The sequence below is a fragment of the Apus apus genome, chromosome 9 (assembly GCF_020740795.1).
Source record: "Apus apus isolate bApuApu2 chromosome 9, bApuApu2.pri.cur, whole genome shotgun sequence".
Classification (NCBI taxonomy): domain Eukaryota; kingdom Metazoa; phylum Chordata; class Aves; order Apodiformes; family Apodidae; genus Apus; species Apus apus.
In genome coordinates, this window is record NC_067290.1 from 3,112,063 (window position 1) to 3,256,241 (window position 144,179).

The 144,179-nt window shown below is 41.6% G+C and overlaps 2 protein-coding genes across 2 annotated transcripts; one reads left to right on the top strand and one right to left on the bottom strand.

Annotated features, from left to right (window-relative positions):
• Positions 1 to 6,554: 6,554 nt before the first annotated feature.
• On the bottom strand, positions 6,555 to 64,051 carry SLC6A1 (solute carrier family 6 member 1). Its single transcript, XM_051627794.1, has 15 exons — positions 63,957 to 64,051; positions 24,517 to 24,942; positions 23,651 to 23,782; positions 22,147 to 22,247; positions 20,355 to 20,464; positions 20,102 to 20,234; positions 18,547 to 18,681; positions 18,326 to 18,429; positions 17,885 to 18,009; positions 15,597 to 15,709; positions 13,665 to 13,796; positions 12,619 to 12,721; positions 11,256 to 11,356; positions 9,066 to 9,233; positions 6,555 to 7,014 (listed from the first exon to the last, which is right to left on the bottom strand). Exons 2-15 carry the CDS (start codon positions 24,749 to 24,751, stop codon positions 6,910 to 6,912), a joined length of 1,797 nt encoding a protein of 598 aa, XP_051483754.1. The 5' UTR covers positions 24,752 to 24,942; positions 63,957 to 64,051; the 3' UTR covers positions 6,555 to 6,909.
• LOC127388388 (basic salivary proline-rich protein 2-like) lies at positions 60,166 to 63,927 on the top strand. Its single transcript, XM_051627853.1, has 2 exons — positions 60,166 to 60,255; positions 62,782 to 63,927. Exons 1-2 carry the CDS (start codon positions 60,166 to 60,168, stop codon positions 63,925 to 63,927), a joined length of 1,236 nt encoding a protein of 411 aa, XP_051483813.1.
• Positions 64,052 to 144,179: the final 80,128 nt, after the last annotated feature.

A 144,179-nucleotide genomic window follows, 5' to 3' on the forward strand; every position in this document is an offset into this window, starting at 1 on the left:
GATCTTAAAGATCTTTTCCAACCAGAATGATTCTGTGATTCTGTGACTTGAGACAGGGGAAGGACTGAGGACTCTGCAGTGAACCCCCCCTGCAGACCTTGCCCACAAGTGTGTTCTAACAGTGAAGATTCAGCTGGGCAGGACAAAACCTTCTTCCGAGCCTGCAAGTTTCCCTGGGATTAGGTGTTGGAAGCTCAATATCATCAGTGGAGCAGAAGGAGGGATTAATTTATTCTAAGTAGTGTGGGATGGAGGTGGAATGGTTTTTGACCAAAATCCAAGGCTAATTTTGTCATTTTGAAGCAGATCCTGGCAGGCAATGCTGTCACAACACAGCTTGCTGACAGCAGGAGTGAGCAGGCTGGGAAAGGTCATCTTGGGCCCTCCAGACCAAGAGTGAGTCTGGGGAGAGATCCACAGCAAAAGGTCGTGTGCTGCTGCTGTGTGACAGTTGGTAAAGAGCAGGTGAAAGTTGCTGAGCTCTGTCACTTTCAGGGCAAAGTTAGTTGCCTACAGTAGGAGTTGGTGTTCCTCTCCAGGGTTTTGATTAATTATTTTGGTCATTCGTTCAGTGCAATATTTGCAGTGCAGAGCAGTGAACTGAAATGACCTAGAAAGAATTCCCTAACACAACCTGACGCTCTGGCTTAGAGTCAGAGAGAGATTTATTGTTTTACTCATGGAAGATCTTCATCAAAGTTCTCCTTAGTTGTTCCAGGGTAGCTGTTTCCATTCCTGCAATACCTGCATTAGATACATGAGGTAATAGTTCATGTCTTCCTGCATCAGCACTTGAGTGTGTTGGGACAGCAGTTTTCCTTGTGGAGCTCCAGAGGAGACCCACGGGGTGTTCCCCAGAAGTGCAGCCTGCACAGGGTAGTGCCAGCAAAGGATAGTGGCAGTGATGTCTGGAAAAACCTTTTTGTAGACCAAAAACTAGCCTCTTAGGCTCTAGTTGTTAATGCTAAATTTGTTCAGATGTTCCCAGGTTGCTCTAAAATACTTATAATGAACAGAAATTGCATTGAGGTCATATCACTAAGGCAGTGACTTGTTCCATTCACTTTTATTCCCCTTCCAGCACTAAGTGGGTAAAGTGTTGAGGAGACTCCAGGCACAAATTTAACACATACATTTTGCCTTTTTCATACCCATTGTTTCTTAAAACCATTTATAAACACCTCTCAGCTGCTTAGTTCCAAAGACATGTAAGGCAGCTGTTCCAGTATGACTGAAGCACCATTTCTGGCAGAACACAGTAATTTTTAGCCTTGTGACAATGCCTGATCCTTCCTGTCCTTCTCTTAGGCACTGTTGGACACATTTAGCACCATCATGTCCTTATGACTCACAGGATTATTTCAGCCTGTTTGATATTCAGAAAGCATAACTGAATATTTGCCACTGATTTTGACGGGTGACCATTTACAGACCTGGGAAAAAAAAAAACCAAATCAGATGTTGAATTGCAAAAGAGTGTAAGTAATTTCTCACCCACTAATTCATAAATTTTAAAATAGGGGGTAATTGTTGAATAACTGCAGCTGTGAAGTGTGTTAGTGTGAGCACACACCCGTGTCTCCCCATGTGCACAGTGGGGGTTATTGGGTCCCTCTGCTGGGACCTGCCTGCTGAGGGACACGTGTACAGGGAGCTCTGGAGCTGCCTGAGGTGTGACTTGTGGGTTTGGTCAGAAGACCAGCACAAAGTACAGCTCTGTAGCCCTAAAAATTAATGGGATTTCTGTGAAAACAGAGGGAAATTGCTCATTTTGCCAGAGTCAGCAGGAAAGAGTGGCAGAATTACTGACTGGCCTCAACTTGTAGCAGTACTTACACCAGAGACATGACAAGCCTAAGCTCTGTGGAAGGCCTAACATTATGTTCTACCTTACTCTGGTTAATTCCCTTTTCTGCTCTGATCCTTCCTTTTTTTTTTCTTTTTTTTTTTTCTTTTTTTCCCCTTTTTCTTTTTCTTGTAGCTTTATAGGAAGAAGAGAGGAATTAAGGCATATTTAGACTGGAAAACACCAGGAAAAATTGTATGTGGGTAAAGCCCTCCCCTCTAACCCATTATTATCCGTTTTATTTTAAACTTAGAATCATAGAATCATCTTGGTTGGGAAAGACCTTTGAGCTCATCAAGGCCACCCAGCACTGCCAAGGCCACCACTTGAACCCCGAGCAGTCAGCACCACTTGTCATGAAGATGACATTGACTTTTGTTCTTCATCACTTGTCATCACTTTCTAGCCATGCCTGTGCTGCTTAGTCTATCTGGAGGAGAAGTGAATTCCACCTGCCCCATCACAGCCACTCCACCAGCACTGTGCCTACCAGGAGAGGATAAGCAGAAGTAGTGAAGGTATGGGCAAGGATCAGAAGGTGGGGCAGAAGTTATCACTATACCTTCACAGCCAGCTCTAGGCACTAGGAGTAACTGGCCATATATTTATATACAGAACTTGTAGGGGTTTTTTTGTTGTTTCATGATCCTGTACAGTATGAGAAGCTGGGCATGAAGGGGGGGGTAGAGTGTGAAGTAACAAGAACCTTTAGAATGCAAAGGCTGGTGCCTTCCTTCTGCTGAGCAGCAGAACCTGGTCCATTTGTGGCAGTTTGGCAGCCTCAGAAACACTAAGGTAAGAGCAGCAGCTACAGCTGGTTGGCAGCTGCTGCAGCTCCCACAGCTTTGAGGTCAGTTCAGATTCCTGGGCAATAAGGCTTTTATGTCACTGCCTTCCTCATCATGGCTGTCTGTGTCTGCTGTAGGGAGCTGTACAATGGATTGTGGCCTCCTCTTTGTCAGGAATATGTCCTGAAGTGGAAGGGACTGAGGTGTGACTGTCCCAATGTTTTAGTGCAACACGTTTCTGCTGCTCCCAGCTGGGTTCAGGGGCAGCTGCCACATCTGGCTGTGAGGGGGTGTTGGCAGGTAGGAGCTGCTGCCCTGTGCTCCTGCCAGGCTGCCCCAGACATCAGGGCTTCTGTACCTGAATGCACAGCCACTCCTCTGGGTCAGAACCCAGTCCCCATCATCATCCCCCAAACCAGTCAGCAGTGGGTGTAATTTGAAATAATTGTGATGCTACTGTGACCTGAGCAGAACAAAACAGAAATAATCAGGCTTTAAAACAAATAATAATAATAATAAAAAACCCCTCACAACACGAACCCAAAACCAACACAGTGTTATTTTAGAACAAAAGCACGTGTCGCTGAACTAATACTGCCGAGGAGCAAGGACATGGATTTCTCTCAGGGCATCTTGCAGTCCTGTAGGGAAGATGTGACCTTATTTGCATTTTTCTTGTTGAATGGCTGTCGGAATTTCTGCAGCGCGGCGAGGGAAAATTCCTCCAGGAGAACATGGAAATGCCACAGCACTAACGCAACATCTTTCAAGGAGGCTCCTTCAGCCTTTGCCCCCCGCCCTGCAGCTGCTGCCCACCCACCCCAAACACTGGGGCTGCTCCAAGGGCAGGCCATGAATGCAACACTCAAAGCCCATCAACTAACGTTAAAGGCGGTTTCAGGTTTCCTGTGCATCTCCAAAGCCTGACTGTGGCTCCTTGCCCCATGTCCAGGGCAAGCAGAGCTCCCACCCCCACCCCCCCGCAGGCCCTGCTCTCCCTCCCCAGTTGCCTGCACAGCAGCTCCCCTATCTCAGGTCAGCCCTTGGAATTTGAAGTCTATGATTGTAGACGCCTCGATCAGGAGCGTTTTCAGTTCGAATCATGTTCTTGAAATTGCTGAGGCTCTTTCCCAGCATGATGCCCTGCTCCAGTATTGGAGTTAGGTAACTAAATGCAGCTCAGAGGAGCAGGCAGCACCCCAGCAGTGCTGCAGAGGCAGCTGTGAGGCAGCCTGCTGAGCTGGGGGCTGCACGGCTCCTCACACTGCAACACCAGCTGGGAGACACCAAGGATTTGGTGCAGGAACGTGTCTTCTGGCTGTGGAGTACAAGGCCAGTGGCTCCAGCCTGGCCTGGGGCCCTCCTCAGGAACAGCTTCATCAGTGAGTTCAGGTGCTGCGGGTCACACCCCAAAGCACAGAATCACAGAATCAAGGAATTATGGAGGGTGGAAAAGACCTCTGAGGTCATTAAGTCCAACCTGTGACCCAAGCAGCACCAGAAAGAGACCCCAGGGATGTTTACAGTAAAATCCAGGCTTTCCTGCAGGGCTGCTCCGAGGCCCTGACCTGCCGTCTTCCCACTGCAGTATTCCAGCAGCAGGATGCCAGGCAGGGCTGGTCACTGGCACCTCTGAGCTTCCTGGGTAACAGCTGCACCTCCCAAGCCTGAACCAGCAGCAGGCACCACAAGTGTGATACAGGGTTTTGATACAGAAAGGATGTATTTTTTAGCTACATAAATATATGAAACATTTAACTCACTCCACAGGAAAGAACACACAGTTTTGTCCAAGGAAAGACTGGAAAATCCTGAATTTAATGTATAATATAACCTTTATTCTTTTTCCTCTAAACTCTTGGAAACTTACATAACAATCGTGCTTTAATTATGACACCATTTATAGACATTTAAAATGCATCTTAATTTATAAATATTTTACATTTGGTCCATAGAACAGGTTGCAATTTACTAAATAATACTGTACTCTTTTAAACAGGCTCTGTATATATTTTTGAATATGTATATATTACATATATATTTTTATATAGAGATAGATTTGCTTGGTGTTCAGATATTTCCTTATTGCAAAAAGCATATATGATCATACAATAATCTTTTTCTTTTTTTTAGGGCAAGTACTACAAAAAAGATACAGCTATTCACAGTTTACACACAGTAGTTCTACAACACTATCTTGTGCTATATGATACGTTTGTACAGCTTTTTGCTAGAGAGCAGGTCTGTCAAACATCTGTCATAAGTGTTTACAATCAAACATTAAATACTGCATTTTTCTTAGAACAACATGGGACTTGGTTACGTTAAACAAGAAAGTTGGAATTTTTATCCTTAGTCTAATGAAATTCACAATTAAAATGCAGATGGATCATGTGTGATGTGTGTGGGGGATGTAGGGTTGGCCTCTAAATCCCAAAGAGTTACAGGACTTTTGCATTTCAGCTATAACCTTTTAGGATGTAGCTTAGATCCCATAATATTTTACAGTTGGTCTGTGTATGAAACAGTTTAGAATCTACCAAACATACTCTGAGATTTAGGATGTAGTTTGAAATACAGGTGTATAATATATATATATTATTTCTACAATAATGTGCTTGACATTCTGAGAATAATACCTTATTGCAAGAACATGTTTGTCACCTTCAGACAAAAAAAAAAAAACAAAACAACAAAAAAACCCAACATTCACAGTTAACATGTTTTTCACATAGTAGTTCTACATAAATTGTGCTATCTAACATTGTACGTTGCACAAGAAGTTGCTGAAAAGCATGTTTCATTGCACAGTTCTGTCACAGTCATTTACAATCAAACATCAACTTCTGCATTTTTCCAGAATCCTTGGTGCCTGTCGTGTAGCTGCCAAAGGAGAGGTGCCAGCCAGGGCAAACCTCTGCATCTGCCACACAGGAAACACTGCCAGGAGCTGAGGGGCTTTCTAGCTGTGTGGCAAATGCAGACTGAGCTGAGTGGAGAGAGATTTTTTTTTTTTTTCTGTAGGATTGAAATAGCTTTCCCTCGTGCCTTCATCACCACCAATCATAGGCCAATAAAACTGTTTTCAAAGTGCGAATGATCCAAATTTTTGTAATTTGCTTATTAGAACCTGGTGAAGTCCCTTAACAGGTTAAAGAAAACCAGTTGTGGCTTAAAGCCTAGATCAGAACTACAAGGATAAGCTTCAACCTTCCAGCCATTGTTTTGGTTTCTATTTTGGTGGCAATGCAATAATAGTCAAATAATTACAGCGTAAGAAGAGCTCAAATCCTCTGAGCTTGAATTCCAAATACTTTGTATTTCTTTTACTCCTGGGAATCTTTAAGAGCTCCTGGATATCACTGCTCACTTCGCTTAAGGAACTTAGAAGTGATAGATTTGCCTCTAACCTCTGTGACTCACCTACCATTGATTCACAAAGATATGTTCTTTTTTGTAAGAAATAGCATCTGCATTTTTTAAAAGATATTGATGATCTTGTTTGAAAATTATCCTGAAAGGCAAAAAGTACAGGTTGTGTTCACAGCCACCCCGTGCCGTATTGCCACAAATTGCTGCAGAGCTTCATTTGCTCTGGGAATGTTTGTGAATGTTGTGTCTGCTGTTAATTGGAGGGAAGTCTCTTCCTCCTCAAATGGCCTCGACTGGGGCAAATTGGAAGGGCAGACTTTTTTTTTTCCCCCACTGGAAATCACTTGTTTACAAAATACTTCATTCTTTTGTACAAAACAATTCCAAACTTAATTTTACTCCTGCAAAGTCAGAAATAACAGTCTTGGGATTCAGTGGTAAGAAATAGTGATAAACTACTAAAAATCAGCAGCACAAAACTTGAAATCGTCGTGCTAAAAGGTAGATTAAAAAGGTCTTGGCACATCAATTTACAAATTCCAAGATATGCAACTATGATTATTGTGAAAGGATAAAAACATTAACAGTCTGTGGATTGCCAGAGAACACAAAACACTGTCAAACATCCGAGCTCACGCAGTGGTTGGGTCATACCCACGGCCATTCCCTCAGGGTGGAGATGACCTGTTTTCTTTTTTTTCTCTTATTTTTTTTCTCTTTTCTTTTCTTTTTTTTTTTCCTTTTTTTTTTTTTTTTTGCCACTAGAGGTAGGTCATTATATTCTCAGACATAAATTTGTGGTCATATTCAACCGTATTTTTTTGTTGTGTTGTTTTGTTTGTTGTTTTTTGTGTTTTGTTTTTTTTTTCTGGAGCAGTATTGGTACTTTCCCCACACAGAAGTTTAGATGTAGGCTTCTTTGTTTGCAGAGTTGCTCTGTTGGGCCTGGTCTGGCCCGTTTTCAGGATGAGTGATGTCTTCACTTGGCTGAATCATGACTTGGATGCGCTGTTTAAAGAACAAAGTAAACGTGAGGCAGTCAAAATACTGTTTCTAACCTTGTTTGTTGTGGGTTTTTTTTTTTAAAGGCAATCCTCAACACTTCTGTCAAGAGCTAAAAGGAAAAATTCTGTCTGCTTCCCTAGGAACCAAAAGGGCAGTAAGTCACCTTTACTACCAGTTCCAGCTGTGTCCTGAACAGGACAGGAGGAGCTGAAGGGCCACGTGCCAGCTGGTGGGTGCATCAGGCATTAATGACTGAGCACACCAAGGGAGAGCAGGGGAGGGTGCAGCCTGAGGTAGGGGAGACCCTGCTGGAACCCCACGGGGCAAGCACAGAGCCAGCAAGTTTGTGGGGGGCAGCAGGGGCTCATGACTGGACCTCAGATGTGATTGTGGCCTCCCCAGGGAGCAGAAGGGACTAGAGGGTGTCACCTGCAGCTTCTGGGAGTTTCTACCTCCAAGGATACAACAGGTAAGGTAGACTTGGATTTAAGATGGTTTTATTTCTAGTTGGTCTTTTCTTGTCCTTTGTGTTCTCCATTGATGAAGCTGACCTGCCAAGCTCACATTGGTATCAAGAGAGAGAGCCCAGTTTTGATTCTCAAAGCCTAGGAGTAGTGTAGGCTCCTCTTGTTATCTCATGATCATCTCTCAGTGCTTTAAAAAAATGAGACCTTAATCCACAGCAGGTCTGAGATGAGGAACTTCTGCTGTGGTCTAATACACCTCTGCCCAAGAAGCAGCTGTATTTCAGAGCAATGATTCTCCATTTGCACGTAAATGTTTCCATAAGACCAAGGGAAAGTGCCCTGATGTGAGCCAGGATGAAGCCAATTGCCCCTTTACTGATTCATTTTCATTTTTTTCATTTGTTAAATTGCCAATCCTGTCTTAAACTGTGACAGAAAGATACTCAAAATGTAGGAACTAAGAACAAGCAGGGGAAAAAAAAACAACATAATTTTTTGGTAGACTTCTTTGAAGCATCACTGAGTTTTTGAAAAATTGCTGAAGACAAATATTTGGATCAAGATCTGAGCAATTCATGAGGCATTACCCGTCAATTCTGCTTGGGATCATCTGTCCCTTTGCAAAGATGGCTCTGTCAGCTGGTTTTAGAGTATTGGAGAAACTCTGGCAAACTCATTCTGACAATCCTTGGTTCCCACAACCACAGAGGACAGAGAGGTTTCAATACTTGTGCTGAAGAACTGTCTGTTATGCACAGAATGAGGTCGTTGGCTGGAGAGGGAAAACTGAGGATGCACCCAGATTAAAGAAAATTAAATATGGCAACTGTATGTGGTTACTAAGCAGGGTCTTGAGCAATAACCTCGGTAACATTTCACACCATACAAGGCTTCTCTCATGTGGGAAGTGTCATCCCCTTTTAGCAAATGGAATAAGGAATCAGAGAGGGGTCAGCTTCACAGAGCAGTGAAAAAAGGGCCTCCGATGTTCTTCATGAAGTAACTGGTCACAGAAAGCCCTTAAATAAAGACTAAAGGGAAGAGCAGCATAATAATAAAATAGAGATTTTAGATGTATTTTCTCTCAGAAGGCAGCAGTTGTAACTTAGAACGGGTGTAATGCAGAACAGGAGCCCAAACCTGTGACACTAAACAGAGTGACTGAGCAGACTCTTGGAAATCAGGAGTTAGGCAGGTTTAGTCCAAGGAGTTTGATTCCAGTTCCTTAGAGCATCCCTTGCCTTGAGACATGGACAGTACATCTTATGTTAATAAGGACAAATTCACATATTTTGTAAACTGCTACTTTGTTTTCTAGGTGTAAAGAGCTGGGATGCAAAGTGTCTGGAACTGTCAAAGCCCAGAGATAAGGACCACATTTAATGCAGTGAATGATGTTGAACACCAGGTGGTACAGAATCAGTTTGATGTTTTCAGCTCAATGCAAAAGAACTGGGCTAAGCAAGGGAGACCACAGGACACAGAGAGTGGAAACCAACTGCCCAGCCACCTTCTGTCAGCGTGCACAGGGCTCACAAGATGGAATCATGTGAATCATGGAATCAGCCAGGTACAAGAGAGACTTACCTGTTTTAAGGAGCCTTTCAGGGTTAGAAACATATATGCCATGTAGCCTGGAATCAGCACCATGGAAGACAAAGCCATGAACCAGCCAACCCCTTGGCCCCACTTCGGGAAAACGTAACTTCCCATCGTGAGCGGAGTCATTTGGACAGCACTGAAGAGAAACACCCCCTGCAAAATACAGCAGAAGAGAAGATTTGGATGAGATTTCTAGAGTGTCCTGTCTTCAAGCTTCTCTGGATTGACTTGGCCCTCAGGCCTGCTTAGCATCCAGGCCAGGAGAACAGGGTTCCTTTGGTCCCTGGTGATGGGCACTGGCTTGTAGGTGGGGCTGCAGGTCAGTTCTCCAGAGGGAGGCTGCAGGAAACAGGCAAATGTCAGCCCAGTTCTGAAACTGAAGCTTTTTGTTTGTCTCCAGTAACTTTCTTATTGGAATAATGATACAGTATCAGCACAGCTCTACTGTGCTGGTCAGCAACAGATTCCTAAAGGCTCTGGGTAAGAAATGTTCTGTAGAGCCTGGCTCTGCCCTGACCTCTCATATCAGCACCTGAGAGTGCTTGGCCCAGAGGCTTTGCTGCTGTTCAGATCCTCTGAGCACACTCCTGATGGAAGATGAGGGCAGTCAGGATGGACCCTGCCCTTCAGGAAGTGGCTACAGATCTGCCTGTGTAACAGAAATTAGGACATTCAAAAACCACTTTGAATTTTTCAGTAACAAGAAATGAGGTGATAGTTTCCCAAGAAGCTTCTTACCAAAAATATTCTTTTATTTTAATGTGAAGACTGTATTTTCCCATACATAACCTGCATCTTAGATAAGCAGGTAGGCTGGCATAAGGAATCCACTGATACTGGTAGAATCCTCAGACAACCTGCACAAACTCAGAGGGGAGGGGGCTATTGGGAAGGATGGGGGTCCTGGGGAATAATTCCTACACACACATGAGCACTGCACTATTGAGCAGCAGCACCTGTGGGCTGCTTTTGGGCTGTTTTCAAACAGGTGGCCTGCAAACGTGGTCTTTTTTTCCTTTAATTTCCCAAGGAAGACTCCTATCCTGGCTTGTTTCCAATCTCTAAACCAGCCTCTGTCAGGGAAACCTGCTACACTGAACCAGCCAAGAAGTCAGCCCATTCTGATCCCAGGTTCAGGCCTTGTGCAGAGTGTATTCCCAGAGAGGAGAATGCAGAGAGGCAGATTTTATTGGAACCATCACCACCACCTCCAAATGGGCACTGGACAACAAATTCTGTTAAAGACTTCACAAGACAGGAGAAAGCTGGTGAGTACATACAATGTCAGTCAACTTCCTACTGTACCACTAAAATAAACAAAATGCATTTTTTATACCTTCCTGAAGACTTGATTTTTTCAGAAAAATGAAAGCTGCCTTCATCTGGGTAGAGATGAATCAAGGAACCCTCAATATAAACACATTTCTGCCCTTAGTTTGCTTTGCTGTGGCTGCCTAGATGGGAATATCAGTGAGGGAGAATCCTTGTGCCATGTCTGATGGTGTCTACTTCATAACAGTTTTTATATTCCACCTGGGCTGCCTACATTATGTGTAGTAAATTTACATTTATCTGCTTATTATTTCAAAATGTGCTGTATGGGCTTCACTGGATAAAGCTTGGAATCTGGAATAGACTGTGATGTGGTTTCCAGTGCACAAAGTCCTTGCAAGGTCTGCCAGAAAAAACAACAGCAATATAGTATAAACTGGGCAATGTATCCAGAAGGACTCCCATGAGAGAAGACCATCAGTTTATAAACCCAGTCTGTTACCAGAACGGTGCCTGTGAAGGAACTCTGGTCACAAAATATGGGCATTTTTGTGTATATGGAAATTCAGACCATAGAGAGATTCCTACATTTTATGTCAGAATACAAGAAATGGTCAAAATCTGTTGCTTACAGTTTCCCATCTCTGCCAATCACACTTTTGGCTAGTTACCCTTTCCTGAGGATTAATAGAAGTCTTGAAATTGCACAAGGCTTCTTTTCTTAGGGCAAAGGCTTCCTTTAATGACCCTGGGTTTTCCTTATTGTCTTTGATGGAATTGTCCAAATCCTTAAAAAAGGGATGAGGTCAGAGTGACCCTGTGGGGGGGGAAGTGACAGGGCTGTAGGACACAGGCCACCTCCTTTACATCCTCAGAATCACACAGTGAAAGTTTGTTCCTTACTGCCACAATGATAGGAGTGAAAAATGACCAGCAGAGTTTCCACCAGATGCAGGGTCTGTATCCCACCATCTCCTGGATGTTGTCATAAAATCTGTTAACACCTAAACAGAGAAATAAGAAACAGCACAGGAACACATCACACCACCAATGCAACTGAAAGCTCAGTGACTTTGAGAGACACTCTCATAAATGATGAGGTATTATTTGGAAACTCTGTACAGATCCCAGCATAACTTTTTACCTCTCTGAATGGGAAAGAAATGTCCAAACTCAGAAGTACCAAGAATCACTTATTCTCATTCTTCCACACCTTAATTAATTAATTAGCAATCAGCAAGCTTATTCCCATGCAAAGGCTGAGGAAGTCTCTACATTTGAAGGTCAGATGCAGTAAATCACCCTTGGTTAATTTCAACTGCAAGTATTATTAGAATGAGAGATTTAGAATGATATTTTGCAAACTAAATTAAAAAATGAATCCATCCTGGCATTCCCCAGCTTCACCCAGAGTGGCTGGATGCACAGCACAGCCTGGCAGAGCTGCATGGAACATCCAAGAGGAGCCCTTCTGCTGTTGCTGGTACCTAACAGCACCCCGGCATCTTCTAAGGGGTACGTCTATCATACTGTCTATAACTTCGTCTTTTGATTTCTTCATTATTGGGCTGGTGGTTTGTCCATTCCCACTTGCTGGATCCATATGCAGTGTCTCTGCCCTATGAAATGCTGTTCCATCCCCCTAAGCCCAATAAAAGACTCCCGTTACCTCACTCTGCATCAGTTTTGCAATATAAACTGAAGTGCTTTAGCAATCATGGGATTAGGTCCCTGGACTCACTAACACAGAGCTAAGGTCACATGCACAAATACTCTGGGAAGAACACAATATATACTCATTAATCTTTAAACCCAGAGTTTGTCAGTCCAGACTTCTGGATATTTTAGGGCAATTATGCAAAATACAACTGACCAATGAGCCTGGCTCCTGCTGCAAGATCCCAGAGTGCCAGAGTCACTTCTGGAAAGGAAACATGACTATGGCCAGAAGACCCACGTTGTTATGCTGTGAACAGCAGTGCCTCACACCTCTGAAGATCCAGGCTTCCAAGGGGGGAAAATGATGGAGATGTCACCTGTTTAGTATTCCTGACACTTGGCATCTAATGACTTATCCATAGAGCGTTTTAATGAGGCAGGAGTATCTTCCACAAGCCAACTTTGAGTCCCCAGTGGAATTCCATGGATATAAACCAAGGCCCATTTCAGTTCCACCCTCAGCATCAGCAAACACAAAAGACCAAATCAGTGAAGCATCCACAGAATGTACAAAACTTATGGAAAAAATAAAAACATGGTTTTTTACCATAGCACCAGGATATAGAGATGCACTCAAAGAACACAAGGAACAAGAGACTCATTCCACTGGCAGAGTAGTAGTCAAAAAGCTTAAACACATAGATTCCACCCTAAAACACAGAAGAAGAAAGTGTTCAAATAAATAATAAGGACTCCAATGTCCAGACAGATTAAAACACAAGCTACAAACCAACAGTGGTGAATAGGGTAGGGACATGTTAATGTAAATTAATTAACAAGATAAAGTCTTAAAACATTTGAGGTCAATCCTGACAAAAATTAGATTACAGCTGGAATTCAATTAACTGATTTGTCTTTACTCCATTTTGTTCAATAAGTCAATCATATCATAGAATCATAGAATCGTTCAGATTGGAAAAGGCCTTTGAGATCATAATTTCCCTGAAACAGTTTGCAATTTAGTAGGTGACTGGAAGCACTGGAGAGCATCCCCAGCTGCCACTGCTGAGCTGCAAGACAGACTGCAGGGATGTGTCTTTTCACGGAATTGTCAGGGTTAGAAGGGACCTCTAGAGATCATCCAGTCCATCTCCCCTGCTAAAGCAGGATCACCCACCCTTTAGATATTTACAGGCATTATTAAATCTCCCCTCAGCCTTCTCTTCTCCAGGCTGAACAGCCCCAGCTCTCACAGCCTTTCTGCATAAGAGAGATGCTCCAGTCCCCCAGTCATCTTTGTTGCCCTCCTGTGGATTCTCTCCAGCAGTTCCCTGTCTCTCTTGAACTGGGGAGCCCAGAACAGGTCCCAGTTCTCCAGCTGTGGCCTCACCAGGGCAGAGTAGAGGGGGAGAAGGACCTCTCTCACCCTGCTGCACCCCAGGATTCCATTGGCCTTTTCTTGTCACCTGAACCATGAAGTAGGACAAACTGTACCCACAGCCTACAGGCGCTTCTAAAGCCTACTGCCTGCCATCTTTAGGAAGTGTTGGTGGCAGGTCCCTGCCACTTCAGTGGGTTGCATTGGCTGGGGCAAGGAAAGGGGGGCAATGATGCTGTGTCAGACACAAGGTGCCATTCTCCTGGAGCCCACACCTGAGTGATGTTGGACAGCCCTATCACGTAGGAGACAATGCACACGACGGCGATGAAGAGCTCTCTCCGGTTGCGCAGGAGCTTGGGAAATTCATCCACCAGAGCTGTGATGAAGCCTTCCACAGTGCAGAACTGCAAGCAGAGGCAGAAACAGGACACAAAGCAATGCACCCCAGCAGCAGGGCTGCGTGTAGGGGCGGGGGGGGGTGTTCAGTGCTACTCATCACTGGCCTAAGGCTGCATCCATTACATGAGAAATGATAACGCCCTTGGCTTCAGAGGAAGCAGTGCTGCTGAATGTACTCATTTCTGTCTCAAAACATTCGTGCAAAAAGATCTCCAGCTAGGAAAACACAACTCCAAATTACCAACTGTGGCATGTGCCTTATGAAGAAGACAAAATGCTCTTTCTTGTGATAGAAGGCAAGACACCTACAGCTGAAGGCTTTGACCTCTAGACCCTTCAAAAATTTACACTTCTTTCTGTGATTGACTCACGTACATGAAAGCCAATAGACACAAAAAGTGTGATCATATCAGTGCTTCAGTGAAGCTTAAGGACACAAGATTGATTCCCATATGTTATGAATCAAAATGTTTTTATCTCCTGAAAAGTCAATGCAAAGGTAAGATTCCTGCTGAGGATGTGGTCTGCCAAGCATGGCCATCCTTCAGATTTTTACTCTATGTATATTTTCAAAATAAATGTTGTCATTATGATGGCTGAAATATTGAAAATCAGGAGGTGTGTACATTTGTATTAATTTCCAGCAGCACCATCAGAATTTTACCAACAGCTGCAGTCCCTATAAATTATAGCATATGAAATGTTTCACTGATAGAAAATGTAGAAAGCACGACAGCCTGTAGACATATATTCTTTTTAATAATATCAGACTACCTTCCTCAGTTGTTAGTTGCCTAGAGACAAGTTCTTTCAAGAATATTTTTGACCCAATTAATTTCAAAGTAGTTTCCCCCCAGATTGAGCAATAGGTTTTAATGTCAAGCCTGAAGCTTACTGAAAAAACAAAGAAAGAGCAAACACACATTTTCAGCATCCTTTCAAGTTGCAGCATAAAATGCCCTCTTGTCTTCTTATATTTTGGTTGAGAGGCTGAAGTCAACTTGGATTTATAGAAAATGATGGATTTTTCTCTAGTGAAAGACTAGTGCAGTACTGGGCTGGTAATTCCCATGTTCCTTCATGTGCTGTGAAGACTGTGCTAATGGCTGAGGTGCTGGCTTGGCAACTGCACTGACTGCCAGGAGAGGAACACATCTGCCTGTCACTGCTCACCTACAGATGACCAAACATTTCAGCAGGCAGAAGGGACTTCCCTGATAAAGTCCTCAAAGGATGGTTTGCAAAACAGGACAGGGTGCTCTCTTCAGTATGTTAAAATTGTTACTGAGTAATGAATGCCTCTGTTGGACATGGTCCTTTCCAGCATGTAAAATGCTTGTCCTGTGTGCTGCTGCCTCCTGAATTTGCTCCTGCCATTCATATGCTGAAAATGAAATGTGTGCTGCATCACTTTGCTCCATGTGGAAAGTTCTGGAGTTGCCTTTCAGAAATACTCATGGCACCTACACCTTGTAAAGAGTATCCCAGTGTCTCCTCTGCTATGAGTATTGCAAAGGTATTTTTTTAATATTGTGGTTGAATGGTTAAGATTTCAAAGAAGGTTCCTTTTGTTTGTAGAACAAATTTTCTGAACATTTTGTATTTACTTCTAGCAGTTCATGAAAAAGTGTCTTAATAGAATTTTTTGACCATCCCAGACTCCTTGAACCTCTTAGTTTTTCCTCTCCTATTATTCCTCTGATTATTCCAGAACTCATTCTGCACCAGTACCAGCTGGCAGAGCAGGATGTACCACACAGCTGCAGAAAATGTGTCTTTGTAATGAGTTTTTACACCACTGTTACCTGACTGTCAATTCCGAGCATAAGCAACATGGAGAAGAACAGTATTGCCCACAAAGGAGAAATTGGCAACTGTGTCACTGCTTCTGGATAAGCTAGAAATGCCAGTCCAGGGCCTGGTAGGAGAAACAGGAGAGAAAATGTCAATGTGGTTGATTGGGCGCTGTGATTATTTGCTCCTGTTGATGCACAGGTTTTAGGTTGATTGAATGATTCAGCCATGGATGCAGCATCTGACCAGGGATTTCAGCTTCAGCAGTGGTCACTGACCAAGAAGTACCTTGCTTTTAAAATGAACCAACCAAACAGAAACCCCAAAAAACCCCTCCAAACCAACCAACCAAGGAAAATACTGGCTGCAGCTCAGAAGCTGCTCCTGAGAGACACCTCTGGATAGCAAAGACAGGGACAGTTCTCCTTGGTTAGGGTTACATCTTCAGGTGCTGCTCAGCTTTCTCTCCCTCTCGAGTAGCTATTGGCAGCTGTCATCTTCTGCTTTGCACCCAGGAGTTCAGAAGGGAAACAAAGACAGCTCAGAAATGGAGAAGATATTTTGTACCATTTACAATAGTCCCATTTGCTATTCCATTAACTCTCTTTAAATACACATTTTTTAATAAATTATGTAGCTGTCGAGAGGCAAACCTGTTCATTTGTCTTCTGACTTACTGCTGGTGGGAGAACAGCATTGGAAGGGGAATATAAATTCTTACTAAAAAAGGAGGAGCTCTTTTTGTTGTCATAGCCTGGCTGGAAACCACCTGATGTCAGGTTAAGAGGGAAACCTGTAGCCAAGTCAGTAATCCCAGCAATAACCTCAGTGTACCTCACCCAGTCTGTCTGTGACAACTGGTTGGACACAGACACCTTTCCACCCATTGAAGCCAGTGCTGGCATTAGACACTGGAATTGTCAAAGTAAATGCAATTTTGCAACAATTATTTGCTAGCAAGAGCAGGTATGATTGGAATGCCTTCAAACAGCAGCACTAAAAGCAAAATAAGATAAATATGTTATTAATTTTACTCTGTTGCACATTCCTCTAGAAGGCAGCTACTGCTGTGTAAAAGATGGCAAAACAACATGTCTTGTGGAGCTAAAATAAAGCATCAGTTTCTGAGCCTGCCAGGAGAAACAGAAGCCTCAATTCAAAGTTCAAATTGCCAAATACCCTTTGCAGTTACTGGCCACAGGAGGTTGTATACATCTTTGAAAAAGTCTATTCTCCTTGGTACCTTGAAATATACTTAGGAACTTAATATGATATAAAAATATTGGTTTGGTTGCAGGTGGAGTCTGTATATAGTTATGTCTGTATCGAATAGATAAATCCAAGCAGCTCTTTTCACACACCACTGACTTCCCAGAGCATTTTGTGACAGTCCTGGATGCCCTCGTCATTGTTTTGATAATTTCTTTGTCTGTGTAGTTTATTGAAGATTATTTTGGGGGCTTAAATTCTGTGCTTTTCTAACTAGGGGAATATTTCATCAATGGGGTCTGTTTGCTAGTGTAATAAGACACATTTTGTCCACCAGTGACTGCCAATCAAGCTTTCAGTTATCAGATCCCTCCCTGTGGCCAGAAGTGTAAGTGAGTGTCTGGTACCCCAGCTGGGTTAGGGCACCCATCTGCTCTGCTGCTTTAAGCTTTTTCATCTGGAAGACAGACAAGGAACTGCAAAGAACAGCAGAATTCCTCCTTGGATATCTTACAGCCCCAAGTGACTTTCCTAATAAAGGCTCCCATAAAACTGGCTGACAGATCTGAAGAGGTGGGAGGTGGATCTGCTTCCAAGGGCATAACACCAAGGAATAGTAAAAGGAATGAATGTATAAACCTAACTGAACTTGAGCACACAGGCTCCAGAAGCATCATGACCATCATTCCTCCTTCCAGTTGCTTTTAAGAACTCCCATAGCAGGAAGCTCACAATCTGGTGTCACAGCCAAGCACTGAAGCAGCAAACTGTGCTGCCACCCCTGTCAGTAGCAGCCATGAGGATCCACTGCAGCCCAAGATGGGTCCCTGCCAGTCCCCCCTGGGGTCTGAGGGACCTGGGCAGGCAGGCAGGCAAGTCTGCTCCACATGAAATGCTTTTGCTGGTGCTGCCCTGGGAGGCTGGGAACAATGCTCACCCTCCTGCCATCCATAGGGTGACTGGCATGACAGGAGCTGAGGAATGTTTTGGGGGAGGGATTCTGGACAAGTACATGAAACAGCTGGATACAAGGTACAAACAAAAGCCAACTGATGCCACTGAACCACTTGGAGAAAAGTATATTGGATACCTGATGCTGCAACATCTGCAATAGGCCTCTTTGTGACATTAGCCATGAATCCAACAATGGAGAAGATGACGAAGCCAGCAAACATGCTTGTGCATGAGTTTATGCAGCACACTATGATGGAGTCCCTGAAATAAAGGGAAGGTGCTTTAAGCAGCAGGTAAAGCAATGCTACTGCTGATCAGTGTATTACCCCTTTTCCTGCAGAAAGGTTTAATGATTGAGGATTTCACAGTTTGGGTTCAACTTCATGCTGGACAAGTCATGCTGCCTCTCCCATTACTACAAATAGAGTCATGCATCTCAGTCCTAGTTATATAGAACATTCAATATTCAAAATCCAAGCCTACACCTTATTTCAATGACAGAGAGCCCAGAAAGACAGAATCCAGCTCCAGCTGAGACAGGAAAGTGCCACTGTAATATGTGCAGTTATGTGCTTACCTGTAAACATTATTGTGGAAAGGGTTGTAACTTCCCAGGGCAATCAGTGAACCAAGACCCAAACCATAGGAGAAGAAAATCTGTGTGGCAGCATCCAGCCAAACCTGATGGCAGGAAATAAGTTTTTATAAAAATCTGTTTCTGCACTTGAGGAGCAGGTCATATGTCTGAAAGGTTAACAGTTAGTACTGAAACTTTTGATTACAAGATTGAATATTTACCTCAGAGTCTGAAAGTTTACTGAAGTTGGGAGTTATATAGAACAAAATGCCTTCCTTTGCTCCAGGCAGTGTGACACCACGGAAGAACAAGATGAGCAGCATAACATAGGGGTAAGTAGCAGAGAAATATACCACCTGATGTGAAGAAACAAGGCATTTTAAGTGTGGAAGGAAGAATTATCTGTGTTTATTAACACTTCAGAAAATATTTGTTCCCTAAAAATACTGCAGCAGGAACTGAGGCTGATCTTTAAAACTGCAGCCTTTCTCAATGGAAGAGCTTAGGGAGGAAAGGGGAGTGCCTACTGCAGGGGTGTTCCCCAAACACCATGTCCACAAGGCAGGTGGCTGCTGCTGATGTTCCTGAAGGTGGAATTTAGTCGACTAGGATGTTTTTGCATGAGGGACTCATGCTTTTCTATATATATATATTTTTTTTTTTAATTCAACAAGATACCCTAAAGCACAAGGTTCTAGCACGCCTATCCTGCTTGTAAAACACCACCTGTCAGATTATTTTCCTACTCTCAGACCTTCCTTTTGTATTGTTAACACTCTCTCCTCACCTGTGTTATGATGTGAGTGCCCTGCAGGATCCCACTCTCTTTCTAAAAGGCACTTATTTTTTAAATTAAAAAGACACTGTGAAGTCAGACCCCAAAGAAACAGTCACCTCTCTCTTGCCACCTTCTTTACCAGCAGGAGAAAGGAAATGGTTTGGTCTGAGCTCCATCAGGCCATATTCAACCTGCAGCTTGAAGTGGGTCACAGTTACAACTACCTTGTCAAAAGTGAAGAGTTCGTTCTTTCAGTGTGAAAATGTCCTATTCCTCTAGACCAGGCCTGAGGTCTTGTAAGCCAAGCCTTCAGTTGCCACCAGGCCTCATGGCTGTGGCTTTTGATTTCTCTATGTTTCCTTCCTGCCATTTCTGGGAGAGGTATGTGCCAGTGCCAGATGCTGTTGCCCTTTCATTCCTGTAGAAAGGTCTGCCAACAATACCATTTCCTTTCATTCATTCGTGATTTGTATTTTGCACCTGGAAACCAGCCAGACTCCAAGAAGCACAGCCTGGAAGTGTGCCTGTGGTAAGGACCACTTCTGGCTCTCATGTGGCATGAGGAAAGGGGGGACCAACTCTTACATGCAACACAGCTTCAACACTTCCACATCTGAGCCCAGCAAGAGCTGTGCAGTAACTGCAGGCCACTCACTGGAGCCAAAACACTGCATCCTCACCTTGCTGCTATCCCAGCTAGCTAGAGTGTTCATCCCAGGAACAAGCAGTCATATTTTCAGGCAATTTTATCCCTGGCAATGCCAAGAAGTCTACAAGTGAACATACCATCCAGGACAGTGGTCAGAGCCAGCTACAGAGGAGCCAGCTCTTGCAAAAACACGGAGCTGCATCAGTTTAAGACAGATAGAAATTAAATACTTCGCAGAGCTATTGCAGCAAAACTATCCCCAGTGCCTCTTACCTCAAGGATTCTCAGAATATTTGAGCAAAATGGGCATTTTTAATGGAAATGTATTTGCAGCACTTTTTAATCTCACCTTTCCAGTCCAGCCTACCCCCTTCCAGATACAGAAGTACACCAGAATCCAGGCAATTGCTAGAGTAATGGCCAGTGGCCACCGGATTTGCCCCGGCTTCTCCAACCCATCAGTCATTTGGTGCATGTTGCGTCTGGAACAAGCCAACAGGACAGGGTGTTTGTCAGCTGCTTCAGGAGGCAGCACATGGATGATACCAAGCTGATCTTTGCACATGCACAGGAATGACAAGAGAGAAAAATTAGCAGCTTACTCCCAGAATTCGACCACGGCACTGGTCATGTTGGTGGTGTTGGCCAAGGTGTAGTTGGAGAAGCAGCGGTCGGTGTTCCAGGGGTTCTCACAGTGTTTCCAAGGAAGTGTCTGTGTGAGAGAGAGAGAGAGAAGCCTGAACAGTCAAACACCTCTGAAGGAAGCATCACCTCAGGTATCTCTTTACCAGAAATGACAGATGAGTGGAGAACACATATATTTTGAGTTGTGCAGTGCCCTGATCTCCCTAGAGTGCACGTTTGCCACCCAAGTTATTTAACTTCATCTCAACTGGGTGAATCAGATGTGAAAATACTTCCTCCTTTCTTTAATATATCAGCCCAAATGCTTCCACGTGCCTCTCAGCAAGCGGGAGCATATTGAGCATGCTACAGGGAACTAGGGCAGTAGACAGGACCTCTTGGAGGTCCTGTTACCCCTTGTTGCACTAGAGGTAACGAAGGTGTGATGGTTCCTGGTCACAGATTTCCATTTTCCCCTCAGGTCAGAGGACAATTTGAAAAATGTAAACTCTGCATTTCCTACATGCATCTTCCATGTGTGTCCATTACATTCAATTCTCTTTCAGAAGCCCTGAGAAGCAGAACCTGTTTCCAGGTGATGTACGTTGGAATGAATCTCATTTAGATACAACTCAGATATTCTTCTGATGGCCAGTCTTGGGAAATCCTCTCACATAACGTGTTAAATCAGGGTGCTGCATGTTTCACATACAAGGATAAGAGGCTTCAAGGGAATTAGCAGTCAATATTCATCTAATATGGGCCAGTGCACCCCTTCCAGACTATGACTGACCTTTCACATCAGTAACTACTCAGAGAAGAACAAAAAAATAAATTATCATGTCACTCCCAGACAGTAATTAATGCACATTTTGTCAAGAGACAGTTCTTTAAAGCTGAGAACAAGCCGGCATGAACAACATTTGTAGAAGAGACAGCAATTGAACAATAATGCATTAATTATCAAGACTTATGTAAGAATGCTTTCTCAGATGGCCAAAACCCACAACCAGACAAGCCCTACTCAGCTGATGAATCATCCTCGAGGGGGGAAAAAAAAGCATCTAAAAATAAAGTTAAAAGGAAAGAAAACAAAGGGAAAAGATCAACAATGAATGGAAGTTCAAAGCTAATCAAATCACAGACCTTCCATTCCATGGGAGATTTCTTTAATAAACTCCTCCACTCTTAAACCACATTGCAATGATACTACTTCTCCAACAACTAACATTTCAGTGTGGCTGCTACTGAGGAAGAGAAACCAGTCACACATTGGAATTCTTCTCAGGGGAATGACTGGCCTATGGGCTCAAAGGCAACTGCTGCTCCTCTTGGCTGCACTGCCAGGACCAGGAGTCTGAAGGGGCCTGGCAGGGGAGCAGGGCAGAGAAGCCTGTAGGAGTAGTAGGTGAAACTAAAAGGGCACAGGGGAAAGAGTTGAGGCTCTGAGGATGAAAATGAGGAAATGTAAACAAATTGGTAAGGAAGAGAAACCCATGGCTCAAAAATAACCTGTTATTACCTCTCCTCACTACATTCCTGGAACGGAGTATTTTCCTCATTGTTTTCTATTCTATATTTCATGTATAGAAAATAAAATAAAATGGGATTTTTACCAAATAGTTTTCCTTCAGCAATAAATGGCTTATCCTGATTTCCATGCATTTTGTGTTAAACTCACAGCTCTACAGTGAGATGGATTAATCTGTATATCCCATTGCTTTACATTCAACAAAGAATTCCAAGCTCCCACCCAACACAGACACTTACAGTTGTAAAGGAATTATACAGGTAGTATAGGGCCCACGAAATAATTACAATGTAGTAAATATTTAGCCAAAAGGAAAGGACAGCAGCAGCTAATCCCACACCTGTAGAGAAAACAAAAAGATACAAAAGATGGGAACTTCTGGTGATGCCTTCAGCTGAGTTCAGAAAGACAAATGCAACATATGGGGCAGATTCCATTGACCAAAATTTGTAGAAGCTGAGCTCAAATTTTAGAAGCACCATTATAGCAAGGTCATTAATTTGGGTGATAGTTCAGTCATCCAGACATTTAGTCTGAGGGTCCAGTTCTCTGTGTGCTGCAGTAAGCAGCCACATCTGCTGCTGAGATTGTACAGGGGTTTTTTGCTTCTAGGGAAAAGAGCTAAATCAGCTCATTCTCACCAGTCCCACAGAAACTTCTGGCAGATGCACACAGATGCAGTATGAGCTAAAAGCCCAGGTAGGGGCTTAATATACTGATCAAAGTGTTGATGCTTAGGATAATGCTGTCGTGTCATCTCAGACTACTAAAGGAATGTCAGGGGTTCCAAAATGGGAATGCCTGCTCTGCTATTCCACACGGAGACCTCAGGGTTATTTTAAAATGTTCAGCCTGTTGACAGTTGCCACGTGACACTAAACAGGAGGACGTGCTCAAAATAGTCAGTATCATGCAAAGCAAGGACTGTACCTTGCATTGTGCCCCCTACCAACAGTAACTCCAGCAAAGTTTAAAAAAAAAAAATCACCTGTGAGAAACATTTTCAGCTCTCTGGGTTTTCCCAGTACAAAGTTTCCTACTAAAATATCCCCTAAATGACCTTTTGTCTCACCCTGTGCTAATTGTCAGCCTTGCTCTGTGAAGTAATTTCTAACTCAATGTGTAAAGTGCTCCTCTGCTGGTCCAGAAGCCAATTGAGGAGCTCCTAAGTGTCAAAGTATTTGTGATTACAGGGTGAAAAGCACAGACTGAGGTCTATGTACAATCTAGATAAAAACCTTGAGGTTCTAGCAACGAGAAACCTCAAACTACCTAAAAGTCTAAGTCTTGAGTGAGCTGGTTTTCAGCAATGCAGCACGAAATTGCCATCTTTGAAGTGTCTTGCTGTTGAATTTCAATAAAGGTCAACACGAGATATGAACCTCTGTGACCTCAAACAGAAACAATGTTTACCAAATTGCTTTCAACAGAGTTCCACACATGCTCAGACAACTGCTGCTAGATTTAATGTGCTATTTTGAACAGTCTTTAGATGTTCCTAACAAAAAATAAAAGGTTTTGAAAATAAGTTTGTTGAGTCTCTAATGCCTGAACTCTGGCTGTTTTTAATGGGAAATGAATTTAATGCCCAGCACGTTTCAAAATTGTCAGCTACACCTCAGAAAATTCTGTAGAAAGTTATGGTTTAATAAAAATATGAAGGCATAAAGAAACACCCCTGCCCTGTCACCTTGTGCAACTTCTGCACCTTGGAAACAAATGGAAAGTAATCAAAATTCATACCTTTGAACATTGGAGCAAGCTTCCACACTCCAAGGCCTCCTATAGATGTATACTGACCAAGGGAACACTCCAGAAGAAACAGTGGCACTCCAGCAAAAATTAAAGTAAGGAAATAGGGAATGAGAAATGCACCTAAAAAGAAATGAAGTCTGTTACACTGGGGAAAAACACAACTGAGTTTCCACTGTTTCCAACCCTATACTATATGAAAAGAAACCCATCTTTTTTTCCTCTCAAGGATGACTTTTCAAAGGAGCTAGTGGAAAGCACGTGTACCCTTCTGAACCAGTATTTCAAGAAGTAAAAATGGGGGGGGGGGAATATATATATATATATAATTGTAATTTAAGTATTTTCTGTTCAAGTAAAAAGCTAAAACCCCAAAGACTGTGTATTTTGCTGCCCTTATCTATCACAGGAGCATGCAGATGGCAGAAAGGCTTGAACCAGCACTGGCTGCTTTCCAGCTGAAGTTAGCCCTTTATGGTAGGCTCAGAGGCAGGGTTACAAGCTGTGTGCAAGCCCCTCCAACACTCAGTCCTAAAGGGAGGGCTCTGAGGGGTTAGAGGGCAATGTGCTTTAGTTCTTCTCTAATTCCTTATGGTCTTTTAAGAGCACCTGCCAACTAGAAGTGAGACTCAGCTCCCAGGTCAGACCTCAAAGCAAATCACTGCTCTCCAAAATGGCTCCAACCCTCCTGGACAAGTAAAAAAACTGAAAAAACAAAAAATCCACCCCAAACTCCAAAAAACCTCCTGTGCAGATGAAAAAGCTATTAAACCAAGGTCTGTTGTACTGATAACTTTAACAGTGAATCCTAACATACCAACGGATGAGAGGCTGTAGGAACGGAGCAGCCAACGTACCTCCACCATTCTTGCCACAGAGGTATGGAAATCTCCACACGTTCCCTAAGCCAATGGCATAACCTACACAGGACATAAGAAAGTCAAATTTTCCTTTCCAGGTGTCTCGGTCTGGAAGGTCCGTCTTCTTCTTCTGCACTTTTACTACCAAGGTTTTCGGCTTGTCGTTGGTGATGGAAGCGTCCACCTCGGTGGAGATCTGTCCGTCGGCCACCTTGGTCCCGTTGGTGGCCATGTCTCTGGGCTTGGCTGGCGAGGCTCTGGCAGCAGCCGGACGGGAGATCTCAGCCCCGGTCCACGTGGACAGCAGCTTTGCGGCTCGCGGGACCCGGGCGGGCAGGGACGGCGTCGGCAGGAAACACCCCAGAGCTCCCCAGGAGGCCGGGAGGAGTTAGGCTGCAGCCCCACGCTGCCTGCTGGGCCCACCTGCAGGACGGGAGAGCACAGCACTCAGCTCTGCTTCAGGAGCACCTCGGGCAGCCCCAGCTCCTACCCTCACCGGGGGCCTCGACAGCTTCGCGACGCGGCCGTCGCACCAAGGGCTTGGCTCTGCCCGTGGCATTTGGTCTTACTGACTCAGTAGGAAGCTGGGCACAACTAGCATAGACACCCCAAACCATCTCCAAACCACAGATACTCCTTTTTTTCCCCCCCTACAGGTCTCTTCTGAGTTTACAGAAACAAAATAACCCCAAACTGCAGCGCTGACTTGTACGGACCGTAAAGCCCAGATTTTAGAAGTACAAACATTAAAGAGGACTCAAATGAGGACTCTCACTCAAGTGAGATTTTCATTTAACAGCCCAGTAAATAGTTACCTATAACAGCCCAGAACCTGGGCAGTGAATCTCTTCCATGACTGTAAAGTTCCTTTTTTTTTTTTTTTTTTTAACAAGTTGTGGCTGTCAAGAAACAGCCCTTGTCACCTTTAATAGTGAACTTCAAAGGTGGTGTGCACTTATCTGAAACACCTTTCTCTGAAAGACTCCCAAAGGGATTAAACAATAAGCCAAGTCAAGCAACAAGACTTAATCCTGGGTAATAATGTCAAGTTTTACACGTGGTTATAATTGGCTGATAATATAAGATAAATGCTTCACTAAGTGTAATGATAAGCACTGTAAGACAATGGGCCCCAAGAACCCCTCCCCAGTTTCTGTTTCCTGCTGCAGGCTCTGTTCCTGCACTGTTTCAAACACCATTTCTGGAGCTCTGTTTTCTAAAGCCTAAAGAAAGGAAAAACGAAGGAAGCAAATATGCATGATGAAAGATGACCTGGGCTATTTCAGTCAGCTTTGAAGCACATGGGACTCCTGCAAACTTCCACAGCTCCAGCTGGAAGAGACAGAGTGAGCTGGTGTCCCCTGCACGTCTGCTGTGCAGCCATTCATGATCAGTTTGCTGTCCAGTTCCTCCCAGTGACTCATTTTGCCATATGCCAGTCACCAGTCCTCAAACCAGGGGCTGCAGCAAACGAAGCCCTTGCCAGAATGAAGCTACACCTCATGGCAACGTCGGTCACGTTCCAAGATCAACAATAATTTTATTTACAGATTTGTGCAAAGGAAGATTTGAGATGACTTGCAATTCACTTCTAATTGTAAATCATGTTAAAAGAAATGCAAAAAAAACCCAAACACACATGTAAAGACTCTGCTATAAACAGTAAGTTCTTTGACTTCTCATAAGGCCACATCCAACGATTAAAAAAAACCCACAAAGGTTCCATTGGCAGCTGGAGGAGCCTCAGCTGAAGGTATCCTGAGGTGAGGAGAGAAACAAGGGTCATGCTTGTAACCTTCCTCCCTCTTCCACTTCAGGATGGGACTGAATGAGGGAAACTCCACCCATGTCCTGTCACGTCCCCACGAGTCCAGCCGTGTCCAGGTATCTCCCCGTGATAAATCTGCAGATTCAATCGTCCCGTGTCTCAGTGTAAGCCTGTCCCGTTCCGTGCACCACTGAGCATCGTTTCCGCCTCTAGCCCCAAGTCTGAGCCTTTCGGGAAGTCGAGTCCGCAAAAGGGGGCTGCCTTGGGGGCTGGAGGAGCAGGCTGGCCCTGTGCCCGCCCCACCCCGCGGAGCTCCAAGCTGTGCGGGCCGGTGAGCAGTTTGCCAGCACCCTCTGCTGATGACGGGACAGAACTGGAAGCTTTTCTTTTCAGCCAGCGCAGGCGGCAGGATGTAAAGGATCATCAGGGTCCTCCTGTACCAGTCAGTGTTGCTGCAATCTACAGCGGTGCTGTGCTTTCTCATCAGCAGGAGCTTCCAAAGTACTGGAAGAAGCCGAGTGTGTTGAGAATGAGTGGAAAAGGAAACCCAAAACAACATAGAAAGCCCCAAATAAACCATAGGGAGATATGTATGTGTATCTTGTTTGGCTCCCAAGGAGGGAGAACCTGCTCCTTGCAGCTGGCACACCAGGAAAGGAGATTCACTGAACCTCAGAACTGAAGAACCAAGGCAACAGGAACACAGCTTCAACCCTGGAACCCACAAACCACCTCTGCTGATGAGGCTGGGCACAGAGCCTGCACTTGCTGGTCAGGTTCCCAAGAGCTCTTGGGGAGGCATCAAAGCCTCGCTTGAATCAAGGGAACAATTCAGTCCCATGCAGGAGTCCATGATAGAGGCAGACCAGAGGGTGAGCTAGGAAATCATCATGAATAAAGCAAAGAACCCGGAATTTTGTGAGTCTGCCTGGAGGAACATGCCCAGGGCTGCTTCAATATTGCCATAATGCTGAAACTTCGCAAGAGCCCCCAGCACGTGTGCACGTGGCTATGACTGGGATGAGGAAGCCTGGCAGGCAGCCTGGTGCTTCTAACACTCAGTGAGGTTGCAAGCACCAGCTGAAGCCATCACACATGGAGATGTGCTTTTCTTCATCGTACAGCCCAGCCTCTGGTGGACACCCATGACACACACTACAGCTGTTCTGCAGCTTCAGGCAGCAGCAAGCCCAAAGGCTGAGAAGAGGGTCCTTTTGAGAGATGGAGGTGGGGACTGACCAATTTCCATCTGTCCTGCCCTACCACTGCTGCTGCCATTATTCTACACAGGAGATGTGACTGGCAGTGGTGTCAGTGCATGGACATTTGTGCATATATGGTGATACAGCATCAGATAATGAAACAATGCTTTCATTCCCTGGACTCAAGAGTAGGGTTGTTTTGTTTTGTTTTGTTTTTCCACAGAATCACAGAATCCTAGGGGTTGGAAGGGACCTGGAAAGATCATCCAGTCCAACCCTCCTGCCAGGCAGGGTCACCCAGAGCACATCACACAGGAACGTGTCCAGGTGGGTTTTGAATGTCTCCAGTGAAGGAGACTCCACAGCCTCTCTGGGCAGCCTGTCCCAGGGCTCTGTCACTCTCACAGGAAAGAAGTTCTTCCTGATATTCACATGGAACCTCCTATGCTCCAGTTTGCACCCACTGCCCCTTGTCCTATCACTGGATATCACTGATGTGATGTCATTCCACGCTTTGAAAAATAATGTTCTCCAAACCTAAGAGATAATAATAATAAAAATATTACAATAGAAGTAGCCTTTAACCTCCAATCCACAGTCTTCATATACAGTAGTACTTAAAATACTATGGCTTCCATACAACAATCAAGAACTGGAGATACAGCAGTAAAGATACTTGGTACGTGCACTCTAATCTGATTAGGCAATATCCCACAGCACTGGAACTTACATTTAAAATTGATCTGACATGGAATGGGACAGAAAGACACTTAGACAAGCTCTGTGGGTATGACACTTGTGGTGCAGTGTCAGGCTTTGTGGGAAGATGGAGAAATCTTCTTTAAGAAGTTGAGCTTCGCTCCTCTGGCTCCTTCATGGCAACACTGAGGGTGCTGGGAAGGGCACAGCAGCTTCCCACCACATTCCTCAGTGCACAATAGAGCTTCCTTGACTTCAGTTACTAGGGTGGCCCAGCCAAGAGGGGTAAAGCCCTCTAGACCAGAGTTTGGATACCATCTGGTTGTCCTGCATCACCACTGCCATAGAGAATAATGACTCGAGAGAGCCAAGCACACATAGCAGCCAAGGTAAGGAGCACAGCCAGGGAAACTGGAACAAAGAGAGTGCCACTTCATTAACAAAAGCATTTTTCTCTCTCCTGGTCTGCATAAAAGTGGATTTGCAGTTTAGAACAGGCTGCATAAAATGAAAGTGAACAGCAATATTACTATCATCTTTCACAAGTGATATCAAAGGCAATAAAGAGCAGTTCAGAAGTACACACAGTCAGCAGGAAACCCCACCTCCTGTAAACGATGAACCTCTGTTATGTTCAAAGGTCATTATTCCCTCCCCTCCAATCCATTGTGTTCCTCCCTCCCCAGAGTGAGGCAGCTCCAAGGGCTCCACGCAGGGCAAGACGATGGTAGCTCCGTTCAAGAAATGTTGCTATATATAAAATGCCATGTTGGCTTCATGAGACTTGGAAGGTGTTAATCCTCTCAGCTGAGCCCAATTGAGCCCACTGTGGCTGTGCATTATTTGCACTTATTGTTCTGTTTCTGCTGGGCAATCAAGTCAAGAGAAGGCCACGCAGATGCTGTTTCATAGTATATACCCCATGTCAGCAGTGTCCTGGAGAGTATGAAATGAGTTTGGAACACAGAAAGCATAGAGAGAGGACTGCTCAACTCACTGAACTTCCATTTGGAGTTGTCCACAAGGAGGGCTTTGTTTTATTATACTTTTATAGGAGAGATACTACTGGGAAGCAGTAAGCAAAATATACCAGGTGATATCATACATGCTCTTCTGCCACAGATGGACAGCAGAAACCCACATGCCTTGATGAATGTTGCCACCAGCTTTTTCTGCTCATCCTTCAGACCTCCTGTGAAAAATCTGGGTCAGTTATGGGGACTTTCACAGAGTGGTTTGATTCAACACTTCGTGCAATGCTCACTGGCCCAACCAGCCACCACACCACCTTTGGTGTCTAAATGAGGGGAGAATTTTCCTTTATGGCCAATTCCTAAGTTGCATACGGAAGCAGATCACCTAAAGAAAAAAAACCACACCACCAAACCAACCAACAGAAACAACCCACAAAGAGACAAAACAGACTTGTCTTTCAATTAATCTCTTCTGAACTTCCTTGCAGTCTCTGCTGTTCACAAAAAGCTATCACAGAAGTGTTTCATAGTGCTTGCCCCCCATTCCATTTCTTAAGATGGTCATGTGGGATCTGGCATCCCAGTTACAAAGCCAGTCCTTTGTTACTTCTGCAGCAGAATCCAATTCCCCAGCTGAGTGCTCCACAGAACTCTGGCAAACCACAATGGGCAACTGGAATCTGAAGCTTGACTTTATCTTTTGCAACAGGAAATAGCAGCAGTAAGAATGGTCAGAGGCAAGATATGTAGGCACATGTGGGCAGGAAAAGCCCTGCTGTTCCAGACAACGAACCACAGGCAATTTTATTTTCACCACAAAATGGTGCAAAATTAAGTACCACTGTCCATACTTTCACTTTGCTTTTACCTAAAAGGAATTACAAAGGGTTTAGGTTTTGTGCAAATACCTGTTTGTGGAAAAGCTTGGTAGCAACAAGGTCTTACCTAAAAAATACTGTTAGATTTTGTGTAAATTGAATGGCATAAGCCTTTCTGGAATGGTTTTATTGTGTTTAGCTTGCAACAACTAAATAGTGGCTCTTAATATTTTTACTGCTTAATAAAACATCCCATAATTTCACCCAAATCCCCATGTTTAGTTAGAGAAGCACATCAGGTGTTCCAAAGGTAATACAGCAACAAATGAAGGACTTCAGCTGGATCTCAGTACTTCTGAAGTTGGCCCCAAACACAGACTTGTGTAGTAACTAAATTAGATTGGTTGCTTGTCCGTAGCAGCTCCTTACAATCAAGTTAAACCCTTCATTTTCACTATGCAAGTCTACATTTTGACTTTAACATCATCTTCATCCCGATTTAAATAAATAAATCAGACCTACAGGAGTAAGAGTGTCACAGAACTAAGCATCTGCCTGATAAAATCTGTACAGCCAGCTACATTTCTTTCACTATTGACAACAGCAGCACTTGCAGAAGGAAATCTAAATCACACATCCTCTGAACATCTGGTTGTACAAGCCATGCATAGACATACAGTACATCTCTCTACTCTTTTTAACTATTTGTACACCAAATATTTACTTTGCTGAGGTGTTTTGGAAAGCTGTGCATGTTTAAATATGAAATGGTAATCCACAAAAGCTGCTGCACCTGCAGGTGGTGTGAACTGATGTATCATTGACAGCTGAGAGAAGCAACAAGCTGTGTGCTGGAAAATCTTTAGAAGGTATGTAAAAGCATAAAAGATGCATCAAAAACCTACATGCTGCACTACAAAGAACTTGTTTTATGAACAATACTCTGGTTGGTTAGAGAAAATCAGTATGAACGCTCTGTTGACTAAAGAATAATGAAACAAGCTTCAGTAAGATGGACTTAAAGGGCATTCCAGAGGCACACAAACATGTCAATAACAAAGGTGAAATACAAAAGCCAAGCATCAAAACAAAACTAATCACCTTTCTGTGGCATCCAGAAATACCTATGTAGTTTTAAGCCTAAACCACAAGTACTTACTCCCTACGTTCAGCTTCAGTTCAGTGGTGAGATTTACATTCACCTTCTGTAGTGCACAGAGCTCTCCTGCTGTGAAACTCCCTTGTCATGTAAAAGATAAGAAGGTCCAACCTGCAGAAAGAGCTTGTCTCTTAGACGGTGTTGCTATCAGGTCACATTATGGTCAAATCCTTAAATATTTATCACTTAACCCTTCACAAAAACATTAAATATCCCTTTTTAAAGGACTTACCAGCAAAGGTACACCTTTGCAATTTACAAAGGATTCCGTAATTCTCCAGACAAGTCCACAATAAAATATAAAAAAAACAGAAACAAAAAAGAAATGCAAGATGCCAGACAACAAAAACTGCTGGCCTTACAGCCTGTGGCAAGGTTATTTTTGAAAGCCAATTTTGTTTTTCTTGCTAACACCAGAGTGAAAACTACACTTGCACCACAAGTGCAAAATTATCCTGACAATCTTGGGAGTCTGCTTGAAGCTCGTTTCAAAAATTGCAATAATTTCTTAGAAGCCTGTAATGATTTTCCTCATCTGGACCGTGTATCATTTCTATTTAAAAGGGACAGTTGATCTGAGAAACTTTTTCCACTCATGATGGAACTGTATCACAACTGTGTAACAATAATCAGTCTCTTTCCAGGCTTCTATCCAATCCCAATCAATCCCCGATTTTCACAAGGCTGTGGGTAGTGACACATTATTTCAACATGTTATTGCTCAGCTCATGTTAGCACCATCTGTCCCTACTACTCTCTATTTACACATAAAAAAATTCCTGGGCCAAACTTTGCATAGATTTCTAAAAACTTATAACAGAAAAATGGCCCTTACAACGTGTGGTACCTACTTGCTGAGACACTTTGGTGATTCCCACCTTATGGAATATGGTGTTTTCTTTGTTGTTTCCATTGCTGTATTTCTTTGCAATGAAGTCTTTGCCACAATTTCTACTGGCTGCTAGACTGACTCCTGGGACAAAACACAGTAATTACCATCTACTGCAACCACACATCTATTTCCAGCTTGACCACAGTCAAATATTTCATAGGACTTGCTCTGGAGAAGCTGAGAAGCATTCCCATACTTAGTTGGACTCTCACGTACTGATTGTACTCCCATCCATCTGAAGTTTTATAGAGCAGGGCAATAATTTAAGTTACTGCTGTATAAAAATGGGTTTGCCCACTGCTCTTCACATTAGTTGGGTATAATTATTTAGCTCTAATTGGTATTAATGAGCATCTGTGTTGCACAATCCCAAAGGCCTTTCCTCAGAGTCTGTACCGGTTTTCAGTGTTGAAAATGCAACTGCTAGGGAACATGGAGAGGTTCAGAAAAACTCATGACTGGCAAGAGCCAGGAGCCTGGTAGATGCAAGACAGGTTCCAGTATCCTCTTGCTGACACCCCAAGACACCAGGTCCCTCTTGGCCACAGAAGCACAAGTTCAGTGCAACAGTGGATTTACTGTCCTGCTCTGAACAGCAGAAATCAAACACAGTCCTGACTTACAGGTGCTGCCAAGCCCTGATTTCCTCCCGTTACATACCCCTTTCTCCCCTCCACCCCCCTCTCCTTCTGCCCTTCCTCACTGGGCTCTGCTTTGCACCTGTATTTGGTATTCCTGAGACAGCTGCCCCAAGAGTTTCTGCCCTGGCCAGAGCAGTTCCAGGGAGCTGCTGCAGGCAGGAGTTGGGCAGTTCTGGCTTCCTGCTTAAAGACATTCAACTCCTGCTGGCCCAGGGAGCTGCACAAAGGCCAGACCTTGGAGACACACCAACGCAGGAAGCCAGGACAGAAAAAGGGAGCAGCAAGTACAACAGAAAGGCAAAGCAACTTGCCCAAGCAGTAGGCTGGGGCAGAATTTAGAGCAGAGTTTCTTTGAGTCCCAGTGCGACCGCCACACCTTCAATAATAATATTGCTACACTTTTCTAATAGCCTCTTTTCACTTCCAGCATGTACAAATGATTAGGTTTGAAAGTAGGTTTGCCTTGTGAAGGCAAAGAAAGGCACATAAAGGCTTCAGCAAAGATCACAGCATCCCTCTGCAAAAGAAAAGTAAAAAAGAAATCTCAGTGTGTTTGTTATTTAATTTTTACCAGTCTGGTAAGTTGCCTGTTACATCTCTTCCCAAAGCAGAGAAGACCCTGATATGCTATAGCCACATTTGCTGGCAGGGAGCCATGACTAGGTAAGCCTAGAGATGGAGGGGATGGTCCTGCAGGAAGGGTGTCACTGTGTGACCTGGGCTGCTTGGACTGCTCCTTCAAAGATGGCTGGGCTCTGTGGTCTGCACAGGCTGACAGGCACAGGAGAGATGAACTAACTGGATGAAACTGGTCTACCAGGACAGTGCCCTTTGGCTCAGGCCAACTCTGCCATAGCCCTGTGGTTTAATAAAAAAGAAGAGTTTGGGCAAAAATTTACCGCATTTTTGTGCCGGATGTTTGCCCATGATTTAATGTACTTCTTCTGCCATCTCCAGTTTTTAACTTTGGGGGTATCTGCAACTGTCTTAAATCTGAAAACACTGTCTAAAGGTGTCATGGCCAACTTATTCTTCAGAGGATGACATCTGAGCACATCTGAGATCAGATTTTCTCTGTGTGACTGGGCAAGTCACTTTGGATGACATCCAGAGTGGGATGTTGTCTAAAGCTCAGAGACCCACCCAACAGACAGGATCCACAAAGCTTCCAAGCATCAGACTCGGGGCTAGAAATCAATTTTGACAAGCAGAGAGGTAATGGTCCACATTTTTTGAGGATGGCTATGCTATCTTCATGCAAGTCAAGCTTCCTTCAACTTGTATCACTTTATTGCAATTCATTTTACTCCCACACAATGCCTTATCCAATTTTAGCAGCCACACATAACACAGGCCTGAACTTGCCCAAGCCTGGTGGAGAGGAGGCAGCCATGGCAGATGCTCTGTTTCCTGGTTTACAAGCCTTTTACTTGACAATAGCATCTGTCAACACTGCTAATTCCAAATGATTCCAATTCTGGTGCTGCCTCTACAGTTTAGATCGTGGTTTGTTTTAAATACTCCTATTTTCTGAGTAAGAGTTTACATTTGTGATAGCTACATGAAGTTACCACAGACTGCAAAGCAAACAGAAAAAGACCTTGGGCACCTGCACGTGTTAATACAGTTCAGCCTCTTTCAGCAGAAATTAGAAGAAAGGATTTTTGGAGGGGGATGCAGAAGAGAGAGAAAGCAAAGTCCTGAATCTGAAGTTACCCTTTTCAGTACAGCTCCAAGCTAAAGCCACATTTTCTTTCTGTTCTAGTTTCTTTGATCTTCAAAATTCAATTCAAACCTTTAAGTTTAAATGAGATTTCATCCTGAACTAAAAGCAGTTTAAATGGAAACAAGAAATTCTCCTGTCCTGCCAAATAATGAATTTGAAACTGCAATATTGAGGTGCCTAGCAAATCTATAAAACTTTCTGGCTTGAAATGATAAGGACAATCAGCTCACTCTGAAGGTAGGAGATAAATGGAACCATTTGCTCTCATTTCACTTCAAAAAAAAAAAAGAATCTCAAGATAAATTTAAGAATTTTGCAAGTGGTCAATATACAAAAAGCAGTCGTTGTTGGTTTTAATTGATGGCTCAATTGCCCTACAATCCCAGTTGGGCAAGGTTTCACTCCTGTCTCAAGTGCTTTTAAGCCTACATTGAAAGCCTGTCTCAAGACAAGCAGGGGGGGTAGATTCTGCTCCAAAATATCAGCATCACTCTAAACAGGACACAAATGCCTTCTGTGTGTTTTGCAGCTATGTATCCAAGCCCTAGTTCCCTTCACAACAACTCAGCAGCATCTGAGACTCAACTTTCTGCAACTAAATATCCTTCAAGAGACACAAATCTTTACTTATATTCTCCAAATACTCATGTTAGCAAGTCTTCTACATGACAACAGGGCTCATACTTGGACTTGGCAAGGTACCAAACCCGAGTCTCTGGGTGCAGCCCCTACTCATACACGTTTCTTGTGCATCTTGCTGGCACCTCATCTGCAGGCCCTGGGCTGAGAGAACTTGGGATCCTTTGTCCAAGGGATCCCTTGCTCTAGGGCAGCCATACCTGTGTGGTGTGGCATTTTATTCATAAGGCTAATAGTGAACCTTGGCACTTTTTACCTTCTGAGCACAGCAATGATTCTAAATAGCTTTTAGCTTAGGAATACTTTGAACACAGTGACATGCAGTGCAAAGGTGTCCAGTATGGGGGAAATGCATTGAAAACCAACCCCTGTGATTTTGGTTTTACCTATCTCCAGCTCTTTGGCTACTAAGAAGCCTCAAAATCTTTGCTGCTTTGGCCAAAAGAAACAGAATAAACACTCTCTTTAGACATCCCCTTTACACCTACTAATAACTCTTCTTGTTTGGTACCATTAAGAATTGCTAGCTCTCACACAAAGTCATTAATTTTAAATTAAGACAAAAATCTTCACTTACTGCAGTATAAACCATACTGTTTTCTATCTCATGAAGAAACTGATTTGCAGGGTGTTTTGTTGGTTTGGTTGCCTTTTTTACAGTAAACTTCCCAGAAGACATCCATGCACCAACACTGACATTACTCATAACTGAAAGCCATCTGATAGGGTCATGAAGCCAGATAACACCAAATGTTGGTTTCTGTCATGATTCAAAGCCTGCTACTTTTATCAAACAGAAAGGTAAGACACCATCTGGTGAACATCAACACATCAAGGACAGCACAAAACAATCTGGAGACAAAGGTTAATGCTGCAACTTGAGAACCACAGTCAATCTTTGGGACAATTTTCCCCTCACCATCTATGCCCCAGAAATAGCGTTTCTGCAAGACCCGTGCCAGGGATGCTGGGCTGCACTGGCCTGGTACTTATCTGAGACAATTAAGCTGATCAGGAATCCAGATCAACAAGCAGGAGAAGTAGAAAACCTGCAAGTCCCAGACAAAATATGCCACACAGGTAAGTTAAGGTTTCTAAATTTACCAGGTTTCTTGTTCTCAAGGGTCAGTCAGAGACACTTGAGAAACCTTGTTAGTAATAGGTCAGGCCTTGTCAAAAAGAGTGTTAAATCTTCAGTTTCAACCTATTGACTGTTCATGTTCTAAGAGGACAGCTGCTCACTCAAAGGCAGAAATGTAATGATTTATTATCAGTCACTACAAGACAGTTTTCTGTGATCCCCAGGGGCACATTTTTCAATACGAAGTCCAAGCTGGAGGCTTACAAGGCAAACACCTTTCTCAAGGATGTGGAGGGTTATCCTCCCTGCCCCCCACTTGTTTGAATAGTAAGCCACCTGAGCAAAAAGATTATTCATGGGAGATGTGATTTTGCTGATTTTTCCCCTGGAGAGGATTAGGCTAAGACAGCCCTTTTCTAAAGGCACACAGTTCATCAGGAAGAAGTTTCAAAAAAATCTGTTTTCATATCAGGTAAGAGTGCACATGTGGCTCCCCTCATTCTCAAAATGGATGAGCCTGCACCAATCTGCAAGATTGCCAGCTATATTTCCATCTGCCTGACCTGAACAACAGCACATCAGAAAACATTTCTCCAGATCCACACTTGAAATTTTGAACATTCACGCTGACACCACCTTAACCCCATTTGACTGTCTAGAAAAAAAAAACCAACACATTACATGTATTTAATAATATCAGACAAGCCCTTATTTGCTGCAGAAAATAATTTGGTAAGGGTTTAGGTTTATTCTTCCCTTTTTGCAAACTGCTTTTTCTCCCCCTCAGACTTTTACAGCCTTGCAATTGCAAGGTTTGTGGCACTTGCAAAGGGTAAAGGAATCTAATTTGCTAACCCAATCATCATCTGCAAACTAATGACTGTAAGAATGTATAAAAAAGACATTCAAATATCTGCAACACAAGCTATGTTGATGAACACATTTTGAGTAAATAAAAGCAACTTTCAACTGAAGCACGTAACCAAGAACTTCCTGGACAACAGCTCCAGTATAAATGAAATTAACAGTAATAAAAAAAACAGCTCAAACCTCTTCCTCTACCTGGACTACTGCAAGAACTCCAGCTAGAAGCCTAACTTTTGGTTTAAGGCAGCAATCACTGAAGCCCCCCCCCACCCCCCCTTATACCAGGAGGAAGTAATAAAGCCATCCAGCTTGCTCCAGATTCACCCACAGACCCACATTTTTTAGTGTTTCTCGTTAAAATTACTCAGTCCCCCTGGATTCTAAACAGATAAAAGCACATATGTGGATGTGTTTGCAAGGGAAATAAACAAAAAACCCTGATGTGACCTAACAGCAACAGTTCCAAAGTATGCAATTCTGTGTTTTAACAATGCTTTGGTTCAGATCTGTAATTGATCTTTAAGCCAGTAACCCTCCAAAATCAGCAAGAATTTGGTTTTAGGTGTGATCCTTAAGCAAATCTGGAAATCTTACTCTTAACCACCTATAAAATATGGCTGTCACCAAGCTCTGCTCTGAGATGGCAGAGAGGATCTTCACTTAAAAAAGCCACACACACACACACACACACAAGAGAGCACATTTCTAGCATTCAAGTATTTAAAAAATGACCCCTATTTTCAGTGTGTCCAAATTAGATTATTGTGCCAGAACTTCTCAGATGGAGGTCTGAGAAGTGTCCTCAGGCAACCACAGATGCAATAATGTTCCCTCTTAATTTATTTAAGAAAACAGCCTGAAAATTGGGACAGTCATATTTTCTTTCCAATCAAGGAAATCTGTATTCTCAGCTGCTTATGGATAAGAGAGAACCAATGTCATTCCTCAGCAGGCATCCAGTCTCCTAGTGCTATTTAGGCTGGATTAGCATCTATTCCTCTGCTGCCACACTAGTATGTGTTCTACTCCATGCTTTTCCCTTCAAAAGTTTTCACTGAATCCTGTCAAAGGGGCTCCCCAGGATCAATACATTCTACTTCAATTAGTATGTTAGTACTGCCCAGACAACCTTCAGGGCAGGAGCAGATTTCTAGGTAAACAAATGGAATGGGTCTTAGAAAAACATACTTTCACACCGGAACAAATTAGGAGAAAATTGATCTTGCATGATGCCTGTGAGTTCTCTCACCAGCAATAATTCCTTGCTTTTAGAATGAAAGATGTAACAGCTTTAAATGCTAGAAAAATCACTGTTGTAGTATTTGTCTCTTTTAAGGCCAATACAAACAGACTCAAAGGTGAAATGGCCACAATCCTCTGACAGGAACTGATTAAGCTGGAATTGGATGCTAGTCCTCTTCATGAAGACCAACTATCTCTCACTCTATAGCACAAAGATTCCCACATCATTCAAAAGGCACCTTCTCTGGAGCTGGAGGATCAGATGGCTGATGGGCTGAAAACACTGCCAAGTGTGACCTCTTCCCATACAGAGGTCAGTATGGCAGTTGAGGTGATGTTCAGCTTTTGAAAGGTCACTAATTTTGTTGACAATGAACTTAAAAAGCATAGCTTACATAATGCCTGTCCTCTCAAAATCAGTCTGCAGTGTGCTGTATCCAAAAGACTTGTCTCACCAATTCCCATCTGAGCCCTTTAGTACTAATTGGGTGTCCAGATTCTTGGGGAGCTTTTAGCATCTGAAGTCTGACTATCTCTGCCATAAACAACTTCCCTCTTCACCTGTGGAGCTTGACTGCAAGAGGGCAAGGCTAGCACTAAGCCAAAACTGAAACCAGTATATAGAAAATGCTTTGTATAGAATAAATCTGGAAGAATCTTGAAGGACATAGTCAGCTAATCCCAGCTCTAGAATATGTTTTAAATACAAAGAAAGAGCCTCCATTTATTAGCAATGGTTCCAATAATAATTTCTGCTTTTCTAACATTTGTTCCATGTAACTAATTGAAAGTGGCTCAGAGTAGACGTAAGTCTAGAAGTCAGGATGGCACCACTTCAGCCTACTTCACTGTAGTTAAGCACAGACAAGGAAAAACCAGAGTGCTACTGGTAAATATTCTGTGTATCACATAGCAAATGAGCACAAGCTACAGGGAGTGTTTATCCACAGTAAGCAATACAGTCCAGCACCAAGACAGTTAAAACAGCTCTGAAAAAGCTAGCTCAGCTACTGCATGCAGCCCAGTTGAATAAGCTCATCAACTTACCCACTGTAGCATTTCTAGCACCCAAGATGATTTGCTGAGTTAAATTTATTTGCTTGACTATGTTGGCACTGGTAATTTCAACCCTATTTGCATCACTGCAGTACGTGGCTTCTGTTGCCCTCAATTAATATTTGTCAGTTTATCATCACAGTGCCACAGTTTAGCATAATTTAGCAGCACAATTGACTGACACACAGTTGAAGAGCAATACAGAGCACTGTGTTGATGCACTGAGCCAAAGGAGAAGTAAGCTTCCCAACCTGTGTTCATGAAGTAATGACCAAGCATTTCACCTTTGCTCAGTGAGGTCTGATGTTGCTCCTTGTGACATTATTGTGCCCATTCACAGACTTCCCAACTACCTATTTTATCCCTTTGACACTTCCAGTTTGACTAGCTCCTGCCCTACTGAGAAGTGACAGTCACAGCAGTGAGGGAGAAAGGGGGAAGGAGAGCTGACTCTGCTGAACATAGTATAAAACCTCCTCCATCCTGCACTCTCCTTCTCCTGCCTCAAGTATCTGAAATGCCTCTGAACTACTTGTTCCTAAGAGAACTCTGCCTTTCCAAACAGTGTTCTGATAAAGAAACAAGAAGAATATTTTTCTTCTGCCCCTTATGCCGTGGAGAAACAGCACATTACAGGATGCAAGGCTATGACATCGTTACTGAACCAGCTCCTAGAGGACCAAAGATGTCACTGACCAGCACAAAGTATCACTGATCTCAGCTATCTAATTTTGGGAGATGAAAAAAAAAAACCCAAAACCTAAGAATTCCAGCCTATTCTTAATCACAAAGCAGACCTGCATGCTATTTTTTGCAGTATTTGGTTCCTAGTTTGGTTTTGTCTGTGTGTGCTACATACAGGTATTCCACACATTTTCTCTCACATTAGCTCATAGATCTTGCAGGTGTTTGGGCCACTCATTGCAAAATTCCTCATTTAATACCATTCATTGTATTAAGTCTGACCAACTTGACTAAAAGATGTTGCCAAGACCTACAAGTAGCAACCCTTTGTTGGCATCTGATAAGCCAGCAGATAGCCTCAGATAAGCACCTTAATTTCTCAATTGCATTATAAAACTGAACAAGCAATGCTGAGAAGCTAAAATTTCTGTTAAGAATAGGCTTTATATTTAAACAAAAATTATACTGTGTCATAAAATCAGATGTGCTACTGTAATTATACACAGAAAAAAGGCTGCTAACAATCTAAAATTCATGTATTTCTTCACTGTTTTTAGATTTCCTTTTTAAAAACAACAACAACAGCTATCTTCAGACCAGGGATAACACTGAAGGTGGCAACTTCTCTCCAAGTCCTAAATATCCCTCATAAAACTACACTTTCAGGTCCTACACAGCCAAGAGCAGCTTAATTGCCTGCAATTGCCGTTTCAGCCACTGCAAATCATATACAGCTCTCCCATGAAAGCATTAAAGAGCTAAGACTTAATTAGCATCCTGATTAAATAGCAATTCATACAGCCATTAAGCCTTCCAGCTAGAGCCTGCAATTCTCTGAAAAAGCAGCAAAGGAGAAAACAAACACATACACCTTCTCCCCTCAACCCAAAATCTCACCCCCACCCACTTTCTTCAGACTTTGTCATGGCAAATGTTAATTATTTATAACAAAAAGGCTGAACACACGTTGAACACTCCTGGACAAAGTTTCCATTTACAAGCTTGACCTAACTGGAGGTTACAGACCACCAAAGAAATCATGGTAATTATAACAAGATAAAGTAGGTTCAGAGAAAGCAACACCAATACCAAGCACAAAAAGACTCCCACAGGCAGCAGTGTTTCAACAGTCTGCAGTACTAGGGGAAGAAAAGGTGGCACCCTCCTGCCACCCCAAAGAAACCACGACAGCAGAGAAAACCCACATCACTGGTAAAAATCTAAACAACAAGCATTTCTGAAACTCAGCTCAGCTCCTGTTCTTCCCTTCTTCCACTTCACACTTCTGAAACACATCACAGTAGGAGAAGATTAACTCCTCCTTGGACAGCTGGGATTGAAGCTCTTCACCTCCCATTTTTTTGAGGGGAGGGGAATCCTGAAATGATGGGGAAAAGTGAGCAAGAGCAACAGCAAGAGGCAGAGTATACATCCACACAGACATCCTCTCTGTGTCTGCACAGGACAACCATGGCAGCAGGCAGAGATGAACATACTGTAGTAAGAAAGAGCTGGTGTTTTGTGCTCTAGGAAATCCCTTTGTTTCCGAGTTCCCAGTGCCTGCATGTAGCTATTCACCTGCTGGTTCTGTTCAAAAGGTGCTATCTTGTCCCTGCTTCCTGCTGGGTTTGGGAAAATCTCCAAAGAGAAACAGCATCTGAGTGTGGTGGCAGATAATGCAACAGAACCAACTCCTCATCTCCAGACAGCACACGCTGGTCCTGCTCTCCCTGGACTGGAGGGATGGTGTCAGCCCCTTGTGAAGCCTGAGAAGGTGCTGGTTTTACAACACCATGCTGAGTGGGGAAGAAAACAAACACGGGAAGCAGTGATGAGCCAACAATAACAAAGTAGTAAGGAAAGAGAAAAAAAGTAATTTTGAGGGTCATTGCACATGAACTCCTCAGAGTAATGATATTTTAATAGGATTAGAGGTATGCAGGTGCCAGAATTAGCAAGATGTAGTACAGACTATTTCCAAATCCTGAAGACACATGATTTTTGGCTTTTAATGCTAAGGCACAGGGGCAAGAACTGATTTCTAAGTGAGGTCCTGAGTACTACCCTAACTGCTCTAGGGGAGCACCTTGAGATTTTGGAAGCTTCTCTCTCAGACCATGGAGTAACATTACTGCAGCAACATTACTTCACTTGTCCAAATTGGAAATCTTAGATAAGTGAAACAGGTCTGTGATGAGAATAAATACACGGTGGTATGACAAGACTCCAGGAAATTACTAGACAGACACAACAACGACAGATGGGATATAAGAACGAGTTACACTGTTTAGTGTTTGAAATGTCATTTGGATACAGTTCACTGCTAACTTGCCTTCTGGGGTTTGCAAAGTCCTGCTCCATTTGCCTTCAGAAAGCCAGAGGTCAAATTTACATATAAAAATCTGAATACTCAGTCATCTTTGAGCACTCCCTACCCACCAGTAAAGAGCACTTTATTCTTGACTAAACTTTCTGGAGAAGATCTGTTCTTTGCAGCGTAGCTTAACAGCCCATCTCTTGTGCACTGCACACTCTCCTGTGCTGCTTCTAGCATTCCTCATTTTTGCCTTTTCTCCAATTTAATGCTCTCTTCTTTACAGAGACCTTGTAGTGGCATACATTCCTGAAGAACTGAAGGAAAATTCTTTTTCCATCACCATCTTCTTTTACAATTACCATCTACTAAATATGATGTAGGTTTTTGATATCAACATTGAAATATTGCTTGCTTTCTGATGCTCAACAGCCTCACAAGTGGAGTTTGTCTGTCCTTTCTCTAGTCAATGCCACTGCTTTTGTCTGAGAAAGTGAATAATCAAGCTTTTTGGATTAAGGCCTTCACAGTCCCAAAGAACTCAAGACTTTCATTGAGCACACAAAATAACTTACAAATGAGGCTCTGAAGCAGTTTCAGTTATTTGCACTGTAATACATGACTGCTCAGTTGAAGAAAGGCTTGGAACAACATATGGTACCAATTATCTATATCCTTCTGTAACCAGTATTTTTCTTTTCAGATACAGTTTATCTGTACTGCTTGGCAGCTCAACTGTTTCCCTCTCTTCTCTTGAGGAATACTACCACATGCAGACAGTATTTATATGCCAGGCAAATTATTTCTGCAACCATATTCTTCACAATAAGACTATGCTTGTGTCCCATCCAAAAGGTGTGTGTCATAATGTTTGACTGTGAAAGATGCCTTGGCACTTTTTGAAAAGTAAATCCAGAGTCTCGGCAAGATTTCAGCTTTGGTAATTGCATTCTGTCTATCTGTAGTTCTTTTTTCCTAACAAACAGCTGAGGAATTCTACCCCAGATATGACTGGTAGCATATCCCAGGTTCCGGGAAGCTGTTAAATCAAAGAACAGACTTAATAATGAGCAACATAATTATAAGCCTTATTTCTCATGAGTCTGCTCCACAGGTATTTTTATGCTTTTTTTTTTCAGCTCCCAGAATCCCATCACAGCAATAACTGGACTCAACAGAAATCACAGGAGTAAAAGCTCTGAGGACCCTTGATCTTTGAAATGCTGGTCAGAAACCCAGAGAGAATACCAAAGGCACACTAAAGCTCATTTCCCTCAGCCTGCAGCAGAGACTTCCTAGTGTTCAGTTACCTCACATTTAAAAGTTTCCAACCCTGAGCTGAAGAGAAAGTCCCACAGCCACATAACAGTGCCAAATACTAGCTTCTGACAAACAAATCTAAAGGGACGCAAAAGTCCTATGTATTTTGGAATAAAGAATTTGGCATAATTTCCCTTAGCACTCTTTTTCTAAGGTTTGTTGTCATATTTAAGAGCAAAAGTTACACAAGAAAAATTATTTGCAAAAGCCAATCACAAAAAAAGCCTTCTTGAGGGAAAAGAAAAATAAAAAAAGAAAGGAAACTGGCACACACCAGAACTGCTGTGAAAACAAACAAACAAAATCCCAAAAAACAACAATCCAAATGACATAAACATCATTCTATCCTTGGGTTATGTCTCAGTGTTCATTAACTTGAAGCAATTTGGAAATGAGTCCAACGAGCTATGAAATGCACTCCTTTAAAAACAAGCAAACAAAGCCAGCAGTATTAGGACGCAGGTGTTGATTGTATGCCAATGGAACATCCCTGCTCAGTTCATCAAATTCCAAAAAAAGCCCCAAACGTGTGTTTTATAGTAGCAGCTCTGCAAGCTCACCCGAGCTCTGGAAGGGGTATTTTGAAGAGCTCACCCTCTGTCACCACCCTCCAGGCGGAGCACTTATCATCGTGTCTATTGCCAGGTACTCGGCAATTTGTTGCCAAGGAGAGTGCTGGAAGTTCGATAGCTCTCCTGAACTAACTTCTCTGACTTTTTGAAAAGGCCATCTAGCTGGGAATATCACCTTCCAAGTGTGAAGCAAATAACTGCTACCTCCTCAAGCTCAAAGAGAACACAGCTTTCTGTAGTAGAGCATGCTTTTCTTTTTAGCCAATACATACAGCTGTGATGGCACAGGCAAAATACGGTATGTTTTCATAAATTAATATTTAATGAGAGTTACATATTAACCTCTTAAAATCTAGTGCTTCACTTTTTTTTTTTTCTTTACTAAAATGGATAAGATTTGCTTTAAGCTAGTGAGATTTAAGCACATGCTTGATATTAACACCCAGGAATTTTAAAAGAGCTGAATCAGGGCTGTAGACTAGGCAAAGCTGCCCTGGATACCAAGACTGAGTGTCAGGAGATGGGGGCTGGATGGTCATCACTGCCTTCTGTCCCCTAAGATAGGTTAGAGATGTCCAAGTCCCTCAGTATTATCTCTTTTTTGTTATTAGCTGTCTGACTGCAGCAATCTAAAAGCTGGATACTTGAGCAAGACCTCATTGAGGAAAAGGCAAATCTGGTTCTTCACCCACCCCATGGGTTTTCTTTTCAAAATAATACTAGCTGGGAGCTGTTCTGTATTGCTTGTTTTCATGTGTTTGGTGGCATTCATCCTTCCATCCTGTGAGCGCTTCCCCTCACACCAAGAGCTAGACTGAAACTTCAAAAGTTTGCAAGTAAAACACTGTTCCCATTGCAAGCCTCAAAACTCTCAGCTGAAGGAAGGCAATATTGGTCCCACAATTCTTCCAGCCTCAGAACCTAGAGGCTGAAAAGATACAAGCTCTTTTTGGGAACATAGCAATAACCTCGGAAGGGAAAGCATTCAAAAAGATTGAAAACTGTCCCAAAACAAATACTGATCTATATAACAGGTTTTGTTTATTGGGGCATGAGCAGACACTACTTCACTGATTTAAGTGAAGAGGCTCAGCACCAAAGCTACCAATGGAATTATATCTGCTTATGCTGCTGGGAAGTTCTGCTCTTTGCACAGCATTCAGTGAGGTGTAAAATGAGGACTTAATGTTACTTGCTTGGACTCATTTCAAAGGCAATTGCTGCACCTGTTCATACCAACACACACAGTGTAAGTTCTTTTATTTTTCCCATAACCCAACAGCATTAAAACTGGATTGAAATAATAAAGTTATGATTTATAATCCTACACCCTTTTTTCTTTATTAATCACCTTCTTTCTAAAATGCAGTCATTTCCCTAAAGGAAAAAAAAATAGTAATCTGTTTCTGCCTATTAGACAGTAAAAGACTCCTTGCATCTTGTACCCACAAGAAAATAAATCTTTCTGTATTGCACAATACTGATCATGAGCAACATAACTTGGCTTCTCTGAAGCCATATGTTCCAGGTTTTAACCAGGAAATAGGGACTCCTAAAGAATAATGCACAGTATACCTTTGAGTATAATAAAATGCCAAGTGGCAGAACAGGTCAGATTTCCTCACAGACAAGTTGTTTTCTGCATAACCCAGATAGAGTGAAGTGTTCTGTCCTCTGGTTTAGCTCTAAGCCAATGTGAAGCAATAATAATGGACCCACTCCAAACACACTGCCAGGCTGCAGGGATTGTGCAAACAGAGGGCTCAGTTCTGTTAAGCATGGAACATCCTCAGCTTCCTCTGGGAGCTCATGTTACTTTGAAGGAAAGGGCATTTGGTTAAACCAAGCAAATTTTAACAAGCCTAAACATCAAAGAGCACAATGTACTATAAAGTTATTTCAGTAATGACAGAAATATTAATCTCCCTGTAACTATAAAAATTTGCTTTCAACAATCAACTTGGAAGAAGCAGAGACAGTGAAAAACCTGAGTGACATGCATAGAATTTCTTGATCTATTCATTTTATTTCATAAGCTGTTCCAGTGTAAACAAACAAACAAAAAATCAGCTCACACAGGGCAAACACATGGACCCCGTGACCTCCAGAGGTTCTTGCCAATCTCAGTTTTCTATTATTGTAGTCCATAAGTTCTCATGATGCCCACCACCTCTCTAAAGGTGGCACACTGGTCAGAATTACAGGGAGAAGGAGGAAGAAGGGTCAGGCCCATGAACTGCAGCTTCCCTTGCTTAATTGTTTATCCTAAGCTGCTGTGGACAAAGATTTCCACCAAGGAAGGTAGAATAAATTATTCTGCCTTTTTTTTTTTTTTAATATAGAGCAAATGAACTCCAAATATTATTCCCTACTTACATAGATGTCCACTGAAGCTCCTCCAACCAGTAGAGGATAAGCTAGATTAAGATATGACCAGTTTTAGACTTCCATCATTCCTGTCTTCAAACTTTATGACCTTTTACATGGTTACCTGTTCAAAAGGGACACACCAGCTTGTGTATCAAACACCACTAATAACCTTCTGGGCTACCTACATTCAGGGCAAGGCTAGTAAATTGTTTGAGCAGGCAAATTTTTTACTTGTTTACCACACTTAGAAGGGCCCATGCTACTTTGTACATGTTTATATTCTGTTCTGTTTGTTCAGAAAAAGAAAGCTCATGCAATGGCTATCACCAAGCTAGCACTAAGCTCATTGAAAGACAAAGGGAAACTGAGGAAAGTTAATTTCTCTTATGCTGAGGAAGTATCTATGGATATCAAGTGGTACAATTAAAAACACAGAAAATAATCAAACTTGTCTATTACTTACAGCTAATATATAAGAAAAAACAACTATGATAGTATTATTTTTAAAGAATATATGATGCTTCTAATTCATACACGATGTTTGTAAAGGGAACATCAAACACTTATATGTCATTAATGGAGTGTTGATAAAGTATCACCACAGGACTACATTAAGTAATGTGGCTGAATTTTATAAGGAGCCAAAAATATATATGTGCACTTCAGTGGAATTAAGGTGCCTATCTACCTTAGACTTCTAAGAAAAAAGTACCCTGAATGATTAATGTCTACTGTGGTTCTGAAAGACTAGGTTTAATTATGTTTTGGTCTAATGGCTGGTACAGACCTGGAAAGATGTAGATGAGAGCAGGAAAGGGCTTACACCTGCCAATCACATCCACAAATAGCACTGCCATTTTTAAGATCTATTGGACCAAATCTTGAAGCCTTTTAATAGCAAAGAAATTCCCATTAATTGAGAATTTTCCACACAAGACAGCACTCCATACCTTGCATAATTCAGCTACTGAATACAAACTACCATCTCTAACTCTTCCAGTATTCCTTTTTTATTATGTACAACATACTCCAGTGCATATAAGAGCTTTTTTCAGGGCTTATCACTGCAAGATGACAGAGTGTCAGCTTTAAGCTACCCTTGAAGATCCCTCCTCCCTGTAAAGACACCAATCTGAGATTCCAAGAGCAAAAGGCATGTTCGTGTTGTATCACACGTCAGCAGCTATAAACAACAGCCTGAAGGGTGCTTCCCCCCTTCCTCCTGTAAACAAAGGAAGTCTTTATTCCTGTAGTAGTAGATCTTTCATGAAAACTGTGAATCTTGACTGCTACATGGCAGAGATAACTCATGCTCCTGCTAAATAAAGTTCCCTAGAAATAAACCATAATGTTGGTGACATTTATTTACAAGACAGTTTAGACAGTAATCCCATAAAAAAGTAAGTGGAAACAGCATTCCCTTGTGATATCTATCCTCCAGAGAGAACAATAACCAATTCAGCTTTCCTGATGAAAATAAGGGCCCTTCCCAGCTGTCATCCATTCAACATGTCACACTTCCCATAACCGTGTCTAAGTGCACAGCATTGCCCTGTCCACTACTGCCAGCGTATCCAGGTCAGTGGAGCTATGGCTTCCTGCAAAGATCCCCTGGATTTCTCATTTACACTTCCAGCCTCTCTCCAGCTACTCTATTGCCACTACCAGAGCTTCCTACTGGGAAAACAACACTCACTTCTAGTGGCTGGGAATAAACCCTCCATCTTGAAGGTAGGAATATCCTGGAAAAAAAATGCTGTACAACTAACAGTCATAGCAAGGACTACATCATAAATCTTATTGCAATCACTCACAGAACATAAACAACTACACAATTCACATAAAAAACACAGCAAATGCCTTAGAAAAAACCAAAACAACGTGTGTGTATATATATGTGTGTATATATATATATATATGTATACATGAGTGAAGGAGTGTGATTTTCACTAGGTCAGCCCAGCAGAAAAATGAAGTGAATGTAGCACATCTACAGCTAGGCTCACAATGTGTTTCATGCAAAATCAACTCATCATAATAATTAATAACGTAAGTCTATGTAGAATGTATGGTACCCACATACATCTTCTCACACCAGCCATTCTCTTCTCTGTTAAAGTGCATTAATGCATAAAACTACCTGCAGGCAGCCATGCATATTGCTTTCAGACACAAGATGGGCTGACACACATTCCAGATGCTAAGTGCAATAATCACTTGTGTAACCTCATTCTGATCAAGAGTTAGTTCCTAAACAACCACTCTTAGTTTTTTTTTATTGTTGTTGGGTTTTTTTTTGTGGTGGTGTTTTGTTTGTTGTTGTTTTTAAGACTACACCATTCCTCAACTCAGGTTTGTTTTGCTTACTTATGTTCTGAATCCAGAAGCCAGAGACAGTGACAAGTCTAAAGCACTGCAATTTGAGGTTGCTACCTACTGCTATTCAGAGCTCTTCATTCAGACCTAACTCCATCAAGGGGCCCAGTGCCAAATTCCATGCCTGCTGGAGAAAGCTAAAGTACTTAGAGCAGACCTGCTTGTCACCATCAACCCAAAAACTAGCAGATCAAGTGGAATAAAACAGTGCATGAAGGATAAAAAATGTCCACAGTTGTATTTCCAGGCCATTCTTTAATCCCAAAGGGTCCAAGAAGGAGCAACCACTCTCCCAGCACCAAGTAGGAATAATTTCAGCACTGCTTCTGCCACTGTTGCCAAAGCCTCCCATGTGCAGCCACGCAGAGAGCCGGGCCTTGATAGCTTTCATGTGCTTTCCAAAAAGGACACCAGAGGACAATGCTAGACTCTAGACTCTTTTTATTGTGGCCATTCCTTTGCAGTGTTAATTATTTACATGTCTCCCTATCTACAAGGGAAGTACAACCGATACGTTTTTGAGCAATTACAGCTATTTTTCCTCATTCTGTGTTGAACAACAGGAGTGCATTTTCTAACAGCTGAGCTGACCTCAGTCTGCACACCTTTGTCACTCCAAAGGAAGAAAACTGCCCATAAACCCATACACTTCTTTGTTTGCTTTACTGAATGCTTATTAGTGTTACCTGTCATCAATATGAGTTTTAGTCTGCATGGAGCAAAGAAGCAGCTGATCTTGACTGTAAATATATGAATGTGATTAATCCCCACAATATGTCATGGCAAAGTGCATGCTGCAATAGCTTTAGAGGGAGCCTGAATACAATGTATTCCAAGACAACATCTATATAACATTTAAAGAAGAAAGATTATTCCTTTACCTTCCATCTCGCCTCTAACATCAGTACATCTATAAATTAAAAGAATTAATCTGTAGCCACAATACACAGGGCTGTTATCTAGCAGTTACATGGACATTCACATATTTAGCTGCCATATCTCAGGCACCTCTCAGCAATTATTTTCTTACCAGATGAAGCAAATCACAATGTAAGCAGCTTTGCCCTTGCAATGCAATTCTGTTGCAATTTTCTATGACTTCAAAAATAGCAGCAAAAGGAAAACATCGTGGCCTTATGAAATAAACCCAGCATCTTACAGGATTCACTCAGAAAGCATTTGTTCCTCAGAAATAAAATAGCTTTTGTGTTACTTAGAAGACGAGGCAGCAAGTTCTTATATAAATAACAAAAGAACAAACTAAATAGGGCTGCCTTTCTAATACTGTCAGAGCTGGCACAAATGTGATCTGCAAATAATAGTGTGCAAGGTTTTTTTAAAATAGACTTTGAAAAAATAATCTAGAACCTTTGTGAAGTTTTTCAGAGGTCCATCTAAGTATTTTCCAAGCCCATACTTGTCTATTTCTAAACAACTTTGGCTAAGATACAGAGTTAGTCTTTTAAAATAAAAAACAGTCTTTGATAATTTTCATTTAATCCTTCCCCAGCCTGAAGATTTTACCTTCATAAACTACCCTTTTATTTTTATGTCATCTGCATAAAGAAAGACAGAAGCGGAATATAATGCCGAAGCTCAATTTTCAATATAAAAAAAGTACAAAACTATAATAAACTCCACCACTGCCCAGTTCCCTTTTGTGGGGGGCATTACACCGAGACAAATCAAAATGTTCCATGGCCTCTCTAAAGTGCTTTTGAGCGTTGTCCTTGAGCACCTCCAATTCTTTATTATTTATATCAAACCCAATTTCCACTGAGACTACACTAGTAGTATGTCATCAGTCTGTAAATCTGTCAAGTCCCTTGGAGACCACAGGAAACTGCTTTTGTAAATCCAGCGCCTCCTTGGAAACTCTTGTTGTGTAAAATCAAAATCATCCTTATGCTCAGTGGAAACATACTTGGAGTAGCTGAATGCAAATGTGGGAAAACAATCTTCTTCATGGTCTTCTGAGTATTGCTGCTAAGCAGAACCATCCATCCCTTTTTTCAGCCAGCCACAAAGATGAAATCCTGCCACACGGATCCATGTACCATCAGGTATTGCTGCTTCCTTTTGAAGGCTTACAAGCTGTTACGAGCACTTGAAAAGGGAGTGCTAAACCATAGACAGCCTCCACATGCTTGTACTTGGAAAAGCAGCCAAACCCTTCCCTACTCCTTTAGGGACTCAGATGCCAGGGCCAGATTCACAACTGGTAAAAATTACTGTTGATTCATTCAAGTCACTGACCTTTCCAAGGTAAGCATTTGGTTTACTTTCCTGCTGTTTTCTTCAGAAATAGTAATTCTTATTCCTTTCTCAATGACACATGCTGATTGTTGGAATATTATATTATTATTATTATTATTATTACTAGCTTACATGCCAGAGTTTGTGTGTTTGGGGGGCTTTGGCAGTATAGGGGAAAGGGCAGCAGCTGCATTTCTTGTTAAATCTACAGGGTGTTCACTGTTACTTTATAGTCCCTCAGTTCCTTCAGCTTTATTAAACAAGGCAGATTCACAGAATGTTGTGCACTGGATGCTACACAAGACCTTGGCAATCAGCAGCAGCTTTCCCATTCAGTGGAGTTCAACCAAGAAGAGCCACTGAAGGCATAACATGGAAGTTGCTACATTTGCTGACCTAAAGATGGTCTTCCATGGAATGACAGCAGCAGATTTCCTTTCACACATGTTTGTTACCTAGCTCCTCAAACTCTACTTTGTTCAGAAAATAAGCTAAGTTGAAAAGATATCACACTATAAACTCAGTCCCTGCCTTTATCAAGTGTAGCAGTATTTTGACTTTAAAAATTTTGGTGGGGGGGCAACAGAATAGACTTAGAGACACCAACACCCTGAAACACCACAGAGAGGAGGCACACTCGCTGTTGTTCCTCACAAGCACCTTGAGCCAGGCTGCTTTAAGTACTTATAGACATTCATACATGTGCCCATGCTGAAAAGCTGAGTATGTCTTTAAAATTATCTTAGTACCAGGTCAGTACCAGATAGTCCAAGGACAAACAAATGACAATACCTGTGCCACTGCTACTGTGTTCATTCAGAGCCACATTACCACCTCGTTATGCTGACAAGCCACGTAGACCAGAACAAAAGTTAGAACTGACATTCAGTTCCAATCTGTTGACTTTTATCCTAACTGCAGTGTTTTCTAGGCTAAGCAAGCACATTGACAAGCGACAGCAGGAGTGTAACTGACAGCAGGAAAAGAGAAGAACTACAGAGTATACACACACACAAAGTGCAACGTGTGTGTATTTATATGTGTATATAGAGAGACACATGCAAACCTAACTGGCTCATCCCTGGACAGCTGGTGTTAGTCCCAGCCCTCACTGTCAAAGCAGCTGCCCAAGAAGTAACCACAGGGCAGAAGAGGCACTATTCAGATCAGGTGCAGCAGGACAGGCTTGGCCAAAGCAGTGAAAGACCGATACTAGTGGAGTCAGGTTCACTCAGGCAGGGAGTCTTACTAACAGCTAAGGTGATGTCCAACACCCAAGTTCACTAGTCATTTCACTTCCTAAATTCAACATATATTTTGTTTCAAAAAGGACTAAGGATTTCACCTGTGGATTATCAAATAATCCCATAAAATGTTAAAGGGTTACAAAAGAAATAACAAACTAATGGCTTTAACTAAACATACCAGAGTGCAGTGCCACTTTTCCTTATTATGCTGAATGGGTAAAAAATGTAATTATCTATACACCACAAATCAGGCATCTTGGTTATCAAAAGGCATCTTAGATGGTTATCTTCATTTATCTTGACTATACAAAAACCAACCCAAAACAAAACCAAAACCAGAAGAACTGCAGAGAAGCTGATTCCGTACAGTTTTTTTAAGTGTCAATAAAACTAAGCACTCTGCGGGGAGGTGGGATCAGACCAGGAATAGTAGTTAAAAAACCCGCCAAAACCAGAAATAGTAGTCAAGAAAAAACTGAATGGATATTTGAGCACCACACTTGAGATGATCCATACTGATGAACAAAGTCACAGAACCCTGCAAATAATGCCCAGAGGGCACAACTGGCTATAATTTCTAAATATGTCCTCTTGGACACATTTCTGGGAAATAATATCTTGCATATATTTTAAGTTACCCATCTTTCCCTCAAGGTAAATATCTTATTAAAGCAGACCCAGAAAACCTCACTCACAGTTCCTAAAGTTCTGATACTTTTAAGGTAGATTCAGGCAGCACCCAGAGATTCAAGCAGCATGAGGTTGTTACGAAAAAAGATACATCATCTCCAAAAACCTTTAAGACCAGTAATTACACAGTGTCTTCTTTAACAGGAGGTTTTCAAGGCTTTAAAAAAGAAACATAGAAAGTGCAGAGACCTTCCAACAAGTCCCAGGTGTCAACAGCATGTATTTTTTCTTGAAGATTTTAATAGTTGCCAGAAATGTGTGTTCTGATACAATCTCCGCACAGTGAAAAACAAGGGAAATTAGATCCAAGTCCAAAAATTAAGAGGTACAACCACATACAGCTTGAGAGAAGAGGACTGGCAGGTTTGATTCAGCTACATTAGCACTAGGGAAGTTACAACTTTTACCTTTAGAAACAGGACAAGTGGCCAATTGCCACTAATTCTGCTGACAGCAAGCAAGAAGCACCATCTTTCCCTGGGGAAAAGTTGGACATGGGGACAGCTTTAATTTACATTATCTCACCTGCACAAACATCCTAAACAATAGTGGTCCCAGCTGCCTTTCACCAAAAACTGACTGTGGCCTAGAGATCTCAGATCAGTCAAGGAAGCAGGATGCTGAAGCAGAACTTGAGCCTCTGTTGAGGTCCCATGCCTGTGCTTACTTGCGGCAAAGCTACTTACCAAGGAGCTCAAAGTGTTACTAATATCAACTAGACCACTGATAGATCTTTGCTGGTTTGTGCTGGTGAGGATCTGGCCTACTGGGACAATAACTAGATTTTCTTTGTTGCTATTCCAGGACCATAAGAGTTAGGCTGCAGTTACAGCAAAACCAGTCCTGCTTTATTCATTTCTATGCAAGACTGCAGACAAGGTGTGATTTTCACACATTTAAAGAAAAAAGAAGCCTGACCTCACAGAAAAAAGTGTGTTCCTTCTCACACAGAATTCCTCCAAAATAAAACCGACATGTTTTGTCTTCCCCCAGCAGAGTGAAAGGATCAATACTGCATTCATCCTCTTGGGTGTCAACATGTGTGGTAGTTCTTAATGACAGTATTTCGTACAGGTTTGCCACTAATTAGATTAATCCTTGACAAGCTGGAACTGAAATGACCATTTCAGCAGCATACCAAGACAAGCAATGAAGGCAAACTGGGGAACTGTGGAACTGTGCAGGTGTCCAGGTGACTGGATGAAACATTATATAGGTGGCAGTTCAGTTTCCTAAGTCCTTCTGTAGTCACTTTTAACTGAGAGCACTCACCCGTAGCGCCTCAGTTCCAATACTTCATTAACTCCCATTTAACACAACAGTCAGGACACCGTCAACTCAAAGAGGGAGGGCAGGCTGTGAACAGAACAAGACTGTCAAACAGTTCTGACCCCTCCTCCTCCCCTCACATGCAAAAGTCAACTTTTTTCAGATTAGCAAAATCTCTCTGGATTTAGTCCAGCTGATAAGCTTTTCTCACTTGCTAGGGGGAACACAGCACAAAGCACATTTATAAGGAGTTCAAGAAATCTTGCAATCAATATGCAGCATGGATCTCTGCAGTACAGCAGTTACATTATCTTGTGTGGCACATGCACCGTTCCCATGGCAACCAGCATCCTTCATCCAACTCCATTATTATGGCTATTTGAGGCTTTCAGAATCTCTGGTGTCCAAGCCATGGCTCAGAGCTACTTTGTGCTAATAAGCCTGAAGAATAGATACAAGAAGAAAAGAAGAAAATATAGCAAACTCTGTTTTGCTAATCTATAAGCAACATGGAAAGCAAAAAGTGGCATGGGAAATACAATTTGATCAGCTAAGGGGAAGCAGCTCTTATATAACCCTCTTCATTAAGTAAGTCAAACATAGAGCAAATTCACAAAGGCCTTTTAATTCCAGAAAAATTAACAGTCACCTCAGTAAGTTTGTTCATGAAGAATGGCTTTGCAATAGGTGTGAGGAAACAAATCTTACTGTACATCTATTCCAATATTAGTTTCTCTATCACTTATATAAGGTATATATTTATTTTTTAAAAGGGTCAGTTTATAACTGCCTGCAGAAAAGTTTAATAAGGTCATTTGATTTTGACCTTTTTACAATGTTCAATAAAGTTTTAAAGGGCTATTACAAAAATCTATAGTCTCTACAGTAGAATCTATATTTGGTTTATATAAATTGTCCCTAGATACTTTAAGTAAGCTTTCTCTATCAATAACAACACTTTTTTCCTTTTTTTTTTTTTTTTTTGCATTTAAGCATTTCCACATCAAAGCATTACAGAAACCTCATTATGCTTTGCATAGCCTAATACAAAGTTTCTCTTAGTCACCAACCAGGGAATTGCAGGCAGAAGATAAATAACCTAATTTATTAAAGCAACCCTTGACAAATCATTCCTAAGTTGCTAGCTAGAGGTTTTATTCCTGTGAAATACACATGGGTCAGTAGGAACAGAGAGGCTTTGAAGTTGGAGGGCTTGAGGGCTCTTGAAAAGAAAAGTTAAAATAAATAACAAAGGCACTACACTAGAAAATGCCCTTACAGCTGACCAAGGAGACTAACAGGCTGCTGAATCCAGCTGATCTTTAGCTACACTTGAGCTTAATTGTGCTCAGCACTAGTTTAGAAATAACAGTAATTCTTTAAGTGTCTTGAACACCATCATTGCTCAAGCTGGTCACATTTAGTGTCTGATCAGGTGTATCCATTGCTGTTGAAGGTAAGGAAGGTCAAAAGCAAGGTCAGTCTTCAGAACAGACCTCTCAGGGAGATCAATGACACCAGCTGGTGCCACTCTCCCAACCCCCTATCCATTCTCAAAGCACCTAGGCAGCAAGATCAACAAAGCCCAGTTTCACCTGCCTCCATGAAGGGCTGGAATAGCAGGTCTTATGAAGTTCAGTAAAGCAGGAGCCTTTCTCCCTTCCTCTGCTGCCACACTCCAATTCCAAGCCCTGTGTCCCATGATAGAGCCCAACAGGACCCCAGCAGGTCCTGTTCCTTCAGGCTGGAGCACAGTAATTCAGGGACAGTAACCGATGCTGCCCTCAAAGAATAATTTTGAAGCATTAGTGATAAATAATGTAAACATTAGGCTCTACAGAAAAGAAGATACAAAATTCCACTACTGGTAAATGAGCACACTAAGCAACAAGGAAAAGTAAATAAAACATTATTGTTCCCAGATACCATCACATGTCTGTTGTGCTGTTGGCAACCTGAAAGCCTTCTGACCTGCCTGTGCCCTCAACTCACTGTTCCTGCAGCCAGGAGCTCCAACCCACTGTTTCATCAACTCAGTCTCCAGGTTGATGCTGCCTGTGAAAACAGGTGAACTCATTTCAGAGAAGTGAAGAAAGCATGATTTAAGTGTCTTTACATTTGAGGCTGAAGGCATGTTGCTATTCAACTCTGGGACAGGTTCTCAATTCTACTCATGTTTGACAGCTAGTGGAATCAATGGAATTAAATTCAAGTCATTTGTGCCACTTAAGCCCACAAAGAAGCTTAACATATTTAATCATATAGCTTTCTGCTTTTAAATAGTTTGCAAGAGGAAAAGGCATAGAACTTTCCATCTGCCTGCTCTTTGGAACTTGCACAAGCAGTTTGCACAACTCTAATTATCTTGCTCAAGAGATTAAAAAACCTCTGTTTTCACAGAAAAGATGTGTAGAGATGATCCAGGAATGCTTAAACTGCTCTTCCTCTTTTTGTGCTTCAATTCAAGGCCAGCTGCTTACTTCCAGCTCAAATGCAGGATCTGTGTCCTCCCCTCCCATACGTGTCCAGCAAGGAACACTAAGATGGGACCGCTAGGTGAAGCAAAACAGTAGATAAAGTTGGGGAAGATGACATTGTGTTACCCTGAAGCCCATCTGCTAATCTAGAAAGGATCTATAACTCAATACCCTTGAGGAATTATATTATTTCAGAAATGCTAAAACCCTGTTCAAATAATCCCAGTTCATTTTAATTTTGGAAGGTTAGATAGTCCTCAGAATTTTCTCTAATTGCATATTCCTCAGAATAGACTCCTCTGGTTGCTCTGTAATCAAATCATAATTAAAGCATCTGTGCCATTCTATCTATCCCTTCCTGCTATTTGTAGCAGTTACAGAAGGCAACAAGGATGCAGCATGCAAAATTTGCAAGCATCAAGGCTCATCATAAGAGCAATAATAGGCATTTGTGCTAGTGGGACTGTCTGAGTGTCTCCTTAGCCTTCCAAAACAATTGAGAAAGAGAAGAACACTAAACAGTGCCCCCCTTGTTGTAGCCACAACTGGAGGCCATGTTTTATTCCTGTGATACTTGTTTTTAAAACACCTGCCTCATTTCATCTCAGCTTCACTGAGAAAACAGTCGTACAGTTGTTGTAGGCTGAAATTCAGAGATACGTTAAATAGCAATGTCACCTCAATAGAGAAACATATTTTCTTTGAGCACTGTAGCCATTGTCAGACTGAATCTCCACTCCGTTTCAGCCAGGAAAAAAAAAACCAACGCAACAAACAAAAAACAACCAACAAGCAAACCCCTGAGCTGTATCACAGAATGCCCAAAATAACTAATGCTAAGGTTCAGGCTGGTGAAGGGTGGGCAGTGTGTGCCCCTCACCTACAAGGGCATACTGTAAGTCACATTTCAGAGCCAAGGTGGTCACACAAGCTCAGTAAACTCTCCCCCTCTCCTCCAACACCCACTGCTCAGAAGTGATGAAAACACTAAGCAAGCTTCTCAGGGAAAACAGTTTGCATATTAAGCTTAATTTTATTTATTTTACTTTGGGGAGGGGAGGGGGAGGGGAAATAATCACCCCCCTGCCCTCCTCCTTAACCCCCCAGCCCAGATTTCTTGCATAAGCAGATTTCCAGATCAGACCGGGACAATTTACCTATGAGATTTCAGTATGCATTGAAAGGAATACATTCATTGCTAACTCAAAGTGTAGATTTTTCAAATGAAGACTTTGGGATGTATTTGTCACCAACATGACTCGTTCCTCCTTTCTTCGGCCCCGATTTTAGTCTTACTACACAATTTTGTAAAGCTACAGAATGAACCTCAACAGTGCTTGGTAAGTGTGTGAATACAATTGGTAGCCAAAGTACTGATTTTCAGGGTGTGATTTTCACTAAAACATCCTTCTAATTACACATAAAAATAACTGTTACTTTACACAGAAAAGATTCCATTTACACAAAGATTATTCTAAGACTTCAGACTAAATTCAGCATTAAGTTTGCTAACTACATATCACATCTGTAAAGATCAAAACTGGAATAAAACCAAAATTTTGCAGCTCAACAAATCTCGTCATTAATCATTCTTACAGAACACTTCTATTTCTGGATGATTAATTCTTTCAGAAATTATTTTGAGTGGAAAAGTAATTTTTATAACTAAATATGCTTAATTTAAGTCTTGAATAGAAAGCTTTTTCATATCTAATAGATAGTGTTAGCTACCAGTAAGGTACACATCTGGATTTTATTTCTTTAAGGGTTTGGTTGCTGTTGTCATTTTTTGTGGTTTGTTGGTTTTGTTGTGGTTTGTTTTTTTTTTTAAGCAGACAACAGCAGCACATCAAAATTCCTACAGAGCAAGACAAAAAGGACTCCTGAGACACCAAAGTGATTGCTCAAAGCACTGCATCAATTCCAGCTGGAGTCTAAGGACTCATACCTGCTATGCCTTGTGGCTTCCCTGTAACCCACAAGGTCCCCTGTAACAAAGAGCTGTCATTAACCCAGTAAAAAGCAGAATTATTGAGAGTGGCAGTTTCTGCACATTTAAGACTGATCAGAATGGCAACACGGAAATATCAGAATGTTAATGCAAATGGTTTGGGTCTGTTTCCTTGGGGTAAAGCCAAAGCTTGACCTCTCATGCTAGTGTTCCAACTCCACCAGTGCAGCTGACAGCAGCACTTACAGCACTTAGCCAAGGGTTTGTAGATTACATCAGCTCTGCCATGGACATGGTCAGCATCTTTGGTGTTCACAAGTTGGCCAGATCTGGAACAATTAAAAGCATTGGGGGGGGGGGAAAATAAAAATAATTAAAAAATAATAAAGAGGTTTCATGGAAAGTAACAATTCGTTGTTCATATTATGCTATGTTATTTTCCTTCTGCATATTCCTATCCTAACGGAGAGAAGGGTAGAGGACCTATACAAAACCACATGTTTTAGTAATTTTACTTCCTAATATACAAGGGATCAAATCCTGTCTGCATTCTGTAAATAGCACTCTCTGTGCAGCTGGCAGGGTTTTTTTTTTCATCAGTAAAGGAGATCCAGGTGTAGATGAATTTACTTAACATGTTACCTTCCAATCTGACTGAATAAAACACATTTGAAATATCCAGCTGCCAGGGTTGCCCATACAAAAGGCTCACATGAGTGGCCTGAGAAAGTTTCAGATTTTATGTTATTTTCCCCTTAGAAATATGAATTTAAGAAGTAAATCCAATAATCCACTTGGTATTTCACTCTATTCTGACACAGAATTTATGACAAAATCAGAAGTTGGGGCTGAAACACTGGCTGTCCTCACACAAACAGTCAAAGGACTTGCTGCTGGAAGCAGGGGAAGAGAACATCTCAGTTGCTAGAAGTTCTGAAGCGTATCAATTGTTGTTTAGGGTTTTTTTTTAAGCCAGATAGCAGAAAATTCACCCGTGATCTGAAGGCAGCTTAGTCTTGCAGTCGGTAACTGAAGTCTAAAGATTGCATTTCTTACGGCTGTTAATACAGGGAAAAGACTTTTGTTGCCTTGTCCGTTGTTTTACTGAGCCACTGCAGCAACCGACCTTGTCTTTTAAGTGAGATCTGTCAGGACTGTGAAAAGTGCTCAGTCTTTCTTTATTTGGCCAGGTCTGTGCTCTCGTCGCCTGTTCAGAGAGGTCAGGGCTGCAGCATCAACCTTCCATTAAAGCATTCAGAAAGGCTTTGAGGTGCACTGCGTCCTGCTCTTTATATAACCAAATGTGTCACCATATTAACAGTGCAACCATGCAGATGTCACAGATGACCATCTAACATGCAGTTGAAAGGCACAGATATGTCCCCAAGTCCAAATTCATTTTTCGTTTCCAATGTTCAAGGCAAGCATGAGTTAGAAGAAATCATGGTAAGCAGAAAATCCTAAGATAACGTGAAAAGAAATTGTCACCAAGGATTCTCTTCAGAGATAATATTTTTTTTCCAAATCACTTGTTCGTAGTTGAGTCATCCCAGAAAGCATCTAAAGCTTGTGGAAATTTGTCACTGCATATAGGATGATGAGTGCAGAATTCTTACAGATTCTTTAGAAATTGCCTTTTTGCATCTGTAGCTTGGATTGCACTTATGTAGTGAACACATTCAAATATAGTCCAAAAACACCTTCCTACTTTGCTTGTTCCCAGTCCTCATGTTTCACTACTCTGTTATACTTAATTACTACTCTGTTACACTTAATAGTGATATTAATGCTACAGTCCTTCAGCAATAATAGACTAGCCACATCAGCAGTATCTTCAGTAAATACATTAATCACCAATTCATCCATGCTAACAAATACTCGTTTACTTTTGAAAGGAGTTTTAGCAACCCATGGCATTCATGAATCCTCTGAGACCGGTATATGCAGCCCTGATTATTATAAAAAACAGACTCAGCTTATAACTTCACCAAAGGAAACTACATATTCAATTAAGTAGACACAAACATTGCTTCATTTCTCCCTTTTCCACATATATATCAAATAGCAAGATTTATGCACAGAAAATACATACAACCCTGTCTAGAATTTTTCAGACTCACTGGGTATGAAGAAATTAATGATCACAAAACAACTATTTAACATGAAAACAACTGCCTAGAATTTATGCAGACCCATGCTCATATGAACACACATATGATAAAAATAAACTGTAAAAACTAGCAGTCCATCACCAGATGACATAATTTGTACCTTTAACCACAGAAGAAACAACCACCGTCAATTTCGTACACATTCTATAAACTCCAAAGATTTAGAATTCTCTTACAAGGAGTTCCCTATGATGCCAGTGTTGATATTAAAATATTTCAAACTTATCAAAGGTTAAATTATGCTATCTAGCTAGGGAAAAAAATAAAAAAATAAAATTGAGCTGTCAATTCTTAAGATAGTGTTAACATAGCAATTTCTGACAGGTTTCACCCATTTAGCATTATGACTGAAATGTATTTTGGCAAATGAAGGAAGATACCAGCTTATGCTTGCTCCGTTCCCTCTGCCCCAGCTGAAGTATTCAGATTCATAAACATGAAGTGATTTGGTCCTCAACAATGCTGAGCTTCCACATACCTAATTAAAGTAAATTTGAACCGCCCAGGCTGAGTGACTCGAACATTTAAGTCACTTTCGCACCTGCACACAAATTTGGTAACTCGAAGTTTTAAATTGCTACCATTTGTATCTGGATCTCCACATTTAAAACATAAGCTGCCAAGTTCCTCGGATTTTTAAGAGGCCAGGATCATCCACTGTCCCTTTAATGTTCCACCTCATCTCCAAAAGTAAGGTCTTTTTACTAGAGCTCAGTGTGATTCACTGGAATTTGCCAGGCAGGTCAGGAAATTCCCTGAAGCAGAGGAAGAATATTAAAGAGATGGGACATGTATATCAAATCTCATTACTGTTCCCTTATGAGAATCAATCAAGTGAAAGGACATGATGATGTCATTATGACATCACTTATTTTGGGATTAGAAATTCATAGCTACTTAGCAACCAAATCTGTCCAATACAGAAGTGAGAGATCCAGCGGAAGATGTTATCATCTGACCCATTTACTGCAAGATAAATATTTGTCCATTCTTGTTTCAACACCTGCTAAGACATACACTAACCCCGTTGTTTCAAGTACAGAATATAAGAAATACAACATTCTCTCTGAACCTTTTTTATTGTTAATATCCAAGTACTTTTTTTTTTACCCTGTAACAGCTAATAAGCCCGTTCACTCGTAGTAATTTTCCCTTTCACCTTCTCATAGATCTAAAACATAAAAATACAAAAAGAAAAAGCTTGTGCTGTACAATCTGAAGTATTTTAAGAACGACAGCCTCCATCAGAAACTCAAGCCTCGCATACTCAAGGGAGACTAATATAATTGCATAAGAATGCAAGCTTAGAAAGCACGTTTATTTCGATAAACCAAGATGAAAACATCCAGCTGATGAGCTCCAGTATCTGTCAGAATTTCCAACAACAACAAAATAAAAGCTTTGTGCATGAAGAAAAGACTTGGTCACGCTACTTCTGTGGCTATTTCTGGGACCTGAAAAGGGTTTGATGCCCGGAATCTATGCCTGACCTGATTTTCTTTAAAAGTTCACTCATCTCTGTTGAGAATACAGTTTAAACGAGTTCTAAAGCAACTGAACAAAGCTAACACGTGAACTGAAATTATAAGTACATCTTTCAATCCATCACCAACAAGCTAGAGACAACATCAGGCTGACACTGGGTTTTAAAACCCACGCTCTGTTACGAACTAACCCAGCACGGGAACCTATTTCACATCAAAACGAAAGAAAATAAAACACCCCACCTTTGGGAAATAACTTTTATTAGGACGAGGCTGTTTAAGGTCCCCACTGAAACGAGAGCTCCGCGCTCCCCCAGCGAAGCCCCGCCGATCCCTGTGCTGCCTTCCTCCCTCGCAGCCAGGGACGTGCCCCGGCGGACAAGCACACGGACCCACCAAGGCTGCACAGGTCTCCTCCACCACCGCCCGTGCGTTTCGCAGAACCCCGAGTGCCGCCGCGGGGCTCCCGGCTGCCGCCCCGCAGCGAGTACGGAGGCAACAGGCGACCGCCCGCGGCCGCTTCCCGCCCGAATCACCTCAGGACCCCCGAATCACCTCAGGGACCCCGGAGCCGCTTCCCGCCCGAATCACCTCAGCGCCCCCCGAATCACCTCAGGGTCCCTCGAGCCGCTTCCCGCCCGAATCACCTCAGGGCCCCCCGAATCACCTCAGGGTCCCTCGAATCACCTCAGGGACCCCGGAGCCGCTTCCCGCCCGAATCACCTCAGGGCCCCCCGAATCACCTCAGGGCCCCCCGAATCACCTCAGGGCCCCCCGAATCACCTCAGGGACCCCGAAGCCGCTTCCCGCCCGAATCACCTCAGCGCCCCCCGAATCACCTCAGGGTCCCCCGAATCACCTCAGGGTCCCCCGAATCACCTCAGGGTCCCCCGAGCCGCTTCCCGCCCGAATCACCTCAGGACCCCCGAATCACCTCAGGGCGCCTCGAGCCGCTTCCCGCCCGAATCACCTCAGGACCCCCGAATCACCTCAGGACCCCCGAATCACCTCAGGGCGCCTCGAGCCGCTTCCCGCCCGAATCACCTCAGGACCCCCGAATCACCTCAGGGCGCCTCGAGCCGCTTCCCGCCCGAATCACCTCAGGACCCCCGAATCACCTCAGGACCCCCGAATCACCTCAGGGCGCCTCGAGCCGCTTCCCGCCCGAATCACCTCAGCGCCCCCGGAGCCGCTTCCCGCCCGAATCACCTCAGGACCCCCCGAATCACCTCAGCGGCCCCCGAGCCGCCCCCGGGGCCGCTCCCCGCCGGGCTCCGCCGCCGATGCCGCCTCAGCCCTTGCCCCGAGGGCGGCAGCCTCGCCCGCCGGGTCCCAGCGGCAGCCCACCCTTCCCGGGAAGGGCTGAAGGGGCACAGCGGCTCCCCCCACCCCCGCGGGGCCGCAGATCGCCACCTGCCTCGCCTCAACGCGCCGCGGCGGCCGGGCACGGGGATAAGGGCTGAAGTTTTTCCTCCAGACGCGCACAGCCTACCTGCCGCCGGAGCGGAGGAGAACGAAGAAGAAGAGCTGCCGTTGCCACCGCCAACCGGCCCGAGCCACCGGCGCTGCCCTCCCCGCGCGATATTAATGTTCATTTAAAGCTCGGCGCCCGCCGCTCCGCCGCGCCCTCCCCACCCAGCAGCGCCCGCGCAGCGGCGGGGCCGCCCTTCCCCGCCCCCGGCCCGCCCCTCGGGAGAGGGACCCGCGCCTGGAGACTCCCCTCAGGCCTGGCCCGCCTCGTCTGGCCTGAGAGCTGCACCCCACAGCCCTTACCAGCTCGCCCCTTCTCCCTCGACCGTCGGCGGGGCGGCTCTGGGATCCTGTCAGGTTGGAGATCCGTTCCCTTGGACCGTTCGGCCATGGCTGGTTTCCCCTCAGCACGAGTTAAAAAGTGAACAAAAGAAGCTGTGAACGGCAAGTCCGGGGGAGCTTCTAAAGGCTAGTGGTTTTCTGGTGGAGGTTGGGTGGTGCGTGTTTCCAAGGGGAAGGTTTCTTCAGGCGGGAAAGCTTAGAAACTGTGTTTTTGCAAGTGCTGAAACGTGGATAACGCTTCCAAACTTCCTCAGAAACGTCGAAGGTTAGGGAAGGAAACGGTCAGATTCGCCCTTTCCTGGGATTCGTTTCAGTTTGGCGTTTTCTCCTGTGAGATTTCCAGTCAGAAGTCCCTGGTGGTCCCTCTCCAGAGGGCACGTTCCCCAGCAGGGGCAAGGGCGGGTGAGCTCACCGCAGCGGTGACGCCTCAGGCCGCTCTGCTGTGTCCCAGGGATGGCCCAGCAGGTGCTCTGCTGTGGTACACCGAGTTCCACCAAGGACGGACACAGCCCAGATCTCCAGTGAACATTAATAGCTACCAGAAAAAAAAAAACACAAAACCAAACATGGGCACCTTTGTCTTCCCAGGTGATGCTCTGAAACGAGTGAACGGCAGTGACAATTAGCCAGAGGATTGAATCAAAAGAGCAGCTTCTAGAGAGTTTTTCAAGGTAAGAGGGTTTCTCTTGTGGCAAGATTAAAGTAGCCATCACTGCAGTATCCAGTGTGTTTCACTGCATTAAAAAACAACCTTTCTTGTTTAGAAGATGAAGTGACACTCACAATCTCTGCTAGCATCAGTTGCCTTACACACAGATTTGGTCACAAAGACAGCAGCATGTATTACATTATCATACACTTGTCAAATAAAGAAGACCTAGCTTCCTTTTCCTCCCAAGCAGGTCTGGAGGGATTTTTTTTAGTTGTTATTCACTCTGTCAGTGGTTTATGAGCCCACCCCAAATGTTTGTCCATCTTCTTGATGTCTACATTGATCTGTGTGAATCTAAGGATGATGTGTGAACTTAAGTGTAACACATTAATCACACAACAATAGGAATATAAACAGAGATGTTTATTAGTAGGAAGTGTATATAGAGAAGGTAGTAAGATCATGGAATCATAGAATGGTTTGGGTTGGAAGGAACCTTTAAAGCTCATCTAGTCCAACCCCCCTGCAGTGAGCAGGAACATCTGCAACTAGATCAGGGTGCTCAGAGCCCTGTCCAACCTGACCTTGAACATTTCCACCTCTCTGGGTAACCCATGCCAGTGTCTCACCACCCTCATTGTAACTAAATTCTTCCTTATATCTGGTCTGAATCTCCCCTAATTTAGTTTAAAACCATCAGTCCGTGTCCTATCACAACAGGCCCTGTTAAAAAGTATGTTCCTGCTACATCTCATACAATTGGCTAATTACCATTTTGAAACCCAAATAAGTGTGCATGGGGTGCCAGATTGCTCAGCATCTTCAATGACTTGTAAAAAAAGTGTTAGCAGAGCAACACTGTTGTCCATTTATTACAAGGAGTATTTATGCTGAGACCGGTAATTGGATTGTCCTGTAATCCAGCATAACCAGGAATTTTTTTTTGCCTGTGTAGTTTGAAAAGGTAGGAGCTAACGATATTCTAGCTGTCTGATTTATACAGTACCAATGGATAACTACTGCTCAGGCATCTCTGCTATTACAATTATAGATTGTGCTGCTGATTAGTACTTGATTAGCCCTTGTCTTAGGTTTAGGGTAAGTATTGGTTCTGATTGACTTGGCTTTTTTAAAATACAGGGTATATTTAGTTGAGACCTGCTCCCAGCATAGTACTAACTGACTGTTCACTTCTCTTGAGGCTGGATCCTAAACAGGAGATCTCACTTTCCATGGGCGTGCCATGAGTACAGAAGAGGCTACAGCCTTCCCACTATGTTGACATTGTCTAGCAAGACATCTGTGGGTTCCCTGCCATGTTGTAGCCGTGTGACTGTCTAGGTTTCCTCAGCACTGGTGACAGTGCAGGAGGGTTGGCTGTTGTTTCCCTCCATGACAGTTTGCATTGGTAAGGCCAAACCTACCACCTGAAAAGCAGCTACACAAACTAGCTATCTGCAGCTGCATGTAGAAGATTTGGTACCACTTTGCACATTTTTTAATGAGGTGCTTTTGCCTAGATGTGTTTCTTTTTAGTTGAAAGCTCCAATTTTGCAGAATACTGTGACAATAAGGGGATACATTCTGTGTAAATTCCACTGATTGCCAATAAGGTGCAGAGCAAACTAGGGTTTTCACAGTGGTTCCCAAGTAGTTGTTTATGAGCTGCTGGCCAGTGCACATGATCTACATTTCAGCAGTGCACCTGTATTAAGTCAGTAGGATTCAAAATTACTTCAGTTCAGTTTGGTCTGATTATGGTCCATGAGATATTTGCAAAGTTTAAGTAGCCTCAAGTTGTGTCATGGGAGGTTTAGGTTGGATATTAGGAAAATTTCTTCACTGAGAGGGTAATGAACTGCTGGAACGGAAGTGGTGGAGTCACCGTCCCTGGAGCTATTTAAGAGACATGTAGACGTTGGTCTTAGGAAAATGGTTTAGTGGTGGACTTGGAAGTGTTAGGTTTACAGTTGGACTCGATCTTAGGGGACTTTTCCAACCTAAATGATTCTATGAATGTATGTTTCTATCTGCTTTGGAATTGGTTCTGTAGTATCACAGAGCCAAAATGCTAGCCCATAGCTCCTTCCTTAATTCTCAGCCTTCCTACATACAGCTTTTTCCTGACTGCATCCCTTGAAAAGAAGTCTGTGATTAGTTTTGGAGGCAGTGTCATAATCTCTGACTCTTTAAGCTTTATCTGCTAGGAGAGCTGTGACAGTGTCCAGTGGAAAGTTCTACATAAAATTGGATGTCATGCTACAGTTCATTGACTTGAAAAAGATTTGCTGCTGTTCCATCATAACTCAGAGATTTGGGGGGCTGCAGTTATACTGACCTACAAGGCAGGCAGACATGTCCAAGCTAACTTGAAACTAAAAGCCATGAGATCAAAGCATGGATTTCAGCACAGTGTGAACAAGCTTGTGGTGCTTTTGACACTTGTACCACTCTTGGGAGCTACATGTAAAGATCTCTGTCTCTTGAACTTACTATCTGGTTTGTAACATCATTGTATGTTGGAGATTTCCTTACCAAACATCTGAGAAAAGGGAGCTCCTGTTCAAAGAAGCTCCTGTAATGGAGGAAAGCCATATTTCCCTTGAGTTTCCCACAGATGATTTATTAGTGTGCTAGGCTTTGCTTGCTGTGTTGGCAAGCTGATGACTCAGAAGCACGTATCTAGGGGAATCTCTTCAATATATGATTCCTGGATGCACAGACCTGTCTCCCTAGGGGTGGGCTTGTGTGCTGACTCCCCTGAAGGACATCTTGGGTGGGCATGGCCTTGGCTGCATGGATCAACATGGGCATCTCCAGGAGAATGAAGGGTGTAAGTCTGGAGCATCCCAATCTCTGGTCAGTTCTGAGAAGAGACCTAAGATTTATGTGTGGGACAAACTTGCCAATGGGCCTGAACTGTCACTTCCTGGAATTTAGTGTAACCTGGAGAATCTAGCAGAGTGCATTTGGCAAGAAATGTTACTGAGGCACTGTCTTAATCTAAGAAAGGCAATATTAAGGGTTTTGGAGCTGAAACCCTGAACCTGAGGGTTGAGGAAACTGAAAGTGAGCATAAACTTGAAGCTGTTAGCTCTTAGGCCTGTAGGAAGAAGACGGTTACCTTGATAAGTACAAAGCAACTCAGTACTTGTTTTGGCAGGTTTAAGAACTATTGTTGTTGCTGTGTTTGCACCAGTTTTAATCCTGCTAAATCTTACAAGCTACAGTGCTGTATTTTTAATGCTACTCTAGGTGACACGATAAACAAACTTGCTCTGATCAGCCTATTTGTCAACTGCTTAAGCAATCCCAAAATGCTGTCTTTCCAAAAGGTGGCATTTATACTGCTGGATCTTTGCCAAAAAGAATGAAACATTCCCATGGTCAGTCCTGGTTGTTTTTTGGTTTGGTGTTTGTTGGGGGTTTTTTTTGTTATTTTGCTATTGCAGCTTTTGATGGTTAGTTATCACATAGGAACTAACTCACAGCAAATTAAGATCTTGCACCGAGTAATGCACCGTATTCAAGCACCATATCCTGCAGTAGCAATTAGCCTTTTTTTTTGCTAATAATTTGCTAAATTATCAAGGCTTGTGGTCATGACCCTTTAGGTTATAAGTCACCAGCTCTCAGAATCTCAGCAAGGTCATGGCTAGCCACGGGACTTGGATGAGAAAGGTAGTCACACAGGTGCTGCACAGCGTGACACAACTGACTGAGCAGAAAGGTGTTTGGAGTGTTGGAAATGCAGCAGCTCAGTCTTAATGTTCTGGCTTACATCTTTCATGCAGAATCCCATAGCATTATGTCTGTATGCCTAACATTTCCCTCACCCGGTCCTATCTGAGCAATAATTGCTCAGCATTCCCAGTTTTCAGAGAGTTTTTACCTCCTGCCCTTTCTGATTGCATGGAGCAGTGTGTTCTGATGAGCAGGTGTTCCTTCTTGGAAATGGCCTCATTGCAGAGGTTAAAGAAAGTCTACTCTCATTTGGACTCGATTGCATGGGTATAATTAAGCTCAGCATTTTGGCCGACTTTTTATCAAGATCTCTTGGAGCCTTTGGGATGGAATATGCTATTATGATTATAATTTGCTATTAATTATCTGTTGATTAAAACCAGCAGGGATGTGTGTCACTACTAAAGCTACCCGTATCTCCCTTTCCACGGGGTGAAACAGCAATGAAAATTTTATATTGCTTTGGCAAACTTGGTTTTCATTTGGAACTATTTACCTGTTACAATTTAACATGTACTCCTTATGCCTGATCTTATTCAAGCATGAAGTGGAGAAGCTGGGAAAATAATTCTCATTGCAATTTTTCTGTTAGTTGCTGTTGGAGCTGCAATGTGTTTCTGACCTGCCAAGTCAATATAGGGCAGTTAATTGTCATTGTCCCTTTGAATGATCCTCAAGCACAAATTACAATATTGAGACTGATCAGCCTCTCGTCAACTGTTAAGGTGACAACAAGGGTTGCAGCAACCAGAGGTAACAAAGGAAAGGACGTGGCTTTTTTTGTAAAGCTGGTTGGCAGAGCTGTGGAGGTTGCTGTGCTGAAGTAACTCCACAAACAGCAATCTCTGTGTTGTGACTGTTAGCTTTATGAGGGCCAAAGGCAGCTTCTGCAAGCTTGGACAGTTTGGAGCCTGGTCTGAAGGACCCTGAACATAGTGGGGGAAAAGTTTCAGATTGACTTTGACGATGGTCTTTGGAGCAGGTCCCTAATAATAATTGCATTGGAGCCTAGCCATGGTAATTGCTATTAGAGCTAGGATTTGGCCTTGACAGTTGATGATAAATAATCTAATGATTATTATAGCACTTATTTTTGCATTTCTATAGCATTAAAAGGCATTCATAACATTTCATTATATTTTTACATCTCAAAGAAAGAAAGTTGGCTTCAATTGTGTTTTAAAAAATAGCTTACATCTGTCTTGGCTCTCAAGAATAGTTATTGGTCTTTGATAACATCTGGAAGGGAAAGAAAACTATTGCACACAAGGCCAGATACTAAGTATAGCAGGGACAAAAGATTTGAGCTTCATCATAGCATTCAAATAAAGGAGAAAGAGACTATATAGGGCCTTGTATGGCTGAGGAAGTAGCAAAAGCCAGTTTCATCAGGGACAATAGCTGTGAAGATAGTGGCAGTGCCAACATATCCTGTGATCCAAAAAAAGTTTTCAAAATTTCTTGCTTCAACACACTGTGATTCAATCCAACATGGATCTCAGCATTAAGACTGATCTTTACAGTTTATTGATTTTAGCTAAAGAGAGATTATTTTTTAAAATGCAATTAACATTATTTTCATACTGCAAACCATATCAAATTAGTTTGGGACTAGCCATGTTTTTTCCTCCTACCAGAACAGTGTACTGGGTGCTCTTCTGGAAATACTAACACCTTGCTGTCTAGGAAGACAACTTACTGCATTTAAAGCATGTTAATCTCAGCCTTGCTGCATGGTTTCACCACTGTGCTGCAACAATACAAATCCTGTGGAAAGAAGCTGGTTTGTAGACTGGATAGATGGAGCAGAGGGCACTCACTCCTGTATGCCATGGGAAGAAGAGAACAGTTCTTCACATGTTTTTTTCTCCTTTAAACTGCTTCTTAAGTTACCAGTGAACAGCATGAAGGAATTAGTGAGACTTTACACCTTTCTTCTCTGTAGAGGCACACAATACATTGCTTGAAATATGTAGTTTTCTGATTGCAGGGCACTTGTAGCAGGAACTGGGCATGTGCATTCCACTCCAGCCTATAGCAAATAATTTTTTCCCTTTTTCAAAAAAAATATTCCAGAATTGATAATTTCAGCTTTTGAGAACTTGAGAAATCCAAAAGAATTTGGTATTTGGTTCACTGATCATTGCACTCTTGGGGGTTACTGGATCTTGTCTGTGGGAAATATGCTTAGAAATGCACAAAGTCAATTGAGTGAGTTATTTTATACTGCTTAATTGAATCTCATCAGCATGTTTCTCCTCTTTGTGCAACTGATAATCTTGCTGCCATGAGACAGTGAGACTTGCTGAGCAGAATCTTAAACTTTGTGTATATATATAAATATATTGCTGGATGGGAATGAGGCTTGGCTTCTTGCTTATACAGAGGGGACTTAAACTCTGGAAGGGGGACTGTATAAGCATAAGATCCATCCTTCACGCCCTCTTGAACAGGTTTAAAGGGTGTGAGTGGCAACATTATACTTCCCTCTGTCAAGATGTGTGTTCTTCTCTATGAGATGAAGGTAAACCTCATTCTTCTAACACTTCCAATCCCTCAGTTTACAGTGTACCTTGAAGACAAAGGTATTTGTCCAATGCATGACTGTTATCTCACACATCTGCCTCCAGATTTCACACCTCAAAAAGTTAGAAGAAATCATGATCTTCTCTCTATACAGGAAGGCAGGTGATACAAAAGTTTATAATCCTTGAGGCTAAATACAGGAGTGTCTGTTTCAAACTAATTTGCTGAAAGAAGGGGAGCATCACTAACTACATGTCTATGTATGCATAGGACCTGATTTTCCAAGCCAAGGGGATTTTCTCCGGACTAAATTCAAGGGACTGTGGCACTATTTGGTGGAGCTGTGTGAAAAAGAGAAGTTAGAAGGAACATTTCTGTTACCTGCTCAGAGGGGACATGCTAGAAAGTGCAAGATAGTCCCAAGCAGAACAAGAAGTGGAGTCTCTGTTGAGTTGTTGTTCAGCAAAACAAGAGGCTGATCTTTCTCTACAAAGAAAGACTGCTTTGAGGTAGTGTCCTCCCCCACTTACCTCCTAACAAGCTGCCAATTCAATGTAATCACTCATATCAGAAAGTTTTAAAAGGAACTTTGAAAAGGGGGTCCTCAAATCTGTGAAAGGACAATCTATTTACACCAACGAACACAAATACTGTTCTGTGTGAACTTGTTGAGGTGAAGAACTGATTAACACATTCAGAGTAATACTAGACATTCAGATGAATGATAAAGTAATTCACAGTTATAAAACAAACTTAGAAATATATCTGTTTTTAAATAAATTTAAAACTGTCAGTGATTTAATTCAGGTTTTAAATTTGAATTATCAGGACAAATTCTTTCACAGTGGAAATTCTGCCATCTTTCTTTTCATTGGTATGCTGTTTCTGAGATACCCTCATCCATGTGTCAGGCGTTAACATCTTTCAAAAAATACAAATATTAAACTCTTAACTGTGATTTTAGTATGCAGAGACATTTACTGGATTTAGTGCCCTTTTAGGAGTCTGCCAGTGGTTTGCATTTTCTTCTGGCACTGTCAGTACATTCAGTGGTGTGTTTGTGATGCCTGTTCAGAATAGTTAGGCAAATGAATTAGTTCTAGCTCAATAGTGCAAGATTTTCAATATTTTAATGTTGTTTTTTTTCAGTACTATAGTATGATTTTTCCTTCAGAAGGATGTTTAAATAACTTTTAAAGTTACCTGAAGAATCTGAATTCCCATCAGTCACCTATTTCACTGGTTCTGTACTTTGCAACTTGACAGCATGTCTCTAAATTACCAAGATGGGTTTGGTTTTGTCTCCAGATTGGTTTGACTCTTTCCTCAGTTTTCACACCTAAGGCAACAAACATTAAAACTCAATGGAGGCCAGTTCCTTTGGAGCAATACCAGCCTATGGTTAAAGCCAAACTAGAGACCCTGGCTGCTGCCCTGCAAATATTTTGTTGTTGTTCCTTTCACAAGAGTGAGAACATGAAGCCCCGGTGTTCTGGCTGTATTCCAGCCTAGGTAATTACATTCTGCCTGCCCTGGATTTTCCTTGCAGCTGTAATTGTTCATCATTTCCTACTGCACTGGTTTTGTCTGAGATAATTTTCTTCACAGTACCTGGTAGCTGCTGGTTTTTGAATTTGTGACCAAAACAGTTTTGATTACATAGAGTTGTTTTAGTAGTTGCTGAAAAGCACTTATACATCATCAAGGTCTGTTCAGTTTCTCGTACTTTTCTGTTTCTTATCAGTAGGCTGGCTGGGGAGAAGTTAGGAGGGGACAGAGCTGGGACAGCTGACCCCAAGTGACCAGAGGGGTATTCCATACCACATGGCATCATGCTCAGCAGCCAAAGCTGGGGGAAAGGAGGAAGGGTGGAAACCATCCAGAGTTACAGCTTTTGTCTTTCCAAGTGACTGTTACACATGGTGAAGCCCTGCTTTCCTGGAAATGGCTAAACATCTGCCTACCAGTGGGAAATACTGAATGAATTCTTTATTTTGCTTTGCTTGTGCACACAGCTGTTGCTTTACCTATGAAACTGCCTATCTCAACCCATGAATTTTCTCACTTTAGATAAATAAACACCATTGATCCTAGTTTGGGGGGTGGGAATACTACAGCAAAAATCACAATTCTGACTAAGTGAGGACTGTGTGTATTCCACTGTCACTTAGAAAATTTCTGCTTGATTTGGAGTAAATATTAGCTACAGAGGGGGGTTTGTATTGTGGTTTTTTCTCATCTCTGTGTGTGATATCTGTGAGAGGAAGTCCCATCAAGCAGGGCTTCAGAAAGCACAATAGAGCTAAGACTAGATACTGCCACTTCATGCAGCTCATGAGAGCAGCTGTCCAGATAACATGACTTTGAATTTGAGGTTCGATTTATGGGAGAAAAATCTACAAGGGAGGAAGTGAACTTCAGCAGCTAGAAATAAATTTTGATTACACTCTGATTAGTTTCCTGGGGAGAGGGTGAGACACTACCATTTTGCAAAAATATGCTACAGTATTTTTTGTCCTCTTTGAAACCTCTGGAGGTTTCAAAGCTCTATCCTTGCAAGGATATTGAAGTCCTCCATAATGGATTTTCAGTTTCAGTTTATTTTGGGACCTAACTCTAACCCCAAATGTGAGATTTGTAACCCACCAACAAAAAAATTTATGAACAACCTGACTGTTCTACTGATGAGCTTTTCAGTTAGCCATGGGTGCCTGATAAATGGGAGACCCCTTGTAAAAGCAGTTTTAAAATAAATTTAAACTGGCAGAACAGGAGGGAGAGGGGAAATCAATTAAGCAGCTACAAGAAAATTCATTTTTACTTGGAGAATAAGCAGATTATGTATTTATGTTTTTACTCAGGTTCTACTGGTGAAGGTGATTGTATGTTCTTGTTAGCACAGTGCCTCACATTTTGCTAGTTTATTAATGTCTATATAAAGTTATTAATAAAGAATTTCATGTCAAAAAACCAAGCCAAAACTAACACCATACATGCACACACTCAAATGCAGATCTCAGTAAGAGTTAATGTTAAAAGCACATTGGAAGCTAAGACTTTTTTTCTATGTGTGCTAAGAAAATAAATTTTTTAAACTCTCTTTAATCCTTACCCTCTAATTTCCTGGTTGCCCCACACTCCAGTCCTTTAGCAGTGACTGGAAAAGTAGCACCAGCAATTTGGAAATGGAAGTCTCCCTTCCCTTGTCACTTTGTTATCCTAACTGAAGAAAAAGGTAGTGTTACCAAAAAAGCAAGCAAGTGTCCCATACAGATGTGTGCTTCTCCCAAAGTGACACCAGCATCTTGTTCTAGGGCAAGAGTACTTTAGAATGAAATTTGCAGACAGAAAAGCGTGTGTCTGTGCCTGTGCAGACTTAGTGGAACATGAACTGTCTGACAGCTGTGCAGCTGGCTTACCCATGCCCAGTAATCCTGTGCAATGCTTCTGGAAAGCACCAGGTGTTTTGCACGGGCACGCAGCAGCAGTGCAGGGCAATTCTGACACACGTAGCTAGTGCTAGGGAACAGACCATGTCCATGCAGATCTCTGCATTCCCTCCAGATGGCTGAGGAGCTCAGGGTGAAGGGAACTCTCTGAACTTTCCAATAACTCAGAAATCTCATTCAAAGAGGAAGGGTTCTCAAATCCCAGCCAAGGCAGCTTGTTTGAGCAGAACCGACACACGTACCCAGGGGGCTCCAGTATTTGTCAGTCTGTTTTGGTACAGTGCTCATTGCTGAACTTTGCCAGTCTGTGAGGAAAGTGATGCAGTAGAGCTTAATGTGTTTTTTCTTGCCCTTCCTTCAATGATTAAAAGCATCTCTAGCCCTCCACCAGTCTTTGTGTTTCTTCTGCAGACTGCCTAGGGGAGAGGTGTAGTCTCATGATCTGGAGAAGGGCCTCTAACCTGCTTCCTCACAATCAAACAGTGACTTCTCTTAACTCCCCCTTCACTGAGGCAGGTGTACCCTTTGGTTTTCTTGCCCTTGCCAGAGCAGTCAGTGCCAGTCAGCAGCCACAGAGCCGCAGAATTCTCTTAATCCAGTAGGCTTCCCCAGAGGAATAAAGGTATAAAATGCACCTTGTTTAAACAGTCTTAAATGCTTCCAAAGTCATCCATAAGCATTCCAAGTGTGTCTTCTGTCCTGCATTGTGCCCATGGTGCAACTACATCAGCTTCCCCCACAGCTGCCAAGCCACCTGTGTTAGAGTTCAAACACTAGGCTGCTAATACAGGTTCCGTGTAGGTATCTCACAGCAGTCAAAGCATGGGGAAAATAACTGTCTTAAGGGATAAACACACCATGAAAATAGCTAGGGCAGCTTAAAACACTGACTCGGGACTATTACCATAAGCAATATAATAGGAATCAGATCTTCCCAGACCCATTTCATCTTTTCCTCTTCAGGCACACATCAACTAATACTAGCAGTTGTGAGGTAGTCCTGGTTTACTTTCTCCTCTGTTGTTATTAACCATGTTACATTAATTTGATGCTCTCCAAACTATGCTTCTACAATACCAAGGAAAATGCTTCATTTTCCAGAAATCTCAGCTATCCTTTGACACATGACTGTCTGGGTCTCAGGCAATCCAGTGAATACCCTGTTAGCTGATTTCTCCAACAGCCAGATCAGCTTGCAGCCCTGCTTCTGATCATGGGAAGTCCCAGCAGCGTGGGACACTCTGAAACTGCTCGGTCTCACTTGGCATCTTGGCCACTTATTTACATTGCACTTAATGTAATTGCACCTTAAAACTCTATACTTACTCCTCTTAATAAACCAGTAACAAATTTCAAACAGTAATGGGCATTTATTCTAATTCTTGCCAGAGAAGCATCAATGGTACTCTGGCTGTAATACAAATTGGGTTTATTAGTGAGATATAAAACAAGCTAAGATTGTTAAAAGGGATTTGTGATTTCAAGTGTCTCTCTTAACAAATCAGAATAGGATTGCTTTCTAGGAAATGCTGAGCAGCAGCAGTGCACTGAAAACCTATTTATTCTCTCGAGCACACAAAATTACTATAGTCTTTTGAATAGCTTTCCCATGTTGTTTTAGGAAGAGAAAATAGTCTTGCAGTCTGTATGACACATGGCTGTAGAGTGTCCATTTATGTGCTTCCTGAAGCAGGACTTCTGTTTAATGACTTTCTAAAATTCAGATTCAAAGTAGTTTTTAGGAATTATTTCAGCAAGTCAGAGTGCAACTTATTAAAAGTTATTTATAGTAGGAAAACAGAAGTGTTTTCACCATGGTGAAGAGATAGCCAATGTAAAGATAGTTTCCAGCTGGCTCTGATAAGAACATTTAAAATGAATGTCCTGTAGGTAAGAGATAATTGAAACCTAAGCTGATAACATTAATTAGCTATTCATGTAAAGAAAAAGAACACATACTTTAACATAAAAATGTTAGAGATTCCAAACTATTTTTCAGTTTTGATGGGATGGCATAAAATTCTCATGAGATTAGTTTGTTAGAAGACTGATAACTAAGGTAAAAACAAACAATATGTTTCTGGTTTTGGAAGTCCAATAGTTTGGGATTGATCCTATCCCTCACATATATAAACATGATATATTGTATAAATATTTGTACCCTTAGCAGTGGACAGGAATATGCAAAAATCTTTGAAATCAAATTTGTAATTTCAAAAGATCTTGTAACTGCAATTAATTCTTTGGAAGGAAGGGGAGAAAGGCAGCACAGCTGCACGTGTGGCAGCATAGCATAGATCGAAAGTGAACATTAATTGTATGACGTATTGTGTCCAGCTTCTGCTTTCCAGTGATGTTTGGAGTTCAGAATACTTCAGAGGTTTTTTTAAGCTTCTTTTTTTTGATGTTGTCTTAATTTTCTAGTGGCTTTCCTCCATTCTCCTGCTTGTTTCTGTCTTTGTCAGTCATAAAAGTAAGACTCAGCAAATGCATGTGCTCTCTGATAAGATTAAATAATGTTAAACACTGGCTCCTCTTGGATATTGTTTGCAGGAGTGTATTACCACTTTCTTAAAAGCCTGTTCAGTGTGTTCTGATGGATGATGTCTAATGCCAGCTGTCAAGAAGTCCAGGCCCATATCTTATTACTGGCAAATAATATTCATCCTCATCTAAAATCAAATATATTAACCAGCCTCCCCTTTCCCTGAGGCTGAGCTGGGAACCTAACTTTACTTTCTGTAGGAAGTAGGACACTAAAGAAGTACTGTACTTTCCCTTTATGCTTTGGACAAGGATTTTTCACAGAGCACAAGCATTATTTCTCCTTTATTGTTCATAAGACTTTAGTGATCATTGTCTTGAAGGGTGGCAGCATCAGACAAAGAACACCTTTCAGAGTGCATTAGTAACCACAGTATTCCTGCCTTGTCACTCTGTTGGAATGTGTGTTACACAATCAGATGCAATTCACAGCCCTGAGGTGGGTTTGCCACTCTTAGGAACTGTAGCTAGCAGCTGTCTTCACTTTACTCCTGGGCTTAGGCTTACAAAGATGTCATTTAAGATAACATAGCAGCTTTTGTACAGAAGGGCACACTTTCCTACCTGCCAGCATTATTCTGTGGAAAATATCTGTCAAGAGATACATGATGGCAGTTTCTAAAACGAATGTAGCAAGATTAATCTTTTCATTTGTGAGAGGTGTCAGTGATGGAGCTCTTCAATTCTTAGTATTGCTAAATGTGAGCTCTGGACCTGAAGGTGAGGAGAGTGAGAGATGTAGGTGCCCTGGAAACCTTTGCAAGTATCAGCAGTTAGTGGGATGCAGTCAATATTTCAGCTCAAGGTTTAGACTTTTTCTTGTCTACTAGACTTTTTCAACTTTCAAGTGGGATTCATGATAGGAAAATCAAAGTACTATTTTAGTTTATTTTCTTTTTTAGTAGGAAAAAATGGGAAATTTTTGTAGGAAATATAGGACAAGGGGTAATGGTTTTAAGCTAGAAAAGAGTAGATCAGGTTGGACATTAGGAAAAATTTCTGTAATATGAGGGTGATGGATCACTGGCATGGGTTGCCTAGAGAGACGGTGGAGGCCCCATCCCTGGAGATGTTCAAGGTCAGGCTTGATGGGGCTCTGAGCAGTTGTTCTAGCTGCAGATGTCCCTGCTTATTGTAGGGGGGTTGGACTAGATTACTTTTATAGGTCCCTTCCAACTCAAGACATTCTATGATTCTATGATATCCTGAGTTCACCCCAGATTAAGGAGTCATTTTGGATGACTGAAGTCTTAAGTTTCATTAAAGAAATGGTTTGATGAAAGGAATCACACACTTTTAGTTAACGCTGCTGAATGCCCCTCCTAGGAGGCTGTGTCCATCCAAGACCTCAGTCTGTGGCAAGGAATGACAGTCCCCACTGGGTCACATTGTCCTGCTGCTTCAATTACCATTGAGCAGCTGCAGTGTTAATACTCTGCTTTATCTTCCCCCATTTTGCCGTCGTGTAGATTGGCTGGCTGTAGTTAAGGAATTTGGAACTGGAGATACTTAGTTGCTAAAAAAATCGACTTCCCCTTCTCTGACCTCAGCAGCTGCACACACAAATGCACTCATACATGTATGTGTGCTAGAAAAACAAATGTGCAAGTGGTAGTTCTAAAAAAAAGCATTCTCAGGGTTGATAGTGTTTTTACTGGATGTTGGAAGTTTGTGAGTTTCTCTTCAGGTGTCTTGGCACTTGGAGGCATGGTATAAATAAGCTGGCATGTAAGAAATGTTTTACATTAATTAAATGACAGGCACTGTCATTGGAGACAAGAGCAATCATCAGCTTTACAGCTGGAGATAGTTTTAATAACGTAAAGGTCATGTCAGTATTCGTGGTATGTTGTGCATCACTTTTATAAAGATGGCTTGGAAGCTGTCCTGTCAATGGCACTGTGACAATATTCCTGAAGCAAAGAAGTGCCCCAAAGCATGCAAGCACTTGCCTGTTCAGGAGGATGGGACCCTTCTGATTGTACTGAATACTGGAAATGATGCTTCTTCAGATGCTTCAGCACTGCATGGCTTCACAGGAGAGGCCATTCCCTAGTTAGCATCTCCTGGGAAAATGCAGAGCAATGCAATTAGGTAACACAAACAGGCTAGAGAAATGCAGTTTCTACGGGTGACATCTTGCAGAACTGGTGAAGACATTTGGACGAGTCCATGGGACCTGACGGGATTCATCCACAACTCCTGAAGGAACTGGCCAACAAAGATGCAAAGCTGCTGTCCATCGTATTTGAAAAGTCTTGACAGTCTGGAAAAACCCCCACTGACTGTAAAAGGGGAAATATAACTCCCATTTTCAAGAAGGGAAAAAAGGAAGATGCAGGGAATGACAGACCAGTCAGTCTCACCTCTGTGCCTGGCAAGATCAAAGAGCAGTTCCTCCTGAAGGCTCTGCAAAGGCATGTGGAAAGCAAAGGGGTGATTGGTGACAGCCAACACAGCTTCACCAAGGGCAAATCCTGCCTGACTAATTTAGTGGCCTTTTACAATGGGGTCACAGCTTTGGTGGACAAAGTAAGAGCAATGAATGTCATTTACCTGGACCTGTGCAAAGCTTTGGACACTTTCCTGCATGACATCCTGGTATGGAAACTGAAATGGTACACAGATTCAATGGATGGACCACTCATTAGGTAAGGAACTGGCTGGATGGTTGAAGTCAAAGAGTGGTGATCGACAACAGCTCGATGTCCAGATGAAGACCTGTGATGAGTGGTGTTCCCCAAGGGCCAGTACTTGGACTGGTGCTGTTAAACATCTTTGTTGGCAACATGGACAGTGGCATTGAGTACACCCTCAGCAGGTTTGCTGATGACACCAAAGTGTGTGGGTGAGGTCAGCACGCTGGAGGGATGGGGTTCTATCCAGAGGGACCTTGACAGGCATGAGAAGTGGGTTTGCGCAAACTGCATGAAGTTCAACAACACAAAATGCAAGATCCTGCACCTGTGTTGGGACAATCCCAAGCACAAATACAGGCTGGGGGGATAATGGATCAAAAGCAGTCTGGAGGAGAAGGACTTGGGAGTGATGGTGGACGAGAAGCTCAGCATGAGCCAGGAATGTGCACTGGAGCCCAGAAACTAACCATGTCCTGGGCTGCATCAAAAGAAGCATGGCCAGCAGGTTAAGGGAGTTGATTTTCCCCTGATTACTTGGCTCTTGTGAGACACCACCAGGAGCACTGTGTCCAGTTCTGGAGCCCCCAGCGTAAGAAGGACATCGAGCTCCTGGAGAAAGTCCAGAGAAGGGTCACGAAGATGATCTGAGGGCTGGAGCACCTCTCCTTTAAGGACAGGCTGAGAGAGTTGAGGCTGTTCAGCCTGGAGAAGAGAAGGCTCTCAGGAGACCTTAGAGCACCTTCCAGTGCCTGAAGGGGCTCCAGGAAAGCTGGGGAGAAACTTTTTACAAGGGCTTGTCGTGAGAGGACAAGGTGATGGATCAAAACTGGAAGAGGGGAGAGGTTACACGTTAGAAGGAAATTTTTTACTGTGAAGGTGGTGAGAGACTCCCCATCCTTGGAAGCATCCAAGGGGGGTTGGAACTGGATGATCTTTAAGGTCTCTTCCAGCTCAGACCCATTCTATGGTTCTATGATCTAGCTTTAGTGAGATACATGATAAATTCTAAATGATGAAATTAAAATTGCATATTTGCAAAGCTGCCTTAGAAGACCAGATAGCTGTCTACCATTCCAATGAATTAAATTATTTAAAGCAGATTATGTAGCTTTCTCTCTTGAACGTTTTCACTGGAGCAGATCACGCAGATAAGGAAGCTAGCAGTGCTTCACCCATCCCTTTGAATGTACAGTCAAGGGTCTAATAGTCTATCCTTTCAAATCCATTAAAAAAAGCACATTTTAAATCTAAATAGTAAGCTGCTGCTCAGTAATGTGAATCCCTTTGAAAAAGGAGGATATCTAGCTTTTTTTCAAGCAAGGCAGTTTTGGGGATATTTTGCTTTCAAAAGGATGCATTCCTAAGCCTTGTTTTTGAGCTGTCGGTGCAAATTATTTTGTTGCCCTCCAGTCTCAAGGGATCCATACAAACAGAATGTGAATTCTGTACACTCCAGACTCTGGAGTCAATGCTTATCGTGGGCATTGAGGGACAGAGGGTGAATCTTAGGCCAAGCTGTGAGATACAGACTGAGTAGCTGCAGGTAGTATAATACAGGACAAGTCAAAATCCCATCTGCTTTGACTGGATGTTCATCACCTTCTTTTTTGATATTTAAATGAAAGAAAAGTTTAGTGAATAGTATGTCTCAAAGTTATTATTGACATAGGGTACCTTTTATGCTAGGTACTGTCTGGAGCCCTTTAATAGAAGACTTACAATAAGAGGATTGGTTGTCTATACCTTACAAGGAATAGAAATGCAATTCTAAGCTCTAGGGAATAAGATACTAGAAATCCTGTTAGAAATCCTATGATTAAACATTAAACAGAAATCCCATGATACCATTAAACAGACAACTGCTGCAAAGACACTAAGAAAACCTCAGTAGTAAAACTGTTTCCGAGCTCACTGGCAACTGAAACAATCAGAAGCAAATGTGGGAGCGAAACCAATTTAAGCTCTGCCCTCTCTAAGGAAAAGCAGGTGGAGCTCCTCACAGCCTATCAAACAATGGGGGATGGGTTTTTGCCAGAGAGGGAGAGTTCTTTAATGTTATTCCTGTGGATCACTTCATATGATGAGTTAAAGTCTGCAAAGGAGAACCAAGGTCCAATTTCAATGGAAAAGAATGCAGAAATTTGGCAGAATTTCCCTTTGAGATGTAACTAAGTATCCCACAGAAAAGTTGGTTCTAAGTCTGTACCTTCTAACATAAGTAACAGGATTTTCTTTCATCAGACAGACAGAACTCCACTCCCCTGTTTTCCAATATCAAAGCAGCCAAATTGACTTGTGGAAGATACAGTTTTACTATGATATGTTTAGAAACATAGACATGGTTTTAGTTTCTACTGGCAGATGTATAAGATCTTGTCTTAATTTTATGCTGACCTTTGTATGAGAGAAAATTATTTTATTAATAGTAGACTGGCAATGCTTTTTCAACAGAATCAATAACCCTCTGATGAGTTAATTTTCCTTGCCAAATCTAGCCTCTTGCAGTCAGGTTTCTTCAGGCAAGTGTACACTCATAATTTTATATGAAAAAAAACCAATTATCTTGCAATTTCCTTAGACTGCAAGCATCCACAGATAATTAATAACTTGCTGACTATATAAGGTTAATATTAGAATTATTTGATGCTGTATAGAATGAGCAGGAGGAGGTGATTGACCTAGAGTTATTGATCTGTTGTTTTTGTCTCTGATGACTTCTCTGTAACATCTAAGACACTCTGAGGGTCCATAGAGGGAAACAGACCAAAACCTGTGGCCAAAGACTTCAGTGAGAGGGCAGGCTTGGCTGTGAGGCTCCTGCTTTCAGCAATCAAGGCTGCTTTGCATTTAGTATTTCCATACCATCTCTGGCTGTTTGGGTGAGTAACAGGGCTGCTATCAGCTCTGGCTCTCCTTCCACCTCGTGTTATTATGGAGAGTTGAGTGGGATAATAGTAAGAAGGAAGTTAGGTTATAGCTCTCCCTGCTCATCCAAACCAGTTGGTTTGAGAAGAAGAGGATAATATAGGAAGGGATGTGATTATTTATTCTGTGAAACAGATATCTGCTCTTACTTGGGTGTCTCTTTTGCTGCTTCTGGACAGGTCTACCTCTCACAACAGGCTCTAGCTACTAGGATGGTGAAGTACAGCACCTCCTTGGAATTTGGTTCTAGGCAGTATTAAAATTTAACAGAGTTGGTTGGTTTTTTGTTTTGTTTTGGTTTTCTTTTTAATGTTTAGCCACAAAATCTGAAGTTCTAGAAGAACTTTCCAAAAAGGGTGCCCTTCACCTTCAGGAGCATGCAGATGATAGATAAGGAAAGCCAATGTCTAGCACATAGCAAGACATCCCAATAGAATAGCCTCGTGCTAGAAGTACCCAGTCACTCGTGCAGGATACTTCCAAGGAAAACTGAAAAGATTTTCCTGTGATACATTCTGCAGCACAGTCATTCTCTGATCACAGCTGGTAACTCGATTGTGCTCAAAGATAAGTTGCTCTGTAATTGAGTTGTAGATGGTTCCATTGCTGACAAATTAAAAATGGCCAGTTGACTCCTATGTCATTTGTCTCAGCCCTGTCCTGTGGCTGTGCCTGCCAGAGGATCTTCAGCTCTGCAATGCCTTGGCTGTATCTCTCTTTATTCTTCTTTCTGATCCAATTCCAGCCTGTTTAAGCTTTTTCCAAATGAAAGCTATCATCACATTTTACCAATGTTTATGTATTATTTTGGAACACTGATAATTCTTGCTAAATTGAATTGTAGTACAGAAACTGGAAGTCTGTGCCTGCTGAAAAAGATAGTTTGACAAAACCAGCCCTCTTTTCTTGAATGATGTTTTGATGAGAGAAGTACTAACACTATTGAAATGTCATTTTTCTTACAGAAATATCCTATTATTACTATTTATTGTAGCAGAAGAGGCCTAAACATATGAATAAGGCAAAGCATGCTGGGAGACTTGGTATGTTTTATTAGACCAGATGATGCATCTGGAAAGGAGTCAAAGACTGTTTCTGTTTCAGACCTGAAGCTGGAACTGCCTGCCCCCAAACTTGACTTGTTTACCAATAAATGGAAGCTAGTATATAAAAAAAAAAGTATTGTCATTTCCTCCAAAGTTTGCCTAGATTTATTTCACAGTTTGCAGTGACATGCTGCTTTGAATTTTTACTGTTTTTTGGTTGAATTAGAAGAGAACAGGCATTTTTTAAAAATCCAAATTCAGAACATGATTTTTCAAAAGGTGAGGGTTTTGTTCCATTTAGAAATCACAGAATCCCAGACTGGTTTGAGTTGGAAGGGACCTTAAAGATTGTCTGGTTCCAAGCCTCCCTACATGGGCAGGGACAACTTCCCACTAGACCAGGTTGCTCCAGGCCCCATCCTGGGCCTTGAACACCTCCAGGGATGGGGCAGCCACAGCTTCTCTGGGCAACCTGGGCCAGAGTCTCGCCAGCCTGACAGAAACAAATTTATTCCTTATTTCTCATCTAAATCTCCCCTCTTTCACTTTGAAACTGTGTGCCCTCATCCTCTCACTCCATGCCCTTGCAAAAGTCCCTCTCCAGCTTTCCTGTAGCCCCTTCAGGTACTGGAAGGCTGCTATAAATACAGTTGAAATTTGGAAATCTTATTATCCTTCAGAGCAGAGGATCTTAGCCCTGTTCCTTTCATCTCATTACCTGATTTCTTAGTGGGAGAATGTCTAAGACTGTCTTTGATGTATCTTTACTGGAAATTAGGTCCAGGCTAATGGTCCAGGCTATAGATAATAACATTAGTTCTCTTGGTAGAGCTGAGTCAAACAGCATGGAGATAGGATGACCCTCATTCTCCTGGAAGTAGTGTTCTTACTCTGAATGAGCAGTGTCCCCAGGTGAGCGCTGGAAGAGCAAAGTGGGCAGTCAGGCCATGCAGTCTGTTTTCTCCCAAGGCAGCAGGTAAGACCTTTGAACACAGTGACCCAAGTTTGTCTGTCATGTTGTTTCCTATCGGTGATGTTATACAAAGTCAGTCTGAGCCTTTGATGGAGAGTATAAAGATGAAAGAAAGTAGGAGAAGCTTTTAAAAAAGAACACTTAGCAGGCCTGCTTGTTTAGTTCAGTAATGCTTTCTTAAACTTGCCACTTAAAGAGAGAGTTTTGCTGACATGTCGTTGTGTAATGGAGTTGTAGTGCCGGTTGTGGGATGCTGTGTTGGAAATAGCGAGGTGCTGCGTGGTAATGAAAGGATGCTTTTGCCATGGCAGGGGACTGTTTATGTACTGGTGGGATGAGAGAGACCCTATTTGCTTAATGGTAGGGTGCTGCTTGTGTTGTGATCCAACTGATTTGGCAATAGAGGAGATTGCAGAGCACCAGCAAGGTTTGAGAAGTGCCGACAAGACTTGAGAAACCGCAGCTGCCAAGTGACTTTGTTTTTCTTCTCATTCTTTTCACTGAGGCATGGAGGGAGACAGCCTAACCTTTTGTTCCAGTTGCATTTTTTACATTTTATGTTGTTTTGTATTATGTTTAACAAACTACTGACATCTGGAGTCACAGCAGTCCTTGGCCCTGAAGCACTGTTTCCATTACAACTTAGACCCCCCTCTTTGCCTTTTTATTTGCACAATAATACAACACCCTAATTCTGCATCCCTCTGTGCAATAGCTTAGTCTCATGAAACCACAATCTCTTTTATGTTCTACCCAGTCCTCCAGTCCTTTCATTTATTTTTCCATTTGCATAGTGGATTGACAATGCCTTACTGTTACCAACTAGTTTCTGTCTTTTCAAGAACTTAATTTAGAAATTACTGTAATGTATACAACTGGGTAGATGGAAAGCCCAAGGAGGAGATTTCTGTTTTGCCTATTTTGTTACAGTGGCATCCCATTCCTTAGGGTTGATCCAGCTAAATTTTGTAATCCTGTGTTGTACAGATTGGGAAACTGAGGCACTGAGAAAAAAGAGACATGAGAAGGTCTACAGCAGAGTCTCTGTCTCTTAATTCCTGTTCAGATTCTTATCCTTACAGCCATTTCTCCTTTCCCAGGGACATCAGGTCACGTTTGAATTCTGCTTTGACAGGAATGGCAGAATCAGGATACCCTTACATGAGTTCTCCAGCAAATTTAGTATTAATTCTTTCTTGTTATGTTTTAAAATATTTTTAATATAAAATACAAATAACTTTTACTTACTGGTTTAAAATAACCTCTTCATTCTATATCTTACGATTTTTAAGTAGCACAAAAGTTAGGCTTAAGGAGTCAGCAACCTATGAATTTTCACAGGCCAAACTGATTAAGTCACAGAAAACCTAAAAACCAGGATCCTGGAAAGAAATTTGCTGAGGAGGAGTTGGACTTGTAGAGGTTTCAGGATCTGTATGGAGAAGAAGCTGTCTTCTGGGCAAGGCTGGGAAGGCAGCAGGAGGAACTGTCTTGTCTATCACAGGCATAAAGCCTTGATATATAGTGTATTCTATACAGGTCAGCCCTACATTAACCTGTGCTGGCTGCCAAACTGTGAGGGAAATGAGCCCAGCCAGTGGCTGTCAGGGTGTGGGCACAGGGCACGGATTACTGCGGGTGTGCTAGAGGGCTCCTTACCCATAATGGCCAGATCCCCTGGACGTACATGTGCTCTGCTCCAACACACAGCCCCTGTACACATCTATGGATCTGAGACCCAAAGCTCCATGAAAAGACTGCTTTTTATGCACGGAAGAGTCATCTTCCTTCCTTTTGTGCACTCAGAGTATCAAAATGGATTATTCAAAAAAGAGCAAAGTGAGTAAAGCAGTTCTGTTAAACAACAAGATGGGAAATTCTGATTCCTGGGATTGGGTTTTCCTCTTCCCTGAAATGGTGTGATATGGAGAAGGACTTGGCTACTAGTATGAAGGGACTGAATTAGTCCTACCCATTAATTCCTCTGGAAGCAGTAAGTCTTTGTAACCTTGACATTGGTATAGACTGATGCATGACATCTTCATCTCTGGCAGTGTTAGAATCAGATTTTAATAATAAATCCAGTGTTTTAACTTCCCTCAATTTTGCAAACAGGAGCTCTGTGGGTCTGGTGAATACACACAGGCTTTGCAATCCAAGGTACATTACATCTGTCCTAATACAGGTCAGAAGTGGGTAGACAATGGAATTCTTCCAGACTGGAACTAGAGACAAAGTCAACCACAGTAAGCTAGAGCAGATGAGAGCAAAGATCAGATACACCTCAGAGTAATGAACTCAGCACGTAGCTCATGTATCCAGCTAGTAGCACTGAAGATAAAGATTACTTCAAAGGATAAACCACTACATATGTTCCCCAAACAAATACAACCAATGAAATATCAGTTTCTTTTTCTGCTTTTTTTTCCTTACAGCTGCATTTTGTGAATAGCTCTGAATTAATTTTTGCAATTCTCCCAATTAGAGAATCTTTTAGTTGGGGTAAACCCTTAAGATCCTTGAGTCCAACTGTTAACCCAGCACTGCTAATTCAAGGCCACCACTAAACTATGTCCCTCAGCACTTCATCTACAAAGTTTTCAAATGCCTCCAGGGATGGTGACTCCACCACTGCCCTGGGCAGCTTGTGCCAGTGCTTGACAATACTTTTGGTGAAGAAATTTTTCCTAATAGCCAATTTAAACCTCCCCTATTGCAACTTGAGGCTGTTTAATCTCATCCATCACTTGTACCTGGGAGAAAAGACCAACTCCCTCCTTGCTCCAGCCTCCAGCAGTTGCAGAGAGCAAGAAGGTCTCCCCTTAGCTTCCTCATCTCCAGGCTGAACACCTCCAGTTCCCTCAGCCACTTCTTGTCAGACTTGTGCTCCAGACCCTTCTCCAGCTCTGTTGCCCTTCTCTGGACATGCTCCAGCACCTCAATGTCCTTCTTGGAGTGAGGGGCCCAAAACTGAACCCAGGATTCAAGGCGTGGCATCACCACTGCTGAGCACAGGGGGGCAATCCCTGCCCTGGTCCTGCTGGCCACAGTATTGCTGACACAAGCCAGGATGCTGTTGGCCTTCTTGGCCACCTTGGCACACACTGGCTCATATTCAGCCACTCTCAATAAATACCCCTAGGTACTTTTCCTCTGGGCACCTTTCCAGCCACTCTTCCCCCAGCCTGTAGCATTGCCTGGGGTTGTGGCCCAAGTGCAGGACCCATCACTCGGCTTTGTTGAACCTCATACCACTGGTCTCAGCCCATCGATCCAGCTTCCCATTGATCCTTCCTGCCCAGGAAGAGCTTCCTACCTTCAGGCAGATATTTGATATTTGCTCGCTGTAACAGGCACAAGTGACTGCAAAAAAACCCCCAAACTATACCAGAATATTTTCATATGTTGTGTCAGGAAGCACAGGTGTTACCATTTGAATACAACAGTGATGCTGGCAGTCTGACCATGGCCTATTTGAGAGTAAATTTTCTAATCTAGCAACCAGGAAATAGAATCATCTCATGAAAACGAAAACCACAGAGTAAATTATTGTAATAGTTCTGCTGGTCCTATAAATTCAATAGAATTTTCTGACCAATGACAAGTACATAATTCAGTGCAGCAGGATTCTCACTTTTGATTGCTGGAATGAAAGATGCAAAAAGACCTACTGACCTCAGTGTCTAAGCAGCTATGCTGTTTCATGCCTATTCCATAGGAAAACAGGGAGAGTAAAGAATGCTGATTTTATTTAATTTTCCAAATAGGTAGTAACTTTTGAGGTTTACCATATTTCATTTTTGTTAGTAGCAGAATACCCAGAAACTATATTATGTTTCATTGCATCTCTTATATGTTGATTTTTTGACTTCTGCCATTCTTTTTGTATTTGGAAAAGTCACTGTGTTTTCCCTCCATAATGAAATTCAGGTGAGCAAAGAGAAGTTCATTATTTTTTGGCAGATAAATAGCTGCCGTTTTTTCAAATCTCCTAAGGTTTTATGTACAAAATTTCACTCCCAAGTTGGCAGTGACAGAAATTAAACCATGATTAAACCAGTTCAAAACACTCTTTGCCAACAAAGTGGATATATTGTAGTCTTGATCCATTTTTATGCCTATTGGTTATGATCTATTCACAACACAGATTTGCCAGACAGATGTATCCACTCTCACATCTAATCAGTTGTGCATGAAGAAGTAACAAAAAAATCCCACCCCAACAAAACAGAACAATTCAAGGCTGGAGTAGTGGTCCTGACTTTGCTAGCTGAAACAACTGCAAAGCAAAATTTTCCCTGATAGTGTCATTATAGTTTGTAATTATTTTGAAATTGCATCCTATAGTGATCATCTTTGGTTTGAGGTAGCAATCTTTTCTGGTTTTGTAAGCTGATGAGTTACAAACATTTTTTTTCTGAAATAATAACAGATGGCAAACAAATGGGGGATAAACTAACCTGCTAAATGATATGACATGAAATTTAGCATTTAAATTCCCATCTGGAATGCCTTTACACTCAAATAGTCTTCCAGGGTTTGGGTGTGGATTTACTCAAAGCGCTGCACATTTCTGGGTCTGTAATGTAATTTGGAGTCCCTGGCAATAGGCTGAGGCACACACATGACTGCTCAACTGATATCAAAACCTCAGGGACCACAGAAGGTAGCAATTACATACCCTCACAGGGTGCTCATTGCTTGGGGCTTTTAGACATGATTACTGCAGAAAGCTGCAAAGCACACTGCTTAACAGCCGTTTCCTGAAAGCCACCAGCCCTGATATTGTTATCATATTCTGATTTCAGCCCTCCCTGGAATTTCATGACTTACTGTTCCCTTTTCCCTTACTGTAAGTAATTTAGATACACTTCAAAATAACACAAATCCTGGTTACACTTCTCATAAATCCATTATCCTCTATGCTAATCCAATCAACATCTATATTGACATATGCACTATACTCCAAATGGCTGCATGGAAATAATAAACAGTCAACACATCAGCTACTGAGTGATTCTGGAATATATCAATGGTACCATGCAAAAAAACTCAACCAACCGACCACAACCCCCCCTGCTTTTTCAAGGAAATGCAAAGTATTTATCAATACAGTGATTTAAAGCATTATCATCTGACAGCCTCTCATTTTTCTTACTAATATGCAGGGCTTTGTTTCTGTAGATTTCAAACTGTAAAATACTGGTTTATAGATCAAAAATTATATTTCTTATGTGCATTACAGAATCACAGAATCCTAGGGGTTGGAAGGGACCTGGAAAGATCATCCAGTCCAACCCCCCTGCCAGAGCAGGGTCACCCAGAGCACATCACACAGGAACGTGTCCAGGCAGGTTTTGAATGTCTCCAGTGAAGGAGACTCCACAACCTCTCTGGGCAGCCTGTTCCAGTGCTCTGTCACTCTCACAGTAAAGAAGTTCTTCCTGATATTCACATTACTTTCCTCCTGGCAATGCAGTATGTTCAGCCTTCACTGGCAGGAGGACTGACTATTTGGAAAAAACTCCCTGTACACTGTATTTAACATGCACATGTGCAGCAGGGCCACTCATCTGCCTAGAGCACACCTCCCTAATGCCTGACTTAGCCAGATGTTTCCATACTGAAATACCAAACAGTCAGCATAGTGGACTACAATCCATTTAGCATTATCCACTAGTAAAACTCCAAAATCCACTAGCACTTTTTTTTTAAAGTGGTGTTTTAATACCTGTTATGTTTTAATTAGATTTGACTTGGCATTGTGTTTACATTTTGGATTTACTGGGGGCAGTATTTGCAGTGTCCAAGGGGTTGATTTTTATATTGTCATATGTTATACAGCAAAGTAAAAAGTATTAAATTACAGTTCAAACATATATTTTAGGAACATTGTATCTACATGAAATTATAAATGTATAAAGTTATTTGTGGTCAGTTCTTTTAGCTTTTGAAATCTGATTAAGTAATTGTCATAATATCTATGATTTCACCATTAGCATCGTGTTGATCAGTCAGCATTATATGGATATAAAAATGATACTCTTCATTGCATGTTTTTGACATAGCTGTACCTTCATTTACTTATTTTGCATACATGTTTTCATCATACTTGGAAATTTTTGAAGGTGTCTTTGACTGCCAGGCCTTCCTTAGTGTTCCTGCAACAGTTCCTGAAGACAATATTTTCACTGGGGTCAGTGATTTGCCAAGGAAAAAAAAGAGCAGAAATGTGAGAGCCTGAGACCAGACCTCCTTTCTCGTACATGCTTGCCCTTAAAAAGAGACAACATTTTACCTGCATCCCTTCTCTTAATTCCAGGGCTAGTGAAGGGTGTCAGACTTCCAGGTCCTCATTCTGATGTCTGTTTTCCACTCATTTAAGGCTGTCTCAAATTATTCTGTTTATATTTTTTTCCTAGTTTACCTTCCCCCCTGCAACTCCCCTCCCTCGGATACTGTTTCCCACACAGCAGCTGGTGAAGGACACAGCTGTATTGACTTTGAGGACAGAGAATCCCCTAGGGCCAAATCGTTCCCATATTGACTACTAAGGCAAAGTCTTATCTTTAGAAGATGTTGTTTACATCTGCAGAAGAATCTTTTAGTAAAGAATAAATTTATCATCCCAATTTTACTTATTCTTTCCTAATGGAAGACTCATTCCCACTATAGAGCCCAGACAAGTGAGGAATACAGCTCGTGCAGTGTGAGGAACCATGGCATGTGTTGCATGTGGAGCTGGTGGTCAGCAGCTGCTCTCAGCTCTGCAGGACTTCTGCCACCAGTCAGCTGAGAAGCTTCCACAAACCCATTTTCAGAGTTGTGAAATGGAGATTTAGTACTTGTTCACCTGCCTCACAGGGAAGCTGGAGGGTTCCTCAGTTTTCAGAATTGCTTCAAGATGTAAGGTGTGCTACAAAGTGTTAATTCTTGTAAGTGGGAGTTAGTACAATGATCACTTTCAGAGTCACCTCCACCATCAGGTTTCTATGCTGATGGAAAGCAACCTGCTGAACAGCCTGCCCCAGTTATCCCTGAGACAAACTTTTTAGAGCTCCTATGGGGAGTGACTTGAGAATCCATTCATTGCTGTATCAACAGTGTGCTCAAAACCACGCTAACACACTGCATAATGCCTGCTGAGTTTTGAGAGCCCTTGTTTATTCTCATGAGGGATAACTGTCATGTTTATATCCATTTCAGGAGCATAATTTGTGAATATCAAAGCAGTGCTAACTACCATGATTTAGATTCTCCCCTAGTTAAATCCACTGACTTGAAGGAAACTGTGTCAAGTTACAGCAGATGAGCTCTCTGCTCTGTTTAATCAGAAACTTTCTGGGAAATTGTTACTAAAAGGTGAACATCTCTGCATGCATAGAGACAGTAAAAAGCCTATCCTCAACTTTACTGAGACACTGGATGTCCAAACATTGACCTGAATTTCTTGTCCAACTGTCTCTCCTTGTTAGAAGAGGAAATCTCCTCCTAATGAACCAAATTATGCAAGCAGGGCACTGGCTTTGGCTTGTCACTGACACGTTCAACAAGTCCCCTAATCTACATGCTTTGTTTTCTTTCCATAATTATAACAGGAGTTGATGTGAAACTGTTATTTAGTCTGGAGAGACTGTCTAGAGATTTGGGAGAATATTGCAGGGAGACAGGAAGAACATTGCAAACAGCTACTTAAACCCCATTCTGTGCTTAAAGCTAAATAATTAACTGTTGCTGTACTATGAGGATAGATGCAATGCTAGCTGTTCACATAATGCTCAGCTCTTCAGTGGGGTTCAGAAGGACCTGCATGTTAAATAAGATGCATTTTCCTTTAAATCGCAAATTTATCCAAGTCCACCATAAGAATAAAGCTTATATGAATTTAAAATCAGAGACTTGATAGTTGGTTTCTTTGTAGATGCAACTGAAGCTGCGTTTACTGTGTAAGTGGCAAGACTGCAAGCCAATGTGACCTCCAAAATATGTAAATGAAAATGGAAAGTTAACACTTTCACAGAATAGTAATGTTTCTATCCATTGTTTCTCAGCAGGCTACAGTGCTTTTTTCTGCCCCTAACAGCCATGCCTGTAATGGGGTGGAGGCCAAAGGGAATAGGACAGGTCTGGCTGTTTGCTTAGTAGGACCAAGATGCTACTCCCTAGCCAGAGGCAAGAGCTGCCCAGCCAGGCAAGGGAACTAATGCTTCTTGTGCTACTTGGTCATCTTACTTCTTTTTTTTGAAGACTTCCCAAGTCCTACTCTATGACTTTTCTTGCATGGAAGCCAAGCCATATTTCTCACCATCCTTGTCACCCTTCTTATTGTTGGCTACGATAATAGCATGAATTTCATAATGACTTCTGTGGGCAAACTAGCTTAATTTTTAAGTCAATTCTTAGTTCAAGCTAGAGATGTGCTTAGGGACAGAATCAGATTAAGCTGCAAAACCTAAGTAGACCTCAAACAGTGAGAGCAAGGGTGTAAGAGCTTAAAGAGCTGCTTGCTAATAGTGTTCCTGATGTGTCCATTAGTTGCCAGCCAAGACTGATCCAGCCAGAGTTTGAGTGAGCTAGAAGGTTGTACAAGGAAGCAGTCTCATGTGATACTTAATTGGTGTATTTGTGCTGCTGCTAGCAAAGAGCTCAGGGCAACCCCACCGTGAACTTCCACAGGCCATTCCACACTGATTAGTGGGCTGAAGAGGTTTGCTTCACAGTTTTTCTTGATAACAAACACGGCAATGTACTTTATGGCAATAAAAATGACAAGTGCTACATGAAAGGTCTTTCATGTCCCCATATTGTTTTCTATAGCATCTAGAAGGAATAAGTTTTAAGTAAGCCATATTGGCATCTCAGCTCATTATCTGTATAAAGACTGAAATTAATTTAGCCTGGAAATTAAAAACCTCAAGACAGTAGGATCTATGAATTAACCACCTTGCAAGCCAAATGGGCCTAGGTCACCAGATCTTTCAGACCCCACACCCCTCTGGAAACAAAGCCTCTCCACTGTCCCTTCAGTTGCTGGTTGCTCAGTTCATGGTAATCCAGTCTTTAGCAAATCACTTCTTGGCAGTAGCTCTTCTGTCTTTCCCTTACTCTCACCCTCCAGAAGTCAGGTGAGTGTTTTAAACCCTAAAGTCCTTCCAGAAAAAACCTGCTTCCTTGGAGCCCAGTGCTTTCTGCATCTGCATTTGCCTTTTCTTGCTGATACAGCAGCCCATAGCCACAAATTAATTCCCTTAATCTGTAAATGTATCACCTTGTTACAGGGCAATTATTAGAAATGGATGCTAGCGCGCAGAATAAGATCAGAACCTGGGCATTGATTTCTGGGAAGTGTTGCTCTAGGACATATCAAAGATCACAGCTGAATGCTTTAAGCAATAGTAGCACTATTTTCTTCTTTTGCTTTTGGTACTGCAGCTGGATAAACCTCTTCCTGCCTTTTCCACGTGGCCTGGAAATGATAAGCCAAGCAGTCTTCCCTAAAGCTTCACTGACTGCAAGAAGGTTTCAGTCCTGGTTCAAAAATTTTTAATACATTAAAAAGATAATGTGGCCATTAGAAAGAGCAGTGGTGTTGAGACATGCAAAGAATGTTAAATGTTGAAAAGTAAATTATTGTCATTAAAGGCTTTTTTTAGAAGTTGTTTACAGATTTACTGCGAAAACTCTAAACTATAGTTATGCATGTTAATGAAACTCAGGTTGCTTTGTATCAGGGACTGCAAGAAGCAGGTGTCACCTGCAATGGATATATCATACAGCCATAGGAGATCATACAGCCAAAAATACGTTTTCTATCCCTCAGGAAGTTTCTTGTGAAGGCTTAAGACCCATTGGTCCATTTTCCTTTGTTTGATTCTCTTAATATACATAACTAAGACCTACAGCAGCACACATTTTTAAAAGTGTGATTTAAAAAACACTGAAGTATGTAACAGTCTACAAGGGGCTAATTTCCAAGGACATCATGACCCGAGAACAGAAAAGCTGTTACAGCAGCAGAGTCTGTGCCCCTAAAGCAGTATAGGGGGAGGCATGTCGTTCAGTGCCTGGCAGGAGCTGCAAAAACAGCTCAGACAGATGAAAAAGGGGGAAGGTCTTGTATGAAGAAGAGAGTTCAGCAGCAAACTGTCCTAAGGTTGCTCCACTGCAGCTCACTCCTGCACCAGCACACACTGCTCAGAGGAGCCACACAGTGTCGAGTTCTGTCACGCTCAGAGGAGATGTATGCATCTTGTCCCCTAGCTTTTTATTCAGGCAGTTTCAGTCCCTTTTCGTGCAGCATCATTCTCCCCTGCCTAGCTCAGCAGGGGGGCACAATTAACAAAACACCTTACAAACACTAACCAGACTACGGCGAAATAAGCGAGCCTAGCCATGCTTTGCATCAAGTGTCTGGGATGTGAGTTAAGGTCTTCAGGCAGAAGGACTTCTGTGGGGTTCATCTATCTATTTATTTGTTTATTTTCCCAAGGAAAATGCATTCTTCATCAGGGTTAAAGATTTTTCTCCTTTTTTTCCTTCCCTGCCCCCAAATTGGCTCATCCATCACTAGAATCAATATGAATGCAAAGATTTTGGTGGATTTGTTGTCATGGAAACCACTTCTCTCTGATATCCCTTACAGGCTTTCCAGACCTTTTCTTGCCTTTAATTACCATTCTGCCCTACATTCTGAACACACTGTATTTTAATTCCACGTTGTGAACGTCATTTGAAAACAAACTGTGCACAATCACAGCAAAACCAACAGCCAAAAGATAATACATTCCCTGCTGGAAGACTAAAGTAGCTGCCTGAGTGAATACGACCATGGTCCCAAAATGGCTGCTTAGGAAAGTAAGGCTAAAAGCCCTCTCCCTTGGAGGGCTGTCAGTATGCAAGTTATGACTTCTATGAGATAGGCTTTATGTTTTTCTTTTCTCTCTGGAGCTGCTTTGTTGCCCAGAGAAAGGCTCATTTTGTGATTAAGGCAGCAAGGCATGAAATTAGGATCCAGACCAGTTACAGTTACTCACATAAATAAAGTTTGCAGGATTTAATCTTTTACCCTTATCCTATTTCCAGTTGTCACAAATTGCTAGTAAACTCAGCTTTCTGCTAGCATGACTGTATAGAATGTGCAGGTATCCATACCAAATAAGCTGAGAGATGGAGACACTGTAGAAGACACCAAGACAGAAACCTTTATATAAATATAAATATGTCATTACTTGTGCATTCAACCAGCTGTCACGTTCAAGTTCCAACGTAACTGCACAATTCATTGTCAGGTAATGTTACAGTTACAATGTTAAAAGTTACCCTGTAGGAAGTGTTCCTAGAAAGCCCAAGAAGTTAGGGACCCACGGTTCCCATCTATAACAAATGCAATCTGTGCTCTTAACATCATGAATACTTACAAAAACATCTACTCAATAAGGAGCCACACCGCAATGCAATGCGATGCAAGAGAAAAGGAAGAGATATAAAAAGAAATATAAAAAAGTACAGTTTATAGTAGCATGGTTCAGGAGCTGGCAGGAAGACACAGTGTGACAGGAGCTGAGGAGGGAATTTGACTTTCAGTTTCCCTTTGCTTTGCCGTCTGCCTCTGGCCCCCTCTAGACAGTTGCTTTCACTTAGCATAATTTGCTCTTGGTCACTATTCATTTATAAGACTGATATTTCCAGTAAAAAGAATATAGTGTCTTCCAAAATGGAAGGAGTTATAGAAAGCAGGAGTTATAGAAAGCAGGAGTTATAGAAAGCATTATGAATGTGAAGAGGTCTTAGCTGCTTACAGAGTCTGCAAGTCATCTCTGAGCCACATACCTGCACTACCCAGCAAAGGATGTCTGTTTCAAGTCGAACTGCTTTTTGTTTAGATCTGGGCAGGTCACTTTGTTTGCTTTTTAAGCACCCTTTCCAAATCTAACTCAAGCTTCTGACTGAAACCTTTTGAAAAGAAAAGGTCAAAATCAACCACTATGGCTTTGTCAGAATTCAATTTCTCTAACCCATGGAAAAAAGATAATCAACTTGTCAAATTTTATGCAGAAGTTACAAGGAGCATTAGAAGGGGCAAAACACTAATAAGCAGATAATGTGTTTAAAACATCTTGTGTCTCAATAGTTCTTGTACTCTGCCAGATGTGGTAAGGTCACAGCTAGAGCAGAACTACTCCTGGTGATGCTGGGGAACTCAAGCAGAGGCAAGTATATCTATTCCAGACAACACTGTCTGCCTAAAAGCTGGATCTATAACTATTGGTTCAGTGGGAAGCTCAGAGGTTTAATTCCCTCCACTGTTCTGCTAGAAGCTGTCTCCAGAGCTGACCTGAACTTGGCCCCTTTCTTGACTGCCCCATGACAACATCCCAACCTTACTTTGTACTTTAGCCTGTAAAGAAAGTTCTCTTCCTTGCCTAGAACATTCATGATTACAAATTAAATGATGCTACTTGATTGGCAGCTGGCTAAAACCTGATGGGCTCTGCCAGGGGTTGTGGCTGAAAGACCCTATTTGCATTCCTGTTCATAGAATCCTAAAGTAGTTGCAATTTTCCTGCAGATAAACTCCAGCCTGAGTCCTGTGGAAGGTTTGCTGGCAATGTGACTTCACAGGATAGCACTAGATCATTATCTTTTAAATAGTTGAAAGCAGACTTTTAACTAGCCTGTTAATCCTCTGAATTAATACTTTGTGAGAAAGAAACAAGATGAAACTAGCAAAGCAGAAAGCAAAGCAGACATTTATATGTACAAAACCATGAGTTTAAAACATCTAAATAATTCCTTTAAAAAAAAATGATTAATGAGACATTAGCTTCAAATTCTGCCTTTTCTGTTGTCAGCATATTTTTCATATCCTTCTGCTGAGTATTTGTTGACTCTTGTTCAGTGCATCTACACTTAATTATTGTGTTGGTGGTATTTGGTGCTGAAAGAAAGTGGGTTTGTTTTTTTCACTTTATAGTGAATATAAAGAGTGAAAATCCCAAGTCACTCTGCTTGCACTTCTCCTCAGAAGTTTATAGAGGATTTCTGCATACAGTTGCCTATTGATTGACCTGTGAAAGCATGGATCAGCCTGAAGTACTGACAAGAAAATAAATTGAAAAAAAAAAATCCTAGGAAGGAGGGGGGAAAAAAAAGATAGCAGCAAAGGCAAAAGGATAATTCTCCAAATAGAAGACAAAGTCTGTTCCAGTTATTTTTGTAAAGGGTTGATTGCAATTTGCATCCTGCTCAACCAGCATCTGCCATCAGCAGTGCTCAGTAGTCTTTTTTTTTTTTTTCCCTTTGTATTTTGCCTGTGAATGTTGCTTGATGACATTTCCTTCTCAATTCCTTGCACAGTGTTTTCTACCCTTCTCCTTAAACCTGAACATACCTTGCTACAAGGTACAGGCCATTTGCAGCTTTTATTCTAACCATCATACAGTTATGGCTTTCGGTTGCTTGACCAAGGCTGTCATGTTGACCCCTCAGAGTGTACTTGCATTGAATATTATGGGTACATTTTATTCCCCAGGGAACATACTTGGGATGTGGGAGTTTGGTGGTGCAGAACAGAACCTTGCATTACCCCTGAAAGAAAGACAGCAGGTGGGGAGCAAGAGAGGGAAAATAATTCCCTCCAAATCACACACTTCCCTTCTTCACGCTGCATACCAAGTTTACAGAGACACATCTGAAGATGGCAGACAATGAAACACCATTGTGGGACAACCTGCCAAAAAATACCCCTATATCCTTCATGGTGAAGGGGACATGGTTACACAGAAACTGCAGAAAGCCACTCATACAACCAAACAGAAATACAGATTGACTGAAAGTAATGTTTCCATGTTGACCAGCAGTATCAATCCCACAGGTGACTTAAATTGCCAGGAAACTGTCTCTTTGCAGTGCAAACAGGGACAGAAAAGCATCATCCTGCCAATGACCTGCTCTTCCTGTGCAGTTTGGTTTTTCTTGTGTTTTGTTTTTTTGTTTAACTCTTCTTGCTTTCCTAGTGTAATGAGATACAGATGTTGGGTTTGTTTATCCATTTGCCTTTTAGTCTTTTACAATGTATTTTGGTGACTGGCAAAAGGAAAATCATATTTTGTCAGTTGCTACCCAAAATGAACCTGTAACTTCTTTGCCCATGATCCACAACATGAGGTGTAATGTACAGAGAGCTCCTTTGTCCACCTTCACTTGTTCAAAGAACAAAGAACTCTAATTAGAAAACAACACTGAGAACCTCCACAGATTTATCTTGAGAATCATGTAACTAGAAATGTATACTGCCTTGAAATTGCTGGCAAGAAAAAAAACCATGCAGTGGGTGTAAGTCAGCAGGTGCTAGATCAGTGCCTATTCTGTAAAAGAGAAGGGTATCTACAAGCCACTTCCAACACTGGCTGCTAAATTAGAGAAGCTTAGTTGGATTTAGGCAAGTACTGCTCACAGGTGGTTCTCCAAAGAGCCTAGTTGTGAAGAGACTGCTGCACTGGATTAAAAGGCAAAGGAAGCCGTCTTGATAACCAGGACACCATGCAGAACTAATTACAGTCATTTAAATTCAGGAGATAGCTTAGCTTTTCACATTTTTTTCAATGGTAGCTGAAAATGTGAACATACCTGATATCCTGTCCATTTAAGTGAAGTCTGCTGGTGGGGAAATATTGCTTTATTCTGAAGAGAGAGCAGGAGATAAAAACCAGCAGGGAGGCAATAAATAGTATTAGAAAGAATGAGTGGTGGTATGACAGCAGGGATTCTGCTAGTGTAAGCAGCATATTATGTCAAAAGAAGACAGAATTCTGTGTGCAAGGCTGTAGCTCAGCTAACTACAAGCATATGGAGTTGCAAATTCAATTTAACTATGGCAAGTAGGCTACTAAGCTTCAGGTGGCTGTGCTTTGGAATGCTAAGTAGTAAAACAGGGAATTTATGGACAGGAAGACTCAAAAGGACAGAACTAATTGCAGCTTGATGAGAAAGGACACTAAGGTGTACATTTTCCATTAGCATGAATGGGACTCTCATGTCTAATTCTGCACCCATTGAACCAGTACAGTTGAAGAAAGGAACAATATCTGCAATTAGGTTTTCCCAGTAGGAATTAAAAAATAAAAAGCTGAAGTAAAACAAAAGCAAAAAAAGTGATATAGAATATCCCCCTAAATAAAAGGGAAAGAGAATGTTTTTAAACTTCCTGGTGATGCAGAAGCAACGTTTATCCAAAAGGACAGAAGACAAAGGTACAGGATTCTCAGTTTAAATAAAGAACATTTATAGTCCCAAGCAGTCAGGTCTATGGAAAACCTCGTACACAAAGCAACTCTAGAAGCTGTTCCGAGAAGTGTTCTAGAAGAATTTATTTTAAACTGCATTTCAGTTCAATTATGTACCAAAAGTATATACCACTTGTCAACTCCTGTATCAACTCAGCTGCAAACATGAGTGGTAAAGAAATAATTGCAGAAGAACTGGCATTCTGCCCTGAGCAATGGCTTGTAACTGCTAGAACACAGGCACGGATAGCAACTGGAACAAGCCCTATTTAATGCAGCTAACCAGCTCTTCTGTGCTCTTCTGGCCACAGCTAAGGGAAGAGCAGAAATGCTTCAAGTCTCACAGGTTTCTAATTCAAACCCTAATTCGGACACAGTTGTGCATCAGGGGCCGAGATGTGCTTGATTGGCATGTGGGTTTTTTTTTTTTTAATCTTCTAGGAATTATGTGTGCATCTGATGACACTATTCACAGCATATCTGAGGTTGCTCTGCTCTGCAGAGATGAAAGCCTGAACTTGAGTTTCTACACATTCCTGAGGGGGCCTCTCCAAGCCAGCCTATGTCCCCCTCCCTGCTTCATCAGATTATTCAGGCATAAGTATTTAAAGAGTGAAGAAGGGGTGAATGTGCCAGTTGGTGTTCCCTTTAGTGTCAGTCACTATTATATGTGATTTGAACTAGTGTTAGCAGCTTAATATGGTTTAGGTTAATGAGCCATTCAGTGAGATCCAGCTTTCTAGTTTGTTGGGTTGATGAATTAATCACCACTACTTAAAGCTCCTTGTTTGCATTGGAAGGCTGCCTGCTCCCAGTACAGGGTCTGGAGAGCTGTCTGCACTAGGTGTCATTGTGGCTTTAAACTGTGTCCCAGGAATAGGTGGATACATGTGAATTACTGATATACAGCAGCTCACATTTGTCAAACACAACCAAATCATTCTTGCTTATCAAACTAGCTTCCTTTGTAGAAAACTTCTGAAATTGCTTTGCAAGGCTTAGCAGTTTCAGATTCTGTATAGTACTCTTGCAGGTAGCTATTTCCTTTATTTTCCCCTGCCTCTCTCTCTCTTACTAACTCCCTCCCTTTCTCTGGTCTAATTTCACTTTCAGTGGAAACAAACAACCCCCACCCCCCCAATACTTCAAATAGATGTGGTTTTATTCTCCTTTTTTATAAATTCTGAGAAACCAAATACTGGCACAATACAGGTATCCCACAAAGGTTAGTAAGAAAGGGAGGAAAGGTGGAAAACCATGTTGGGGGTCAAACTTTTGGAAAAGTCTATTAAATTTGCAATAAGCTGAAAGATGTGAGTTTTCAAGCTGGACAGAGGAATCTGAGGAGTCCATAATAGATTTCCAATTGAAACTGAGCTTCATCCTTCGCAACATGTTTCCTCTCTTCCTCCTTCAAACTCACTTCTACCTGCCAGTAACCTCCTTCACAGTAACTGATGATCTTCCAGCACAAGGAACTGAGGCAGTACCAGTCAGCGTACATGCACTCCACAGACTTAGACAGAATGCTTTTGAGATATCAGGGACCTCAGCAGATGTCCTGCACATCCCTGGGCTGCAGAAAGGCTGGAGAACTGCTGCCTTTCTTCAGGCACAGTGATCTGATGCTCAAACACAGTGAGCTCTAACTGCAGGCAGGTGAGCCCATCCACCACACTCTTATCACTAAGAAAAACCTTTTCTTTCAGTAAGCCCGTATGTTTATATGTGATCAAACCAATTTAAATACTGAGGTTCCCTGTTTCAACTTGGCCTGCAGCAAAAGCACACAGTATAGTCACCAGGGGCTTCTTTTCAGTGAAAAGGAGCTGGCCTGGATACACCAGAGGTATCTGCAATGGCAACAATATTCGGAATAGCTGCTGGAGTTTCTAGCCTGTTCTGTTGTGGAACACACCAATATCTCTTTAAGAGATGGAACTGAAAAACAACAGTTTATACACAACACTTCCAATCACAAACACATTGAAGTTGAAACTACCCAGCCTCCTCACAGTTTTATCCAGAAGATTTGCTTGTTTGTAGTAGCACCTCTACTAGAAAGTTTTCTGCATAGGTCTTATCTGTCTCTTTCTCTTGTTACAGAGAGACAACACTCAACACTCAGAGCAGCAGCACACAGCAAGGCCCAGCTGCTGCCAAGGAGCTGGGAGCCCACAGGGATAACACAGCCAGCAGGACAGGAGCCTCACCAGCCTGATGAGTGAGGTAAGCAGGGCAGAGCTGGGGTTTGCAGCCAGACAGCCAACAGACCAGAGAGTCAGGTAAGTTCATGGTGATGAGCCAGGTCTGAGATCAAGCTAGGAAGTGAGAATAACAAGTAAAGATGAACAGGTTTGTTGCTGGCTTGACAATTACTTAGGGTTAGGCATTGAAAAATGGTATTTTCTGAGGAAGATGAAGGAGGATATAGGAAACAGTTCTGATTAAGTTTCATCAGGGAATTAGCGAAAGGAAAACGATATTCTAAAAATGTGTGCTTGAAACTGGTGCTTAAATCCTAGTGTCCCATAAGGACTGTAAACTGTGAAAGGATAGGAGCTACTTTTTATTTTATAGTGTATTGTTGAAGTTGCCACAAGATGAACTTTAACTGAACTTCTAGTGAGTGGATATTTTAAGTTTTAGAGATACTGTAATAAATGCTGAACTTTAGATCAGGTCAGAGATAATACAATGGATGCTGCCTGGGGAAAGGCTGTTTCTCATGGCTTTAAACAGTCATTCTTATGGTTCTTATTTTTAATACAATTTTCTCCTCTTCCATAAAAGCATCTCATGAGCAAATTCAGACTATGAACAAATTCAGAATATGAACAAACCCATGAAAGTTACAGAAGACAGGATTTTGGATTAAGTGACCTGTTTTCTGAGAGAGAATCAACTGGCAGCAGCCATGGCAATTGCACAGGCAGGTTTCATCTATAAAAATATTGAAGGTTATTACTCTCACAGCTCTGACTCTGTTGTGCTTTAGTGTGTTTTGTGGGGTTTCTCGTTTGTTTATTAGTTTCAAACCATCTGGGGATTGTAAGAACTGCATGTGAAACAACTAACCCTAGGAGAGACCAATGTGTCTGTCATGGAAACTCAGTTTTTACTTCATTCAGACCAAAGGCATTTCTCATTCATATACACAGCAAAGAGAATGCAAGATGCGACTTCTGACGCAACTGAGGGGATTGATCTGACCAAATGTGAGAATCACCCAGGATTCCTTTATAGTCTGTGGAAGTAGTCTAAGTAGCCTAATAGAGTCTAGAAACCAATTCACATCATTCTGATTCATGTATAAAATAGGTCCAAAGAAAACCTGCCCTGAAAAAGACCATTTATTCCTTGCAAAGGAAGCCTCATTGACTGATACGCAAACATATTGTAAAATTACAACTAATCCTACCAGGTCTGGCTGAGGGAATTTATTACATTTTTTGGTAAATGAAAGAGCTCTCTTGTAACCTGACCTAGTGTCACAGCTGCTGCCAAGTCAAGCTGTGCTGACAGTAGGTAACAGTATGGGCTACTCAATCTATAGTTAAATCAGTACCAAAAGAGAGAAATCTTTTGCTGCTAAAAAAGGAAGTGACATCAATTGCATCGGATGGATTTTCAGGTGAAAAAAAAATATATATATAAATGAGCATTTGTCCAACAGCAGTTCTTTCCTGAAGTGGAAGGAATCATGGCTGTATAGCCATAGGCAACTGAAAGACCTGCTGCACCTAAACTCTTGAAGATTTTTCTGTGGTGCTAAGATATGGGAAATTTTCGTTTTCCTAAGTGTGCTACAAAACAAAAGCTCCTGGTCTATTATCATATTTTAAAATATACTTAATAAATATTGTAAAATATTTACCTTTCATAAGATAATATCTCTCTGAATCAAAACATGTTCTGACTTTAACCTTGCATAGTAACAAGTGGGGAAAAATATTTAAAGAATTCTTCAGGACTAATGATGATCTACCTGGGCATTTCATGTGCTCCAGCTAAAAATAAGCTGTTAGACTAGAAAGTACAAGTTTGTGGCAAAAGGGAAAATATATGTATCAATGTTACTGTTTTCTTAAAAAATGCATCTTGAATGAGATTAACGCACAGAAATACTTACTGGAAGCACATAAGCATTCTTAGCTGCAATCTTTAAATTTTATCATTGTTTATCAGAGATTTTATTTTCAAGAGTTTCCCCTCCATCTTCACATCATTTGTATAGGATTTTTCTAAGCAGAGTAATTGTAACTAGAAATTATAAGGTAATATTCACTGCAGTGAACATATTTGATTCTAGAAAAAAACCTGTTGCTACTCAGCTGGGGAAGGACAGTTTGCTCTGCTATCCAGAAATGCTTGATATTAATGTACAGCATCAAGATGCCACTGAAGTGATCAAGTTTACACAGTAGAAGCAACGTAAGGCCCAGCCCCCTGTGGCATTAAGGAGAAACAAAAGTGACAACAGTTACATGAACTGAAGCAAGGGACATGAAGTCAGGGAAATAGGTTTTGTTCAACAAACCTTCCCTACACTTGGCAATGTTTTTCCTTTTGCATGACTAAGCCTCAGTACACTGGGAAGTCAATAAACAAAAATGATCCTCCCCCACAGACTCTTCAGCTGCCCACTGGAGCCTTCACTCATTCTCAAAAGAAGACTACACATACCACTGAAAGGGTGCTCTTCATATCAAAATGATGAATCTAGAACAAACTTACAGTGAAGTGTTCTCACTTGAGTGAGTACTGGCAGAGAGTAGGACACAGATAAATCAGCTGCCAAATACAGCAAACATTTCTTGTTGGAGAGCAACCACACACTCTTTCAAGCAATGGAGGTGGCTTCTTAAAGGTATTTGGATTGTTCTTCCCACACCATACCAGCAAATATTTCTACCTGCTCTGTTACTTGCATCTGCAAGTTCCACAAAATGTGGAATTAAAAAAAACAACTATGCATTTATATGCACTCAAACACACTTATAACCTGTGTTTCACACACATGCCCAGACGCTGGTTCATACACGCACACATGGGCCTGTTCTTTCTGCCACTGTTGTTGTAGCTAGAAGGTCTAAATAAGAGCTGAGCCAGAATGGGCTGTTGCTGCTTCTGGCAGTAGGAATGAGACATCTTGAAGGCTCAGGGCACAACCACCACTCTTGTTTGATACACTATATGTCAGTTAGTGCAAAAACCACTGTAAATTAGGGGAGAAAAAGAAAGATTCCTCTTGCCTTTTATTTTATCAATATTCCTTGTGTTTGACACACCAGTTTGCATTGATTGAGAGGGTGTGTTCATTGCTTGTTTTTTAATCTTTTTTCTTTATTTACCAAACCAGAGGCTTAGGACATCATCCTAAGGGCACTTTCCATGTGAAGTCTGTTTCCTTGGAATGCCTTGCTGAAACACGTGTCCAGATGAGGCTCTCTGCCTGTCTCTGACCACTTTGGATTGTATTTTCTGTATTGTTTCCTTGCAGAACTACTGTTCATAGATGGTGCTCTGCACTAATATGGCCTACACACACTGGTTTGAGAATGTAGAAATTAAAACAGAGTAAAAAACCTGCTTTCCCTTCTCCTTTACTTCAGGCATTTGAGTAAGTCACCATGTTTTTGAAGTGGACAGATACCAGATTCCAGCATATCACAGGGAAGCCATAACACCACTTTAATCTCTTCTTGTCTTAGAGAAGGGAATGGACTTCAGCAGAAGTGAAGCACAACTTACCTGAGCAACCTAACAGCTGCAATACAGGGGCTTTGAGCTACTCACACAAAGGATGGTGTAGCAATTAGTTATTCTATTCACATTGCAAATTAAATCAGAGGTTATTTTAGTTACTTAGAAAACAAACCAACAGAATATGATTGAAATGCAGTTTTGTTAAGTTTTGTTTGAAGGCCTGAGAGCTGTTAATATTTTTGCCATGGCTGAGAGACAAACCTATTTATAAAGCAACATTTTCCAGCTGGAAAACATGCAAATATACATGCAGATGCACATGATCCTGCTCACATTTGTATGTATTTATACATACATAGGTGAACACATTCATGGAAACATTTGCTGGAAGCATAAAAAATGGATTTGATTATGCAAAATTCTGAACATCTGCTGAAATTATTGAGTGTCTGTAACTTCCGTTGCCTTCAAGAGGGGAATAAAGACATTCAGCAGCTGCATGTAGGATGCAGCCTGCTGCCCCTGCTGCATCAAGCCCTAAGAAATGTGCCAGTATACAGACCTCACAGTTCCTGCTTAAAGTGGTGAGAAAATCAATTCTAGACCTAGAGGGCTAGAGGCGAAAGGATAAGATGAAATGTGACTGACAGAGACACAGCATCCAGTAATGCTCAGTCAAGTGAAAAGGCAAAAGAACACAGGAATAGTAAAACCTATCCATTTTTGTTTTAATTGGGAGGGGACTTAACAGGCAGTTTTGGTGCTTTAGGCAGCCCCTGGTAGGCAAAGCCTGTAAATGTTAACTCTGTTCTATTCAGAAGCAAAACATGGGAAACATATATAGGGCTCTTTATATCTAACACTAGGCCACAGAAAAATTTGATTTTGATTTCCTGTAACGTTAGGGTGAAATGAGGTTGTCAAATCAAGTAAAAATGTAACAGCAGGGAAATACTCTTTTGCTTTTTGGTGCTGAGGTAGTTTCTTAAGTCTGTGCCTTTGCTTCTCACTGTGTTTCGCCCTTTTTTTTTTTGAGGTCCTTAGTATTACAAGCTACCTCTGAAACTGTGAAAGGCAGGGCTTTTTCCCTGAATCTACTTCATGCTCTGAAATGGAATTAAAGTCCCAGAAAGATGCAGGAACCTAAGATACAGACATTATAATCTCAACTGTACAGCTTGCCTTCCTTCTCCACAGCTTCAGTTTACCCATCCATGAAACACATTGTGTGCAACATCCCCTAAAGGTCTGTAAGAGATTGGAGGATTTAATGCACACTAATGTATTTGGCTGAAATAACTTCATAATTATAAACTATTGTTACTGCTAGAATCAAAGTTGAAGCATTTGAAAACCATGTGAGATGGAATGGCAAGTCTTTGGGTTTATAGCTTTTTTTCTTTTCTAGTACTTTTAGCAGCTAGAAGTGACTGAGGAAAAAGGGCAAGTGAAGAAAAGAAGAAGGAAGAAAACACCCACCCCTCCATGGTAGAAAATATTGTCATCTGGAGGCACTGTAATCCCTCATACTCTGACCAGTAACAGTTGTAGTAAAAATATTTTGGTGCTTCCTTTTTTTTCTGTTTTTTAGCTTTTTGACCACATTTGTTTGTGGTGATTTCAAGGGTAACAAGTGAGGAAGGCAACCTCTCAGTCAGGTCTGATAGCAATGAAATTGGCTCCTTCCTACAGCATGCTCTTCTAAGGGACTGCCTGCTCTTTATGATTCCTGAGGCTTTGAGGCAGCTTCACTCCTATGCAGATCAGAGTGTTGCTGAGAAAGCTGGAGTAACAGGGGAGGGAATTAAGAAAGCTTAAGCATTACAGATGCAAGAAGGAGAGAGGGCTGGAAGCAAAGCCAGAACAGCTTAGAAGGCAGGCAGCCGAAGAGAAAGCTTTGAATGTAAATCCTGTTAACTTTTACAGTAGAAGCAGTGGCCCTTTGCATAGGAGCTAGCAGAAGAGGTGCTTCCTAGGGGTGGATTTCTACAGAAATCTCCCTGTGTGTAGGTTAATTCAGTGTCCTGAGGATGAGGCCTTCACACCCTGCAAACTGAAATGCCTAATAGGCAGACAGTGACTTAGGAACAGGAAACTTCAAAAAAATTAGAAGACTGAGAGTTTTGTACAAGGGATTTAAAGTCTGTGTAACCATTTGTGTAAGATCAGCTAAACAGCTCCAGTCTCCTTGAACAGATTCCACACTCTGAGCTAGTAGGACAGTCTTGCAGGACATGCACAATTGAAACCACTGAAATGCCACTGAGAGCACTAATGTTTTTCACCTACTCACAAAATACCATGCTGAACTCATGCCAGAGCAAAGCCCAGTTAGATGTAGGTTGTTAGTGACACCAGCACTGCCTGGCATGACATTGCCATCCATCAGCTGTAAGGCCATGGATACCCTTCCCTGGTTTTACAGTTCTCCTTGGTTTTGCAGGTGCTCTGCTATAACAGCTTGGTTTGCTGTAAAAAGGTGGAGGACCTATAGAAAGCTAAGTAAAGCTCCTAAAGGTCCGTACATAAAAGAAAAATACTCCCCAAACCCCCAGTTAAACTTGTGGCCACTGCTGGGCACCAGAATCCGGGGTGTTCCTGGATAGTGGCTGTTGTGGACTTGGAGTTCACACTCACAGCTGTGGCAGTTCTGCTCACAGGCAGACTCAAATAGGCAGGTGTGCACCAGAGAAGGAATTTGTCTTTCTGTCCATAGCAAGACAGGACTGTAAAGCATATGTGTTGCTACAGGGCTCTGGTAGTTCTTGCTTTCTTTGCCATAGGCTGGTACTGCTGTGCTTCTTGATTGACACTTTGCCCCTAACCTGTGTGGATGGCAGTCATGGAAGCATGGGAGAAATTGGCAGTGCCACGGCAAACATTACTGTTTATTAATTGTCTACAACACTAGGGCATGTAAACAAAATCCAGTAGATATTTTTTTAGATCAATTAATAAGGATAAATGAAGTTAAAATGTAGAAAGAAAGGAGTTTATAAAGGTGTGGCAAGATGCCCTTAGAAACTTTATAGTGGCATTTTTTTCCAGTAGAGTAGTTATTAGCATCAGGCCCTGAGTCAGTCTCTGACCATCCCTCTGCCTTGAATTGTGCCCACCAATTTTTCTCCTGCCACCTCAGCTGGATTGGGTAGATTTAACTGTTTGCCCTGAACACTTCTTACCTAAAATATCTGTATGAGTGGAGTTATGGAAATAGAATCTATTCTCCAAAAAGTCTGTCCTTAAGGCAGCAAGGAGAAAGCCACTGCTGGGGATGTTAATAGAGCAGTGGGTGAGTCTAAGTATAAGTGCAGCGGGGGTTGTGCTGAGGAGTTCAGGTGACAAAAGAACTGTAAAAATGTGGAGCTCTCTGAACTGAACCAAAAGTTGAAAGAAAAATTTTTGTTCAGTGATGAAGGTGTCATTAAATAGCCAAGTTTTCAAATACATCCTTGCTACGGAGAATGGGATCCTGCTCTCTGTTCAGCAGTGACAGGATTGCACAGTCACAGAGGAAAAGGATGGAGTGAACAATCATGGTGTAGCTAAGAAAGACAGACTGGGGTAGGAGAATAAATTATATTATACCACTTTTTAAAGCAGCATCCTATCACTTAATTTAATCCAGAATGAACTGAAAAGCATGGCAATTTGAAAGAGTCAGAGTTACCCTAGTAAAAAAAATACAGGACTTGATTGACAAGCTCACTTTTCTACAACTGCTGTAGTGTTTGGATGTCAAACTTTCCAAGCTCCATCAATCCATGAGCAAATTGGGCAACTGTGCTTTCTAAGTAATTTTGACACAGTTCCCCTACCATTTCCCTATCCTACCCAGTCATAGTGGAAGTTGCAACAGGGAACAGCAACTGGGTACAAAAGCAGGGTGTAGTTTTATCTTTGAGAGCAGTTAGGCACATATGGGGGACTTTGGTGATGCTAGCCCTGAGACCTGGTGACACCCTGGGGTGCTGCTTTCTGTGCTTCAGTCTGGCAGTTCCAAAGGACTTGAAACAGCCTGGGCAAGGATCTTTTTGTGGTTCCTCTTCAGAGGTAGAAGGTTGTTAACAAGTAAAGTGCACTTCCCAGCCCAGAGCCAGGCCAGATCTTTGGATGCCCAGTCCCATACAGCCTCTTGGAGCTTTTTTTTTGAGCCTTTTTTTTTTTAGGGAGATTGTGACTGTAACCATGAAACATCATAGTTCTGCCAAAACTATAGAAAATAATATTGGCCTGAAGAAAATAATGGATGTGGGGTAAGAAACCCAGGCCAGACAACAAGCCAAGGCTTTTAATAAAAATGGAACCGCTCTAACCTCTTACTCAAGGTGATAGAATCACCTTTTAACACGTAGTACAAGGAGTTAGGATGCAGCTCAGGGTCTGGGTCAAACGCCTTGTGCCCCTGAATCCTTTGACAGCAGGAAGCTCACAAGTGCCACACTGTCCCTCCCTCCTACCCCAGCAGACACAGTGCTTGCCTTGCCATCTGTTCCCACGGGCCACCAAATACATTTCCAGAGAGGTCTCACCTGAAGAGAGTGACGCGGAGATGCCGGCGTTTCATTCTGCTTTCTGCAGAGCAGAGCTCAGTGTGTTCATGGTGGAGAAGGTGAAAGACACCATGAGGCATGGAAGGGCAGAGAGGTCACCCTTCCTGGGTGGCTGACTTCTTTCCCTCCAGGGGAAACGTCTGTGGTGGCAAGTCCACATGGGGCACACACAACTGTAGTATCAGCAAGGACAAATGTCTGAAAGAGAAAACAAACACAGAATAAAGCTGGATAAAAATGCAAGTGACACCACATGAAGCTAATCACCCTCTGCAGCTGTTGTGGCTTGGAAGGCAACCAAGTAAAAAGCTTTTAAGAGGTTTTACTTTTGGCATTTTCCTCCTCTTAACACTAACCTGCTTCTGAAAGGAGGCCCCCACTTTCTGTCAATCACAAGGAAGAAAATAGGTCTGTGAGTGTATGTGCAAAGCAGGTAACTACTTTACATGCAAAATCAATATAATTGCCAATGCAAACTCAGTATTTGCTACTGAATGTAGCTGAATTTAATCATGTATAAACACACATAAACATGTGTGATTTTGGTAAAATCTACACAGTGCCCAGTCTGACCCCTTGTCCTAACCATCCCTTCACTCTGAACAGCAACCCATGGCAGACCTGTATACATACACACACCCTAAATATCTTTCTGTGCTTTGCTTCCCAGAGTTGGACCAAAGATTCCTCTAATGCAATGGATATTAAAAGACAGATATCTAAAATCAGTTTGGTGTATCTTGAACTGAAGGTTGTATGAACCCAGTTTGTTCCATGGTCAGCAGTTTTTCTCTCTGAATTTGGCTAGTCCATTTGTGCATCCATAAGGAGACCTGCCCAGCTGGCTCAGCCCCCCACAGAAGGAAATGCCACTGCAGGGTTATGTGTTGCAGGAAATGGTTCTTTGATTGATACTCTGCTGTGTTATACCTTGTCCCTCTGGCACTGCTCTGCCCAGTGAAACTCAAGCCAGGGTGGACTTTAAACATGTGTTGGCCAAGAAGGAAAGAAAGAGTAGACAGAAAATCCTTCACAAAGCACCAGTTCCTCAACAGCACTGCAGGAATCTTCCTGAACCTTCCTAAGACATTTTCCTGGTCTTCTAAAGGGGATGCTTTCTGCCCCTCTTCCCTCAGTTTTTAGGGAAAAAATATGATGTAATTAAGATTTATTTATTTGTGCAATGATGATGGAAAACCACAAAACAACTGAAAGCCGTAAGGAAAAACACCCATTACTCTGTAGCTTTGGGTTGATGGTTACTTTGTGCCTGGAGGCTGAGGATGTAGAGCCATTCAAAACAGAAACAGGGCAAAATAGCACTGATTCTACTTTGTCTTTGCCCTTACCTAATTTGAAGAATTCTTAAGAAAACAGAAATCATGCACCAAGGATGTATTACAAAGACACCTGGTCATGCTCATCCCAGTATTCTAGCTGGAGTTATTGTTACTTTACAAAAATGTTTACAGAGCCCTTAGACTCCAGTCCAAAAGAGGGTATTTTATCTTTAAGTGCTGGGTTTACACACTGCTGAATAGATTTTCCTGAACAGAGTTCAGCTGTTGTAAGCTGTAACACTACAGCTCATTGTCAGAGACAGTATAAATGAATGTGTGTGTGAAAAAAAATGTATGGACCCTCTTCTGAAATTACAGACATCCAGCACTTATGAAAAACACTTATGCTGTTCCTGCAGCAACATCATCTTTTAACTTCAAATTGGAAGCTTGCTGATTGTGCTCCTGTGTGGTTTAAATGAAAACTAGTTCTTACCTTGTAGAGGCATTTACTCTAGCAGTAGGCCCTGCTAATAAGCCTGTTCCTTGGTTCATTATCACATTAGTCCCACATGATAGGTGCAGTTTTGCACGGATGGGTCTGCATTACTACTGCATAGTTTCATAACTGTCTAATAGAAATCCTTAGAGTCCATAAAGCAACTTTCTTCTACTGCTCGTGGACCTATTGCTGTATAACTATGGCACAGAGTAAGGCTGGATGGACTGGACACATGGGTGAACTACTCTTTTGTTTTCAGGATTGGGGTTATGTGTCTTGACTGAGACACAGCTCCACACTGGGAGATGAACAGGTCCAAGAGTAAAGGCCCTGCAGTTGGCTCTGGCCATACTGCCTCTGTTAGAGTTCCACTGGGGGTCTGCAAGATGCAGAGACCAGGCTTCACTGGGCAGTTACCAGGATAATACCTGGTTCCTTTAGTTCTTGAAAATTCTCACTGCCTCCATGCAAGGACTTCAGGCTCTTGCAAAACCAGCTGAGCACTCCACTCAGTATTTAACATACAAAAATGAGAGAAAGAGTCTATTTACTATCAAAAAGAGAGTTTATTTGCTACCATCAAACATAGTTATTGATTGAGAAATATATAAATTGAAAATCAAAATTCAATTTAGCTAGAGGAGCACAAGTGCACATTTTCAATGCATGAGAAATACTAATATAAATCAAACTTTAAACTGAACCCTGCTACTACTTGAAAATAACTGTCCAATATCTATTTGATCTACAGTCAAGAAGCAGAAGGAAAATAAGTGGGTGTTTGAGAAATGAGGACATTCCTAATTACTTTCTTGTAAAAAGTGTATTTCATTGCTGTGCAAGTAACTTGTTCTATGAAACAAAGAAATGCAATAATTCAGAAATCATTTATTTATTTATTTTGGGCTTGCAAGTGTCATTTTGCAAAAATTATGGTAGGCTTTAGTTTTTCAGGTTACCTGCATAGTCTCTTGAGTTAAACACTTTTTAGTGTGAAAAAACTGTCCAGAAAATATTAAACAATGCTTCTGAATACAAATCATGTCATGAATATGTAAATCATGCCTCAATGTGACACTTGGCTTGTCTGAGAAACACTGATAGACAAAAAAAAAACACCCCAACATTAAGCTCCATCGAGGATGAGGACAATTTAATACTTTCCTAGTGTTGAAGAAAAAACCGTGCATTTAAATGGCTGTATAATATGTTTCAATGCATAGTTAGAATATCCATAACTTGGTATAAACATGGTCACGGGCAAATAGATGGGAAAAAAATAAATCAAGATTAAGGCGAGGAGCGGATCTAAATTAGGTTGGCACGTTCATTTCCAACAACAAACAAATAAACCAGCTTTGCCTTGTGTGTCCCACCCTGGTTATTGGTGCTGAGCCATGCCCAGCAGTGGCTGAGGTCTCCAGAACACACAGTGATTCTGTATGGGCCTGCCCAAGGTAGAGCTCTGCTCTCCCAACCTGACCCACTCAGAAGCTCTTCCATCTGCTGGTGCCTTTTGTGAGGAGAGAGTCCCGCGTGCTGTTCCTGGACAGTAACAGGATGTAAGGAGCAGCTTGAATCTCTAAGTTGTGCAGTGGCATTACCAGAGTAGAGGGCTGGAGCTAATAAGCCCTAATAAGCTTGGCAAGTCTGATGAGCTTGGATCCCTGCCATGCTAACAGCTGCAACCCCAGTTCCTGTCACATCTGCCTCAAAGGCCATTCAAATGTGTCTGCGTTGCCAAGCTCAGGCTTAGGTAGCTCAGGGAAGACCTGTACTTATAAGTACTTTGGGTTCCTAAGGGTACTCCTCCCTGCCAGAGCTTGTAATCAGCACCCAGTCCTCTCCTCCTCTCTCTTCCTACCTTCCTCTGCCAATTATATTAAAGCAATTTACAAAATACAGAGTAGCAGTAAGGTTGTCATCACACACGTAATCATCAAATGCCACAGTCAGAGGAAGGAGAAAACTGTCACACCAGATAAGGGGGCAACCAGTCGTCTAGACCAGGAGTATCAGTTTGATCTATTAGTTTGGAAATAATGAGAAGAATGGATTTGTTTTCCTGAAACTGGATGTGGGCACTACTTCAGACAGCTGAGTGAATGGATTCTCCCAGGACAAGCTGTGAGGAGCACAGAGGCAGGGTCAGTGGTTAGTCTCAGGGATCATGGCTAGACTGTGAGGTAAACTGATCTCAGAAAAAAAAAAATCAACTACACTTGTAATTCTTTTTCAGAAATTAAGGGACCAAAACCAAGTGTGGTGGCCAGATCTCCTTCAAGTTAAGCTTCTCTCTCACTTAGATCCGTTTTAGTGTCCAGTACTGCTCCCACAGGAAGCAATTTTCAAGGCTTTCAAATCCATGGAATTACTTTGAAAGTATCAAAAATCACATTTTCCTAGTCTAGTCTAGTTGAATTCTGAGCCAGATTCTTAATTTGGTCTTGGTGGATTATTTCTGTGCTCAAAGGCACTTGTATCTTTCTCAGTTTACCACTAGGTACTTAATTCCGTAATTTTTGTGATTTCACCTTGGGAGTCACTACAAAGACACAGTAAGGAGCAGATATATTTGCAAGGACTGACAGGAAGGAAGGCCAGATAAGCAATGAAATGCCCTTCCTAGCTCCAGAAGGCAGCTGAAACCTGCTCTGCATAGAAGAATGTTCACACAGAAGGTGTCCATTTAAACCAGATCATACTCATGCCTAAAATAGAGCAAATTCAGACTATTTATACCCCCAAATAAGAGTGTCCAGAGGAGGATAGAGAAGAAGTGTCCAGCTTGTGTAATCGCTGAGGAGCTCACATCCAGGAGCAGCTACACTGACCAACAGTGAGCAACCAGGTTGATTTTCCTTGTCTGAGCCTACAATGAAGTAAAAACCACTCCACCCACCACCACCACCAAACATCACTGAGGTTTTGTACAGCTACATCTTCCAACTCTGCATGGTTGTGAGAACTGGGGACTAAATGATTTGATTTTCTATTTCTTGGCATTTTCTCTAGCTACTTGTTTCTGAACACTGGCATCACATTATCATCTTGGTCTGGACTTCTACCAGCACCTGCAGAAGGCCCAGCACCAGAAAGAGACAGGCCCAGTAAGGTACATGCAGCTAGTGTTGGGTCATTACACAAGGCTGATGCTCAACCTGCAAACAAACAGTCTCTGCAAAGACATCCTGAAGCCCAAGAGAAGCTGCTAATGGCAAAGGGTGATAGATGATTTTCCTCATCATTAATTTGCCACGTTCGAGTTTGGCAAATAGCAAATGGAAATTCAATATTCCAATCAAATCTTTGTGCTGAACCTGTCAATTTAAGCTCGAGTAACACTTTCTGTGAATGAAATCAGAGCCCACTGCCTTTTTTGCACTCAATATTTTCAGGTTGAATTTCAGGCTAAGTCAATTATCTTTTCCCCGATGCTGTGGGAAGGTGTTTTGGTGCTGAACTGAACACACACAGATGTCCATGTTTCTCTGTCGCCCCTTTGGTTTATTTGGTCTTACTAGAAATGTGTTTTTTTGGTGTCTGTTACACTGAGTTAACTTGTACAAAGGACAAACTTCTAAGCAGAAGATACAAAAGGTAACAAAGCTGGTTCCCTTCTCTAAAAGGCAAGGGCCCTTACACCAATATTTTGGTGAGAACTTCAGCATCAAACAGCTAGAACTTGGAAATGAGATTTACAGCCCAGGATTCTTTTTCAAACACAATAAAATAACTCCACACAATCAGAACATATAAACTGCACACCGGGTTGGTTTAGATGGGAAGGAATCTAACTCTTTTAGGTGGCAAAAGAAGTCAATGTAATACTTAGATGAGAGGGTTTCTAAATAGCAACGTGCCCAGTTTCCTGACAGCAAGGTGTCTGAGATGAAATCTATATATACATGACATAAGAGAAAGGTAATATATTTCCTCTCTCATCTCAGAATACCTGAATACTTTCCTCACAAACCACCAGGATAGTCATTCAACAGTGTCACATCCCCTTATGCATCTTGCTCATTCTCTGAGATATCCAGTGGTATTTCTTTTTCTCTTTCTTGTTTAAAATCTCAGCACAAACAGGACATTGAAAATTAATACAAAAGCAGAAGTTTTTATTCTCAGCAGGCCTCAGTCATAAGTGATTGTACTTTTAGGAAAAAAAAATTAAACAAGGGCCTTAAAAGCAAAAGGAAATGGGTATTTTCTCCAGTTGATAAGCTAGAGTTTTCCTTTTCAATTCATTTAAGTGGACAAAAACTTCATAGCTATTTTTTCAGTCTAGGTGACCAGAAGGCTTGCACAGATGACAGCTTATTTCTGGCAAATTGCATTGCAGGTGTATCTGATATTAGTTTGGGGTTTTTTTCAGTACAGTTTTTTCTCTTCATTTAGTCAAGTTGTTCTGTATCCTGTAGATGTTGTGTCATGAAAAGAAGAGGCAAGCATTTCCTCTCTAAATTACACAGAAGTAAAGAGCATTTTTCTTATTTTATTTTTTTTTTTTTGTCAAGGGCTGTATCAGCCTATAAAAATTTTGGCAGGCCATGTATTCACCATTTACCATGGAGTTACCTGTTAATAATATGAATAAGGTTCTGTGAGTAGGAAATAACTCTCTTCCATCCTATATAGAGACAAAGCCTTACTTACTGAAGCAGCTAAGTCAAACATAATAGCTTGTGGCAATATATAAATATTTAACAGCAAAAACTATTTATTTGGAGCTGTGAGCCAAAGGAACATGTGTTGATTTTTATTATTTTCTTCAATGGTGGAAGCCACAAAATAAAGACAAAGTACAGGATACCTCAAGGAGTTACTGAACCCAAAAACATGCTGATCACACTTGTGAACAACCCTTTCCTTCCAAGCACCAATCCATACAACAGTGCAAGGAGATGATCCAGAGGCAAAACCAAATAATAAAGCTGGAAGGATAATTGCTGAAGCACAGTGATAGCCAAAAGCTCCCTCTTTGTGCTGAACCTCAGATACTTCAGAACTAGACAGCTCAGGAGATTTTGCTCCATTATCTACAGTAGACTGTCATCAGGCAACACAAATTTCTAAGTCCCCTGTCTGGCAGAAGAAAACTAACCTTGCTGTTTGGAAAGACAGACACCAAGCTTAAAAAAGCTCTGAAGAGTTTGAATCAGCCAAGATGCTCCTGCAGTAATACCATCTTTTTTGACCTAGTATCAAAGAGAAAATATATTTCAGGGCCAAATTCCAGAGAAGCAGCTTCACCCATCACACAGATGACTTGCAGTTAGAAGTGTACCGAATTGATTGTCAAGGAAATTGAGGATTAGGGGAGTGTGGGCAATGAAAAGGTAATGCTGGAAGGAACCAGGGGGCCATTCAGTGCTCATCAAATGCATGTTGGACATGACTGAAGGACTTGGCTCTGCATATCTCTTAAGACCACACTACAAGTTTTGTCTAGCTTTTCCTTTATAAAATCCTCTCTTGAAAATGGTTCAACTGGCAAGGCTCATGTTGGTAGTATAAATCTAATGCTTTTTCCATTCACTTTGAAAGAATACCTTGGATTTACACCAGCATAGAACCAGAGGAAGGATTTGGCACATGGTATTGAATGTGGTAGTATCCTATAATAACCAGAGCACTATAGATGTTTGTGTAATCCTAAACCTATTCAAGATGTTTTGGTAACATATTTCACAGGAATCTGGTAGGTAATGTAAAGCACAAAGACTTGCAACTCAAATCATACACCACACCAAAAAATATCTCAACAAAAGGCACAGAAGTTAATCAAATACCAGATGAGAAGTTCATCTGAACTGAGATACACCCTTCTTATTTGTCCATGCCTAAGACAGTGCACCAAGCTTAATACAAAGCATCTAACAATATGTTTACATAAAAGACTTGATTCTACAGCTCCAGCATTTTAGATCTCACGTGTAGTACCTGTTTAACTGTAACTATACAGAGATTATTGGAACACTGGTGAGAGAGTGAGAGCTCTGAGGTTTGGGGTTTGTTGTCTTTTTAATCACATTACTGTTTGTTGAAGAATGAATCCTGGTTCAAATCAATCTAGGTGATGGAGAAATTAAGAAAAAAGGAATGGAATACAGAAATCACTTTGGAAGCATAACCTGAGCAAACAGTCCAAAACCCCTAAGGCTGTATTTTTATTCCCCTGGGCATTGCCATTTTAGTGGAAAGCATACATTTTGTGGCTGTGTATATATATACATGTTAAAGGGAGGCCAGAGGAAGGACAGGATACACACACTTTTTCACTTTAAAACCTTGGAAAACTGCAAATGGGTTATCCACACCAGCGTGATAATGCTTAGGAAAAAACCTTGACTTTCTGAAATCCAAAGCCTTACAGAAAATAGTCCATAAAGGTGGCCAAAGATGATAGCTTAGTAATTTCCTTGGGGTATTTTTAGAATGTAAGATTGAGACATTTTAGAGAAAAACTGCAAGAGAGTTTACTTTCATTTGCAGTCATGCTGGGTTGTTATCTAAGGAGAAACAATACCTCATATGTGTAGCTTAGCTCTTCTCCTAATAAAACTGAAAATTAGAGACCTGTAGGGCACCACAGTAGGAAGGTTTTAATTTCGTTATTAGATACCAATCCAAGTGCATTAGTAATTTCTTTTTGATATGGTTACTTCCGAATTAACCAAGTATAAAAAAAAAAGAATGGCCTCGTAAAGGGTTTTGATTAAGAAGGTAAAGCATGGAAGAAAAGAATGGAAAGCAAATTCTGCCGAGCTCTCTGAAAAGAAGAGATGTACAAGCCCTCAAGAAAACGATCAAAGCAAAAGGGAAACACTCTTTAGCTGCCATCTAAGCTGAAGTTAGGAAGCCCAAAATGAGTATGGGTCACAGGACAAACAGGAGAAACAGCATTTTAAATGACTACCCTAGAGAGTCGCTGAACCTTTTAAAGTCGCTGCAAAATACACTGCTCACTGTCATGATAATGAGCAACGAAATGCTGAATTGTCTTCGGAAGATCGCGTGTCAAAAGCAGCAAACAAAGGAATGTAAAATAGGTAAAGCTGGATCAGACGAGGATACTGTGAAGCCCAGTGCCCACACCCTTTCTGACTAGTTAACAGAAAATTTGCCTCCCAAATGCCTCTGGCTCCAGAAAAGTCCTAGTTTCTCTTAAGAACATAGGCTGCGTTTCTAGCTAAAAATACATAAAGTAACTTCTGTTAATGTTTCAGAAAATTACAGTCTTGGAAAAAAGCACAAAGCCGTTTGAAGAGGTACTCTGTGATTGTGCTTTTGGTGCTTCTCTTGGATTCAGGGGGAGAAAAAAAAATTAAGAACTATTTTTCTTTCAATTACCAACTATCTGCTCCGTCCTGCTCTGTGTAGCTTCTCCACTCCAACACAGGGAAATTCATTCCTCTTTTCATAAGCCTGAGTGTACCCACAGCTCCTTGCAAATCCATTAATGTCAGCTTCAGATGTTGAATTGCCAGTGGTGCTGTATCTAGTCTTACTAACATCATGTAGATAATTAACCTCCAGGCTAGGAAAGGGCCTACTTTTTTTTTATTCTTCCACACACAGGCTGTTTTGAGCATAATTTAACAGAACATACATTTAAACCTGCTGTGCATTAACTCCTAAGCACCCTGCAATCAGTTTTGTGAATTCTGCCCATCTTCTGGCGCATGATAAATCCCATTTACAATACAAAGTGATATCCTTCATTTGCCATGGTTAAAAAGCTTTTGGAATGATGATTAATTAGCACATTGAATATACATCTGGGGATGATCAAATGAGCTAGAAAAATTGTGTAGAGTTTTCTCTGTGCCAGGCTCTTCTCAGCTTTTAAAAAAATCTCACACCAGTGAATTAAATGAGTTTAACCAGAGCCTTAATCTCTGCTGATCAATAATTGCTTATAGCAGTATATCCCTTTTTGAGTTACTGACATTAGCAAACACAGGGAACTGACCTCATTGGGTATCTGCTGCCATTTGCCCTTGTAAAGAAGAATCTCTCGTGGTGATACCTAGTCTGTAAGAATTCATACTCAAGGAGCTGTTCAACTTCTGCTGAAAGCTCGATGTAAAAACAACAAAAAAGCAATTTTATTTGTTTACTCACACCTAGTAACTGCTCACAAGTTCATAGAACTCCTTTAGACACAAAGTTTTGTCAGGATGGAGAAAAGTCCTCCTCCTTTTAGACTCAGGAGAAGCAGCACCTATGCATTAAAATAAAACTGAAAAAACCCACATGATCCTCTGTCCTCTGGATAGACTGCAGACAACCTAGGCTGGAGAAACTGTAGTTAGAAGTTAATTGCATCACTGAGCAGTCCTTTTGTTGTGGGAGAGGGTCCCTTTCATATCAGTTCAAAATAATCTGTAATCTGTAGACAGACTATAAAGAAATTTTTACAAATTTGGGTTTCTGCCTGACACTCCCCCCCAGTGTAACACTTTATTTCTAGTCAGCTTACGAAAATTATGCAAAAAATACCACACCTATATGAGCCAGATTTTTGGTTTAGAGGAAAATAAATTTTTCTCTTGATCTCTGATCTTTTCCATAATTTCCATCCTACAATCCTGACCTTGCATCTGTGGAATCAGAACAGACTTGTGTGGCTTGAAATAAGGATAAGCTGGGACTTAGAAAACCTTAGGAAACCTTTACTGTCTTCCTCGTGTTTAATATTTTAGCCAGCCTAGCCTGTTTCTACAATGAAGGAAGAGAGGATGCAGTTGTGTTTTATGCATTACAGGTTGATTTTTTTTTCCCCCTATTTGCAAGTTATATTGCATGATATTTTTAGCTATAGAAGCACTTGAAACAAGAAATACTCCTACTTTTGGAGTTTATTGATTTCCCTCCTACACTGATGTGTGGAGAATTTACAAGCTTGACATGTGACTGAGGATGCAACTGCCCTGTGTTAGTTCAGCAGGTCCAGAGATGACAAGATGAGGTGGCAGTGTTGAGGACAAGAGCAAAGTACAGACCACCCATATACTTCTGTCTCTCTGCTTTACTGCATAAACTATATTACAAAGTAAACCAACTCTTAAACAACAGAAACAACATAAAAAATATAGTTGATAGTCTTGATTTTCTCTATATTTTGGAAGGTCTTACAACCTACTACCTTCTCAAATAAAATGTGCATCACAAATATTGATGTTTAATACCTGTTTAGCACATGCAGTATGTTCTTTTTACTGGTCTGGAAAATTTAAACTGTGATTCTGAGTTAGAAGTACACAGATAAGCCCCGTAAGCAGATGAGAAGTCAAATATGCTATGTGGATTCCACTGTTATTTAAAAAAGCCCATTTGAAATCACCAACACAGAGCTTGTTTATCCACAGAAATTATTCCAATTTGATCTCTGTGTAGGAATAGCAACAAAGAGAAGACTTCATTCCAGCTCTGAATATGGGCATGTAAAATTATTATGTCACTAGAGAATGGTATGTTAAGACATAAAGCACTTTGAATTGTTTATGTGGTGAAATGAACATAATAAGGTCCATTGTCCTTTTTCTCTGACTTTAGCTCACGTATTTGAATTATTTCTCTGATATTTTGCTGCACTCTTCAACAACCCTTTGAAAGGAAGAACATTGTTGGAATATGCCAGATAATAATAGAATCAGAAGCAACAGCCAGTGAAGGGGGTGCGGGTGGGCAGGAATAGAAAAATCCCATTGTCTAATTATTAAATCTATTCACCAGACTTGGGAAGATGTCAGAATACTTAAAAAACCTTCATCCAAACAGCAGTGCTGTAATTAGGGAGCTTCTAAAAGAACTGGGGAGAGAAATGAGAGATCACAGATGTTAGAGAAGGTCTGCTTAGGTCACCAAAACCTTTTGCCCACTGTTCCCCAACAGGGCTTCACAACGGCCGAGGTGGGAGCAGCTGCAGAATGGACAGAAAGCCTCAGGAGAGAGACCTCAGCAAAGGAAATAGAGAATTTAACCTGTTTCAAAGAGAAAGTAAGTAGGAGGCAAAGCATTGCCTTAGCTTTCATGTAATCAGAGAAGTTCCTCAGATAACAATGAAATTTCTTCTGCCTTCACACTGGGGCGGAGTTTTTTCCCAGCAAAGAGATAAATTATGATAAGCTCAAGCAATGGCAATCAGTTTATCACTGATCTCTTTGATTAATTCCCAAGTCTTACCAGGCTTCATGCTATAGCATGAATTTTGCATTTACAGTATAATTCTTAAAGCCCATCTACTGGAGCTAAGTGATTACATGGGAATCTCAGCTTTCATTTAAGACTTTAAATGAATTTCCCACCATGGTAATTGCAATTTAAAAAGTCTGAAAGCATGATCTTTAAAAGTTGCACCCCTAACAAGTCAAATAGTATTTTTAAAAATGTTGGAATCTAATTTCGGAGATGTGTGCATTGGGGAGCATCTAGTTCAGGATTTTGAAATTCAAATATTGATGCTCTTTGGCTGGATCACTCCATCTGAGATTTTTTTTTCCTATGTCTAAATTTAATTTAAACTGTAGAACAGCAATTAGTGCATTTTATAATTTTGTAACAGTTTTTTCATTTTATAACAGTTTCATGATACAGTCTATTCATGATATTTAAAAAAAATGGAGTTAAAGCTAAATACAAATGAAAGAACCTTTTATAAGCATATAGATTATTGTGATCTCTTAAGCAGTGTGTTAGAGTGGCTGAATGGATTGGGTTATTTTTTTCACATACACAACATGTCTGCCACAGAAAGAAGTGTCCTAACACAAACACTTATGAACATTAGAGGATTTAAGGCTGAATTTTGGCTCAAAGGTCTGCCAGATTACTGGTGTAAACACGTGGAAACTACTTCTAGGTCTTCTGCTTGAAAATGGAGAACACTGTCTCTTGATTACTGTTTCTTTACCTTTAATCATTATATTGTAGTTGTCAGAGAAAAGTACTTTCTTTGGTTAATGAATGACAGCTAACAGATCATTTAGTCCTTTAGATACACCTCATATAAATAATAGAGGTAAGGCTGCATGGGCATTTGTACACCTGTTACAGTTTTTGATGCAGAAACTGAATTCAGATTCACACATAATTTTGAAAGAAAAAAAAAAGCCAGGGAAGAGTAGATAGTGATTCAAGAGGACATTCCTTGAATATTAAGCATGATTTTGAATAATGCTTTTACAGTCTTCCAAAAATTTGTTTGCCATTCCTTAGACCAAATATTTACAGAAATAATAGTAAGATCTGCTGGGAACAGCACAAAATATTCTCAGCATGATCTTGCAAGAGCAGTAGGAACTTCCTCAAAGCATTTTTGGATGTACCTCCAGCTAAAGACAGATTGTTTACACTGGAAACAGCCTCATCTAGGATTTCAGGGAAAATTCATCATCGCAAGGCAATGCAGAAAAAAAAATGCTCATTTGAGCCTCCAATTAATAGGCAAGTGTCTTTGTATGTGCATTTAGAAGACCATCCTACTCTGTGTCACTCAGGAGGGCAGTGCCCACTGTGTAGCCTGGAGTGAAGGTGAGTTAGAGGCGTTTTGCAGTGCACACAAATTGAAGATACAGAACTTCCACGTTCCTGACACGCATGGAAACAGGCCCTACATAGCAAGGGCTCTCAGGGGTGACAACAAAGAGCAGAAAAGAAGTATTGAGAGAGGAATCAGCTGCCACCCACAAGAGCAGCAGCTCTGCTGGTCATGGGAAAACTTTCAGTGCAGTTTTCCTAGTGAACTGTTGTATTTTGGGATTCTCGCTGTGGACCCTGAGCCTGCTTCAGTGTTTGGGAGCAACCACCACTCACATTTCTGGACTGCAATTAGGTCAGGTGTCAAATGCCCTGTGATGCTTTCCTGAGGTACAGGAAAGCTGGTTGGTAACACATGTGGACAGCTCTTAAAGTCTAACAGAGTTAACACAAAGTCCAAGATCTGAGCTCAAAATAGGACTCTTCAAAATTCTGAAGACACTACTTCTTGGCAATGCTATCAACATCATCCCAATCTTAAAGCCAGAACGCAAAGACATAAACCTTGCCAAATGTGAGAATTGTTTCCAGTCTGCCTGTTTCCATTCCTACCTTGGCTACCAAGTTGAGACCTTGATCCTTTGTCAGCTTTTCATGTGTGCCCTCAGGGAGTTTGGTCCTCATGGTGTTGGAAGTGATTGGGCTGCAAGCGTTGCATGCTTTCCTGTGAGCCTCCAAGGGGGAAGAGGTGCTGAGCCCATCCAGCACAGCACGTTTGGCACAACACGTGGGCCACTGCTTTGGGGATGGTATTTCAGTGCAAAGGCTTCAGACAGCAGATGCGCTTCTGCAGCTATTAAATATATACCCTTTGATATGACAAGCACCAAATGAGTGAACTCCTGTGCATCTCCCTCAAAGTGGCAAAGAATGCACTAATTATGATAATTTATTGAACTGAATTTTTTTCTTTAAGACGATTACTGTGAGGCTGACAGTTTCTAACTTTATTAAAGTTGCAGCTGCTGCTATCATTATTCTGATTAGTTACCTTGAAATGCTTTGCAAAAGACAATTATCATTACAGCTTTTCTATCACAAGGAGGAAGTGGCTCCTCATGGCAGAACCGAATTAGAAAACAAACTAGAGCATGAAATGAGGGGAAGAGAGTGAGTGTGTCAGATACTAGAGGGAAGCTGATCACACCTTCCTGGACTCGAGCATTTTAAATAGAGGCCATCACACTGAAAGGCAGGAAATGGTAGAGCAAATGATGCAAGTAACCACTAATAGATGCTAATGCTAATCAAGTGAAATGATCCTGTAGCTGGTAAGAAGGATTTATTTCTGATAAATTACCCTGGTTTTGTACACCCACCCCACCACCCAAAACAAAGGAAAACCCAACTCTGAAGTGCTTGCAGAGCTGCAGCACCAGAGGCTATTGGTGTATTGGATCCCTGCATATTCTGCCCAGGTAGGAGTTTGGGTATTCTCCATGCTTATTAGCTGATGCCTTTTCACTTGGACCTTCAGGAAGTAAGCAGGAGGTGCATGGAAACAAGGGATACACAATTTGTGATGCATAAAGTTGTATATGTCAGTAACTCATCTGTTACTGTTGTTTCCTCTTATGCCCCATCCTCTTCACCAAATCTGCATGCCTAAACCAGTTTCTCCATCCAGAGATGCCTGGTTTGGTAAGGTTAATATCTGAGTTATTTCAATTGGAAGTGAGACACAGTGAGAAGCTGAGCCATTGAGAGTATAGAGATTCTTACTTCTTGGTGGCTAAGGCATGTTTTCTTCTGGTGATAAAAAAAAGTCAGCACTGCACATGTGGCCCTTGGCAAGACAGCTTCCAAGGACTGTAAGGTCCTTTAGGTGTAGACAAAACAATATACCCAATTCTGTGCCTCTCATCTTTTACCTGTTCTCTTCCTTGCTAGGGGAAGGACCAGGGCTTTGGTATGATTTTGCAGTTCTTGGCCACCACAATGGCTGGTGACAGCTGTGGCTGTCACACTGTGAATTGCTTTGTGTTTTTCCTGCCACAAGCTATGGAAGACCACAAGCAGTCATGAAGCAGGAATGCAGAAGTGACACAAAACCACTTATTTCATAATTTCTTTTCCATTTTGATGGGGAGGACATCTGGGCCTGGATGGAAATTTTCACAAAGGTCAAAAGATAACATGAGGACAGAGATTTTGTGGGAGAACATAAAGATGGCATTGTGGATTGGGCATTAATTGTGGATTGTAATTTTACTGGACACACTTTTAAAACTCTCCTGTTTTTCAGACATTGGCAGAGGTTTATTAAGGCAGTAGGAGGAGATTATAGCAATCAGAGGCAGAAGGCTGTAATACTGGACAACTTTCTAAGCACTTGAAAAGAAAGCATTGGCTATTATTTAGATGTAGAATGCAGAGAAAAAACATGTACATGAACATATGAACAGAAGGGCAAAAGTGAAAAGGTCACCTCTTTTGGTGAAATTTAGTAGACTGACAGAATTATCAGGTGTGATTGGAGACAAGAGTAACAGGAGAAGCTTAGGAAGTTCATGCTCTAGGCTGGAGACTTGTGACACGCATTCAGGTACCTCAGACAACATGCTGGAAAAATGGAGCATTGCACCTGTGCAGAAGGAGAACAGGATGTAAGAGGAGATAGCATGAAGAGTTAGAGATGTCATTGATTTAACTGTTACTTATTCCATAGTCACTTAAAAGTAAGTAGTGAGCAAAACCAGGAAGGTTTTGGTGTGGAGCATGTCACCACACTGGGGTCATTCCAGATGAACTGCAAGAAGTCACCCATCCAATCAAACAAAAACCCCCATAAAACTGCCACAGCATGCCGTGAAATGCTGTAAAATACCAACATCACAAGCTGGTGCTTCACATCCAAGAGCAGAGGGAGAAACAGAGCTCTAGTCTCTGTGTTTTGGTCAACAAGTGCTCTTTGTTTGATCTTCCATCCCCAGAAGAAGAGGGATAAGAATACAAATAACTAATGATTTGCCATTTACTGTTGTAAGCATCTGGTGCAGAAGTGTTCAAACGCCATAAACTTGTTGGTGAAAAATTGCTCAAGTATCTCCCAGACCCGTATTAGCAACAAATTCCATATCTTCTCCTCAAGCCTCTTAGGTTGCCTCCTCACAGTTCCTGTCCTGATAGACATTTTGTGCTGAGAAAGCTCAGTAGCTTTTGCTTCCCCTCCCTTGCTCCACCTTTAATAATTGTGTCCCTTCTTACTGATTAATTCCTCACCAGCTAGGAACTGTGACCACAGACAAGTCTGCATCTCAGTTTTCTGTGGAGATTATGGGGGGGGGAAGATACTACAAATCTTTTTCAGGTTGCAATGTCAAGCACTAAACAAAGAGGAAGTGCTGGAATTACACTTGCCTGCAAAACCTTAATTTGGTCCTTTTGTGCATAAGTATTATGATACAGACTTTAAGTACATGAACACAGGCTATTTTTTCCACATCTAAATGCATAGATGTGCAGATTCTCAAGCAGTTGACTTGATTACAAGTATGCATAATATAAAAGTTCAATAGTCTGTTGATATTTAGTCAGATTGCAGAAATTCCACATATTAATTGCAGCAGCTGACTATATTAGGATAATATGCCAAGAGCTGAACAAATGAAATCAGATTACTGCAAATGACAGGGAACAAATAGCCAGGGAAAAAAAAAAATAATAGTAGAAGCACAGGAAAAAAACAGCATGGTGAATATACTAGACAACTGCATTAGGTTCAGCTGAAACAAAGCAAAAATTCTAAAGCAGCCCACAAATAGTATTTAATCTTTCCTCTAGTATCAGTAAAACAGACTAATCAGCACAGTGGCCACTTTATATTGGATAACTCCAAAGAATAAACCATAAAAATGGGGTCAAAGTATATGTTTGAAATACACACAAAAAATTAGAGGTGACATCTTGGCCTGTAGGTCCTCTTCTGGCTGAAGAAAAAAATAGAAAAAGGTTAATTTCAAGGTTAGAACTAACCTTGTTCTATTTTTTTCCTCAGAGCCCCAAGCAGAGCTCATGGCCAACACGTCACCTCTAATATTCTTTGCTGTCTCAACTGTGAGCTTCATATTAACCTTTTCTCTTAAATTTTTGTGGGCAGGATGCTAATACACTATGGATTTTGTTGCTGTGTGGAGAAGCTTGGCTTGATCTTCTTTTAATCACTGGTCAGCTAAGCACAGAGGCTGGCAAATGTCCATGGCAATGTTACCACTCTTAGCACTTCACAGAGAATAAAACAGGGCAGAGCTGAACTGATAGAAGCTACCCCTGGATAGTAACAAAAGCAAAGCAGGGAAAAGATTTATTATTTATTGATTTATTTTTCATTTTAATATCTTGGGGAAATACTTCGAGTTCCAGGAACATTTTCAGTTTCTACCTGATAAGTGTAAAGTTCTCTCTTGCAAGGTGCTGCATGTATTACGCTCAGTAATTGATGCAGAAATCTGTCCCTCTCTCAGTTTGCCAGAGGAAAGTTACAGAGCAGACCTCAAGATCTGCCCTGTCACATTCCATACTTTGTATATATTGTATAGATAATAGGTAAGATTGGTTGACTCTTCAATTTTAAACAAGTCAGCTTTTCCTTTAATACATTCCTTTCCTTTTACTTCTTTTGTTACTCTAATTCCTCAGTTTATTCTCTCCAGCTTGGCTACAATTTGGTAGGAACCAATTGTACCTACTATGTGGGAGTGGGAAGAGAAAATTGTGTGTGGGGTATATGAAGATAGCTTGAAAATAAACTGTCCCATTAAACTCTTTTACCTCTAGTCATACATTGAGACAAATTCTGTTTATTACGTTTTTCACCCTCCTCATATTGTGATAAAACCTTGACTAAAATCAACCAGTGAGAGGCAAAATCAGGTATCCTGCTGCTGCTCCAGAGTCACCTCAAACACCAGGAAAAAACTGTTGTAGCTGCATGGCTTGTATGACTTCAGTTCCTGGCCATGTGATTTCCACATCTCAATCTTTTCATAACCAGCCCTCATGAAAACTGGAGGGGAGAATACATCTCTGGATGTGCCATTATGCTGTGCTTAGCTAAGCTGAAGAACTGGGAGAAGGTCTCTGGGCAGGCCAGCAGTGCTGATTTCAGCAGCTCCAGCTCTCTCATCTTAATGCTGGCAGAACATGAGCACACACCCCTTCCCCATCACATCCCTGCCATCAGCGGGGGGGCTGCAAGAGCTGCTTCCAACTTAAAAGCTACAGATGGCTCTTACCAACAGTTTGACTCACATGACAATCTAGCAAGGTTTTTAGCGTAGGCCTGTTGTGTTTCACCTAAGGTTTCTTCTACACCGATACCTTCAGATATGTGAGGATGTGTGGGGTAGCTGGGAGTCTGTGTGTTCATTTTCACACGTTATCATTTCCCCATATCCCATCTCATCCAAAAATGTGATCTCCAGAGTAGCGTGTCCCATTTGAAACGCAGAGTGTCACTGAACCTCGTGCTGGGACAGCCGTGTCACTAGCATTTGCCATGGCATTTTTACAGTACATCACACTGGCCTGCAGGATTGCTTGAGCCCACACCACTCATCTCTCTTGACAGCATGCTGTGCTGGGTATAACAACATATAATGCAGCATGTGTGCCTGGGCCAAACAGTTTGGTGGTTGAGTCTCTGCCTACCTGACTCTTTAAAGCATGGTGTGAGATACTTGGTCTTCATATCCAATTACTGAACTGAGACTTTTGCTAATTTTTCTGTTTCATGAGAAAGTCAAGGAGAATTTAATGTTGCAAATACTTCTTGGAGCTTGCAGACTAAAGTGTACAAATATAGTCCACAGAAAAAATCCTACAGGGCAAAGCTGTCAAAAGCAGTGTCACTCTGTGGTTAGTAGCAGAGCCACGTACAGGGAATGCCAAGGGCATAGCTGGGCCTCCATGTGGTACTAGGGGATTTTATCTACTGCAATTAAAGCTAGGAAGAGAAGTGATGAAGGTCAGGAAATGAACATTAAATCTTGCTACATAACAGTGTTCTTGTCTTGTACAGAAATATTTCATGGCTGTCCTCATGAAGCCCTACAGCTATGCTGTATTGAAATGTGGTATGTGCTGCTCTTCTCAAGAGCAGCATAAATCAGCCAACTGGATTTTCTCCTTATTGATGACAAAGCAAAAGCAGAAATAAAAAATTTAGCTGTGTAGGAGCAGAATCAGGCTCATGACATGGGTGCAGAACTAGATCTGCTCTTTTAGCAGTCTGATACTTGTAGGCTCCTGTGGTTCAAACCACAATTTTATGGCCCTTGAAAGGATTCTAATTTATATTTTTTAAAAAAGGAAATGCAATGAAGTCTTTCTTAACATTACAGAAGATGGGATGGCTGCAGGCTTTTGTAACAAACTTAGAGCTGAAATTCTAACATGCTTCTAGAAATTGAAAGTTCACGACAACAGAAGATCTCCAGCAGATGTGCAACCCTCTGTTTACATGTAAAGGTCATTGCAGCAAATGGCATGCTGGCAATCTCATTAAAGACCCCTGGGAGCAAGCTGCCTATGGAGTATGCCTCTTGCAAAGCAATCCCAAACATTCACCAACCTAATGCCTGAACATTAATAATGCAAAACAAAATAATGTTCCTTTGATCATGCTTTCCTTAAGAAGCAAAAAATTAAACCAGAAATAGCTTCCAGTTTGTTCCTTAGGTTGGTGACGTGTATTACCCTGTTTAATTTGAGGGGGAGCATCTGATATCATTACTGCCTCCTCTGTTAATTTTTGATTCATGAGTCGCCAGGCAGGGAACAAAGCGTTCATTGTTCCAGCACCAGAAGTGAAAGGTGCTGTCTCTGCAGAGGAGGAGAATGCACAGGTGGCTTGGGCCTGCTCACTGAAACAGTGTTTTCAATTGCATTTGCAAAATCCTTCACATTTTCCAATTAAATGGTGTCTGTGTAGCAAATAGTGTTGAATTTAAAGACTTGGGATTAAAAGGATGATGCAGAAAATATCTGAAGTATTCCCACGTGCTCTTACTTGTCACCTGTTACCCAAATCTTCTGGCTTGTCCAGGAATCCAAGATTTCATTCTATATAGTGCAGCAGGAAATGTATTTCTTTTCTAAGACAACACTTTAAAGAGCTTTTCTAACCAACTAAGGATGACATTTTTCAGGATTAACAGTTAATTAACCTACACCCCAAGCTCTAAAACTCAGTTGAGGGTGCACCATAAATGAGATGTGACAAGAAAATATGAGACACTACAAAAATCAAAGAAGAGGGGTAATAACTAACTTAGCTTCAATTCCACCTTTGCATATTTCTAGTAAATGCTGAGAGCAGTCTGATAGCCCTGTGTGAGTGGAAGGTGGGCTGCAGTCACTACCTGCCTGCAGTGTCCCCTGCATGGGACCAATCCCAGCTGGTACAGAATTAAACCACAGTTTTCCTCCCACCCAGCGATGACTGCTTGGAACCATCTCCTCCATGAAGGAAGGAGATGCAGCTACAAGTACATAGCATCTACAGTTTCTATTTGTTCATCAGTCTGTTGGTAAGAGGAGAACATTTCCTCTGTGGAAATAACTTTTGAAACATTTATTTTGAAAGCAGCAAAGTGGTCTTGGTTTCAGTAGTACTCAGATCAGGACACGTCAAGGGCTACACACCAACTCTTCTGTCAGATGATACTATCTGAACAGAGATAGTTACATTTGTTTTCAAGGCTTGCATTTAACTGCAGTGAATTTTAGATCAGTCTCCTCACCCCTCTCCCACAAAATGCCAAATGTGTCCATTATTATTTTTTCTAAAGAAAGCAGTAAGTCTAATTTCTATCCCAGTCATATCACAGTACATGTGCCTTAAAGCTAATATGAAGGGTTGCTTAGCAACAGCACTAAGCCTGCTGGGATCATCCTGCTACTGATTTTTGCATTGGTATTTTGGTTCCCAAGGATGCTTTGTAATAATGAAAGACACTGTTAAACCTGTTTTCTTACCTCATAGTTTAATCAATGCTTTCTAGGATGTGAAAGTCACTGCTTTTCAAAAGGTCTGAGTATTTTGTCAGCTCTCTCAGGGCATTTGAGAGAAACATAATGGGTCCATCAAAAGAACCACAGGTTTTAAACAAACAGCATTGAGGGCCTTATTGACCCTCTTCAATCCCCACACAGGTCAGCATTTACAATAAAACTATGGCTGGGTGTGACTGGTGAGTTCACAGAACAAAAACAAGTACATGCACTCTCTGTTGTTGACTTTTGGAAAGTGTCAACAGCCTCTACATGTAACAGTTGTGTTCTCCATTTACTGGTTAAATAGAAAACTGTTACAGTTATCACAACTGACAGTATCCAAAATCAAACACCTAAACTCAATGTTAACATTTTTTATCAATACTACTGCAGATTAACAATACTCTTGCAGTGAGGGTAAGGCCCAGCAACTGTGAATTGACATACAAATGGATTTCTCTTAAACCTAAACTGAAGGCAAGGACAGAAATAATGTTTGTCTTTAAGAAAGTAGAATGTTATTCTTGGGCTAAAATGTGGTACATTCATCTTCCATCCTGTCCCAACCCCAATGCAGTGCCATCTCAAGGGTCCTCATGCCCTCATGAAAAGCCATCACTGAGCTGAGGAGGGGATTTAATTCCTCTTTGTTTCTGCTGGACTGAATAGAAAAGTCGTAGTTGTTGAGACAATAAATATGTTTTTGCTATTAACATGCAAAGCATGGACAAAAATCTTGGTGCTCTCAGCTCCCACAGGACACACAATAAGGATCAATGGGACTCAAAGACAGATCAGTTGCAGATCTGCAAACAACCAGCAAGATGTGCAGCAGAACCTAGAACCGTGTCTTAACTCGCTCAAGCGCAAAGTTTTAAGACATTCCTGCTTCTGCATCTTCTAGTGATGGTTCAGATAAGAGGCAGTGTCATTTCACAAGTCAGGAGGTTTTTTCAGAAGGTTAGAATCTGCTAATGTGCATCTCTCAGCAACCAGGATTTTTAAGCCCCGTAGCTGACAACGGGTACATGAATTCATGCAGCGACCGAGGCCGAGAGCCAGACATGGGATTGGAGAAGAGCTGCAAGGATAAGGTGACTCTTACTAGAGCTTCAGCAAATAGTTTGCATTGCTTTGTGCTGCCCCATCAAATGTACTTCCTGGGTGGCTGCCATGCTCCTGACCCACACCCAGGAATCAAAAATTGCCAGCACACCCTTCTAAAAGCTGATGCCAGACTGCGTAGTTTAGAGTATTCCAAACCAAAAAGCCCCAAAGATGCAGTCTAGACTGGCTTGGTAGTAGCAGTGATGGAAGTATTGTTTGATGGGAAGTAGAATGAGGCCACCCACTAACTCCACATGGGAATCCATTAGTTCCTGTGGAAAACGACTGGCCATCCATGACCTTAAATCCCAATTACAGACACTGAAGTTGTGATTTCCACACCTGTGCACAGACAGATTTCAGGCTCCCTCTCCCCAAGTTCTGACAGTCACTGAAGGTTTTCCTTCCTGCCTTTGGACATAGCTGGTAGTCACACTGCCATGGAACCTTAGCCAGCTTCAGGGAAGGCAGGCAGTCTCCCAGGTTGCAACCTGCAGCCCAGAGAAACCAACTGGCACCATTCCCTCTATTTTCATAAGAGAGGCAGCTCAATCCCAAACAGAACAAGCTGTTTGACAATTATAATTTTGAACAAATATTTCCAGCCGCACGCAAAACACCGTGGCCAAAAAAAAAGGCAAATGTTCAATAAACAGAAAATAAATGATTGTTCTAAAATGACAGCTTTCACGCTGTTTATCCCAAAGGATCCTCAGAGCTTATGTAGTATGAAATAAATTTGCCACTGGTTAAAAATGTAAATTCTTTAAATACATAAAACCCTAATGAAATGGCTTGTAACATTTCCCTTTTCCTGATTCCCCCTTTTCTCTTTTTATCTTCCTAGAAGAAGACGTTGATTGTAATTACAGTGGAGACTAAAATGTGTGCTTGATTTTGTGTTAAAAAAAATATTTGGAAAGTAAAATGGGCTCTTAGTGTATGCGTGTGTGGTTGGGCATGTGTATGTGCTCCTGCACACGCATGTACACGACATTAATTCTTTCATGGCTTTTAACAAATTTCCTTTTAATGCCCAGAGTACATTTCATATTTAAATGCACAGAATTTGTAGAGAGCACACAAAAGAGAGAGCCTGCCTGTGGAGAAGAGAAAGAAAAGTTGCTTTGAGTTTCCACCACCTCATTAATGCTTTCAAAATGCAGAGTAATGCAAAACACAGGGACCAAGGCTGCCTCCTTTGGATAACAGTGAGGGCTGCAGGATCCATGCCTGCCACTTTCTGCTCCTGGGGAGCAGGAGCTTGGGGTGGACACTGCAAGGTCAGCTGTTGGCAGGGCAGAGTGTGCCAGGGCTCATGCTCAGTCCTGCTGCCCTGGAGACACAGAGTGAAGCTCAGTTCTGAAGGAACACGCTCTAGCACAAAACTCGGACTGGCAAAGGGACCAAGCATTTGCTACTTCAGTGGATGGATTTCAGAGGCCTGTTTATTTTCTAACTAGAATTTCCAATCTAGCAGATTGCTCACAGAAGTGAGGAACTAGAAGTTAAACTGATAGAGAAACCTGTTATTTTGCCTGAGCAGGAGCTAGGGGAGAAGAAGGTATTTCAGGTCCTTCATTCAGTCCTCTGCATCCAAACACAAACAAGACCAACTCCCTGCTTTAGTTGACAGACTCACTACTTCTGCACAAGGTGAATACCAGGTGTGGATTTTCTGAGTACTGGATTTGATTTAAAAGCACTCTGTGACCTCTCCCTAATAATTGTTCCTCTTTCCTTAGAAATGTCATCAGCACAGATGCTGTGCACAGAGTGCCTGGTTCCTGTAGAACCCAGCCATTCCATACGTGCTTATCAAGTGTGCAACACAAGCAGGGAGCCCAGCAAGACTCTCACAGCCCAAGTAGCAAGTGCAATGTGCTGGACTTATGACACACGCACCACCAGGACACACAGGACCAGCAGAGCCAGGTTGCAGGCACCTGCAACACATTCAGGCAGAAGCCTGGCACAGTGGGGACACGTCAGCCTGGCTTGTGTCAGACAGCAAATGTGTGACCCTGCCTGCTTGGTCATCCCAACGTGTCAATGATGTGACAGGCTTGGCTGGGCATCCTAACGTTATGCCTGCATCTACCCCAGCGTATTATGATGATCTTTAGATCTCCTAGAACTCCCCTGTATGGATCCTTGGGTCAGAGAGCAGACCATCTGGGCCCAGGGCCCATCACTCCTGTGCATTTGCTGTACAGCTCCATGAATAGTAGTTCACATCTCATTTTTTCTTGAGGAAACAAAAACATCCTTTTCACATACCAAACTTCCCTTCTCACGCTTACTCGGGTCACATTCTCTTGGAATGTATCTCAGCAAGGAAACTTGAATGACTATTAGTGTTTCTTGGGTCTTCATTTTCAGTTCACAGGGGCTGAAATAATGGTGACTGTTGTGCTGCTGCCTGGAGAAATGCAGTTGGACAGACCAGTGCTGTGGACATCCTGTGTGACATGGGTGCCATGCAGTGGCCTAAAGGCTTTTGGGTGGAAGATTGTCTGAGATGTAGCACTCCCAGCAGGCTACGAACTGTGTCCAGAGTACTGGAGTAGTTTCTGGAAAGAACTCTCCTATTGTCTGTGCCTGGGACTCCTTTTGAATGGCAGCAGTTAGTTTGTAGCAGATGGAATCCCAGAGGGAAACTAGCAAGCACATCATATGGACAGTCAGCTCTAGGGAGCAGGACCTGCCCCTCGTTCTTGAAGCTCAGCTCACACTGCTAATCTGGTCAAATATAAGGACAGAAGATGAGGATACTTTTCTTGTGGTAAAGCTGTAGGTAGAGGCAGTGACTAGTTAGCTCATTTACAGAGCAGAAGCTGCAGTCTCAGTGAACTCCTGGTATCAATGCATAGCCCATCTATGTCCTTGTTCCCACCCTTTGTTGTAATTATTCTCAATTCATACAAGCAAAAGCTAATGATGGGAGAAAATTAGTTATTATCCTTTTCATTTAATAATTAATGATTTCTACTGTCCTCATCAGTAGGTGTCTGCTGTGGAATTTCCTATACTTTTCTTTGCTCCAAGCAGAAAGAGACTAAATTAGATAAAGTACTGCTCTGCTTCAGTGTGGACACCCCCAGAGTGATGCATACAGCTGCTTTAAGGGCACACAACCAGTAGCTGAACAACATCAGAAATTTTCAGTACATTTTGGATGACCATCAGGAGTGAGACAAGTGTGGAAGTGTACCATCACCTTCCTTTAGTTACGACAGAAGTATGAAAGGAATGGATTTTAATTCAAATTTGAACTGTGCTTTATACCAGCTTTAGACATTCTTCCTACCTTTTATGACTTCTTCACATGTGAACTTTGACTTACTTGGTTGTCTAAATGTGGTCTGAGCTTGCAGTTCACACTGACTCAGAGACAATCAATCCAGCAGCCAAACTAAAGCCTAAGTCAGGTACTGCCCAAGGAACCCCACAGGGAAAAGACAAAATGCTTGAAAATACAAAACCACAGTCACATTTCATTGCTAGATATAACTGCATTAATGAGAAAGGAATTTGGAAAAGGGTAGAATAATTTGAACCAAATAATTTGTTGCCAAGTCCCTATTTTTATGGATTCATTTTGCATTAGACCTGAACTATAGATATTGAGAAGCTTTTCCCCCCTCCCCACTAGAAGTGATTTATTTACATATAGAATAAGAAGGAAAAGTTATTCAGTGGAACAGGTCTCTCCATTCTCCTAATACTATTGCATGGATTGAAACTGGTGGCAAATTAACATTAAAAAAAAAAATCTATTGCAAAGTTGATATAAATTCTAGTGATGTGTTTTCCAAAGGGCTTGTCTCAGGGTTGGCTTCTTTGATGCCACAAAAGGATTAAAGAGCTTCTCATGACTGGAAGTTTTTTGTACCTTTCTTCCATGTTGGTTTCCCTGTGTCAGCACACGACCGTGAAGCTTTTTACTCAGTGAGAAAATTGATTAAATTCTGTACATACACCATCTTTAACAGGTTGGCTCTTCTGTCCTTAGCTACTTATTTTCAGGAACTTTATAGGAATTTAATGTCTTAAGCCCTTTGTTCCTCTGTCATACCTGCTTGATCTTTACTGAGTACAAAGACTACTGAGGACATGATGAGAAAATGAGTGTCAAAACTTCATAAAGTGCATTTCCTCAGGAACCCAAGAGAAAATAAATAAGTTTTCAAACATTTTTAGGTAAACCTCTGCATGAACAGCTTGGGAGGGTACAACTTTGCAGGCTTGCCTCCAGGCTCAGCTGGGAGCAGTTGTTACAGAGTTTCTCAGGCTCTTTCTCCTGTTCCCCTATCTCATTGTTTCAGTGCCAAAATAAAAGAACCAGATACCTATTATTTGTAGTAAGTTACTCTAGATAAATACATCCATCACCTTCTGAAGGTATTGAATGTGGGTGAACCTTCTCTTTTAATTCCCAACCAAGCTACATTTTGCAAATACAATTTCTAATTCAGGCAGAGACCAGCAAATCTGACTCTATTCATCATCATGCCACTGTCAGCTGCACACAAGAGATTTTTAAGTTGCCTGACTTGCCCCTCCAGCTTCTAGTGTGAATTCACAGAAAAGATGCACAGGGAATTTTGTACCCTGCTGCTACTGCTTGGAAGTCTCTGCACGATAGATTTGTCCAAGTTATTTCTGTTGAAAGCATCTATAAATAATTTGCATAATGCCTTAAGTGGGTTATGGAATTATTGGGAGTTTTGCTTGATTAGAAGTAAGAAGTAAAAGCTCTGAGAAAGGAGCTCAGGATTTTACATAGTCATAAAGAACAGTAATTAATGGCTATGGATCTATTTGTGTGCTTAAAATTAAGAACATACTCAAGTGTTTTGCTCAGCTGGAGATACTTTGCCTGTAAAATAACATTGGTCCTTGTTTTCCCAGTACAAAAATGGCCGCAAAACATTTATCTCACACATTGTGTTAGATCAGAACTTTTCTTAGTATAAAATAATTTATCCCCTGGTGTTCTCACAGAATTCTTGTTTATTCAATGTGTTTGGATTCCCTTCCTTTCCATACTCAAGATCTGAAAGCAATTTCTCAGCAGATGTCTAGAGAAAAAAGGCAATTTAATACTAGAGAATAGACAACAGCATCCTTGGAGGAGAAGATGCATCAGCTTCTAGCTGACAGGTTGTGTACACTTCCACACCCAGTGGCTGAGTGGGCATATCAGGGCTTTCAGTAGCACTGCACGGACATCTCTTCCTTCTTAGCCAGTAAACAAGATATGCAACTAACCATCAGATTTTGAAGGGCAAGGGGATAACAAGTAGGGAGCATTCCTCTTGTCACAGGTAAATATACACCCTTTGTAAGTAACGTAAGCCAGAGTGAATGACAGCTTTATTGGAAATTGTTTTCCCTTTTAAGTAATGCACTAAGGAAGGCTCTGCATTTCATCTGAAGCATGGAAGTATAGTCATCATCTTGCTCAAGTTATGTTCATCCTTCACAATGTTCTCTTATGGATTAATGTACAAGCATTTTTCCATCTCTCTGCTCTCAGGCAGCTAACAGCATGCCCTCCTTGGAGCAGTTTGATCACATGCTTGTATGACTACAACTCAAAGAAAATACTTCTCCTACACCCATTTCAATGTGTTTCACATTGAACCTTGAGAATCAAACTGCATTTGACCAGTCTGATTTACAGGTGAAGCAAGAAGGACATGTCCATAGCATCTGAGGCTACCATACATTAGTTTCTCAGTGTGGATCAATTACTACAGTAGTAGATAGGTTAGTTTTTATTCTGGACTAGCACAAAGCCCTTTATCTCACATACACCCCAAACCTGATGAGTGCTGGCTGAAGTTTTTCGCTAAATGGGAATTCACAGCTGACTCTGACCTGCAAAATGTGTGTCTTGGTCTGTGTACATGTTGTTTATACTGAGCATTTGTTTTAATGAGCTATGCAGTAGGACAAGAGGTTTACAAAGCTGAGTTCTGTTTTTCTTCTGAGGTTGTAGATGGCTGATTGGTTATTTGGTGTAATTACACTTAGGGCTGGAGTCGTGGCATGTCTCTTAAAACCTCTTTAAGAGTTTCTTTTTACCTAGCACAGAGCTAAAGCTCCTTATAGTCTTCCTTTTCCAACTGTGTCTTATTCAATTATCTGACTGGTATTGCAGAATATTTCAATCTGAGATAAAAGGCTTAGATGAATCTCACTCGTTCAGAAAATCTCAGACTTTAAGTCTCTTTTGCTGCCGAGTCATTGCATCAGCAGCAGCTTTTGTCACCTTGGTTAGTGAACTGCTGTTCTGCTTGCCATCTAAATTAACTTGGGTTTTGGTAAGGTGGCTACCTCCTGGGATAACTGCAGAAGTTACTTTTGCATTCATATACGACAAATACTAGAAATTTTCTAGCTGGATAGTTGAAAAGTTTTCTGCTGAAACCCACAGATGGTCATTGCCTTTTTAAAATGAGGACGCTCAGAACGAGCTGACCTAGGACCCACTAAAGTCACTGAACAATACCTGTGGCCTTCAAGGGATATTTGACTGTACCAGCAATGGCAGAGGTGTCCTGCAAAGACGGAGACCTCGTCACAGTGACTCAGGAAGATGCCATACAGTCATATGCTATGGATAATGAGAAATGTGGTATTTTTTATGTGGCCAAAGATGTTCCAAATGATAGTTACTCTCAGCTAATCAAGAGCATCGAGCATCAATGGCATCCAAATAATATGATTTCTAGATTTACTCATCACAGGAGAGTTTTCTGAAGAAATTATTGTTAAACTGTGGCCCAATACACATTTTTTGAGTAAATTTGAACATCTTAACTATCCATCAACATGGCGAGTTGCAACTTGGCATGACTCAAGACCAGAGTTGAAGAGCTAGCATGCCAGCAAAGGGCTCACATCCCCAGCCTTCATAAATGCAGCTCTGGCAGCTCTGCCTGGCATCCAGGACTTACCTACAGAGAACATAGTGCCCAACCACCACCCTCCCCTGCAGAAGAGCTGCTCCCTTCCGTGCAAGGAAACACCATGTTTTCCTGCTTAGTTTCAACCAGAACAATGTGTTATATACAATACCTTAAACAAGGCACTCAAAACATGTAAAACTGACATATATATATAATATATATAACATTTCTTTTCAGAGCAGTAAGTTTTGGCTTTTCTCACTATTAAACCCTGCAGAAAGGCTGTCCAAGGACTGAGCAGAAGTCAGCAGTTCCCTTCAGCCAGACAATGAAGCTGCTGCCAGTCACTCAGAGCAGAACATCAGTTACTTAGCAACTGGGGAGGCAATTTGGGAGCGCACCCCCCCCCTTAGCACTCTCCTCTTGCAAACCTGTCACAGCCCCAGTTACTCCCTGCGACTAATCCTCCCCACAAAGGCAGGAGGCTAATGTAAGAAGATTATACATTTCCAGAAATAAAACTTCTCTTCCAACACTTCTCCCAGAGAGTGTTTAGTATATAATTTTCTCCACAGCCACTGGATACTTAATGCAACAACTGATCAAAAATTGATTCTAGGTCAGAGCCACAGCTTGGGTACAATATTTAATTAAGTACAAGTGAATTAATCTCTGGTCACCAGTCAGCCTGCTTGATGTGGCAGTTCAGATAGACCATGTCTGCATGAGGTTTCTGTTCTGTTGGAGAAACTGCCAATAATCTCAAAAGCCTTAAGTTTTTCATGTATCCACATGATGTAGGATCTCCATGTTGGATACTGATGGTTTTAATTTAAGGACTGCCCCACTCTGCATCATCCTTTCCATACACAACAGGTTGTGATGATCTTGTGTTAATTTCTATAGTTATTTTGGTGCTTTGTTGCTAGTTTCCTTCATCCTTGGTCGTATGTATTTTGAATTGCATCTTTCTCAGTCCTGAACTTGTTATTTCTAGCAGTGATTTAGAGCTGCAATTGAAGGTCCTACCAACATAATGATGACTTTGACTTATTGTTTTGGTTCTCTTCCAAAAAAGGTATTTGCTTTGTGCAATTTTAATGGGTTTCTCCATGGGAAGATGCACTGTAGATGTCAAGTCATTCAGGTAGACCTCTCTGATAATCACATCAGCTATAACTTTTTTTTAATGCTTTCTTTTATTCTAGTTTTCATTACAGTTATTGTCCCAAAAGCAAAACAAGTTTATTTTGTTTGATATGATTAGGTGGCTTTTTAAAAATTTTGCCTAGATTCAGATAAAAACAATGTTTATATACAGAGAGATTTAAACCTGCCAGACATGTTAGCGGATGAAACTTTAAAACAACAACTTTTTTTAAACACTTTGCTTTGCCCTCAGTAAGCAACATTTCCTAGGATGAGGAATCTCAGAACTCCTAACAGCCTTTTCCTGTGTGGCACATTCAGACATTTTATTGTTGACTTGATAGGCAAGACAATCCACTTTTCCAAGTAGGAGAGCCAGGTTTAAATAGTCTTTTCTTCCCCCTTTATCATAGCCTGCTTCGTAGAAAGATATTTATGTTTACTTTCAATGGAAGAAAAAAGGATCACGAAATAGGCAACAACCATAAAGGAGCAGGAAAAAACCCAAAGCATCTGCTCAAGTACTTAATTAATATTAATAGATTTAGCAACACTTCCTCATTCTATGGAAGGCTTGTACAAGCAGATGAATCTACTTTAAAAAACACGTCTCTAGAGCCTTGAGGTATCAGTGCATTACAACAGTGCATCAAATCAGGAGAGTAGCCAATTACACAGAAGAAACACTGCATAGTTTATAATCCTGTAAAAAGCAGAACTGGAGAAGTGTGCAGCCAGTCCCACTGACTTACATGGTTTTATTATTTCTCTGACTCTATCCCTGTGAAGCTATTCTGACTAAAGTTTGAGTTAGATAGGTAGGCTGCTACATCTAGTGCAATTTTGGCCTGAAATTAATAAGAACGCAAAATTATTTCCTGTTTATGTGTGTAAGTGACCAGATTTGCCACTGGCACCTGAAGATGGCAGCTACCCACCTCCCTGCAGTTTTCCAGTGTTCATGGTTACTGTGTCTGGTGTGTACACATGCCTTCGACTGTGTTTCCCAGCTGCAACTGGGAAGTATGATCCTACGTTGTGTTTCCTCCAAACAGACTTTGGGCCCAGGTGCTTAGAATACATCTCAGACTTCCTATCACAGACAAAACAGTAACTTGCAACCCTTCTTTCATGGGTGAACTTGAATTTTGTACTTGACGCTTCTTGTGCAATGGAAGGAAAGGTGTCTGATCTACAATAAGTTTAGGTGTAGAAATTAATCTACCCTGTTGCAGGGGGATGCTTTTATGTTCTCACTTTGCAGTCTAGGCTCAGTTCATCTAACTCTATATTCAGGGTGATGATTACATCTGCTTCCAGCTCTTTCCAGCAAAGACTGATGCAGTTACTGGAGCACCCTTTACTAAAATAACTTTATGTCGTTCAAAATTCATAGAAGATCCAGGACAACCTCCTAAATGCTTTTTTGATCAAGGTAGTTGCTTCTGTTGTGGTAGCTAAAGATTTAACCTGTAGGTTACAGTGGGGACAGATCAGTAAAACTATGTGCTGTGCAGAAAGAAGTGCAAATATTAAAGAGATGACAATTCCTCTTTAATGAGGGCTTGCTTTGTTACTTAATTCTTCAGAAATGATCACTTGGAATTTGGAAAAGAATCTTTCCAACTAAAAAGCTAGTGCTAACTACTGGGCTAAAATTAAAGGAAATGGAGGATTAGGACATGATTTTCTTTTAGTTTTTCTGCTGTCACCTTGAACCTTCTTGCATCAATCCTTAAAGCTTGTCTAGCATGTAAATGAGTTGGGTGGATGATAGTTCATTATCAGTAATGCTTTGAGTCTTCTAAACACATTATTAACAGTTAATGATTTCTAATTATGGTTTCTGTAGCAATTAAATTATTGGTGTCTTTTCAAGTATTAAATTGGGATTTTTGCTTCTCCTCTGCATGCTGGCACACACTTGGCATTTTGGTAAGGTAGCCTGAACATTGCAGTGGTGGCATTCCTACAAACCCAATGGCTCCTGTAGCAGAGCTGGGATATATTGAGGGAACAAAAGTATTTGCTGCGGGAAAGTGATCAGTGTGAGTTTGCTGAAAGGGCTGCCACAAGGCAGATAATTTAGTCTGAAGTCGATTGCAATTTAAAATCTCAATGATTAAAAAAAATAATCAATACTTCAAATAGCAAAGAAATCTTATTTGAGAAGGACTTTGCAGAGCTATAAATGCTTCTTCCTATAATTAGATTGTGAGATGTAGCCACAACCATATTACTTTACAGTCTAAGATTATAACAGAGTAATCAACTGTTAGAATAGCTTAGCAAGGGAAGTAACAAACACATCATCACTGGGGCCTTCCAGTCAGCTTCACCATCTTTCGCAAGCATGCCTTACCAGTTATTAGACTGGCTGCAGCATCAGTGTATGAAACATCTGGTTTGTGGTAGGCAGAGGCCAGTTGATTATTGCAACTGTCTTTTTATGTGGAGCTGCTGGAAGATGTTCTGTAAGGAGGGAAGAAACCCCCCAAGTATTGCCAGTGAAAACAGCATTAAACTGGTCACGCAGCAGAACAGAAGTGACAGTAGCCCAGGTTGAGACCCCTGGTTTCTGCAAACAGCTGTAATTTATCACCAACATGAGTGAGATGCTGTTAGAGAACTGATGGCACTGAGGCCAGTATGCTGGCTCAGATCAAGTGAAAACACAAAATCACTTGGGGTCATTAGACAAATGAGCTTTCAGTGATCAAGTGTCCTTTTACCTAAGCAATACTGGCACCTCACATCTGAGCTTACAAAGGAGACTGCCCGAGGAAATCTTGGCATTGCTTCGTTTTCTACAGCTTAGAGGGTTAAGACATGAAGGCATCTGAGCAAGACAACATGATGAGCTTAAAGACTGGATTCTCAGTCAGTGGGAATAGCCTGTGTGAATAGTAATAGTTCTTCCCATCAGCAGTAAAGTTGCAGGTTGCTACAGCCTTCAGACAGCAGGCAGAAGTAAACGAAGGCTCTAGATTTTACCATGATGCACAGTCAAGTTTCTTTTGTAGGTATTCACTAAAAAAGTTCTAGAACAGGAGAAGAGGTAACTAAAATCTATTTCCTTTTATCAAGAGGAACAGCTGTAATGTGAAGTGTTGCAAACAATACAAAATGCTTTACCAAAACCAATATTTATGCTCTGGAAGAGCACAACAAGCTATCCCTGGTTGCCAGCCTCTCACTGAGAAGAGCTGCATGAAATCTTTATCCAAACCCACAAATAGACACTTGTAATAAAGAAAAATAAATTTAGGCTCAATGTTTGCTCTCCAAAGTGTTATCAGGCATAATGCCCTCAGTCTGCATGAACCTGAATTTGCACCAAAAAACTGATAACCTTTTAG

Coding starts and splice junctions, on each gene's coding strand:
- SLC6A1 (XM_051627794.1), bottom strand. CDS start 24,751: ATGGCCACCAACGGGACCAAGGTGGCCGACGGACAGATCTCCACCGAG. Junction 20,235..20,354: donor GCCGTGGTCGAATTCTGGGA/GTAAGCTGCTAA, acceptor GGCTTGTTCCAG/ACGCAACATGCACCAAATGA. Junction 12,722..13,664: donor GGCTGTCCAACATCACTCAG/GTGTGGGCTCCA, acceptor TCTGTGTTTTAG/GGTGGAATCTATGTGTTTAA.
- LOC127388388 (XM_051627853.1), top strand. CDS start 60,166: ATGCAGTTGAAAGGCACAGATATGTCCCCAAGTCCAAATTCATTTTTC. Junction 60,256..62,781: donor ATGAGTTAGAAGAAATCATG/GTAAGCAGAAAA, acceptor GCGCTCCCCCAG/CGAAGCCCCGCCGATCCCTG.